A 134,448-nucleotide genomic window follows, 5' to 3' on the forward strand; every position below is an offset into this window, starting at 1 on the left:
TTAACCGAACCGACCGAATTGGCGAAGGACACCGAACCGACCCCGACCGAATTGCCCATTCGGGTAATTCGGTTAACCAATTTTAACCGAAATTATTTAAAATTAATTGTTAAAAATATAATACGATTATAAATTTTTTTTAAAACCAAATCCAACTTAATTAAATACCTTATTTATTAATTTTACTAATGAAAATAATATTTTACCATAGAACAAAGAATCCAAATAGGTTAATTAAACTCTTTAATGTACTTACATAAGCAAAATTTATAGTCATAAATTATATTTAAAATCTAATTAATTAGTAATTCGGTTAATTCGGTTAATCGAAATTTTTTTTACCCTTAACTGAACCGAAACCGATTAACCGAAATTTTGTAAAATTATAACCGAACCGACCGAACCGGGATTTTTACCCGAACTGAACCGACCAATTTCAACCGGTTAATTCGGTTTTCACCGAATTTTGCTCACCCCTACCTAGCGGCGCCTCTTGCCTAATTCGAGAAACCGAGTGCATTTTAATCAAGGCACCGGTGGTGTCCCAACGCACCTGTTCAGACCAATAGCACCGCGCCAAGTGGGAGCTCAAAAAGGGTCCGTACCGTTCGAGGTACATGGGGGTCCCGAAAAAGGGCAATTGGCCGTGACGGTAGAATTTCCTTTCTGCGCGTGTGTGTGACTTAAATTAGCATGCCAGTCTTCTTCCCTTTCATAGCGCGTGCGATGCACGATCCAATTGTAGACAGTTCCCTTGGCGGTGAACGTCTATGTAAACGGTGCGTGGGGTTCACGGACGACCAATCAAGTGAGATTTGCGTATCGAGGACATAGTGAGCTGGCGGGGACAGTACGTTCAGGTACAGTTGGATATTATCGGAGGTGGAGGTTGACCGTATCATTTTCTGACACCACGTGATATTTTTGCCCTTTGTGTATTTTTTTTCTCTGAAAAAAAAATAGTTTGTTATTTTTTTTAAAAAATAATATTTAGTATCAAATTTTTAATTACATGGCCATTAGCCACTGCCATGTAGACCCATGTCATTACGGACTAAATTTTATGTTCTCAAGTAATTTTGTTATAAATCAACTAAATAAAAAGTTTGCATCATTGCTAAAGACTAATTATAATAATAATAATAATACTCAAGTAATAAAGAAAACGAATTATTAGTTGCTTTTTTTAACATTATAGTGGTAACATAAAATGTTTTCATAGGAGTGCTAACTTCTCGCTTGATTTTCTCAAATTAAAAACAGATCTTTCGTTGTCAAAATAAGATTGCAACGAAAGTCTATAAGCATTTGACAGGATTGTACGTTTCGTACGAATCATCGGTAGACTACACCTAAAATTTATATGGACTCAACTATAATGGTAAGAAATCTTCACAAGCGCCAGAACGATTTCTCTTAGCATTCAACATGGGAAAAACACGTGGTTGGATCCACTCTTTTTGTAACACTCATCTCTCTCTCTCTCTCTCTCTCTCTCTCTCTCTCTCTCTCTCTCTCTCTCTCTCTGTGGTTGCCTTCTCTATAAATAAAATCATGGGAAGAGGAGACTGGGGAAGACAGCCAACGGTTTGCAGCGTGGCTTGAAATACATACAGACCAGAAGGGAGGGAGGGAAGCAAAAACCAGTCTGTAGTCTATAGAGATCTCGAAGGTTTAAACCAGTCTGTAATCTATAGACCCACAAAATATAGAAAAACCCCATATTGTTCGCCCTCTCTCCCATTGCCCCCCTCAACCCAACAACACAATCTTTCTTCTCTTCTCTCATTTGGGTCCTTCCTTCTCTCTCTCTCTCTCTCTCTCTCTGCCGTCCTCTCTTTCATTTTCTTTCTTCCCAAACACCAATTTCCATCTCCGTTTCAGACGAAGGTAATTTTACTAACTTCTCCCCCTTATACTGCTTTTTTATTTTCTGGTTCATTTGTTGTTGGGTTTTTGTTTTTTTGTTTATCATGTTTAAAAATTTCTATCTTAGAATATGATCATGGATTGAACATGTTTTCAGGATGAAAATGAGATGGAAAAGTGGTACATTGTGCTTTGTTGATGCCATGCTTGATTGAAGCTGTTATTATGGAATGATGGGTTCTGTTAATTTTCCCTCTGCTGCAATTCAGGGAAATGTTTTTTATTTTTTCCTGTTGGTGATTTGAAATGTGTTTGATGAATAAATATATTATAGGGTCTTGGTTTGTTTTAATGCTTAAATTTGTTGTACCCCATTTGGGTGTTTTGGATCAAACCCCATGTCTGTGTCTGCAACATTTGATTGGGCTTCCTGCATTTGTAGATTTTTTATTCATGAATGATGAATGTGTGTGCAAATATGGAATGACAAAAAATAGTTTGATGCCTTTCATTTATGCCAAGTTTCGTGAATTTGTAGTGCTGAAATTTTTAAACCCTTCTTTTGTTAAATCTTAACAGGATTTGGGACCCCCCCCCCCCCCCCCAAGATCTAGTTCGTAAAGATCCTGGTCCTTCAAAGAAATAAGAAAGGTATCCCTTGTTGTTTCTTCCCAAATGGGGGCAAATTTTTCTTGCCCATCTTTTGATGATTTGGATAGTCAATTCGATGCTGTCCTCATGAGATCGATCAGTTTTGGGAATGATGATCATATGGACGGTCCTTTTCGATCTATAAGTTTCAATGGTCGTGATTCTGAACCAGTCATAATGAGATCATACTGTTCAGGGAAGATGATATTTGAAGGATCTCTTAGTTTTAAAGCCAGGGAACTAGAGACCATGATGTCAATAAAGACTCCTTCATCTGCTAAAGAAAACAAGGTGTTTGTTCAATCATTGAGCTTCAATAACAAAGATGTTGACGATGACCAATCGCCAACACCAGACAGTGTTCCGGGAAAAAAGCCCCCTTCTGCAGTGGGAAATCACAGATACCAGGCTGCATTGAAGCTGCAGAAGGTGTACAAAAGTTTCCGAACAAGAAGGCAGCTGGCAGATTGTGCAGTTCTTGTGGAGCAGAAATGGTTAGTATTAATCCCTCTCTGCAATTTTCTTAGAAAGAGTTTGTTCACCGCATTGATATATTATCTGCATAGAATTGGAAAGTGCAGATGCGTTCTTCAGAAATTTGAGCTGGTAAGCCAAATGTGTTTCATTACAAAAAAATGTAGGCAAGACAGAGAGGAGTCGTTTCATTATTATGCTGTGCTCAAACACCCTCCCCTCTTCTTTCTTTCTTTCTTTATAATCTTTGGCTAAAGATTACTGGGTTAACTCTTTTAATGTATATTTATAGGTGGAAACTGCTAGATTTTGCAGAACTCAAGCGGAGTTCTATATCCTTCTTTGACATTGAGAAACCTGAGACGGCAGTTTCACGTTGGTCTAGAGCCAGAACCCGAGCTGCCAAGGTAAGCTGGCCACAAATGGCATGCAATTCTGCCATGGGACGTACCCTGGAATAACTAGGAGGCATGTCTCTTGTTTGGCAGGTGGGAAAAGGTTTGTCGAAGGATGAAAAGGCCAGGAAACTTGCTTTACAGCATTGGCTTGAGGCAGTAAGTCCCTTGTTTGAATGGAGCTGCTAGTTTTTCTACATCTACTTGTCATGTTCATTATTTTCTTCCTCCTTTTGAATAGATTGATCCTCGACATCGTTATGGGCATAATCTTCAATTTTATTATGTCAAATGGCTTCACTGTGATAGCAAACAGCCTTTCTTCTACTGGTAAGATGTCTCTCTACCAAAAATGGGATTTTCTTTTAAAAAGGAAGAAGACAAAAAGGGTTCAAATAGGAAAAAAAAAATGTTTTGCTCATTTATTTGAGAATATTTAGTGCAATATTGACTGATTAAAGAACAAAATTGGCTGCAAATTTTCAGGCTTGATATAGGAGAAGGAAAAGAAGTCAATCTTGTGGATAGATGCCCTCGAACGAAGCTTCAACAGCAATGCATCAAGTATCTTGGTCCGGTGAGCCTCATCTTCTTTTGTGGAGTTGCTTGATGTTTTCCTACAGGCATATGGGTGATGGGTCCTCAGCATGATTCTTGGAGTGAAGATTTGCTAAATGGCTCAAAATCTGCATTTGTGAAAATTGCGAAATTTAGTATTTCTCACCATTAAAATTTGTTTTCTAATTCAGACAGAACGGGAGGCTTATGAAGTTGATGTAGAGAATGGGAAGTTCTTCAACAAGCAAACGGGGAAGCTTCTCGACACAACAGGAGGACCCAAAGATGCAAAGTGGATTTTTGTCCTGAGCACTTCGAAAACATTGTATGTTGGGTTGAAGAACAAAGGCACATTTCAGCATTCAAGTTTTTTGGCTGGAGGAGCCACATTGGCTGCCGGGAGATTAGTAGTAGAGGATGGCATTCTGAAGGTTAACCATAAAGGCACCTCTGTGTTGTCTGTTTTGATGCATTCTTAATATTTTAAAATTTTTATTTGGTACTATCTTTGAGATATATCTGATCCTTTTTTTCTCCTCCTTTTTTGGGGATGCAACGGTACAGGCAGTTTGGCCTCACAGTGGGCATTATCTCCCAACAGAGGAAAATTTTCAGGAATTCATGTCTTTCCTTATGGAACACAACGTAGATCTTGCTAATGTAAAGGTAAAAAAATTCAAACTTGCTTAATATATCTTCCACAATTCTAGAACATGATGTTTCTGTAACCAGAAAAATCCATGATACATGAACAAACATTGCATGTACAAACTTACACGGATAGGTTCTTAGAGATTTTCCTCCTGAATTTTGTTTTTAGAAGAAAATTCACTCATGGATATAATACTCATTTTCCCATCTTCAGAAAAACCCCACTGATGAGGAAGAAGAGTCCTCTAACAAAAAGGGAAGCCGCAGTTTCCATCAAAGAAACTCAAGCAAACGAGAGTTATACCAAGATGCTGAAGGAACTGATTCCAGAAACTCAGCTCAGGATGAAACCAATTCAGGAAAACAGGATGCCAATGCTGTAGGAAATCCAGAGCTGCCTAAGTCAAGATTGTCCAGGAGATTCTGCTCAAAGATAGCAAGACTTAAAATACCAGAGAAAAATGACGTGGTAGAGATGTTTAAGGAAGAGCTGCCTCCAGGACCAAGTTGCACCACTTCTACCATAGACTCTCCGTCGGATGATGGCTATGAGACAGCAGAAGAGTCATTTCTATCTGAGGAAGACTTCATAGTTGCCAAGATGAACTTGTTTGGTGAAGACGATGAAAATAATGGAGAAGAGGAACCCCCCATTACAAAAGAAACAATTCTTCAGAGAATAAATTCACATAGAAGAACAAAGTCATATCAGCTGGCTCAGAGATTATCAAGTAAATGGACAACGGGGGCAGGGCCACGGATTGGTTGCATGAGAGACTACCCTTCAAGACTCCAGTTTCGGGTTTTAGAGCAAGCAAACTTGTCTCCGAGACTGTCTCGATCTAAAAATGCAAGGGGTTTTTGCCAAAATGTCTTAACTCCAACTATTTTTTCTGAAGAGAGAATAGCTCTGAAACAGAAACACCAAATCTCAATGGGCAGAAGTTCACTTGCTTCAGTGCAGGGGATTTTGTCTCAAACAAGAACACCATAGCCAATAGTTGTTGGGAAAGAAAAATAAATAATGTATTATTGTTTTTTTTCAGTTTTGTATTTGGGTAGAGAAGATACAACAACAATAACAACAAAACCAAGTCTTAGTCCCACCAAGTGGAATCGGCTATATGAATCATTTTCCGCCAATTTATGCGATCATGGACCATTTCTTTTGATAGATTCAAGGATATTAAATCCTTACTCACTATCTCCTCCTAAGTTATTTTAGGTCTACCCTTACCCCTTCTACTGCCCCCCTACAGTAACTAAGTCACTCTTCCTCACAAGTGCACTATGTGACCTACGTTGCAAGTGTCCATACCATCTGAGTTGTCCCTTTTTTTTTGCATTCTTTTCTATGATATTGTTTTAGACATTCTTTTTGTAGAGATTGCTGTAAAAAAGGTATTGGAACAAAATTGGAAAATTTATGTCGATGGATTGCACAACACCATCCTCCATTTTTAGAAAAAGAAGTCTCTTTTCTTCCATCAAAATTTTTATTTTTGGTTTACTCATAACATGCTGAGCTCAACCAACAAGACCTGACAAATCATCTAAGACATGAAGTAGGTCCATAAATTAAACACCTCCAATTTCATTGTTTTCAGTGTAAACATGTTGATGCAAAAATGCGCCCATTTCACATTATATACAGAAAAATACACTCTTTTGCATGATTATGCGGTTCTATACAAGCAGTTTCTAGAAACACAATCTCTTTCTCTAAGCCAAGAATGTTAGATAAAAGGAAATATAATATACTCGGCATAGAACAGATTCCATATAAACCTGTAGAAGCTTGAGATTGCTTCCTGCAACACATTTGAATAAATGATCAGACCATAAAAATAAAGACTACTATTAATTTATTGATGTTTGACAGAACCATCATTAAAAATTCTAACTGGGCTGCTGCAATTTAATTAAGACAAATGATTGTAAAGCCGCAGAATTGTATTGTAGCAGCTGGATGTGGAAACATAATTGCAATACTGCAGTCTAAAACTGAATAATTATAGAAAAACATATCTAGAGATTTTTCATTTTAATAGCAGCTAGATGTCGAGACAATGTTCACTTTCAGAGAGATCTTGTTTATTCTACCTTTCAGTTAATGTTGAAATGGAAGGTAGTGACCATAAAAAATAAAAAATTATTAGGCCAATAAATAGACTTGCTATCATCATTTCATGACAAGCGTCCTGGTCTTACCTTTGTATAATTTGCTTGCTCTAATACCAATGCCTGAAACCAAACGACATAGAAGGTCGTAGGAGTTAAAAATACATGAAAGGAAAGAAAAAGAAAACGAAAAATATCAGAAGAAAGTGACATGGTGGCATGACCACTGCCAAACAAGGACAGAAGAGAACACAACCTAAAATTCCACTTCAGAAGAGGATTAAATTCACCTCCACCAATATCGGCACATTAAAGGAAACAGGAAGAGAACTTATCATTATTTTTCTCATTTCTCTTAAGAGGAGAAAATGTAGAGAAAATCTCATCCTGTTCATTGAGATAATGAGAGTTACAAGTCTCAAGAAACACACCTGGAAAATCAAACTCAATGCCAAAATGGTATGCACAGGAATCATTAAGCTGCGTTTAAAAGCCTGCAAAACATGCAAAGCTAAGCAATAATGCAATCATCCCGAAGAATTATTAGAGTAAAATATATCAGTTTAAGCAGATAGTCACTTCATGCTAGCTAGACATGTAAGCCACAGGATTATAAATAGACCATGCAGATAGTAAACAGGAAAAAGATCAACAAAATAGGCTTCAATGAACATGTTCACCTGAGGCAAGTAAACTGCTGCCAATATAGAACCAATATAATTTAGCACCAAAAGCCCAGAACCAAGAAATGCAATGTTTCTAACACCAAGCTTTGTTGCCAAGGTTGATATCTGAAACCTATGAAAGCAATTGCTCAATATGAAGTATGGACACTGTATAAACATTACTATTGGACAAAAGGAGTGGGTTTCAAAAAATAAAATAAATTAAGAGCAAAACAGAAACACAGGAAATCAGTAAGCAAATTAGAAAAATTCAGTTTTCAAAAGAGGAATACAGTGAATTATAGAACAGGAACTTCGGTGTCAAAGAATTCTTTTCACGTTGTTGATAAAATCTCAGCAGATAGGTAATATAACAACAACTACAATGATAATGATGATGATAAAATTAGAAACAGCATGTGGCCTGTAACAGGCCAACAACTTACTTGCGATCCCCCTCAACATCTGGAAGGTCTTTTGTTATGGCAATGACCAATGCAAACAGTGTTACAAAAGTTGTGATGAAAGCCACGGGAGAGCTGCAGGTAGAAATTTAAATTATGGAAATCAGAAATCCTCTAGCTATTTGGACAGTGTACTTGCAGCTGAAATACCAAACTAGAATGATTCAAGTTACGTTCTATAATACCAGACTGGATTGGCAAAAGAACAAGGATCTTCCTCTACATAAATGTCCAAAATATATCAACTGAATATGTTTGTATGATGGAGTCAATACTTGGTCAAATCAAGGAAAGCTTCCCAATTCTCACACATACAGATGCATCCCCCATGCATCAATCGTAGAAATTATCAATACTTCTGTACGTAATGACATGCAAGGAGCTAGGTTGCGAGGAAAATCATGTCACACATGTAAAAATGATAACATTTTTAAAAAAGAAAAGAATATAAAATGATCCACTTAGCATATCTCATTTTATTTTCCTTTAACTCTCAACTTCAAATAAGCTCATGAGGTCCTACATCATTTAAATATATTATTGAATAGAATTCAGGCTAAGCCCACAATCTCTCTCATCGGAAGCATTAAGATCTAGAACTCTGTGGCTTACACTAATATAAGAGCTGATCTACCTAATTAAATGGCCCAAGTTAACAATTCAGATGGCTTAACGGCTTGCACCTTGGGTTACTCATAAAATTTGAAATGCATATGATGTAGGGGTTCAACTCTCTTTATAACATTCTGAATAATAATTGGCAAATGTTCACTGACCTCCACTCAAATGTTAGCCCAAGAGCAGCTCTTGTGGCATAATACACACCATAATTAAGAAGAAACCCACGTACCTGCAAATGCAGTTCCTATGTTATTATTATTACTATTTTACGACATCACACTTCCTGGAGACACATCAATAGCAAGCAAAATTGGATATATTTATAGCGGTGGTAATTCAAGCAAAAAAATGCTTCCATTATGCATGCTCTAATCAGCACAACACAGCAACACCAAATTCAAATATTTTAAAATTTGTTAGTCACAATTTTCATGCAATATCAATCAATATGCCTTCTTATATTAAGAAACCATGAGCAGCCAAATACAGCATTTCTAATTATTCAAATTTCAAACAGTTTAAACAATGACTATATAGTGGTGCTCGAAGGGTCCTAGCAAGCAATAAAAATACTCATAAGAAATCCTGAAATATGTAATTCAGCTAAGTCTACATCCCAACTATTTGGGGTTTGGTTAAATGAACATTTCATCATCATCATCATTCCCCATGCCATCTCTTGTAACAACCACTTCTCTATGCCCTATAAATGCCCTCTCATGTCCCACAACTAATTACATGTAGAAAAAATAGCTTCATCTAATATATTAAAATTTTATGCTGCAAAGTAGGTGCTAAAAAGACAAAAACAGAAATAGTTTTACACCTAACCACTGAATACTTGAATGCAGCAAGGAAAAAATATTATTGCATGTAAAATTGTGCGTGGAGAAAATGCCAAATGAAACCAACACTTTATAGATAGTGAATTGAAAGGGTAGAAGTGATCTCAGAGCAATAACAATAACAATAAAATTACCAATGGTGCGTCAATGGGTGGGCGGCTTTCACCCCTCAAAGTTTGGTACCGCACCATAGTGTTCAAAGTGGCACGATAGTGGCTAGAGTTCCCATGTTATCAAAAAAGAAAAACAATAACAATAAAAAATTTTGACACACTTCTAAAGATTATGAAAAAAAAGAGTAAATAAACTTTATGCCCTTTTATTTGAGAAAATATAGTTTATTACTTTAGTTGGAGGGACTTCCATCAACTTCCATCAAGTAAATTGATTAAGAATTATTTAAAACGGCTCATCATAAAAATAAATAAATAAAATAAATCTTTCTTCTGTAATGAATTAATCTAAAAAAGGGAACTTTGATCAGTTGCTATTTGAGGGACTGAACTTTGGTCTATTTTGTTTGAGTCCAAAAAACTCAATTTTTCCTAGTTAATCAAGTACAATATCTAATTGAACTAAAAACTAGAAAGGTTCTACTGATTTAACATATTGCTATTGTGTAGATCGTAGCCCTAATCTTTACGAAATCACATACAATCAGAAAATTATTCATCATGTGATTTTAGAATTAAATCTAACTTCCAAATCACAATTGTATGTAAGGGAACCTTTTTTTTCTCTAATTCCATGTTTTTTTTTTTTACTTGAGGATCTAATTTTAATTAATTTTTAATCTTTTTTGGAAGTGGACCTGAGCTTGTATGGATGAGGAGTCATCTTCGAGTTTAATAATGGATTTGTAACAGTTCCACAATAATGAAACAACTACATAACAATACTTGACTATAGGGTGGTTGTGCTGCCACCAAGCAACAGCAATGCTATGAGAAGGCTAAACTAGAGGATACTAAACTTTACCCCTTTTATTTGAGACAGTAAAATTTTATTACTTTAATTGGGGGTGGAGGGACATCCACCAACTTACGTCAACTAAATTAATTAAAAATTATTAAATGGCACATCACAAAAATAAATGAATACAGTAAAATGTTCTTGAAATGAATTACACTATAAAAGGGAACTCTGTTGCTAGTTGAGGGACTAAACTTCGGTCTATTTTGTTGATGCATCAAGAAAATAAAATTGGAGAAAACTCAATATATCCTAATTAATCAAGTACATGATCTAATTAAACTAAAAACTGGAAAATTTCAAGTGAATCAACATATTGCTAACGTGTGCTAGGGAACCTTTTTTTTTTCCCCCTTCTAATTCTATGATTGACTTTTTTTTTTTTTTTTTTTGTCTTTTTAATAACTTGAGGCTCTGATTTTAGTAAATTTTAATCTTTGTAGGAGCGGATCTGAAGTTGTTTCGGTAAGGGTTCATCTTCATTTTTAATACTGGACTTGTAATATTTCTGCATCAATGAAACGACAATGTAATGATATTTGACTACGGGGAGGTTCTGTTGCCGACAAGCTAGGTTGATGCCATGACAATGCTGACTTTTTATATTCAGTGAGATATGATTTGAAGTTTTTATATGTTAGTAGGGGTTTGAGGCTTCAGCCTAGGGATTTCCAGGTAGTGATTGTAGTGGTATTAATGTGGTTGCATAGCAAAAGTATGACTACATTGGGCACAATAATGATGAGCTTTCACTTTTTAATAATAATAATAATAATAATAATAATATTATTATTATTATACTGCTACTACTTCAAAGATAGAGATTTACTTGGCCACTAATTATTTCTTCTTTTTTAATTATTGGGTTGAGTTATTTAACTAGGATTATTTACATTAAAGCATTTAATTACTTAGGAAAAAGAGGAAAGAACCATACCGTGGCAATTATAAGAAATGCTATGATTGGAAATCTCTTCATTCTTAATGGAGGAACAGAATAAATGGTGCCGAGGAAAAGACCAAGACAGTAGAGAGAAGTAATGAATGGACCAAAGTTCAATCCAACAATCAAAAGGCCCGTCACTGCAAAAAACAACACCAAAAACCATGCAGACCTAACTGAAAGATCCCCTGCGGCTATAGGTAAATAAGGTTTGTTTACCCTGCAGGAACGAAAAAGGGAATTCCAATAGTTAAGAATTCCATTTGCGTATATATGAATAGATATTTAAATATATGGTTAATCTAAGAAATGGAAATCTGAGACCTCCACAAACGCACTACTTATTTCTTTCTTCCCTTTTTTCTTTGGATCAGTAAGCACACTCTACATGTAGTGTGAAAATAAAATATCAGGACTTGCCAACAAACTAATACCACCATCAATAATTAGGTGGCAGAAAGATTGAAATGATCAAATGATAAAGCCATTAAGGACCACACCATTTTTACTATCTCATTTTAAACTTTGGAACATTTTCCAAAATAGGCCTGGAAGAGTTTTTAAATCAGAGAGTGCAAAACTACTCAATCATTTCAACAATTTTTAGCATTATTTTCCGCCATCCTCTGGTGGATCCTGCACCACAAAATATGTTCTGCACAATCTATTTGTGATGCCTCAGAAATGATGCTCAGGATTTGAAACTTTAATGAAAGTTTTGTTCCACATGTTCAATATAAGCCAAAAGGAAATCTCTATAGATATATGCTGTATACTTGTCAATTCCAATATCGTATATCTGATTGATGCCCACTATATAACCATTCCCGCATATAAGAGCAAGAAGACCAGAAAATGCCTTTAACAACAGTGACCACTTTATCAAATTTGGATTCTCAATCAATGCTCTCGCTACTAAAGCTCTGTCCAAGAGAGAGAGGGGAAAAAAAAAGGGTCAATAAGTATAATAGCAAGAGTGTAGAAGAAAATCAATCTAGCATACTAACAAGTTTATTAGCAAGACAACAACTTACATTGACCCTAAGGCTGTTCCTCGAATAGTATGGGGCCTCAAAAATCTCCAGAATGCATCCTTGAACTCTGATACTTTGTTAAACACGGGATTTGATCCTGCAGCTCCAACTTGAGAACTGGCCTGCATAGCACCCATTGTCACATAAATGCCATCATTGGACCTTTGGTCTCCAAGTTTAAATGGAATACGGTGAACCCAATTTGGAACCCAACCACAATCATTTAGCTCAATCCAATTTCATATCATATCAGCAGAGCCTGCCTATAATTGACTTGGATAAAATGACTTGTGGTCATTTGGATCATTGGTGGAAAAAACAAGGAAGTACTTGATTCATCAATCAACCAACAGGAGGCCTCCCATTAAGTTAAAAAATATAGACTGGAATCTCCTTTCCACGAAAAGTATTGCTTTTCATTCATGTAGCACCTTTCAACCTACTTATAAACAGGTTGGTCAAGTACGGCACTCCCCTGAACCAAGAGGTAATTCTTATGTTTTAATCATAAAGTAAATACAACATTTACACCAGTCATTAGTCCGTAAAATTTATCAAGAGTCTTGACAGCTGAAGTCCTGTTTGTGTAACTTGGTATATGTGAATTCTATGTCTATGCACTGGGTCAGCTGGTCAGCACTCAAGCTGTAGGTTTCTGGAACTGCTCAGTCTAGCTACTACTCAGCTTCCCGAGTGAGGAATCTGTAGTAGTTGGAGTGTTGTTTTAAAATATCACAGTAGTCACAACATAGGTGCAAAGTTAATTTTAAAATTTGTTTCAGAAGAAGTCATTTCTAAGTATAAAAAAAGCGCACCAAATGCAATGAAAAAAATATTAACCATTCGATTTGTTACATATCTATGGTTAAACTGGTGAGGTAAAAAAAGTGATATTCGAGCCCTCATTAGTCCTTTATAGACATGTTTATGGTGCAGGATCCAGCCTCGTGTCAAATTTACTCAAAGGGTTGAAGAGAGATAGTGCATCAAGCCGTTCGCAAGGGCCAACTTGACCCCTGGAAGGAGGCCTTCTTTGCCCTCCACCTAAGCTGCGCAGGAAAGGCCCAAAGCCAATCCCAGGGAACAGTGAAGCTTCTTAGGGTCTTTCTGTCCAGGTGCAGGGAATCCGCATCTTCATAGACATGTCTGATCGGTTTTTTAGCAAGGTATGGAATGTATCGTCAAATATTCAATATGATTCCACAAGATCAATTCAAATCCTATTGGACGCGATTTATTTCCATATTTTATAAATGTCTATGTCAAGAAAGATAGTTTGAATGATTTGAATCAAAGACGTTTATATTTTATTCTATTTCATAGTAAAACGTCATATGGATTCGATGTACTTTGATCTTCAACGAATGGTATGGCTGAGTGGCATGTATTTCCACAGTGCTCATTTTGCCAATTATGTAGCATGGCTAAGCGATGCCGACCTTGACCCCTATTATTTTTGAGGTCATATCTAGTATTCAGAGTTTGCCTTTATTTGGTACCACTCTCGCAGCCCGCACCGAAACAATGTTTTACCTCTAGATGTCCAGTCAACTGCTACGCCTCAACGCATTTCGGGGAGAACTAGCCTTCTTTGCGTATCCGTACTAGTCCAAAAGGAATGGGAAAAGAAAAATTGGATTCAATTGTTAATATGAGGATTTCATCTCATACAGCTCCAAAAAAAAACAAAAACAAAAACCAAAAAAAAAAAAAGAGGTTAGGCGAGGCAGTGGCTTCTGAGAGAAGCCATGCCTGACCAACCTTATATATATATATATAAAGGAAACAGACGAGGCTGCCACATAAGGTGTGAGAATTGAAGGAAACAACTGTGATGGCTACAGATCCCCTTTACTACTCGCCCACTCTTTTGGCTCTTCAAGGCTTCAAGCTCAAGGTCTTCAGCTGTGAATCACAAATCCATCACAGTTGTTCATCTTCGCATAGCAGGGATACTGCATCAAGAATTGGATATTCTCCAAGTTTATGCTTTCCTGATTCTTTTGTACCTCAAGTTACAGAAAACTACAAGGAAAAAATTTGTATTATCATTATTTAGATAGTTGAGTATTATGACTTTTTCATTCCCATTATTTACAAAGTGCATCATTTGGAGAGTCCCATGGTTTTCCACCATTGAAAGAGGGTTTTCTGCGTTAAATCTTTTGTTGCATTATTTATTTTTATAGTTACTGGCTTGTCATTGTGTGGTAATTGGCTTGAATATTCTTGCTTGTATTATTCTCATATTTATTTGCTTTTTACTTTACATATAACCACTTTATTTGTTGTTCCAAGACATCAAGAAGTAGTGTTAGCGTGAGGTTAGGTTGGCCATTGCTGTTGGATTGTGTGAATTAAAATGAAGTGTGCTTCTAATACCTTGATTATGAATAGTTCTAATTGGGCAATTTAAAAAATTATTGAAGATATTCAAGACTGCAAAGATTTATATGACTGTTAAGGGAGTTCCTGGATCACAAGGCTCCCCGCTTTGTGAGAGTAGGGCGAGGGTCGCATTGTACGCAGCCTTACCCCTGCTTTTATTAGAGAGGCTATTTCCTTGGACTCAAACCTATGACCAACCGGTCACAAAGGAGCAGCTTTACCATTGATCCAACGCCCCAGTCTCATCTGTGTGAACTGTTGAAGGTGAAAAAACCAAGCCCAAGGATACCAAAAACAAAAAATGGGAAAAGATGAACACAAAAGCCATTGGCACCATTAGGCAATGATTGGATTTCAGTGTTCTCCAGCACATGCCAAATGAGATGCCTGCCCATGATCTATGGAAGAAGCTAGAGTCTTCAAAATCAGAAAGAATAGAGTTTTGGCCAACAAATTGTTTGTCAATGACTGAAGAAGCAGGGGCTTCAACAGTAATCAACTAAAATAGAGAAAATGTCTCCTTTTAGTAGGGCAAGGAAAAAAATCAGAAGATGTTACAAAATTTATGTTAAATGCATTCAGCATAAGCTCAAGACACAAAAGGGACGTAACCATGGAACGAGGTTTTTTTTATAGGGAAGCTTGTGAATATGAAGTACAAGAAATACATTCCCGATACTAAACACTGGACTGAACTTCAAAGTATGGCAAATTGATTTGCCGCGATGAAGTTAACATTAGAAAATGATCTGCAAGCTCCGCTTTTGTTGAGTTCTTTGTCACCGGGCTGAGAAACCTTGGTGGTGTTTGAGTAATGCTGTTCCAGATAGTGTGTTGTCTCTGAATATGGTTACTAGTGCCTTAATGAAGAGACAAGGAGAAAGGATGCAGCTACACATAGTGCATAGGCTCTTGCCACAGAGAACAAGGGGAAAGGAGTAAGAACTGGGGTTCACACAACTGTGACAAATCCAATGGTGATGAAAAAAGTCCATGAACAAGATATAGTCTAGATGCAGAGGCAAATACTACTATTGTGCCTTGGGGTCAGGAGAGACACTTGAAAGGAAATTTCCAGATATTGAAACAAGGGCAGAAAAAAGGTAATGACCAGAAAAAGAATGATGCAAGAATAATACAACTACAGGGGAAGATGAAGAAGTGGTGGTTCTTCCTTTTGATGAAGAGGAGTGTCTGCACATGGCAAATGAGGAGATTAAGCGGGTAGTTGACACTGATGTGTCCTACCATGCAACCCCCAAAAAGGAGTTCTTCACTACAAACAAGGCATGTAGACTTTGGTACTGTGAAGATGGGTACCAGCCAATCTAGTTATGTTAGTACAAAGACAAATGTTGGGTGCATATTGCTCTTAAATAAGGGTGGCAAAACAGGTTCACAGGTCGGGGTCGTAAATGGGCTGATATTAAACAGGCTACCCTTTTTAAAAAATTAAAAATTATATATATATATATATATATATATATTTTTAAATAAAAAGTAATCTTATTTTATTTTTAAATCTTGAAAAAAACAAACGTAAAAAACACAATTATATAGAAGAGAACAAATCACCTCCTCTGCCCTCCTCCATCTGACCCAGTCACCCAAACATGTCAAATGGTCAACAGGTCAATGTGCCCCCCCCCCCCCCATGTGCACGGTAAAATGTAAAAGGAAAAAAAAAAGCATATGGAGATTGGTGAAGACTGAAGAGCCGAGAGAAGGTCTGAGACTGACAGTGAAGCCCAGACTCAAGAGGGAGAGGGGGAGGGAGACAGAGGGGGAGGGAGAGGGAGGTGGATGGGCGAGAGGCGAGAGGTGTGCAACGACCGGCAAGAGGCAACTAGCAAAAGGAGAGTAGTGCGACCAGTGAGACTCGAGAGGCGAGAGGATCTACGGCAATGGCATGTTGGTGCTGGGTTGCTGGAAGAGGAACTGAGGAGTGAGGAGATCGAAGAATCTTCAGTGTTGTGCTAGGCAGAGGGTTGGGTGTGGGCAAGAAATTAGGGTTCTTGTTGACAAATGTGTATATGTAGGTAAATAAATAGGTCACCCGGCGGGTGACCCAATCTGAACCCGAGTTGACCAGTTTATAAACAAGCGGGTCACGGGTGGACGTGTTTATAAATGGGTTGAGCCATTTATAAACGGGTTGACTTTCATAAATCTAGACCTGTTTTAACTGGGCGGGTCACGGGTGAGGAACTGCTTTTCAGAGGCTGTTAAACATGAATGTTGGCAAAAAGCGATGGATGAGGAACTCCAGGCTCTCCAGTACAATCATACCTAAGATATTGTTCCTTGCCCCTTTACTTTTAAAGTCATTGGTTGTAAATGGGTTTTCTTGGTTAAGCTCCTCTCTAATGGGACTCTAGACAGGTACAAGGCACGCTTAGTTGCACTTGGGAATAGGCAAGAATAGGGGGTGGACTATGAGGATACATTTGCTCCTGTGGCGAAGATGACTATAGTGCGTACGATTCTTTCGATTGCCGCCTCCCAAGGCTGGCCACTTCACCAGATGGACGTAAAAAATGTTTTTCTTCATGGTGATCTCAAAGAGGATATTTACATGAGTCCTCCTCCAGGTTTGTTTTCTTCTCCGTCTTCTGTGGTATGTAAGTTAAAGCGATCTCTCTATGGCGTAAAACAGCCTCCCCGAGCGTGGTTTGAAAAATTCAGGTCAACTTTGCTTTGTCTCTCCTTTTTTCAAAACCAATATGACTCTTCTTTGTTTCTGTGCAAGACTTTGGCTGGTCTCATTCTCTTGCTTGTGTATGTGGATGATATTGTCATTACTGGCACCGACTCCAACTTGATTGATCATCTTAAGCAGAATCTTCAGGCTTCTTTTCATATGAAAGATCTTGGTCTTCTTACGTATTTTTTGGGTTTGGAAGTGCACACGGATTCTTCAGGTATATTCTTGAATCAACGCAAATATACCCAAGATTTGATTGCGTTAGCCGGTCTTCAGGATTCGCCTTTGGTGGATACTCCTATGGAGGTCAATGTAAAATATCGAAGTGTGGAGAGTGATCTTCTTTCTAATCCCACTGTGTTTCGACAATTGGTAGGGAGCTTGAACTATTTGACTACTACTCGGCCTAATATTTCCTTCGCTGTCTAGCAGGTAAGTTAGTTTATGCAAACTCCCCGCCACCTTCATTTAGCTTCTATTCGCCGTATTATTCGATATCTTCGGGGGTCACCTGACCATGGGTTGTTCTTTCCAATTGGCTCTCCACTTCTTCTTGTCACTTATAGTGATGTGGATTGGGCTGGATGTCCTGATACTCAGCGGTTTGTCACGGGTTGGTGCATGTTTCTTGGTGATTCCTTGATCTCTTGGAAAAGTAAGAAATAAGCTCGTGTTTCTAAATCCTCTACCGAATCCGAATACCGGGCAATGTCTGCTGCATGTTCTAAGATTGTCTGGCTTCGTGGACTTTTGGCTGAGCTTGGTTTTTCTCAATTTGATTCTACTCCTCTTCATGCTGATAATACTAGTGTCATTCAAAGAGCTGCTAATCTTGTTTATCATGAGCATACAAAGCACATTGAAGTAGGTTGTCATTCTATTCGAGAAGCCTTGGACACTCGGATTATATCTCTGCGTCATGTTTCTACTCACCTCTAGATAGCTAACGTCTTCACGAAGGTTATGACGCGACAGCGCCATCAGTTCCTTGTGGGCAAATTGATGCTTCTTTATCGGCCAGCATCAATTTGAGGGGGGATGTTAGTCAGATATGGTGTCATAATTAGTCTCTCTAACTATGGCATGATTTTATATTATTGCTATAGATATCCTGTGATTAGTAGGCTAATTGTAGTTGATATTCTGTAATTAATAGGCTGATTGTAATTGCCTTAATTAGTCTCCTAGATGGCTGTAATTGCTGATTTTTAGCCTAGTAACTAATGTTTCTATTTGCTATGTGATACAAGAACCCTCACAGAGAGAGGAATTCAATCCAACTTAAACGTGAAAGGGTTGCAAAGGCTCTCATTGCCTTCGCTAAAGGTATGATACTAAAAATCTTTAAGATTATTTTTGATTGGCAAGCATCATAGAGTCTCATTTAGTAACCTGTCACCTAATGTAGTCAACATGGTATATTCTGATGTTTTGTGGTCACCAGTCCCATTGAAGTGGAGTGCAGCAAGAGATATTTTATTACCTTTATTCATGATGTTTTAGGCAAAGAGTGGATGCCTTTTTTGAAAACAAAAAAAAGTTCTAGCATTTCAGCTATTTATGAGTTTTCATGCCATGGTGGAGAGAGAAACAGGAAAGTCATTAAATGTCTCTACACTAATAATTGAGGGGAATACACTTCAAATGAATTTGAGAATTACTGCTAGAAGCATGAGACCCGACATGAGAAGATGGTTCCTGGTACACCAGATCAGCACAAGGGTGTGGCTGACAGGATGAACTGCACTGCTGTTGAGAGTCAGGAGCATGCTCAGAACAAGTAAGCTACCTAATCTGTTATAAAGTGAAGCAGTTCACACAAGCTACTCTGCAATCAATAGATCTGCATCAGTTACTTTGGGCGTATTTTGATATTCCAAGGAGGGTTTTTGACTGGAAAAGAAGTTTCTTACTCTCATATGAAGGCAATTGGTCGTAAGGGTTTTTAACATTTGCATTGCTTTAATTTTCCACTAGAGCACCATTACTTTAATTAGCCCCAATTCACCATTGATTGGGCTGCCTTTTGGATAACATGAAGTACATGCCAAATGTGATGGATGTGTTGGCTATAATCCCCCACTTTTGAGTATATTCTTGCTGCTGAAACAGAGAGTTATCCAGAAGTACATATACTAAACTCATAAAGTCAGGCGGTGGCAGGACATGCAAGAAAAGATGGGTTCCTTGCATAAAAATTGACCATATAAGTTGGTTGAACTTCCTAAGAGCAGAAAAGGCACTAAAGTGTAAATAGGTCTTCACGCTCAAGAGAGATGGAACTGATAAGCTAGTCAAGCACAAAGCTCAGCTGGTGGTAGAAAGGTTCAAACAAAAGAGAGGTATTAATTTCTTATTTTGTATTTTTTATAGAAAAAATAAATTCGTTAACAAGAAAGGGAAGAATTTATATCAAGATGGAGGATAAGGGATCCTCCTTTATAAAAAAAACACACACACACACACAACAAAACAAACAAAAAAAAAAGAACAAAACAAAACAATACAAAAAAAAGGGATTGAAATAATGCTTCCCTCGAGTTCCTCTAAAGATTTCACAAAAGTAAACCCCAAAAAAACCCAAAAGAAAGAACCCAAAAGACACAAGGAAAACAATTCCATTCCATAGGAAGCAAGGAGGATTCGATTTGCCATTAAAAACCCTTGCATTCCTTTCTATCCAAAGAGTCCAAAAAAGAGCAAAGATAGCACATCTCCAAAGGATCCTCCCTTTCTTACTTCTCCCAACTCCTTTGTGAAAGATTTTTTAGAAGAAGAATTACCATTCTTATTAAATTTCAAGTGACACAATTAAATTCACTGGATCACCTTCCTTGTCATCTCCAAGTTTCTGATTGGGATATATTGAAGTGTCTGCTGGCCTACAACCGCTCATCCCAGTCTCCTTAAGTAGATCAAGGACATACTTCCGTTGGGAGACAACAATCCCTTTCTTCGACCGAGCAACCTCCACTCCAAGGAAATTACCTAAGAGATCCTAAGTCCTTGATCTCAAATGTTGATGAGAGGGAAGTCTTCAATCGGTTCATCTCAAGTACGTCATCTTCAGTGATAATTATATTGTCTACATACACAATCAATATCACTATCTTCCCATCCTGCGAATGTCTTATAAACATCGTATGATCACCTTGCCCTTGAGTATACCAATGACTTTTAACAAATTGAGTGAATTTATGAAACCAGACTCTTGGTGATTGTTTTAACCCATATAAGGACTTCTTCAGTTTACACACCTTTGTGCCAAACTTTTCACCAAATCCTAGAGGTGCATCCATGTACACTTCTTCCTCTGGGTCTCCATTAAGAAATGCATTTTTTACGTCCAACTATTGCAGAGGCCAGTCACGATTAGCTGCAAGTGACAAAAGAACTCTTATAGAGTTTGGCTTTGCGACTGGGGCGAATGTCTCCAAGTAATCAATGTCATAGGTCTGAGTGAATCCCTTGGCGACCAATCAAGCTTTATACCGTTCTAGAGAACCATCAGATTTATACTTGACTGTAAACACCCATTTGCACTCTTGTCTTTCCTCTTGGTAGATCAACTAACTCCACGTGCCATTTATTTCAAGAGCTTCCATCTCTTCGAAGACAGCCTCCTTCTAGTCAGGAACTCTCAGAGCATCCTGCACAGTATTAGGAATCTCTATACAAGACAATTGTGAGGTTAAAGCACGAAAAACAAGTAAGAGATTTTCATATGACACATAATTGGACAATGGATGTTGGGTGCAAGACCTCACACCCTTCCGGACAGCAATGGGAAGTTCAGAATCATTGAACTCAGGATTGGAACCAAACTCGAGTTCAAAACTAAAGGACTCAGAACTTGAAGATGAAATGGACTGAACATGAGGTAAAGGCTCGGTGAGGATATTATCTAGAGGGTTTACGGATTTTGGACGGTGTAAAGGATTGGAAGACCCTTTCTTTCGAGTTGTCCTCTGTCGCAAGTAGACAATGTCAAATGGTACCAACGCTGTGGTGTTTTTTCCTGTTTCTCCTTTGTTAGTCATTATAGGATCATGAACACCATGAGATGGCACTGTAGGAAGACCTGCCTTTTCAGTATCTAAAAAACTCGACTCACTTTCTCCTAGTATATTAAAGCTTGGGTTTTCAGGTTGAATAATCAAAGGGTTTTCAGGTTGAATAATCAAAGTTGGACAAGGATCATTTTGCAAGTCTTCGGTTAGGAAAAAATCACGAAACATAGTCGAATCTTTGTTTTGGTTCCCCCCTTGAAGACGAGACGTAAAATAGGATGTAATTCAAAGAATGTAACATCCATGGTAACAAACATTTTTTTGGAAATGGGTTCAAAACATGTATACCCCTTTTGAGTGGGAGCATAACCAACAAACACACATTTTGTGGCTCGGGGTTCAAGTTTTCCTCGATTATGACTATGAATATGAACAAAAGCGATACAACCAAATATCTTTAGTGGTAAAGAAGAAGATACCCAATTTGTTGGATAAAACTTATGAAAAACTTCAAAAGGTGTTTCAAAGCTTAAAACCTTATTAGGCGTTCTATTTATGAGATATGTAGCAGTAAGAATGGCTTCACCCCAAAGATATTTAGGTACCTAATTGGTAAAAAAAGCAATGCCTGAGCTACTTCCAATAAGTGTTTGTTTTTCTATCTGCCAAACCATTTTGTTGCGGAGTGTCAACACAAGAGCTTTGATGAACAATTCTTTTTTCAAGAAAAAATTGGCCCAAAATGCTTTTGAAATATTCTCGATCATTATCACTCTACAATATTTGAATATTTTTTTTGAAATTGTGTTTGTACCATGGTGTAAAAATTTTTGAAAATTGTTTCCACTTCAGATTTTTCCTTTATCAAATAAACCCAACTTAATCTCGTGTGATCATCAATAAAGGTCACAAACCATTTTTTGCCAAAATACATAGATGTTCTACATGGGCCCCAGATATCACTATGAATCACAGTAAATGGTATAGTTGGTTTGTAGGGTTGGGTGGAAAAGGATGCACGATGATGTTTAGCAAACTGATAAACTTCACATTGAAAAGAAGATGGACTTTTATTCCAAAATAAATTGGGAAACAAGTATTTTAAATATTGAAAATTAGGATGACCTAACCTATAATGCCATAACATGATATCATTATCTTTGAAAACAGAAACAAAATTTAAGCAAGTACTTTGACATTGTCTACTCGAGTTAGGTCCATCGTCAAAATAATAGGGTCCATCTTTTTCCTTAGCACTGCCAATCATCCTCCCCGTGGTCAATTCTTGAAACTCACAATAAGAAGAGTAGAAATTAGCTTGACATTGATGATCAAAGGTAATTTTACTGATGGACAACAAATTGCAAGACAAATTTGGAACGTGGAGCACATCATGGAGAGTTAACAACGAAGTGAGTTTGATAGTTCCTATCTCAGAAATTACCAAGAGTGAACCATCTGCAATTTTGACCTTTTTGTTGCCTGCACACGGACTATGGGATAAGAACAATTTGGAGCAACCAAACATATGATCAGTTGTGCCAGAAACAATTATCCAAGAATGAACAGAATTAGGAATACACCTAAAAACGCAGTAGCAAGAGAGTTACCCTTTTGTACTGAAGAACAAGACGAAGTTAAGGGCAGTTTTGGAGATTGAAACAATTTGTAAAGGTGCTCTAATTGCTCCTTGGTAAAAGGGACTGCATCCGAGTTGGTAGAAGGCTCTTGAGTCTCTTCAACAGTGGCTTGGTAGTTGGTAGGCATGACTGTCACATTTGGATTTTGGCTTCCAATTTGCTCGTTTACCATGAAGCTTCCAACACGTCTCCTTCATATGCCACGGTTTTTTGCCATGCTCGCACCATGGTTTCTAACTTTCTTACGCCCATTGAGTTTTGTAACCGCAATTCTGGGAATAGTAATCAGCAGATACAAACTTGGGAGGATTGAGTGGAATGGTAGGATTTCTTTGGGCGCCGGCCATCGCTGACTTATACGACATCATCATAAGAAAAGAGCACGAGGCTCTAATACCATGAAAATTTTTTTAGAAGAAGAATTACCATTCTTATTAAATTTCAAGAGACACGATTACAAGATAAATAGTAGAGGAAGGCCACCAAATTAGGAAGGCCATAAAATCAGCAAATCAAATCACCACAGAATCAGCAAATCAAATCACCGGATCTCTAGGCTAGAAAACAGGAAACTGAAACTACTAGAAACTGAAATAGTAATTTCATATTTTAAAAAATAGAATTTCCTAATTTATTCCCTAGAAATCCGACACTTTGTAACATGCTTTTAAGAAAGGCTCGACTGTCCTTGGGAAAACCACAGTCTCACCAAAGACTGAAACAACATAAACCAAAGCTGCTTGCCATTAAAACAAAAAATGACTTCTATTTGGTAAGTTATTAGTTTGGCAGCTAGCTAGGATATAGATCTTGGGAAATTGTATGTGAAATCTGATTTTTTTCATGGTAACTTGAAGGAAGAGATATATACGGTGCAACTAGAAAGTTTTAAAACAAATAGAACACATGGTTCGCAGGTTGAAAAAAAAGTCTCTATGGGTTATGCAAGCACCAAAGCAGTGATGCAAAATGTTTCTCATTCATCATGGATCATGGCTATAGGACTTGTTTTCATCGATATGTCAACTTGAAGAAGTTCTTCATTCTTAGGTAGTTTCATAATTTTGTTACTTTATGTTGATGATATACTGATAATGGGAGTATGACAGAATACTGGGTCAATTAGTTAGTTAAAAAAGAATAGTTATTCAAGCCTTTTAACATGAAAGACTATAGCAGAATTTAGGGGTAATGGCTATTTGTGACAAGAAAGCTAGGGAGCGGCAGTGGTCATGGGAGAAGTATGTTGCACAAGCATTTAAAAGGAACCAGTTAGCACTCCACTTGCTAATCATCTCAATATGAGTAAGAAATTATGTACTGCTATAAATGAAAGCAGAAAGACATGTTATTCCTTACTCCTCAACAGTTAGGACCTAAGGGTTTGATGTATGCCACAACTTGTAGTTGGCCAACCATTGCACATGCATCTGGTGTGTACGCAGATTGCTTGATAATACCAGGAATGAACACTGAGAAGCAGTGAAGTGAACACCAACACTTAGAACAAGAGCTCAGAAGTGTGCTTGTGTTTGGAGAGTCTGAAACAGTTCTTAAAGTCTTTACAAATGTTCATATGGTAGGTGATCTTGATCATTGGAAGTCTACCTCTAGTTTTACATTTGCGAGGGAGCTATTTCATGGTAATCTAAATAACAAAAGTGTGTTGCACTTTCTAGGAGGGAGATTTAAGAGGTAGGGTCAGGCAGTGTCTGTGGCTTGCGAAAGAGACGTGCCTCACCAACCCTACATGTATAAAAGAAAGAAATGGGCAGCAACTTAAGGTGTGGGAATTGAAGGAAACCAACAAGTACAGATTCTCTTGGCTACACTTTTGGCAATTCGATCATGTGGTGTTCGAGCAAGCAACAACACAATTCCATCACGGTTGTTAATCTTGGATAGCACAAAAACTTTATCTGGAGTTTGATACTCTCCAACTTGTTGGACTATTATTTGTGGTGATATCTTTCCTGTAGTAGCATGGAAATATATATGCTGATATTTGTGCTTTCCTAAGTGTTTTATACCTCAAATTTGCGCAAAAAAAAGAAGGGAGCTCGGTGCACAAAGCTCCTGCATATGCGGGGTCCAAGGAAGGGGCGGCACAATGGGTCTATAGTATGCAACCTTACCTTACATTTTTGTATTTCCATTATTTACATATTAAGTATTGTTGCTGTTATGCTATATGTTAAGATTTAAATGTTTTATTTCATATTTATTAATATTTATTGGAAGCTTTAGTCATTGGTAGGAGTAGTGGTTAGTGCTAGGATGTGATCCTATTTTATAGGAGTTGTGGTTAGTGCTAGGATGTGATCCTATCTTATAGGAGTTGTGGTTAGTGCTAGGATGTGATCCCATTTTATAGGAGTTGTGGTTAGTGCGAGGATGAAGTGTTCTAATGTAAAGCCTATTTATAGGCCCTTCTTTTTTTATCAATTTTCAAATAGAACTTTACCATTTTAACTCATCTCTTTTGTTTATTCTTACCTTTGTATCAGTGGTATCAGAGCAAAAAACGTGTGAGAGAAAGCAAGAGAGATAGAATTCCCAAACAAAATCGATGGCTTCAGATTCAAATCTTGTGTAGACAGCAATCCCACGTTTTGATGGCCAGTATGACCATTGGAGTATGCTAATGGAGAATTTTCTACGGTCAAAAGAGTATTGGCTGATCATTGAATCTGGAATTGAAGAACCAGCAACAAATACAGTCTTGACGGATGCCCAGAAAACAACGATGGAAGGGAGAAAGCTAAAAGATTTGAAGGCAAAAAATTACCTTTTTCAGGCAATTGACCGTCCCATCTTGGAAACAATTCTTAGCAAAGAAACTTCCAAAGATATTTGAGATTCCATGAAGAAAAAATATCAAGGCTCTGCTAGAGTGAAGCATGCACAGCTTCAAGCTTTGAGAAGAGATTTTGAGACTCTACAAATGAAGGATGGGGAATCTATCACCAGCTACTGTGCCAAGACTATGGAGATCAGCAACAAAATGCGATTTCATGGTGAGAAGATGAATGATGTCACCATTGTGGAGAAGATATTGCGTTTCCTGACACCAACGTTTGATTATGTCGTGTGTTCAATTGAAGAATCGAAAGAAATAGATGCATTCTCTATTGATGAACTGCAGAGCTCCTTGCTAGTCCATGAACAGAAGATGAACCGAAGTTCAACTTCAGAGGAGCAAGCTTTGAAGGCTTTTACCTCTACTCATTTCTCAAACTCTAGAGGAAGGGGTAGAGGTAGAGGTAGAGGTAGAGGAAGGGGAGATCGAGGCAATAGAAATGGCAGCAGGTATTTCAAAGCCAATGATGATCAATTTCAGGGCAAAGGCAGAGGACGAGATCAACATTTTGACAAATCCAAGGTAGAGTGCATTAGATGTCATGAATTTGGACATTATCATTCTGAATGTTATACTAGGCTGCCTAATGACAAAGAAAAGAAGAGCAATCGAATTTTGCCGAAAAGAAGGACGTGGAAACTTTGTTGATGGCTATTCAAGCTAATCAAGAACCTGTAACCACATGCGTGGAAGTAAGTCTTTTTTTTCTAATTTAAATGAAGGCTTTCATTCTACAGTAAGTTTTGGTGATTGTTCCACTGTGAGGGTGATGGGAAAGGGTGATATTGAGATAAGAACTAAGAATGGTTTTGTAGAAACAATTTCTAATGTCCTTTACGTTCCTGACTTAAAAAGCAATTTGTTAAGTGCTGGTCAATTGCAAGAAAAGGGATATGTAATCACTATTCAAAAGGGTGTTTGTGAGATTTATGATCCTACTAGAGGAGCTATTGTTGTTGTGCAAATGAGTTCAAATAGGTTGTTTCCATTGAAGATTGAAAGTGTGCGATCTTGTTTGGTAGCTAAGTAAAAGATCCTTCTTGGTTGTGGCATTTTCGTTATTGCCACGTGAGTTTTGATGGATTGAAGACCCTCCAACAGAAAAATATGGTGACTGGACTTCCCCAGATTAGTATTCTTTCCCAAGTTTGTGAAGAACGTCTTTCACAATCCCTGGAGAGCTAGTTCACTAATAGACCAAGGGATAAGTAATTTGACTCATTCACATCCAAATCATGAATGTTTGGAATCCATATTATGCAAGGAGACATTGCTTTTGCTAATTCGAATATCAGTATTTGATTGATCTAAGTTCATGTAATTAATTTATTAGTTATTCAAATTTTCTTTTGATCAATTGTTGAATTAAATGAAATCAATTGAAATGGAAATCCTATAGAACATCTTTTTTTATTTAATCGCATGTCATAAAAACATATACCATAAGAATTCTTAATCAAATTACAACTCCCAATATTAGAATTGGTTAAACAATATAAATAGAATATTGATTGTTGTTGGCAAACAACATCGTTCTCAATTTCCCCAAGGGAAGTCATGGCGAGCAAAAGGTGTTCTAAAGCTAATTCATTCCGATATTTGTGGCCCGATAACACCATTTTCTAATGGAGGTAAAAGATACTTCATTATCTTCATTGATGATTATACTCGAAAAACTTGGGTTTATTTTTTACAGAAAAAATAAGAAGCTTTTTGTGCATTTAAAAGCTTCAAGGCTCGTGTGGAAAATGAAACAGGAAAGACCATTAAGACCCTCCGAAAAGATCATGGTGGAGAATATTGCTCAACCGAATTTGAAGTTTTTTGTGAAGTTCATGGCATTCGAAGAGCGCTGATAGCTGCTTTTACACCACAACAAAATGGTGTATTAGAGAGGGAAAATAGAACCATCCTCAATATGGTGAGAAGCTTGTTGGCAAGAGGGAGAATTCCAAAACCGTTTTGGCCTGAAGTAGTAAATTGGAGTATTCACATCTTGAACCGAAGTTCTACATTTGTTGTTCAAAATATGACACTAGAGGAGGCTTGGAGTGGAAGGAAACCAGCTGTAGATTATTTTAAAATTTTTGGCTGCATCACTTATGCAGATATCCCGGATGAAAAAAAGGAAGAAACTTGATGATAAAGGGGAAAAGTGTGTCTTTCTTGGTGTTAGTGAAGCATCCAAAGCGTATAAATTGTTTAATCCACTAACCAAGAAGATTGTGACCAGTTGAGACGTTGTCTTTGATGAGGAAAACACTTGGGGTTGGAATAGGCAGCAACCTACTCAAGTTCTTTTTGACAATGATTCTAAAAGAGAGCCAACTCCAGTAGCATTTATGCCTGAAAATTCATCAGAAGCAACTCCAACAGCTGCTGAAATTTTGCCAACAGCAGCAGAAGCTATGATACAGCTGCTCAATCTCTTCGTCGTATTCGAAAAAAGCCCGCATGGATGGAAGACTATGAGGTAACTAAAATTAAAGATCCAATCACTCATTTTAATTTATTTTCAGTAATCCTACAACTTTTGAAAGTGCCGTCAAAGAAGCAAAATGGCAGAAGGCAATGGATGATGAAATTGACGCAATTGAAAGAAATGATACTTCGGAGCTGACTGATCTTCCGAAAGGGCACAGAACCATTGGTGTAAAGTGGGTCTTCAAAACAAAACTAAAATAAAATGGTGAAGTTGATAAGTATAAGGCTCGTTTGGTAGCTAAGGGATATAAGCAGGAATATGGGATTGATTATACATAAGTTTTTGCTCCCGTTGCAAGACATGACAAAATCAGATTGATGATCGCATTAGTGGCACAGAACTCGTGGCCTATTTTCTAGCTAGATGTCAAATCGGCATTCTTGCATGGAAACTTGGAGGAACAACTATTTGTAGAACAACCCCTTGGTTATATTAAGATCGGAAATGAGCATAAAGTGTATAGATTAAAGAAAGCTCTTTAAGGATTAAAACAAGCTCCGCGAGCTTGGTATAGTCGCATTGAGACTTATTTTTTGAAAGAAGGCTTTCACAATTGTCCATATGAGCACACACTTTTTGTTAAAATTGGAGATAAGGGGAAATTGCTCATTGTTTGCCTATATGTAGACGATCTTAAATTTACTGGAAATGATGGTGTCATGTTTAAAGAATTCAAGAAATCTATGATGGTTGAATTTGAAATATCTGACCTTGTTATGACGCATTACTTCCTTGGCATAGAAGTACTACAATCAGCTAATGGGATCTTTATTTTTCAAAAGAAGTATGTGCAAGATATTTTGGACAGGTTTCGGATGAAGGATTGCAATCCTGTAAGCACTTCAACTGAGTTTGGTTTGAAGCTAAACAAAGATTGTGAAGGGAAGAAGGTGAACAGCACACTTTACAAGAAAATTGTTGGCAGTTTGATGAATTTAACTGCAACAAGACCAGACATAATGTATTGTGTGAGTTTGATAAGTAGATATATGGAGAATCCAACAGAAATGCATTTGTTAGCTGCCAAGAGAATCCTTCATTACTTGCAAGGAACTAGAGATTTTGGGCTATTCTACGAGAAGGGTGAAAAGTTAGAGTTGTTCGGGTTTACTCACAATGATTATGCAGGAGATCAAGATGATAGAAGGAGCACTTCAGACTATGTTTTTATGTTGGGCACATAGGCCGTTTCATGGTCTTCTAAGAAGCAACCAATTGTCACCTTGTCAACTACAGAAGTTGAATTTATTGCCGCAACCGCTTGTGCTTGTCAAGCTATCTAGTTGAAAAGAATTCTTGAAGAGCTACAGTTCAAGCAAGTTGAAGCTACTAGAGTCTTTTGTGACAACAAATCAGCAATCAAACTCTCCAAGAATCCTATGCTACACGGAAGAAGCAAACATATCGATGTGAAATATTATTTTTTAAGAGATCTCAGCAATGATGGAACAATCAAACTGGTTTATTGTCGAAGTGAAGACCAAGTTGCAGATATACAGACCAAGCCTCTCAAGTTGGCTACATTTGTGAGGTTGCGTGGTCTACTAGGAGTTTGTTCACGTGCTGCTATAAAGAAGGACTTTGCAGAGGGTTGATTTTCTTTTAAACTGATTTCTATAGATTTTAGTTTAAGGGAGGGTGTTAAGATTTAAATATTTTATTTCATATTTATTAATATTTATTGGAAGCTCTAGTCATTGGTAGGAGTTGTGGTTAGTGCTAGGATGAAGTGTTTTGATGTAAAGCCTATTTATGGGCCCTTTTCTTTATCAATTTTCAGATAGAGCTTTACCATTTTAACTCGTCTCTTTTGTTTATTCTTACCTTTGTATCAATATATTCAATCTCAACCGTGATCAACTTGTCTTTTTTTCTGATATTTATCTTTTTTTATTTAATTTACACCGAACACCTCTGTTTGGTCTTCTGGGACCTCAACATTCTGGACACTCCAGAGCCAATTGCTCCAATGACTGAAGCTCAACTGCTTCCCTCTTATGCTTCCACCTTATGGTCGTCCAAGTGTGCAACCAAGACCAGTTATAAAAAAAAAAAAATCTAATTCCATTCAAAATACTAACGAGCTTGACTTCACTAAAAAAAAAATTGTATACCTTTCTTTCATTGCTGATTACTTTCTTCTCTTTTGGAAATGGGTTATTAACTTCTCATTCTGTTTTTTTCAATACCTTTGCTATCAGAACCAATACAATACAGGTTAAACAAGCGATGAAAAGGGAATATAGAACTAAACAGAGATACAAGTTTACCCAATAAACAAAATAGAGAAAGAACACAAGAATAAACATGCCCAAATCAGCCCACTGCTTTAGATAAACAATACACAAATTAAAAGCAGTCCAATGGAAAAAGAAGAAGAAGAAGAAGAAGAAGAAGACATACCCAGATAGAAAAATGGTTGTAATGTGGGTTAGAGACAGGTCTGGAGCAGCTTATGCGGCGAATCAAATGCAGTGAGCACGAACTCGAAGAGCATTTGAAAGACAAATCAGAGGGTCTGCAGCTGCAGGTATGATTAATCTGGCGAATAGAAGTGTTTCCGTGAGGAATTAAAGCAGAAATTCGAAAGGAAGAAGCTGCAGATGATGAAAGCTCCATACAGAGAGAGAGAGAGAGCACGGCAGCTACAGACTTAGAGTGCAACAGGGGCGCTGGCCCTTTGGCTGGAGACCGCTCGTCTTGGACGCGAGTTGTTGGTATTTGCAGAATCCCCCCCAAGTGTAATTTCTATTATTTCGATCAACCTCCCCCAAGAATATTGTTTTTATTGTTTGTCGCCTCAGTGTCAATAATTGATTCAAGGATACCCCCACTGCTACACAGTAGAAATAAGCAAGAAAATTTGAAAAACCAGCAAGACTGAACGAAATGATACAACAAATCAATTAATTTTTTATTTTCAGTTCGACTCAGATTCGAAATTTTTATTCTTTTTTGTTATTGGTTTAATTTTTACTTTTCCCATTTAATAATTATAATTAACCAAATCGAATCAATATACTATAAACATATATAAATATTTATTATATATAATATATTACATTTTAATAATTAATTTTCAAAAAAAATAAGTCTTGTTATACTGATGCTTCAATTTTTATGATGAATATTTTAAATTTACATGTCAAATATTCTGAAGGAACAAATTTTATCCATAGTGACTTCAAAATTTTTTAAAAAAAATATACATAATGAGTTGGTTCACATTGAATATTAGCCTTAAATTTAGCTAATCATATTTCGATCAACTATTTTAAAGTGATTCACTTTTGGTTTGTATTTTCTAACGAATTGAAAACGGTTTGGAAGGGGGTTGGTTCGATTAACCGAACCATACTCATCCCCACAACTAGGGGAGTACACGGTTCGGTGCAGTTCAGTTATGATCAGAACCGAAAATCGAACCAAATTATTTGGTTTTTGAAATTTTCAAACCAAAATCGAAACTGAACTGAATGTGTTCTTCAATGGAGAACCGAACATTTAGTGGTTTGGTTATAGTTTTTCCAATTTTTAGCTGATTTTTTAGGATATTTAACATTTATTTTTCATAAGGTTGTTAAAAATCTATTGACCATTTTAATTTTTTATAATGTTTCATACTTTTAACAAAATAAAACCTGTAGACAGCTGATTCTTCATCAAAAGATAAAATCAATAGTTTAAAATTTTAATGAAGTGAAGTAATCCACATTCTTCAATCCATATTTTTCAATTTTCAAGATTGTAACTTCAATTCTTCAATCTCCGCACAAGCATCATTTATTGGGTTTTAGGATACAGCCCAAGTGTGAATCGTCAAAAAAGACTCAAAGGATGCAACACTTTTTGTAAAATTGTAAATAAATAAAAAATAAATTATCGGGTTGTTTATGTTTCTTTTTTTTTTTTTTTTGCATCAAGAATACATGTTATGATAATACATTTATTTTAGTAATGATGAGTATTTTAATATTAAAAATCAATTTTTATGGATTAGATTCATATTATGCATAATTTTTAACTAAAATTGAAATATAATGATCATGTGATTTAAACTATAATTAAATGAAATATTCATAAATTTTTCTAAAAATTTTGAAAAAATAATAAAATTATTTCAAAGCTTTTTTGTTTTATTATTTTTATTCGGCATGCACGAAAAAATTGTTCTTAGGCCACTCAAAATGAGTTTCAAAATATAATAATTTATACTTTAATTATAATATTTTAAATTTTGATTTTTTTCTATTTTATTATTTAATTATATTTAAAATTTATTATTGTGTTTAGAGACTAAAAATGAATATTTGTTCAATCAAAATTTTAACTTATTTTGATTTAAAATATATTAATCAAATAGATTGTCGATTTTTGGGTTTTAGTTTTTATCTATGATTTTAAATTTTCGTTTGTGGTTTTCATTTTCATAATTTTGTATAGTAGTGCTAAAAACTCCAATGTTACTCTTCTTTTGTCAAAAAAAAAAAAAACATTTACAAATAATAGGACGAGGAGATTGAAAATATCAATGCCATATGAATCTAATAATGTAGTCTAAAATAAGTACTCTAACTTTATACATAGTGACAGTTAGACAAAATTGTATGCATATTTATGAGTACCTTTGCTCCTTTTTTATACAATAGGAGGAATAAGGAACTTCGTAAAACATTTGATAGATGAAATATAAGATAACACAAAAATTTATTTTTAGTAGGTAAATATGAGTATGATACATGTTACTTATAGGGGTTGTGTTGAACATATACATATTTTTTTTAACGTGGGGACTCCAACCACCAATGAGCTCCTCGGACCCCCTTGTGCTATACCAACCCCCCGAAGTGACACCCCTCCCCTATAGTGCGTCCCTCATGATTAAGTCGAATGTGGTTTACAAATCTCGGCGCTTACTTGGCTAACCATTCGCTCGATTCTTCACCCCATGACACGTGTCGTGAGCGGTTTAAACCCACGTAAACAGGCCACCCTCAAAAAGCATCAACAAGGATTCGAACTCACAATCCTCTGCTAACCTTCTCAGCGCTTACCATTGCTCCGTGTCCATGGAGGCTTGAGCTTGAAGGGTGGGTAGGATTTTGTATCACACTTGTGTCATGTGATCCTCATTCATAGGGAAAAAAAAACACTTTGTACTCTTCAACTCTCATATATGATTAAGGAATGACCAATATCACATTGTTGCACGTGTAAATTTTGATTACAACAATTGGTATTATATGTGAGAAACGTAGAAGGATTTATTTTTATAACTCAATCATAGATGCATCAAGAAATTTTGAGTTTGAACTTGTTATTGGATATCAATCGCCCTGGTAGGTTCACTCCCCACCACTAGACAATTTGTCGTAAATTGTGACAAATTTCTAACCTTCCAAATGAGAGTAGAAGATATGTTTAACATGATATCACAACAGAGGGGGGGGGGGAGGAGAAAGAAAAGGATATTGTAGAACATGCCTCAGGGCAGTTCAAACAAAAATGACACCTAAGGATAAACCAGTGGTACCACGTGAAGCTACCTTGAGAAATTCATATTCGACAAAGAGAGTAGAAGGAGCCAACATTGTGGGCATAAATGAGCAACTGTCTTAGGATTTTGAAGAAAAACTTAAGAAATTTGATCAATTGAGAAAGTTAGTAAAATAAGTTTGCAGCCAACTCCTGATAAGGGAAAACTCGGCTATATCTTATGAGCCCTTTATCGAGGAAATAATGGAGATCCCTCAACCCGATAAATTCAAGATGCCCTATACCACCTCAACACTTCAAAATATTAATGCAATTGCAAGGTGCGCCTAATGCCATTATAAGTTTAGCATTTGTAGCAACCATGAAGGGGAATGCTAAGCAAGGTACCAGACATTGAAGTTGGCTTGGTTTAGTCTTTTTATGAGATGGAGCCACAATTTGTGGGGCATTTCGTCAGTAGTTGAAAAATGACAAAGTCTTCAACCCACCTTATGAGTCTTATATTAAGAGAAAAAAAATATGCTGAAATAGTTCATGCACCGTTTTATTAATACAACTTTAGAGATAAAAACCTTGAACCATGGAGCAATGGTAGCCACCATAATACTGGCTTTGCAATAGTGTGACTTCCTAAATTCCATAGAAAATAAATATCTAATCGATATGGGAGAGCTAATGGTACAAACATATAAATCAATAAATATGGAAGAGGTTATCAACACAGAACAGGCAAATCATATTTGAAGAGAAAACATACTAGAGACGTTGATGAAATCATTAAGAGAGGAGTCATGACACATACCTCTAGTAAATATTTCCCTTCCAGGTATAAAGAATATAAGAAGGGGAAAGGGATTATTTATAGGAGAAAATAAATTGTTGCACAAATCGGAAGGCTTTGTGAGATATGAATAATGCTGGGGAAATTTACCCAAAAAATGAACATTGCTTGATAAAAAAATCATTCTATCAGATGAGCACAACTCATGAAGCAACAATAAACGAACAATGCTCGATAAAAAAAATTCTCATATAATGAACACCACACACGAGGCAACAAACGACGGACATTGGTTCACAACTAATTGACCCATTCAATGAGCACCACTCGTAAAAGTCCAAAAAAGTCCATCCGATGAGCATCGCTGATTAGGCAACAAGAGACAGACACTACTCGATAAAGAATTAGCCCATTTGATGAGCACCACTAGTGAGACCCAAAAAATGTTAATCTGATGAACATTATTTATAAGACAACAAAAGATGAGTACTACCCAATAAAAAAATTTCCCATCTAATGAACATTGCTCACAAGGCCCAAAGATGCCCATTTGACAAACATTGCTCACGAGACAGCAAAAATAGACACTACCTGATAAAAAATTGACTCATATAATGAGTACGACTCATAAGACTCAAAAATGTCGATTTGATAAGTTTTGTTTACGAGGTAGTAAAAAACTTGCGCTACTCGACAAAAAGATATCCCATCTGATGAGCACCACTCATGAGACTAAAAAATGTCCATCTAATAAGCATCAGTCATAAGGCAACAAAAGACATGCATTGTTTGGCAACAAATTAGCCTATTTGATGAGTGACGTTTATAAGACAACAAAAATATTAATCAAATGAGCACCACTCATGAGGCAACAATAAATGGTCACTGTTAGGCAAGAAATTGGCTCACGTGGTGAGCACCATTCATGAGACGAAAAAAGTGTCAATCTAATGAGCGCCACTCGTGAGGAAATAAGAGACGAACACTACTCGGCAAAAAATTGACCAATTGGACAAGCACCATTTATAAGACCCAAAAATTTCCATTTGATAAGTATCGCTTACATGACAACAAAAAACAAACACTATATGACAAAGTATTGACTCATTTGGTGCACAACTCACGAGTCTCAAAGATATTCACATGATAACTTAATTCAAATATCGTGATAATAAAATGACTTATAGTAAATACGATATACTCTCGAGCTGGAAAAGTACCTTGAGACTGTAGAGTAGGGGGGGCAACTGACGTAACCTAAAAGAAACCCTAACATTAAACTCGACATTAACTTATATAAACCAAAAAATAAAAGGACATGAAGGTATCAATTAAAACGATATGACGTCAGTTAACTAAAGCAAAAGGTTGGCACACTAACTTTACTTCCAAGTAACATATCACTAATAATTACTTCATAGTAGCACATATTGAAATGTAATCCATGCAATCCATTAGTAGAAAAATCAATAGGGAGGTACCACAAATGGCTATAAAAATAACCTATTGAGGAAGGTAAGAAATCTCATATCGTTATTTCACTTGCACATTTTGTCATTGCATTCATATAATATTCATAAATTTTCCGACTTAGACATTTGAGTGATCCCCTAGAGAAAACATTAGGTCCTCTAAGCTATTTTTTTCTCATTATTGGTAGGTGATCAAAATCGTATTTGATCTAAATTCTACTGGACAAATTTTGGCAACGATAAATATAACTTTAGCAATTGGAGGAAATGACTAACCATTGGATTTCACACGATTGAGTGTAGGTTAGTAATTGCATTTCGGGACAAGGTCAACAGTTCTCATTTCTCACCATTGTATGACTAGAAAAAATGCATGCCTGAGAATTAAAAAAGAAGAAGAAAAAAAGTCAATGATTCTCATATTTCATCATCGATGACTAGAAGGTCGATGGCTATATGTCTAGGAAAAGGTCCATAATTCTCATACTTCAACATTACATTATTAGATTATTTATTATACAATTAGAACACAACAATTCTCACACTTTACTACTTTATTTGATCGCACGATTAGAAGAGTTGTGAATTTTTGATGATTACATGATCCAAACAATTGTCAATAATTTAAACACTTTCATCACATTTTAACCTATAAATCATGATTGCATATTCATACAAAATCAAAAGTTTTCACACTGCGAGTTTTTTAAAATTTTATTTCCATGCTAGAATTTTCTCTTTTTACAATGAAATTTATATTTATTTATCCTGGATGATAATTATTATTATAATTTATTTAAGAAAGCAGTATGGGCAAAATTGGAAAATGAAATAGAAGCACTGCCCTAAGCTTCCATACTTATACCAGCAAGCTACGGCCATGGAGGTGATCTAGCGCCGGCAACCTCCTCTGTCCACTTCGTACCTCCTCTGTCCACTTCGTTTTCCTCTTCTTCTCCGCAGATGGCAGATGTGGCGGTTGGTTCTGCGCTGGACCTAAATGAGTCTCAAGTGAAGCTCTTCAATCGCTGGTCTTTCGATGACGTTCAGGTCAGTACATAGCATAATCCCTTTCATTGACGACTTATTAATAGCAAGGTTTGTTCGTGTTTGGAATAGTCTGGTTGAGACGCATCTGATTTATTTATTTACGATCTGTTATTTCTGAGTTTCACGTATACTGTATGCCGTGCGCTACTGCAGCCATCTGCAAATCTAGGTCATTTTCCTTTTAAATTTTGTTTTCTTTGCTTACTTTTTTCATACTTGGCTTGAATTTTTCAGAGTTTTAAGTTTATTTTCCGCCACTACTCGCTCAGGAATAGGTAATTGTTTTTTGTCTAGTTTTTCTTATGCAAATTTCAATTTCGGTTTTGTTTTGAACATGCCCGCGCGCACACAAACACATATAACCCGGCTTCAGAAATTGTAGGGTTTACGTGTTCAAATTTTGGTGGAGAATCCGAGGTAGTCCAGTTTATTGGAGGACGACGATGTAGTTATTTGTAGGATGGATATTGCATTACTTGGATTCATATAAATACATCTAAAATGAATGGACTTGATTTTAGAGCTAGGCTTGACGGAGGAGCAATTCGACTTATACTAGTGGATGCTTCTCAGTGAGATCTTTGGCTCAGATATGGAATCAATTGATTAGATTTTTCATAAACCAGTTGTGGCCTTTGTTACTTAAACTATGTCATATATAAATGATATTTCTGTAATTGTGTTCAACTGTTTCGGTGGGAAGAGAAAGACGGAGAAGGGGAGTCCAACCAACACAGTATAACTTCACTCTACTTCTGATCTCTTAATTCTAGGTCTTCACCACCGCTTGCTAACCTAAATTCAATCTCAATTTTTGTAATCCATATAGAATTGGTGTTGTCCCCTGAATTCGTAGGATCAATTTGCTATAAACCTCCAACTTCAAACAATAAAAGAGCTTGAAGAGGACCCATGGTGTTCTTCGGGGGATCCACCTTGGTGGATCTCTCCGGTGATCACTTCGATGATTAAGTCAGGGGATGTAAGAGATGACAAAAGAATAGCAATAGTAAACTGAGTTTTGTGTCTGTCCCCTTCCCACAACCAAAACCCCTTTTTTATAGGTAAGCTTCCAGCAGGTTTAATGGCTTATGCTTTAATTTTGACGAGATTTTAGGGCTTTAACTCTAATGGTTGCACACTTGTACCCTTTCATTTCTCCCCATAACTATTCCCCCCTCCCTCCCCAAAAATAAAAAAGAATGAAACTAATTTTTATCCCCAACAATATGGATTAGTAAGATAATTAATAAAGCAGCTACTGAACGCAATAAATGTATACAAATAATTTATCATCCACTCAGGTCCATCGCCACAATGTAGCCTCTTCTTTGCGATCCTTTACCAATTTATTGTATCATGTCCAGTTGGTTGGTTAACAAATTACAACTACCAAACAGTAGCCCAACTCTTTGAAACCCTAATTTGCGTGGAAGCTAAGTGGTGAACGCAAACCCTAAATATTTGATTGCATATGAACTTAGATCTTGTTTTCTCTCTACTTCTTGCTTTTCTCTCGCTCTCTCTCTCACTCTCTCTCACACACACAAATGCACTCTTTATCAATGCTCTCTTTCTCCTTGTCCCTTGCCTATCTCTCGTGTGTGCAGTGATGACACTATTCTGGACTAGAGTTTCTGATCTGGGACTGTCCCAGAAACTGAAGACAGACCCTTGGCTGTCTGAGCACTCTTCTGAAGTCGATGTATATCTTTCCTTTTTTTTTAACCCTCTCATTTTAGGAAACCTGCTCTAGTCTAGGCTTTGTAGGTTGTGAAATCTGGAGAATTGCAGTGTAGTTTGGGAAGCTCTATTCTTACAATTGTTGTTTTCCATGGATTTGTATAGGAGCAGGCCAAAGTCTATTATCAAATTATCCATCTTGCCTTTTCACATCACTTCAATCTTGGGAATCAGCTTAAACCAAACCTTTTTAATTTCTAAAAGCTGAAACCTACCAAAGCTGCATAATTATTGATAAATGGAGTTGTTCAAAATTTATGTACTTTAAAAAATAGTAAGTTCTTAAATAATTTCAACAACACGTATGCGACCAAATCATATCTGTAAGGTAATGAGTTTAAATTTGTTTGGTGGCAAATGCATTGCACTTTACTTTTCAGGACATAGGTTTGTGTTACTTCTCACTCAAGCTCGAGATACAGATCATGTATTTATCTATATAAATATAAAAATAATATTATTATATACTATAAATGGTTTGAATTTTATTGGGTACTAGGGATTCATTCCATTATCTAAATCTTGTTACCAAACCCATTCCAAAACTTTTAAGGACAGCCCATGACCAAAGTAATTGGGTTGGATTGGGTAGGTTACCTAGAAAAGATAACCAATTGACATCCCTCACGTCAACCCATAGTAATCCATTTCCAATTTTCCCTGTATCTCTCACCCTCTCTCCATTATCAAATTATTTTACTGGATTTCAGAGATACTTGTCAATGATCTCATGGTTACACACACCAAAACCCATATCCACAAAATATTCATAACTCTTTTGATCTGTTACTTTATGTTTGTATTATTTGTTTGAATTTGTTGTTTCATCTGGTTTTGGATATTGCACAGTTGCACTGCTTTAAATGAACAAAAAGGACTTCGATGCTATGATGAGATTAAACACCAAAAGTGTTTTGAGAGCTAGTGGACAGGACCTCTGTGGTCTTGCTTTGAACCCATTTAGTCATAAATGACTTCTTCTTCCACTGAGCACAAAATCCCTCTAAAAATATATGGTGGATTACTTGGTTTCAATCCTTTATCAAATATTGAATTGCATGTGTTTTGATGTTATATAATTTTATGTAGCTTTAAGATTGAGAAGCTTACATTCCCCTTATTAATGTGAAAATTTTGAAGTATTAAGGCTGTGCACTTATGTAGAGTTCTTTTTATTTTTTAGTTTTATAGTTTTTAAAATAATTATAAATGTCACCTTGTGTCAGTTTTTTTTAAAAATTTCTAGAAAACTCATGCAGAAAACTTGAAAACATCATTTAGTTTAGTGAGGATATGGTTAAAATAACGAATGCCATTATGTTGTTTAGGCATGTCTTGATTGTTAAATATTTATGTGCCATTTAGTCAAATCAAGTTCATCTGCAATTCCTTGCATGTGATTAGAATAGGCATAAGGAATTGAACTTTAGATGAGTTTTGGCGGTGAGTCAGTCTCAATTACAAGTTTCTGAACACTCACCCTCCTAACTTCAAACAAAACCCTGTTGTTGTCTCTAATGAGGCCCGCACTGCATAAAGGCCCTGATTTACTTTTGAGGAGCCGCAAATATAAGGTTTCTTCCATCTCTCTGGAAGTCGCATCCTGAAAATGTCACAAGAGCTTTTTAATTCTTCTTGATCTGATTAAAGATGTTTGTACCCAGGTGATGTGGATAGGAAAATTCATAATTTCAGGTTGAAAATGCAACTGCGGCTAATTTTTGGTTATCTCTTTTCAAGTGTTGATGAAACCATAATCTGAATTCATGTTCAACCTGGGCTGTCACTTTCTTCTGAATGTGAGATGGGCATAACTATCCTGGCAATTAATTCAGATTTGCTGTACTGTTGAAATAAATTCAGAATTGGGCACATAGCAGTTGTCAAAGTGGTAAATGACTGGAGTAAGGAAGATTGAAGTGGCATGATTTTTAAACACAATACTGTACACATGTAATTGTAATTAACTTGAGGATACCATTTTATTAGATAAACATGGCAATGATAAACAGTAGTTGGTGCAACATTATTGTGAATAAGTGGATATTATTTTGAATAAGTAGAATGGTACACCTGTTATTAGCTGAAAGTGAAAGGTGTCATTTGAAGGGGGCTTTAGGGATGATGCTTCTCTATTTGCTGCCGCAGTTGAATAGTGGTAGAGTAGATTACTACTGGTGTCTGTAATTCTCAAATAAGTTGTTTTGCAATGCCCACAAAAACTTCTTAGTTGATCATCTCCGTATCAATTGTGTTCTGTCTTGCAATAGAATTTTGCCTCTTCTTTATCAGCAAGAATGCTTAAAGATTTTGCTCTATTCTTGCCACTGTGTGCGTGTGTGTTTTTTCTGGAATGTTTGCAATATTTTCAATAGAAATTATATGATGTGTAATAAGAAATGATTGGGTACATTTTATGGCTGCTTTGCAACTTACATGTTTGGTTCAGTAGGCAAATCCTTGCATTTAACGGAGAGAAAGCTTCCTCTTTCATTCTTGTTTTGCTTCTGTTTTTCAGCAGAGTGCTATTTTCACGAATTTTGTCATGAACAAGAATGGAACTGGAAATTGGAAAAGTGACAGAGGATACTATTTAATTATGTGTTTATTTTCTGTTTATTTGATATGTTTGTTGTGATCTTGCATCTACAGGAAAATTATAACTAGGAATTGACTATACCACTATGCATGTTTACTTGTTTAGTGATTTTGCATATTTTTTGTCAAAGTTTAGATATAACTGGAACTTGCAAGTAAATGTCGGGCATAATGTGTCATATGTTCCATCTTTCTTTATAATGGCTAAAATCATCCTGGAATGTAGTTGCTGCCTTGGGTAGCCAGAGTTCTAAAAGGCTGTCAAAATATCTAATAGACCCCTGGAATTCTTTGTGTTGGTTTATGGCACTTTGTTCTTTGTACTTTGTGCTAGACAATGATAAGGTTGCTCCTTTGTGACTGGTTGATCACGGGTTAAAGTCCAAGGGAACAGCCTCTCTACATAAAACAGGGGTAAAGCTGCAAACACTGTGATGACCCTCCCCCTACCATCGCAGAGTGAGAGCCTTGTGACCCGGGGACGCTCTTTACTTTGTGCTAGACACTTGCTGACTCCAAACAAATAGTTATTTCTTTACAGAATTTAACTTTACACATTGATGTGATTCTCCAATGGGACTGCCTATTTCTCCCAGTTGTTGTTACGGTTCTCTGCTGACCTCTATTTTTTATTTTTGGCACAGGTCAGTGACCTTTCTTTGGTTGATTACATTGCGGTGGTTCCAGCCAAGCATGCTACCTATGTACCTCACACTGCTGGAAGGTACTCCGTAAAGCGATTCAGGAAAGCCCAATGCCCAATAGTAGAAAGACTAACAAACTCTCTGATGATGCACGGGCGAAACAATGGGAAAAAGCTGATGGCTGTTCGGATCGTTAAACATGCTATGGAAATTATCCATCTGCTGACTGAACAAAATCCCATCCAAACTATTGTTGATGCTGTGGTCAACAGGTATGCGAATCTGAGATTACCATTTGTCAGTGGGAAAATTGCACTTAAAAACATGGGTTTATGCTTGTTGAAATCTGAGAGACTGTACTAGTGGGTCATTGTTCTTGTTTATTGTTTTTCCTGCCCACCTTTTTCAATTTTCTGCTTATATTTTTTGGGTTCTATTATTATTATTATTATTATTTTGTGTCATTGCAGTGGACCAAGGGAAGATGCTACTCGAATTGGTTCAGCCGGTGTTGTTAGGCGTCAAGCTGTTGACATCTCTCCATTGCGTCGTGTTAATCAGGCAATATATCTCCTGACTACTGGTGCTCGGGAGTCTGCTTTCAGGAACATAAAAACCATTGCTGAATGTTTGGCAGATGAACTCATTAATGCTGCCAAGGGATCATCAAACAGGTTCTTCTCGGGAAATACTACAATAATGTTATTGTTGTGCCATTTTTTCCAAAGATTATTTTGCTCTTCCCCCTTTCCTGTTCAGTCTGCTTTCCTTGCTCTGCTTTTATTTTTGCCTGATAATCTTTCTTTATGTTTTTCAGCTATGCAATCAAGAAGAAAGACGAGATTGAACGAGTTGCCAAGGCCAACCGTTGAGATTGTGGTAGACTAATACCCGAAGATGGATCGCTGGACCTCTTAATATTAGTTTGTTCAATATTAATTTTATAGACATTTGAGTGTGGACGCCAGTGGTTGTCAACCATCCAAGAGTTCCATTTGGGTCATTTTTGTTTTGCATAGTTCTCATTTTTGAGTTTCAGAAGACATCAGTAAACGTTTATGTAAGATTAAGCACCACCCTGTGTTGCCCTCAAATGTGCTTCATTATACATTACAAAAGTTTTCAGCCTGTATTTGGTGATCGAACTCTGGGTTTTTGCTACAAATTGCGATTTCATGTCATGCTGTTGAAAAATATTTTGGGACGAAGATTGTCATTTTGATGGAAAGCAGTCCTTGCTTTGATTTTTCAAAGAAAAAATATGAGCAATTTCTTGTTGCCTGTTGGACTGTTTGGTTATTTATTTATTTAGTGTATGTTTATTAATTTTTTATCTGGGGATGGGGTGTTTATTATTGCATTTAAGTTTGTTTTTCTAAATTTTATTTGTGTTTGTGGCGTTTAAATTGAATTTGAACTGTGTATATATTTTTTATGGCAGTCCCATCCCTGCCCGACTTTTTTACTTTTTGATGGCATTTAGGAAGATTTCGGTGGGTACTTTGGAGGTCAAATTCAACCCTTGATTTGTGTATGTTCTCTGTTTAATCATTTGTATTTGATTTGATTACAAACGTTAGTTTGGTTTAGTTAGCTAAAAGGACTAAATACAGATGAACAAAATTAACTCTATGTTAGATGTTAAGCTATTAGACATTGGTCTGTGTAAACCGGAGGGAAACTTTTTCTTTCGGAGGAATCGAACCGTGGTCTCCCCAATGGGGAGCAAAGAGGTGAGGGCACGGTCCAAGGCCAGGTTCGAATTTGATTAAGTTGAATGAAAAGTCAAAAGTCAGATTTAAAGGGTGGGTTGGATTGCATGACTAAGAGAAAGATGGTAGGGTTAGGGTTAACAATTTTTGTATTAAACCACTTTACTACCATGTGACAATGCTAACAATTTTCTTCTTTAAAACTTGAAATTTATTTGTGCGTATATTATGGTAAGAATTTTTTATCTTTAGCTAGAGCTTTGGGTTTCAAAATTTATAGGCTTTAAAAATGTTCTTCTCCATGTGGGTAAGTTTCAAAATACCCACTACTAAAGTTAAAAGACAACAATTTTCTTTTGCTCACTACTCACTATCCTTTTATTTACTTATTTATTTTTTTTACAAGACTAATTATCAAAGATTTTTCGATAGTTTATACTTGTTATTAATGGCTTATTGAAATTTATATTTTCAAGATATTTTTAATCAATTGAAATAATAAAAGAATACTATTTTTTATTTATGAAGCTTGTTTCCCTTTAAACCGCAATGAATTATTTGGCTACAATTATATTTTCATTTATAAACTAAAATAGTTTGGATTGATTCTAATTTATCCTTTTTAAGGATATAATGAGATTAAAAGATAATCTAAAATAAATTTATTAAATTATTATTAGATAATAAATATAATTTATACTCTATTTAATTAATTAATCTATTTGATTCACCTTAATGGGTCAATTTCACTGGCACCCGACCCGAACCGACCGGTATCATTTACCCGTTTTGCCACTTGTAAGTGGTAACCCTAGGCTCCCGTATATATACCAGCAGGATGACACTGGAGTAGACTCTTGGCGACGGCGACCCGCTCTCTCGGCTGCGCTTCCTTCTCTTCTCAATGGAGATGGCGGCTGTGGCGGTTGGTAGTGCGCTGGATCCAAATGAGTCTCAAGTGAAGCTCTTCAATCGATGGTCTTTCGATGATGTTCAGGTCTATACATATCTTAAACTCTTTAAGTCGTGATGTTTTAAAAGCAAATTTTCGTCGCGTTTGGAAGTCTCTGGCTTGGACATGTCTTGTTTAGTTATTTTTATTATTATTTTTTTTTTCTGAATTTCATGTGTAAATTTTGCTGGACAAATTTGGATAGGGTAGTTTATGAGAGGATGATGATATGTTTTTTTTGCAGGATGGGTATTTGCCTTATTTTGATCCAGATAACTCTTTTTGAATTTAATGGACATGATTTTAGACCCAGATTTAAAGGAGTAGCAACTAGCAAATCTAATTTTAGGCATCGAACTGATGCTCTTCGGTGATATTTTTGGCTTAGATATTGAATCAATTGATTAATTTTACATAAACCAGTAGGCAATAGTGACCCATGTTTCTTAAAACCATGTTATATTGTATTAAATGATTTTTTAATAATTGTTAATCCATGTAAATGAAGAGAAAGAGGAATGTATGAGCACTGCCCAATATAATTAAACAGTAATTGAAGAGAAAAGAATGTATGATTCAAAAAATTTGATAAACATTGCAATGTAGTCATTCTACTAACTCAAACATACCCTCACTCTGTTTCTGATATCTTGGTGCCAAGGTTTACCTCCGGTTGCTAACCTAAATTCAATTTGAATTTTCGTAACCCATATAGAACTGGAGTGGGAAGGTAATTGGCAATGCAGCCATGTAAGCAAGAAATAGACTGTACGCCCACTAAGGCTCATGTCTATGGTACCCTCCTTAGTGCAGCCCTTTAATGGTTTCTCATATCAGGCCCAGCCGCATGGTAGAAGAATCCCAACTTCCAGACCCTATATTTGATTGCATGCTACCTCAGATCTTGTCCATCCCCCCTTCCTTTTTCTCTCTCATGTTTGTTCCTTCCTCTCTTTTAATGGCTTACTTTGATCTTAAGACACTGACTCAACAATGTTGTTTGGATGTCATTGAATCTAGAGAATTACATGGTGGTTTGAGAAAATCTCTCCTCTCATCCTCAAACTTGTATCTTTCCACTTATATGTATAGATGCCAGGGCAAGTGCATTCTCAAATTACCCGACTCACCTGCATTCTCACACTATTACAACTAGGGATGGCATCTGCTTGGTTACTCCTATAAATTGCCAAAAAACCATTATGGAAAATGATTATGGACCATGTACCAACCTGTAAACCCAAACTGAAACTGTTTACCCAAAATTGAAAAGGAATCTCAATCTTATTACCCAAACTGTTCCAAATCTTTTGAGATCAACTGAAAACTGAGGTTATTGGGTTGGATCAGGTGGGCTACATTCAAAATAAGTAACCCATTGTGACGCCTAGCTGATCCTATAGCAATCCATTTCCATGATTTCTTTTTTACTTTTTTTTTTTTAAAGTTTTAAATCTATTCATTTCTTTAATGGTTGATTTGTTTAGATGGGCTGATCTATAAAATAGGGCTTATGATGATAATTCACTTATCTTAGCGGATTTCAGTGAGTTTATCTGTCAATGATCTGACTGTTACACACACTGAAGCCCTTGTCCATAGCAATTTTAATTATTCTTTTTCAATTTTTGTTCCATTTGTTTTCAAATATGCTATTATTTCAATTTTTAAATTTAAGGGATATGACTGCTATGATGAGATTAATCCATGGTTTTGAAAGCTGGATTGGCCCGTTGGACTAGAACCGGTCGGGGTTTGAGTTACATCCTAAATCCAGAAATGAGTGAAATTGGAGGCAACCTGGCCAAAATTGGGCAACTCAGCATAACTCGGCCAAACCCAGAGGACTGACCGGGTTGACCCAATTTATTTACATTTATACAAAAAGTGTTGAATTGTGCGAGGAATTTTAAACATGGGTCTCTGGGAGAGGAGGTGGCGCACCTTGCTAGCAGACTCAGCAGAGCTCCTTCTCTGTTGTGATAAAAAATCATGCCAGTAGTATATATAAGGCTTCTATACATAATAAAAATTTTTCTCAATCATTGAATATTTTTTTTTCCTCTCATATAAAAAGAACATGGTTATAATTACATATATTTCAAGGATATTTGATGAGTAATAGAAGTCCCACAAAATTTTCCTAATTTGTCTTATTAATTATTCTTGGCTAAGATTTTACTAATGGGCAATTATGAACATTTCTAGCATAGAATATAAATAAATTTTATCTAAATTATTTCAAATATATTTTTTAATTAAAAATTAGCCAATAGGCAATTATGAGCTTATAATGACATATTTGTAACATTATCTTTAGCAATATTATTATTATTGTTATTATAATTATTAATATATATAATGCTGATATCATCAGTTTGGCAAGTAATTGGTCCAGGTTTTAAAACTGCGGATTAAACACCAATAGGGTGCATTTAAACACAAACAACTTCTCCTCCCACTTAACAAGAATCCCCTTTTAAAATCTATGGTTGTTTCATTCATTTTTTATTTCTTTTTTAAAGAGCATTGGCACAACCCATTTTACTACAATGGTGGTAGAAGCATACTGTTTATTCATCATAAGGGTAATTAATTTTACTAATATGGGACAAACTGTTCATCTTGGGCATGTTCTTAGTTGGCAAATTAGTAACTAAGTGAAGTTGTGATGTTATAATTAAGCAAAATGAAAGAATTGTAATTAATGTGGTATGGGAATTTTTGTGATTTGATTAAAGCAGCTAGATAAACAGTATTTGTGCAGAATGATTATAAATGGTAAAGAGGGGCATTATAGTAAACAGGATATAACTATAATAATTTGAAAAAGTAGATGGAACATGGTTAGTTGTGTAGTGTGCTGAGAAACGTCCTTTACTATTTTCAGTTAGTAAGAGTAATTTGAAGGCATTAAGGACCATGCTTCACTAATTCAAGAATATTGTAGAATTTTATATATTAGTGTAGATTACTGGTGTCATAAATCTAAACTGAAATTCCGATTTGTGTAGATCACCTTGCAAATTGGGAACATTTATGGTTACTTTACAGAATCAGAAATTAGTCATTGATGTGATTTTTCAGAAGAACTGCACATGATCTCACATTTATGATTATGGCTCCCTGTTGACCTCTATTTTGGATTTCTGTTATAGGTCAGTGACCTTTCCTTGGTTGATTACATTGCGGTGGTTCCAGCCAAACATGCTACTTATGTCCCTCATACAGCTGGAAGGTATTCGGTCAAGCGATTTAGGAAAGCCCAATGCCCAATAGTGGAGAGACTTACAAACTCTTTGATGATGCATGGTCGGAACAATGGGAAAAAGCTGATGGCTGTTCGGATTGTTAAGCATGCTATGGAAATTATCCATTTATTAACTGAACAGAATCCCATTCAAACTATTGTTGATGCTGTGGTCAACAGGTATGCATAAAGTAAACTTCATTTTTGGTGGCATACATGAATTCTACCTTTATTCGTGTGTGTGTGTGTGTGTGTGTGTACGCGGTGGTTGAAGAGGTATGACTAGGTCAGAATTTAATTTTGGAATCTTATTGCAATACTGCGGCAACCTGTTTTGCCCCCTCCCCCATTCCTTCCTATTATCCGCTTTTGTGTGTGCATTTATATTTTTTTTCCTCTTTTTCTGTAGTGGACCAAGGGAAGACGCCACTCGGATTGGCTCAGCCGGTGTTGTTAGGCGTCAAGCTGTTGATATTTCTCCTCTGCGTCGTGTTAATCAGGCAATATATCTCCTGACTACCGGTGCTCGGGAGTCTGCTTTCAGGAACATAAAAACCATAGCTGAATGTTTAGCAGATGAACTCATTAATGCTGCTAAGGGATCATCAAACAGGTTATTGAGAAATTCTGGTCTTATTTGTCACTTTTTTTAACATAAATTTTTTTTTGCTTTGCTTTTGCTCAGCATGTAATATTCTTTACTTTTTCTTTTATATTTTGTGACGGTGTTTTGTGTTTCAGCTACGCAATCAAGAAAAAAGACGAGATTGAGCGAGTTGCCAAGGCCAACCGCTGAGTTCGTTGCAGATCAATAGCTGCACTTGAGATCAAGAAAGATGGATCATTGTGCTATCTTGCCCGTCTTGATGTTAGTTTTAGATTCTTTCCATTCGACAAGTTGTGTGAGTTGGTATTGAAAGACCCTTGCTGTGAATGGTCTGATGGTTGTTCTTCTTATTTATGGTTTTCCCTTGTGGGATTTTAGAGTTTGAGCAGATATTGTTGAACGTTAATGATGATCTTAAGCACCATCTTATTGTTTCAATGCTTTAAATTTTTTGTGTCATGGCAAAGTGTTCTTCAATCGAATTTTATGCCACATTGCCCCCAAATTGTTATGAATAGTTTAGGATCACTATTAAAAATTATGAAAACGAAAATCAATTGAGCAAGAAATAGAGATTGAAAATTGAGGAATTAACAATGGTTGATATTTTTTAAAAATCGAAACAAATGAAAATTTTGGGTCTTTAAATCAAATAATAATTTAAAAATATATATAATTAAAATAATAAAAAGTATATAACTAAAGATAAAATCATCATAATAATTTCATATTAAAAGACTTAATTCTAAACATTAAAATATTTGGATAACAGGTTGTTAAATTGATAAAGTAAATAAATATGTTTTGATAATCTGTTTTTTTAAATAAAAATAAAATATTAAAATCATAAATAAAGTCAAATGAAAGTAAAATTATAAATGATATTAAATAAACTTTAAGATGACAAAATTTCTTGAGAAAGTAAGAAAAGATAGGAAAAAAAATATAGAGGATCTTAGGACAAATAAAATTATGGCTTATTTGGTTTAGCCAAATAGTTATTTACTAAAATAAGATGAAATATAGTTTAAATTTTAGAACTTATGAGAATAACTATTTCTTATCTACTTCCTATTATGGATTCATAAAATATTTTATATTATTATTTGCTTTACAGTAGTAGCATAATTTTTTATATAATTAATTATAACTAATTTCTTAAAACTAATCTATTACTGAGAATAGACATTACACAAATCGAACGTAATCTTAAGTGCTGTTTAGTATTGTTGTTAAAAATTAGAGAAATGGAAATCAAAAATCAAAAATAGAAATTAAAAACTATAAACTAGCAAACAATTATTAAAATAATAAAATTACAAATAACATCACATTAAAAAATTACTATAATAAGAATAAAATTTATTGTAATTATTTTTCTTAATTATTCTACTTTCAAAATTACTTTACAATCAAAATTTAATTGGGCATGACAATTGGAAGATAATAAAAGTATTTCGTAATTGGATTTATAATAATAATAATTTTTTAAATTTATGTATATTTTTAATTTAATTATATTTAAATTTATGTAATCATTTAATTTTTTATTTTAATTTAAAAATATATAAAATGAATAATTAAATTCTGCTATTAAAATATTTGATAACAAGTTTTCAAAACAATTATAAAATTTAGTTTTCAATTTTTGATAAATAGCAACAAAATTAAATGCGTTTTTATAATCTATCTATAATAAAAAACTAGCAAACGAACCCTTAGTTTATAAAGTACAATCAATTTAATGTTATTTAAGTTTTCTCTGTTTATTAAACAAAACCTTAAAATTAAACATGAAATTGTGCATTTAAAGATGTGAAGAGATGGCTTCAATTTTGGGCCGCAGCCCACAGCCCCTGGCCCATGGTGTGGTGGGGGCCCAAGGGCCCAACGAGCATGCCATTTTTTGGCGGGAAGAATTAGGTCCTTTTTAGAAGGGAGGCCGCGTTCGTGCTCGCATCAATATGAAAATCAAATCCTATCATTACTCATCTCCATCTTTCTGAGCCCAAACAATCATTCCTGGGTCCACTCCATCATGGATCCACTCGGGTGTGCCACGTGTAAAGCCAATCTTTTCCCAATGCCCACTTCGAAATAAAACATTTGAAAAACCAAATTTATAAATTTTATAAATAATTTGAATCAATTTATTAAGTTAATATATATAAAATTTCAATACAAATAATATTTTAATATAATTTATATAATTATTAATTTAACTAAACATAAAATCAAATTAAAAATCAAAAATCAGAATTCAATGGGAATGAAATATAAACTAAAAAAATAAAAAATTTTAATCAAATTCAACTATTCGAGCTCTTTTGTTCAAATTCAATTAATTTAATTTTAATGAATTATACTCATATATATAATTGTTCCCGATGTATTATGTATTATTGTAACATTTTAAAGTAGGTTGCACTTGTTTCATGTTGTAAGCGCACGCGATCAAGAGATGGCTGTCACGTGAGAGAACCCATAAGCAGCATATTCCCCCACTTTCTCCTCCACAAATTATGGCTACGCAACGCTGACAGCTCAACCGCAGTAGGCGAACAACGAATAGTTCGCTTACACGTGGTAGAGAACCAAATTAATTGCATGAGTGGCAAGTTCGGATTGCCCCTTCACCCTGTTTCACTAACGGCTCCGTCACTTTACCGAGGAATAATCCCGCCCTAATCACACTATCAATCCCCAAAAAATAGGCAATTAATTTAAAAACGAAAAAATCCAAAATTCCAAACACCGCGTTTTTGAAAGCCATTTTTCGGTTCCCTCCCTTCATTTCCGGTGTGAGGGGGAGAGAAGAGAGAGGGGCGCCTTCTTCTTCTTCACGTTTGCAGTGTCCTCTGCAGAACCCTAGAGCTCTCCCCAATGGCTTCCGATGGTAACACTCAGTTTCAGCAAGCACAGCTTGCGCTAATTCTTGGACCTGACCCGGTCCACTTCGAAACCCTAGTATCCCACCTTATGTCCTCCACCAACGACCAGCGCTCTCAGGCCGAGTCCCTCTTCAACCTCTGCAAGCAGCACCACCCGGACGCCCTCTCTCTTAAGCTCGTCCATCTTCTCCACTCTTCCCCACACCAGGAGGCGCGGGCCATGTCGGCGATTCTCCTCCGTAAGCAGCTTACTCGTGACGATTCTTACATATGGCCCCGCCTCTCCCCCTCGACGCAAGCGTCGATCAAATCTACGCTTCTGGACTGTGTCCATCGCGAGGGAACGAAAACTATATCGAAGAAGCTCTGTGACACCGTTTCTGAGCTCGCCTCCGGTATTCTCCCGGATGGAGGGTGGCCCGAGCTGTTGCCGTTTATGTTCCAGTGCGTGACGTCGGATGATCCGAAGCTTCGAGAGTCGGCTCTTTTGATATTCGCTCAGTTGGCGCAGTATATAGGGGAAACCCTAATTCCGCACTTGACTACTCTGCACTCAGTGTTCTTGCAGTGTTTGTGTTCGTCGACTAGCGCGGATGTTCGGATCGCGGCGCTTGGGGCGGCGATCAATTTTATTCAGTGTTTGTCCAGCGCCTCCGATCGGGACAGGTTTCAAGATCTCTTGCCGCCGATGATGCAGACGTTGACGGAGGCGTTGAATTGTGGTCAGGAGGCGACAGCGCAGGAGGCGCTGGAGTTGATGATCGAGTTGGCGGGAACGGAGCCCAGGTTTCTGCGGCGGCAGCTGGCGGAAATTGTGGCCTCAATGCTGCAGATTGCAGAGGCGGAGTCATTGGAGGAAGGGACGAGACACCTCGCTGTTGAATTTGTGATCACCCTTGCCGAAGCAAGGGAGCGAGCTCCGGGGATGATGAGGAAGCTGCCTCAGTTTATAAGGAGGTTGTTTGAGGTTTTAATGAAGATGCTGTTGCATATTGAGGACGAACCTGCGTGGCATGGAGCAGAGACGGAAGATGAGGATGCTGGGGAGACTAGCAATTACAGCGTCGGTCAGGAGTGCTTGGATAGGCTTGCCATTGCTCTGGGTGGGAATACGATTGTTCCAGTCGCATCGGAGGTGCTGCCCGCATACTTGGCTGCTCCTGAATGGGAAAAGCACCATGCAGCTCTTATTGCTCTGGCTCAAATAGCAGAGGGATGCTCAAAAGTATTGTGTTTTCTAATCCAGTTTATTTTTAAATATTTTTTGCGACCGTGTTGAAATTTTTACAGATTGTTTCATTTGTCGGAGTTGGCTTATGCCTTGCTATTTATTTATCTATTTATTAAAGATAGGTCTCCCCATGAAAAGAAATATATGGAGCCTTTTAGTTTTCCCCTTCCGCAGTATGTTAAATAGGTTTTTCCACTTTTTCTTTATTGATGCAGGTAATGGTAAAAAATTTAGAGCAGATTGTGTCAATGGTTTTGAATTCGTTCCAAGATCCGCACCCCCGCGTACGGTGGGCAGCTATTAATGCAATCGGACAATTGTCTACTGACCTAGGCCCTGATTTGCAAGTTCAATACCATCACCTAGTACTCCCTGCGTTAGCTGGAGCTATGGATGACTTCCAGAACCCCCGGGTGCAGGTTAGTGGTCTTGTGGGCTTGTGTTTATCTATCATAGTTTTTATTTCTACGTCATCTGATATAATTTTTTTCTGGCACAACTATTTGTGATTACATGTTTTCTAAGAGGCATCATTTACTGGTTTGCTGATCCAAATTTGAGGCTGTAACCTGTACTGAAGCTGAGGTTTAGTCATGGGGTATCTCTGTCACAGGGAATAGAGTATTTATTAGATGACATGGAAATAAACTATATGAATGCAGTACTTGACTTATAAGAACTAGCATCATTGCAAGAACGGCGCATGTAAAATGTGACACGTGGAAAATTTTGAACTTCAAATTTGTCTTAGGCAGAGAGGTGGGGGTTAGAGAATAATTCTTTCTAGTGGTACTTCTGTTATTTAGCACACGTTTCCTCTCCTATTCTTGTAAATTTTTCAGACACAAGTAACTTTGTACTCTGTAGTAAGACTTGCAGCTGAGGCTTTTGAATATAAGACTTACAACTTGTGTTGATGTATGAAGAGTCTGTTTCTCTTATGGAAGTGTATTTATTTCTATATCTATCTGCATTATTAGAAAGAGGATTCCCTATATTTTCTTTATTTTTTTGTTTGAAATCCCAAAATGTCCCTATAACTGCTCTTGTTCTCGAAAACTAATAGGAATGTAATGAGTAAACTATGCAATGATAAAGTTTTGTTATATTTTGAAACTACAAAAATTGAAATTAGGAAATTGTGAGTTCAGGAGCATGCATCCTTATCCACATGACTAGTTATTAGGTTGTATTCTTCCAGTTTTGCAAATATTCATAACTTCCTAAGAATTTCATAACTTGGATCCTATCTTTTATATAAATTGGAGGATAAATCGAAGAAGATGCAAGTGATTCGGGTGTGTTATGTGATTGTAAAATACTTTTACTTAAAAGAACAGCTCTACAGCTGCTATACTATATGGAATGTTTGGGCAACTAAGAGACAAAATATCCACAAAGTAAAAGTGGCCGAAACAAGAATGATAAGAAATGAAAATGAACGTACTTATGGTAAGTTAGTCATAGAACCTATAGATATTAGAGGTTTGGGGCTTTTGGTTACCTGCAGCATAGGCTAAATAATGCACTAATGAGGAAGAGTGATCTAGTTAATGTTAGTGGTAGATATTGTAGATGGGGCAGGTGTAGACTTAGAATAACATGGAATAAGGTAGTGAATAAGAATTTAAGAGCTTTCTATTTGCCAAAGGATATTGCCCAAGATCGTAAGTTGGTGGAAAACGGTTCAATTAGCTGACTCCACCTACTGAGACTTAAGGCTTGGTTGTTGCTGTTCCTCCTCTTGGGTCCCAAAAGAGGGAAATTCTATCATTTTATTTGTGTAGCTCTTAACTTTCCTACTCTGTCTCTGCTTGTTTTTAATGTCTAATACTCACTCTTACATAAAGTGTCACATACTTTTACAAGTGGACAACATTTGGGATGCTTATGGTGCAAGTGAAAGTGAGATGAGCTCCTTAGCATAAGCATGTGCCTCATCCTTTGACTTTGAGGCATATTTTGTCGGAGCATTTAGAGGTCATTTGGTAAAATTGAAGTGATGATAAACGAGATGATGAGATGGAATGATACATGATTGGATTTGTTATCTCAATGCAACATATCATGGGAAAAGGCGTTATAATGTGTTTCTTTTGTAGGGATAACCAATGGGAATATCCCTTGTATTATCCTATCATATGCTTGTGGAAGTGTGGCATATTTGCATTTTTATGGGGTTTATGATTGGAGCGTAATGCTCAGATATTTTCTGGAAGAAAATTAAATTGGGTACTTGGTGTGGGAATAGATTCAATATGTGGCCTCTTTGTGATGTGTTGAGTTTGGATTTTTCATGGGTGCTAGTTTTATAGTGTTATAGAGAAATTGGGGGAACTTGCTGTCTTGACGATTTTTTCTCTTTGCTCTTATTTATTTCTGGTTTGTCCCAGATGTTTTTTTTTGGAGATGTCTTATCCCCCCCTCGTAATTCTTTGTCTATTAATGAAATTATCTTTCGATGTCAAAAAACAAAACCTATTTTATGTATATGGGACAAGGAGTGAGCCAGGGATAACTTTAATTCATGTAGATACTAGTGCCTCCCTCCACTTATCCAAGGATATAACATATGCCACCACCTCCTCCATCTCATGTTATGATCAGCAATGGGCTTGGGACATAATATCTATTGCATATAGAACACAAGCGAACATGGGATGAGGAGGGATTGGATGTCAAATCCCATATACCCCCTTCATCTTGTCTAACAAATGAAGGCTATGAACTTTTGGTTTAGTCGAACTCCACCACTAACGCAAGGAGATTGTGATTAGAAATGCATTACTGGATGTGTATTCAAGGGCAATGCTTTTGGCTGCGGCAGTAACCGGCTTTTGGAAGTTAAGGAGACGGGAAACTGGATCTTGTCATCAGCTTTGTTCAGATGTTTAAGGATTTTTGTTTTAGTAGCCTGAGACGAAGGACCTGCCAAACCATGACCGTGAGTCATGTTGGCACCATTCGCATTACCTTCTAAGGACATATCACATAATTACTTTGATGCTATTGATGTTGATGCGGTTCTTTTCTTTTCAAGCTTGCTGGCCTTCTTGGTGTCGAGCCTGCAGCCTCTGTACATGGAGGCCATTAACCAAGGATCTCTATGTAAAACTTTGAACCTGTAGGGGAAAGTCAATTGGCTCAGCGCATGCCTCACTGCTGCCTATCACAGCCGCATCTTAGATTTGCTTCACTCTTCTTTCAAGCTAAGGTTTTTGGCTTCTTTGGGATCTCATGTCTTTTGCCTTGCTCTTCCAAATAACTTACTTAAAGAAGGTTCAAAGGCTTAGCATCATTGAATTTTCAATTTAGTCAGATTGTTTAGAAAGAAAATTGTTTTAGTTCTTTTATTGGTTATTATTGGCTAAGTTTATGTAAACTTTTCCTCACTGTAATGAACAGTCATTCAATATTTGATTTTAATCTATTTCCTTATTCACTTTCCATCAATTTGCATTTTCTTTGGGTATCTTGCTCATTCTTTGTAGCTTGTACATTGCAGGCCCATGCTGCTTCAGCAGTGCTCAATTTTAGTGAAAATTGCACCCCAGATATCTTAACACCATACTTAGATGGGATTGTCAGAAAACTGCTTGTCCTTCTTCAGGTAAATTATTCTCATGTTTTCAAGCTATCATCAGGGATCTGTATACAGCAGCTATGTTCTTATGTATGTATATGGTTAACTGTGGAATTGTCTGTGCAAAAAGCTTATTTATGCAATATTTTTGCTAGCTTTATTTTACATTGATAAAAAATATGCATGAATATATGTAATCTTGACTACTTCCACTTGCTTAAGGGGCAGGGCTGGGTTAAGATTATATCTTATACAATACGTACTATGTATGTGTGTGCAGAATGGGAAGCAATTGGTTCAAGAGGGGGCTTTGACAGCGTTAGCATCAGTTGCAGATTCATCACAGGTACTATGTAGCTAATTAGTTATTTACTTTCATTATCAACCTCGGGTTTTGGAAATTGGAAGTATTCAATGCAACTTGCTATTTGTGTCTGATAGGAACATTTTCAGAAGTACTATGACGCTGTAATGCCTTACCTGAAAGCAATTTTGGTCAATGCAAATGATAAGTCCAATCGCATGCTTCGTGCTAAATCAATGGAGTGCATTAGTTTGGTTGGAATGGCTGTTGGAAAGGAGAAATTTAGGGATGATGCCAAACAGGTAAGTGTTAATCACATATTTCACTTGTTGATGCTCTTTATGGAAGTCATTTTGATATATGTGGTTATTGTGGCTGTTATGGTTTTTATTTTGATTTGTCAAAAAAGATTATAGTTTTTGATCTGATCCACCATAAGAATTTGTTTATAACCAGTTGATTTCACTCCCTTCCTTTTGCCTGTAAGAGCCTAAGAGGGCAGACCAACGGTTATATCATGGGATGTAAATATTGGAGTTGGGTTGAAACTGTGGGAAAGGATGAAGAGAGATTTAGGATGGAAGATGATCTCTCTTTTGTCCTCATCTTCAGGGCCAGTGAGCCTCACAGAAGAACTACCCTTTTATCTCTATATGCTGATATAGGTCAACCTCCCTCTCTCTGCCGATCGAAGTTGACCTCCCATATATGTATATATATGTTTGATTTATTTTGTTTGCTACCTCCTGTTTTTTCTCTCATTTGCTGATATAAACAACTAAGCCTTAAGCCCCACTAGGTGGGGTTGGCTGCATGAATCCTTTTCCTCCAATTAACCACTGATATAAGCAAACCTCCTATATATTTATATATACACTATTCATTAAAGAAATCATAGCAATTGTCTTTTGGCCCAAATATGCTGAAAAAAGCCTTCTACCTTCCCTCGTTAACACTCTAAACCAAATATTAAGGGGGAGGCATATTGGTAATGGTAAAATTTCAAGAAAAAAGAGAGAATGCATGTTCATTTTCTTTTTTTAATGCTCTGGGATCGAGTTAGATTAGATTTTTTTTGTTCTTTATCGCACAAAATGTCCATATTTTAACTGTGCATGCTTACAAAAATAAATCAATATTAAGGGTACAATAGTAAAATAAGTGAACTGAATTCTACATTCAAAACTGTACTCCAATTTAGAATTTAGTCTCTTGGACTCTGCCTCTCTCTTCTATAATTGCGTTGCTTTGCAATTTTTTAAAAATTCTCATCATCATATATGCCTTTTTCATTCTGTATTTTGTTGCATGGCTTTCAATTCTTCTTCTAAAATCCAATGGCAATAGTCAACTGGCTTACAGAAAGAACAGAATTCATTTTTGATCTTGCTTTTGCCTTATGAGTTGTAATATCATTATGAGTTGTGATCCTTGATCCAACTGGGATATGGCTGAAAAATACAGAATAGAATCTGCTACTTACTGAATGATGTAATTTTAGTCCATGTTATTTGTTACTTTTTATGAGATCGTTAAATTAAAAAGGTGGGTCCATGCAGAATGGAACCCAAGTCACCACCTCACTTGGATTTTTTAATTTTATAAATTCCACTTGCCATGGATTTCATGTTATGAATTTTGCCTTTAACTCTGCATACGCGTACATGTTGAAGAGGCAATAAGGGGGAGATCCTGCAGTGGCAGGAAATGATTGAACAATGACATTATGAAGAAGAAAATTACATAGGAAAAATGGTGTTGTGGTTTCAGAATTTGTGAGGCCTGAAGGCAGCGGAACACACATTGTGTGTGCCCATGGCTTGTGTATATCTGTAGGCTTGTGCATATATATATGTATTCAATTCATGCAGTTTGCTCACATAGTATTGGGCCCATGCCTGTAGTATACTGTTACCTTATGCTTTAATTCTTGATTACTAGTAGTCCTTCCATTCATGGTTTGTACCTTCTTTTCGGTATATATTTTTATTTATCACTATCAATAAGTTCCATTTTTAGTGCATGATGAGATTACATGTTTTATATCATGCTAGGTTATGGAAGTTCTTATGTCATTGCAAGGCTCCCAAATGGAGACAGATGATCCAACAACAAGCTACATGTTACAAGTACGCTTCTACCTGTTTGAACACATGGAATTGGTCGACAAATGGTCTGTTATATATGTACATACAATTGAAAGAACAAAAAATATAAATGCATAATTTTCTGCAGGCATGGGCTAGACTTTGCAAGTGCCTTGGGCAGGATTTCCTCCCTTACATGAGTGTTGTGATGCCCCCTTTGCTTCAATCTGCTCAACTTAAGCCTGATGTAACCATTACTTCTGCAGATTCTGATGCTGATATTGATGATGATGATGAAAGGTTTCCCCTCTTATTATTTCATAAAATCAAATTATATGGTTGAATTGTGTTTTACGTATGTATTTATGTGATATCTTCTTCTTTTAAGTCTAATTTCCCCATTTTTAAAATTTGTTTTGATGCTTCATTGAAATCCACATGCCATGCTCCAGTGACATGGGGTTGTACCCACATCTTGTGGTAATACTTGTTTATCATGAAGAATTTTGAAATGCTTGTTGTGTTCATTTCAATTCTGTATGACAGCATGGAGAGTTCTTTGTATTTCAAAAGTAAGCTTTTGCACATGTGTGGGCATGCATTATTCGTGCATTAGAGGGGTTTGGTATGGCAGCTACAAGTTTCTTAACTTTTGGCTCTAAAAAATCATAGTTAATTATCTGAGCTGTTAAGATAATGATAGTTATTTGTAAATGATAGTTGAACCTATTATTTGAACTTGAAAAATAAGATAGACCTCGTCATGTAATTTCTTGTTCTGCTCAGCCTTTTTTTTTTTTCCTAATAGTGAACATTACTAGCTAGAAGCAACTTGATGCACATAGATTAACAAAAGGACAAATTCATGTGAAGTAAATGCTTTTATTAGGAGTGGAAGGATTAATGAAACGAAAAAAAAAATCTTTGGAGGGTGTTCAAGTTTTTAACTGATGGCTGTTCTCTTGTTGCAGCATTGAGACTATTACTCTTGGGGATAAAAGAATAGGGATCAAGACTAGCATCCTGGAGGAAAAAGCTACAGCTTGTAATATGCTGTGTTGCTATGCTGATGAGTTGAAGGAAGGGTTTTTTCCATGGATAGATCAGGTTGGTTGTGATTAGTAGTTGTGATTCTTGTCTGTTAGGTTCTCATTAGGTTATAAGTTTCTTAAGAACTATTCAATAATGATGCAGGTTGCTCCTACATTAGTTCCACTCCTTAAATTTTATTTTCATGAGGAAGTAAGGAAGGCTGCTGTTTCAGGTATTAACTGGGTAGTGTGAATTCATTTATGCACACATGTCCATGTGTGCTTGTGCATTTGCATGTGTTTTTGCAGTACCAAAATTGTTGATAATTTTTTTTGGTCAGCCATGCCGGAGCTGTTGCGATCAGCAAAATTAGCTGCAGAAAAGGGGCAATCTCAAGGTTGCAATGAGTCCTATATTAAGCAATTGTCTGATTACATAGTACCGGCTTTGGTGGAAGCTTTACACAAGGTCGAGCTTTCCTTTGATTGCTTAAATTTTTTGGTTTTTATATGTTATCTCTCTCTCTCTCTCTCTCTCTCATTGTTCAGATGAATTCTTACCATTGACAGTGTTTATCCTTGCATTGATGCGTAATTGTAAACTGCCTTGCAGGAGCCTGAGACAGAAATTTGTGCAAGCATGTTGGATGCATTGAATGAATGTGTTCAGGTTTGTGAAATTCATGCACATTGAGGTTATGGAATTTCTATTTTGACCTCTAAGCAACTAAAAATCACTAATCTTCTGGTTGAAGTCGTTTTGAAGTTACTGGTTCCTTGTTCCCTTGATTTACATCTAATAATAACTTGTTTGTTGGGGTTGTAACAGTGATTGTATATTGGGCTGGGCATGGTTCGATTAGTCAAACATACCCTTTGAATCACTAACCGAACCAAAGTTTTGGTTTGCTATTTCACCAGAAAATACGAATTGAAACATAATTGTTTCATTGGTTAGCTGATGTTCAGTTAACCATTTTTTAGATTGATATCAAACGGTTAAAGAACCAAACTGTTGGATCCAATTTTAAAATTTTTAATTACTGAAAATTAATGTTTTCTTTCATTATAATCAGCTTACCAGCATGCAAATTTAGAATTCAAACATTAAAAGTTGAGCATCAATAAGAAGTCATAAATTTATAAACTATAAATTAGCATCTTACATAAGCTTCAAAACATCCACCTATGTACTGAAAATAAACAAAATCCATAATTCAAGTTCTAATTCCTGAAAAATAACATAAAAGTAACCGATCCAAGTTTTAAATTGTTATTGAAAATTTATTTATTTAAATTATTATAATATGATATAATATATAATTATATGATATATTTATAATATATCGATTCGGTTTGCTTAACTGCAATTTAACCAAAACTGAGCTGTTAACCAAAAATTTTAAAACTCCAAACTGATATCAAAATGAAAAAAAATGGCTAACCAATTTTTTTGGTTTGGTTTTTTCAGTTTTGTTTGGTTTTGCATAATGGTTCGTTTTTTCGATTTTTCTTCTCCACCCCTAATTGTATAAACTTATTTGTCTTCAGTAAGATGTGCATGTGTGAGGTGCATTCTTTTATGTTGGAAGGGAGCTTTTGGTTGTTTTTGTTTCTTTTGGAAGCAGTCATAGTTATTCTTGGAGTGAATGTGCTATGCGTTACTTATTTGTTGAGGTTGTAGCTTGTGAATCGATGACTGTATAAATTTACTTATCTTTGGAAAGATGTGTGGTGTGGTGCGTGACCTGGAAGGGTGCTTTTGATCGGTTTTGATTCTTCTAAGCAGTTTGAGTTATCTTGGAGCTAATGTGCAACCTTTTTCTTTCCACCAATTTGTACATTGGTTCGCTATTATTTTTTTTTTGCTGTTTTATAGGGTATCTGGTTGGAACGAAGTGCTCATATATTCTCAGGAAGATGTCTTCGTCTTTGCTCTGGGTTAGGATCCATTATGTTGCTTCATTATGGGCTTTACAGCTGGTTGTTTTGGAAGGCTGTCTTTTTTAGATTGCCGTGTGATTGGCTGGCGTAAAAGTTGCCAAGATGAGAAGATGGATGAGTGGTATAACATTGGAAGATAAATTAAGGAATGAACATATTTGCGGTAAGTTAGGTGTAGCTCCTATAGAAGATAAGATAAGGGAGGGACGATTCAGATGGTACGAACACTTGCAACGTAGGCCACATAGTGCGTCAGTGAGGAAGAGTGAGTTAGTTACTGTGGGGGGCAGTAGAAGGGGTAGGGGTAAATCTAAAATAACTTGGAAGGAGATAGTAAGGATTTAATATCTTTGAATTTGTTAAAAGAAATGGTGCATGATCGCATAAATTGGCGGAAAAGGATTCATATAGCTGACCCTACCTAGTTGGACTTAAGTCTTGGTTTTTTTGTTGTTGTAATGTGATTGGTTGGCACTGTAGTTTTGATATTTTGTCGAAATTTTTTTTCCCCTTATTTCTTCCGAGGAAAATCTCTTATGCTCCTTTTAATGCCTTCTTTTCTCTTTATAAAATTTCCTCTTCTTTTTTTTTTTTTTTTCTATATAAAAATAGTACAATTTTGGAAAATGAATTGATTGATCTATCAATTGGGTTAACCTGACCCTAGGGGTGTAATCGGTTCTTTTTGGTTTGGTTTTCGATAACTGAACTGAATTAATCGGTTTTTAAATTATTCAAGCCAAAACCGAACCACACATCGACAGTTTAACTGAATCGTAAACTGATCTTTTTCAGTTTGTTTCAGTTTTTTTCGTTTATAATACAAAATTTTACACTTTAATTGGCCAACTGAAAATTGGCCAAACAGAAGGCCAAAATAAAATGTTTTATGTCCAAATTATATGGGCTTTAACTGCCACAGCCCAAGAGAAATGGGCTGAGAGATTTTCCCAGCTCCTCAATTAAATAGAGAAACCAGGCCCAATAAGTTTGAACAATTAGGATGCATACATCCCAGCCCATTTGGATTGTGTTTTTATAGGAGGGGGAAGGGTCTTCCCTTCTTCCTCTAGGCCAATGTGGGACAACCATTCCCAACACCTCCCAGCACCTCACTCTGCCATTAGAGCTCCAATGAGAGCTTCCTCCACAATTCTGAGCCTCAATTCAGGAAAATCCCTGAAAAAAATGTTGCTATCTTTGTCCAAGAAGCAAGTCTTCTTCATCCAACATTGGCATCCTCCTCCTCAAAAAGTTCTTGCTCTTCAATTATGGCTTCAGCTTCCCAATCTTCCTCACAATGTGCCATACGTCCGCCTGCGCCATCCTCAGCTACATCTTTATTGCTTTCCTCCAGGTCATCCCTCTCCATAGGGTCAAATCTAGGGCTTAGTTCCTTAAGATTGAGCGTCATGTTTTGTAGGTTTGTCGTTGGCTCAAGTTTCTTCTGGTGTCCTTCAATCAGGCTGTCAACGCCATCACACCCTTCTTCACTGCCATCTTCCTGTACATGATGATCCTCAAGAGGGAGGCTTGGGTTACGTATGTTGCTCTTCACTCCTTAGCCTCTCACTCTTCACCCGTCAGGGCTTTCACTCCTCAGCCTCTCACTCTTCACCCTTCAATCACTTGTCCCACATCGAAAATATAAACTTGGGGTTTGCCTCTGTTTCCCTATAAATATGACTGAAGTGTATTTTATTATAAAGAAAAATAATTAAATTATTATTAATATATATTTTTGTTTGAATATAAAAATATATTATTAAAATTAGTTTTATCAGTTTTTTAGGTTCGGTTATCATGTAAAACTAAAATCGAAACTGAGAGTCAGTTTTTATAAAAGCCAAAACCAAAACTGAGCACTGAAATGAAACACCAAACTGAATTGTCAAATGGTTCGGTTTCGGTCCGGTTTTTGTTTTTTTGGTAAACTTTGTACTCTCCTACCTGGCCCATCTTCCCTAACAAGTAATGATTATTCTGCTATTAACCTGCGAAAAAAGGGCAGCATGGTGCACAAAGCTCCCGCATATGCAGGGTCCGTGGAAGGGGCGGACCAGATGGGTCTATATTATACAGCCTTACGTTGCATTTTTGCAAGAGGCTGCAGAGTACATAATTAACTTTTTTGACTGATTGGTCAATTTTTTGACAACTGAGGTATAGCAGTAGTAATCGTATTGTTGCTGGAAACAGGAGCTTGTTCGTTGCTGAACCTTCCCCCCCTCCCTGCTATTGGTTTCCAGAAATTTTGTTTACTCTACTTTTCCCCTATTTATGTCAACATGTCATCAAAAAAATATAATGCTCTTTAGTGGAGCTATAACAATAAAGGATATTTTTTTGGAATATGATGTCTATACTGTAAGAAATTTTTCGTATTTCATTTGCTGAATTAGGATCTTTAACTATCATGATCATCACATGTATCAGCTTCATACAGAAAATAGAAGTTTCATGAAAACCATACTAGAATCAGCCATAACGTAAACCAGTCTTTGAAGAAGACTTGTAAGAATCGCTTCTCTCGCTTAACCCTCTTTCTATCTCTATTCTTCACCAGATCATATGGGTAAACTGATGAGAGAAAGATTGGTAGCAAGAGGACAATTTCCAACCCTATATATATAACCATTATCCCACTCCCCATAAAAGTAGGCATTAATAGGAAAAAACCCTTCCATTTCCCCATTAATTCTCATAGAATTTTAAAAGCCAAAAGTCACCTTAATCCATTAATCCAAAAATGTCTATTGCCTTTTCATTTCATGTGGGTCATATTTCAACATTCTCCCACTTGGCCCATATGAATGACATTTATTTGGATTGACAAAGTAAACATAATATGCGCATAACATTAGCTTATCTGTACTTTAGTGAGATTACAATAATATCATAATTAAATAACTTACCAACATGAGTCATGGCGGTAAATATCAATAAGGTGACATCTTCCCTTCCATGTACTACAATATTAGCAAATTACTTAATTATAATCCATAATAGAAGGTAGCTGTAATATTCTCGTAATGTCTTTGTCAAAGTCGATTCTTGTTATCAATAATCCATCTCCATAACTACGTAATTGATGGTAAGCAGGATAAATGTCAGAAACACAATTAATGACATCTTTATAAATGTTATAGAATAAAACACAAAGATCCACGAACATACATAAGGGATTACAACAAAGACCCATGCGATCAACATGGTCCTTAAATGTCTTTGGTGCTAACCCTTTAGTTAAAGGATCTGCAATCATGAGCTCAGTCTTAATATCTTCTATAAATACTGTCTGTTTATGAACTTCCTCCTTAACGGCCTAATATTTGAGCTCCATGTGCTTAGCGCCATTAGAATATTTGTCGTTCTTGGAGAAAAAGAGTGTTGTGGAGTTATCAAAATATATTCTCAGCGGCCTGGCAATACTGTTGACAATCCCAAGTCCCAAGATAAAATTCCGCAACCATAAACCATGAATTGTGGCCTCAAAGCATGCCACAAACTCAGCTTCCATAGTAGAAGCTGCTATGATAGTCTGTTTGGCGATTTTCCATGATATTGCTCCTCTAGCTAATCGGAACAAGTAACCAAAAGTTGACTTCCGACTATCAACAAAACCAGCAAAATCTGAGTCGGAGTAACCAATCACCTCCAACTGATCAGACTTTCGATACGTGAGCATATAGTGTCTTGTTCGTTTCAGGTATCTTGAAACCTTCTTTGCAACTTTCCAATGCTTCATTTCGGGATTACTTTGGTATCTCCCGAGCATTCCAATTGCAAAACTAATGTCCGGTCTCGTACAGGTTTGAGCATATATCAAGCTTCCAAAAACATATGCATGAGGAATATTTTCCATTATTTTTTTTTCTAATGCATTATGTGGACAATCCTTTTCACTGAACTTGTCCCCTTTATAAATAGGAGCAGGAGTAGTCGCACATTCAGCCATATGAATTCTTTCTAGAACTTTATTGATATATCTCTTATGAGACAATCCTAAAAATTTACGTGATCTATCACAAAATATTTCAATTTCTATTACGTAAGCTGTCTCACCCATATATTTCATTTCAAAGTTCATAGAAATAAATCTTTTGGTTTCATTTAGTAAACCAAGATCATTACTGGCAAGCAATATATCATTAACATATAGAATCAAGAAAATAAACTTGCTCCCATTGACCTTTAGATATATACACCGATCAACGGTATTTTCCTTAAATCCAAAGGATGTGATGGTATCATTAAACTTAAGATACCATTGTCTGGAAGCTTGTTTAAATCCATAAATTGACTTCTTTAATTTGCATACCTTATGCTCTTTTCCTTTAATCAAGAAACCTTCAGGTAGATCCATATAAACCTCTTTATCTAAATTCCCATTTAGAAAAGCAATTTTCACATCCATTTGGTGTAACTCCAAATCAAAATGAGCCTCCAAAGCCACTATGATCCTAAGAGAGTTTTTTTTTTTTTTATACAGGAGAGAACGCCTCTTTATAATCAACACCTTCCTTTTGAGTGAAACCTTTTGCAACAATTCTAGCTTTATGTCGTTCAACATTGCCATTGTAGTCATGTTTGGTCTTAAAAACCTACTTACATTCGATTGTCTTAAAATCTTCAGGCAAATCAACGATGTCCCAAACTTTATTTTGCTCCATTGATTTCAACTCATCATTTATAGCATTGGTCCATTTTTCAGAATCACTACTTTCAATGGCTTGTGAAAATGAAACTGAACCTTTACTTGTCCCTAAATTATAATCAGATTCTTGTAGATATACCAAATAATCATCTGAAATAGTTGATCTCCTTTCTCTTTGAGATCTCCTTAATTCTATTCCTTGTGATTGTACTCCGACGGTTCATTGGTGACATTCTCATTATGGAGTGACCGATCACTAGATTGTTGTTCAATGTTATCATACTGTTCGATAACTGGAGAAACAACAATTTTTGTTAAAGTTCTGGGCATTGGGATAGGCACTTGAACTTCTTCAATGACCACATGACATGATACATCACTCCCACTAATTTCACCATTCTCAAGGAATCCGGCATTTCCGGTTTCAACAATTATTGTACTATGGTTAGGACAGTAAAACCTATATACCCTTTGGACTTCTCTAGGTAACCAATAAAGGACCCACTTATAGTTATAGAATCCAATTTCTAATCATGTGGATTATAAACTCTAACCTCTTTTGGACAACCCCAAATATAGAAGTGTCTTAAACTCGGTTTCCTTCCTGTCCACAATTTAATTGAGTCTTTTGAACTGCCTTACCAGGAACTTGGTTAAGTAAATAAACGGCTGTCTTAAGAGCTTCCATCCACAATAAAATGGGTACTGAGGAGTTACTTAACATACTCCTAACCATTTCCATAAGAGTACGATTACGCCTTTTAGCCACACCATTTTGTTGGGGCGTGCCTGACATTGTGTATTGTGCACAAATACCATGCTCTTCTAGGAATTTAGAAAACGGTCGTGGACATTGTCTTATTCCATCATACCTTTCGTAATACTCACCACCCCTATCTGATTGAATGATTTTCACCCTTCTATCTAATTTTCGCTCAACTTTAGCAATATATGCCTTTAAAACATTTATTACTTGAGACTTTTCATGCAACAAATAGACATAACTATAACGTGAAAAATCATCAATGAAAGTGATAAAATACTTTTCTCCACCAAAAAACGGTGAGTCGAAAGGTCCACAAATATTAGTATGGACAATCTCCAAAAGTTTTCCACTTCTTGTGACGACTTTCGTTGTATATTTAGTTTGCTATCCTTTAATGCAATCCACACATACATTGAAATCAATAAAATCAAGGTTTGAAAGAATCCCATCTTTTACCAATCTTTCCATTCTTTCTCTGGATATATGACCCAGTCTTTTATGCCACAAGAAAGAAGAATTTTCTTTAACTCTGCTACGTTTAGTTCCAATATCATGATGCAGGGTGAGGAGTGTTTCGGCAAAAAATTCTTATTAAGATTAAATCTATATAACCCCTCAAATAAAACACCAGAACCAACAAATAAACCATTTCTCAACAAACAAAAACCCTTATGTTCAAAATATGAAACATAACCATCATGGTTTTAAATAAAGGCCGCGACCGTTACGTAACGCCGTTACGTAAAGGTTTTTTGGGTTACCGATACCGTTACACACCGCGAAATCGGTGGGAAGAAAAATCACGGCCGTAGCGGCCGTTACGGACCGCGACCGTTACGTAAAGGCCGCTACGTCCGTTACGTAACCGCTACAGGACTGTTACACCAAAAAAATATTTTATTTTTTACTTTTTCTTCTCACTTTTTCTCTCTCTTTCATATTTCATTCTCAATAAACCAAGTGGCAAGAGGGGGAAAAAATTATAATGAGGATGACAATGATACAAAATTTACTTTTTCTTTAAATACTCACAATAGATGCATTAATTAACAATTTCAAAATACTAACTTGTTAGGAATTTTCTTTTTTAATAATATTAGTAATGTGATATTTATGTTCTTTATTTTTCAACTTCAACCTTTTTTCTTTTCTAACTATTTAATATTTATATTATTCGCATGTCTTATGTGTCTAATAGATTAATGGAGTGTATAATGTATTTTATTTTATTAATTCATTTAGCACACATAAGAATTTATCACAGATAAGAACAATGAGAAGTATAAATACGCACACACACGTAATTTTCTATCAATGATGGTTTAAAACAAATGTAAACTTGTTGCCTTTACCAAATAACTTAGTTACTCGAACTAAAGGGTCCAAAATACACTAAAACCCTTTCTAAGAATGGCCAAAAGCTTAAAACATGCAAGTACGCTAATATGCACAAGGTTGTGCGTGCTTCAAAAAAATTCACGGCCGTTACACCCGCTTCCCGTTATGTAACACCCGCTACTCCTGCTTCCCGTTACACCTGTTACCGTTACGTTACGCTACCCGCTACCGCGATTTAAAACCATGATAACCATCATAATCAAGTCTTGACATGGAAATCAAATTTTTAGAAATAGTAGGAACATAAAAAGTATCAAATAGGTCCAAATAGTGACCTGACTCTAAACTAAACGTAAAGTTCCAACACCAACAATTGGTACTTGAGTCCCATTTTCCAAGACTAAAATTCTCATTTTCCTTTATGTTTTGGATCGAAAGGTATTCTTGCATCGAATTTGAAACATGAATAGTAGAACCAGAGTCAATCCACCATGTATTAGAAGGAACTTGTGTCATATTTGATTCGAAACATACATAAGCTAATAACTTACCTTTTTTTTCGAACCAAGCTCCACGTTTTGGGCACTTTTTCTTTAAATGCCCATAGCCATGACAGAAATAACATTTCGGTCCATTATGTTCCTTCTTGCAAGCCTCATTGCCATGAGAAGGTCCCACAACCTTCAATGGATCTTTCTTGAAACTCTTTTTCAGTTTCTTTCCTTTGCTTCCAACTCCATGACTCATAACATTAACTGAATATTGTCCTTGTTGCCTAAGCCTTGCCTCTTCTTGAATTAACATACGCGCTAATTCATTCACATTCCACTTTTCCTTAATAGTGTTATAGTGAATCTGAAATGGCTCATACTGAGTAGGCAAGGAATTCATAATGAATTGAACAAGGAAACTTTCATTACCATTCATACCCAAAGATTTGAGTCTGGCATCTAGATTGGTCATTTCAAGGACATGTTCATTCATTCCACGACTACTATTAAATTTCATGGTTGTAAGTTTAGCCATTAATCTCCCTCCAAAGGACTTGTCCGCTGAACTAAACCGATCTTTCACAGCCTTGAAATATTCCTTTGCATTTTCAATTTGAGGAAGCAGTGACTTAATATTGTTCGCAATACACATTCGCATAAACATGATGCTTAATCTGTTCAATCTTTCCTATGACTTATACAAAGCTTGCTGCTCCGCACTGCTTGTTTCAGTAATAGCATCCGGTTTGTCAATTCGCAGTGTTAAGTCAAGATCTAGAACACCAAGGTGAAACTGAATCTGTTCCTTCCAGTCAGAGAGATTAGTTCCATTAAAGATCGGAATTGAAGAAGCTAAAGAAAGAAGCGAAATAGGAACCGACACTGCAATAAATTATTACAACATTAATGCCTTGAGAAAAATCACTTTCATTAGTAATATTGTGTTCAATCTTTGGATTAACTAATGCAATATACTAACATTCAAATTTGATGGTGATTTTCACTCACCTAGGCATAATTGATAACCTTTAAAATTTGATTGGTTTGTCACCTTTGGGTATCCATTCCAATCCCACTATCATTATATCAATTATCCTAATTAATTTAATGATTACTTGAAAGTTGGTGCACCTTTGGGTCAACCATAATAATCAAATAATCATTCCACAATAATTTTTGCAAAATCATATTTCAATTCAATATTTATAACTCTTCTCAGCAAGATCACTTTAGTGACAACATGCTAACCATAATATAAACATTGATTGACAAATATCCTAGCAAAAATTTTGTCCATGTTCAAAGCAGATAAATAATAACCCATACGATTACTAATTTACTATCATATGTAAGTGGCCCATACTAAATTCAAACAATAAAGCATGCATTGGTTAACTCAGTAACGAAATATTCCCTGATTGGCGGAATATTCCCTAGCTGTTATGACGCTGTTTGCTGAAGTGGCGCTGATGACGTGACAGTGGGGCCCAGTGATGATTGTGCTTAATTACACCAGGTAAATTCTCAGGGAAATGAGGGGTCACAATGGACCGCTTAAGTCCCACTTTCTTAGATAGAATTTTCCTTAGACACGTAATTAGCACAATATATCACTACAAAAGTGATGACAATTTCGGAATCATGATATTACAATCCAATAAATCCAGCCACTACATGCTTCCATCAATATTTCATTAAATCTGACAAACAACATGAGAACTTTTCGGAATCAAACAAACAATCATCATGAATGCAAAACATTACACAGTTAACAAAAACAATTTCTATATTAAAAGGAAAACCATGATAGTTTCAACCATAGCTCTGATACCACATGTAAGAAATTTTCCGTATTTCATTTGCTGAATTAGGATTTTTAACTATCATGATCATCACATGTATCAGCTTCATAAAGAAAATAAAAGTTTCAAGAAAACCATACCAGAATCAGCCATAACGTAAACCAGTCTTTGAGGAAGACTTGTAGAAATCGTTTCTCTACCCTCTTTCTATCTCTATTCTTCACTAGATCATATGGGTAAACTGATGAGTGAAAGATTGGTAGCAAGAGGACAATTTCCAACCCTATATATATAGCCATTATCCCACTCCCCATAAAAGTAGGCATTAATAGGAAAAAACCCTTCCACTTCCTCATCAATTCTCATAGAATTTTAAAAGCCAAAAGTTACCTTAATCCATTAATCCAAAAATGTCCATTGCCCTTTCATTTCATGTGGGTCATATTTCAACATATACTAATTGTAACTATATGAACCTTCTTTAACATCGACAAATTTTGCTTCTTAAATTTCACTTCCTTGATCATGTGCACATGGTTTTATTTCATTTATTCTGCCATATTTCCTTTGTCAATATCAGTTTTATCTGTAAGTTTTTGGTTCCATAGTAATTGACATGCACTTATTTGAAAAAGAAGTAATTGGTATTGTTGTGCTTCTGCTAGTGTGATAACTGCCACCAAGCTTTATGTCCCGCTAGGCGAGGTTGGGTATTTAATCATTTTTTATCATTGGACATGATATATTGCAGTATCCTTAGAAGGTTGGAATGTTGTCAAATCCTTTCTACCAATGTTGGATGGTGTTATTCTAGGTGTACCCTTCTCTCTTTTACAACCCCAAATATATGCTAAATCACTCTCTTGCTAGAGCATTATTTGGCCTACATTGCAAGTGCCCAAATCATCTTCACCACCCTTCCACTATTTGATCTTTAGCTTACTGTGAATATGTTCATTCCTTGTTTTATCTTCTATAGAAATATGATTCGTCTATTTTAACATTCTCATTTAAGATGCACTTGCTTTTTGGATACATTGCTTCTTAATTGTTCAATGTTTTGATTCTTGCCTCTGTTTTCAGCTAATCACAAAACAGGTTTCTCTATTTTATTTTATTTTATGTTTTAAATTTTTCTTGAATTGTTCCTTCATGCATAATAAATCCCAAGTAAAAAAAGTTTGTTACTCTTAGGGAGCGCTTGTTTTGCCGCATCTTTAAACATGTCCGAGAATGTGATGTCCATGATGTTTCATTCCCCGGTTTGTTTAGGGTCTGGAATCTGATTGGCGGTAATCTCACATTTGCTGAGAACGAGGGATTCCTAGAAAACATATGAATCTAATTCCCATGCCCTATGATGGATAAGATTTATGAGAATCTTATTGTTGGGGCTAATTAGCCTTTGTTATTTAGATCCATTGGACATTAATGCCTACATCATATAGTATTCTTGCACACTCTTATTACATTTAAAATAATAAAGTATTATACGAATTACACACTAAACTGCCTTACATTATTTCAATTAGTTGGATTATTAGGCATTGAGTTTTTTTTTCTTCCACATTTATGATGGTTGAAATTTTTAGGGCATGCTCTTAGTAGATTTTTGTGCTAAAAATATGGTAATTCTTCATATATCGCTTGTACAAAGGTCAAGTGTATAATGGTTGTCTTTTTTGAAATACCTGGACTCCCATGATGAACCCAATGCTAACATGTACATTTATGGGAATCTTATAGTGTAAACCAAACAAAAATATTCCAATTAGGTAAGCATCTTATTCAGAGGAATGAGATTTCCAAAAATGTCTTTCCACAGGAATATTTTAATTATGCAAACAAAATGCCACCTTACGGATTTCTTGGCCATCAAGTTCAACATTTTCTTCATTTTTGCTCGTCAAATTACAACAATTGCATTTAGTCTATTATCTCACTTACCTTGAAAATATGAATTCTAACTTAAATTCTTCTCCACCTTTGGTTTCATATGTCGATACAATTAAATTTACAATATCTTTTTGCTAATGCCTTATAACTACCACAATAACAAACCATTAATTCCCATTGGGTATTGCTACATGAATTCTTTTCCACCAATTTACATGATCTTAGGCCATTTCCTTCGCAAATTTAAGGGCTATTAAACCTTTGTTCACTATCTCATTCCAAGTTCCTTCTATTGCCACTAACAGTAACTAGCTCATTCCTCACTGGTGCACTATTTGGCCTTTGCTGCATATGCTCAAACCATCTAAACTGCCCCTTCGTTATCTTCTGCAAATGCTACACGTAACTTATTGTGAATATGTTCATTTCTTAAATCTTCTTTTAATATCGTACCACTCATCTACCTTAGCATTCTCATTTTAACATTTTTTTACCTTTAAGATATGCTATTTCTTGGTTGCCCAACATTTTAATTCGTGTAACATAACTGGTATTAATTTCTTGAGCATCAAGTTTAATATTTTTCCCAATAGTCCTCCTACATCCTACCATGATTGAAATTACAACTCATATATATCTTAAATCCTCTAGATTCTAAAGCTTCTCTCCATAAATTCTAAGATTCTACTCCACCCCTAGTTTTATCAAAATATTATCTGCAAACAACATACAACGTGGAGTCCATTTTGGATACTCCCAATTCATCCATCACTAATGCAAAAAGATTAGGGTTCCAAGTAGATCCTTGATGTACACTTGTGATTTGAAATTTCATAGAATTTACACTTGTAGTCCTAATGCTAGTTATTACTTTTATCATTCCATTCAAAGACATCAGTGTACCTACTGCACAGTCTTTTTTTCTTTTTTTCTTAATCTCAATCGTACCTATCATTAATGATATTAGTGCTCTTATCATAGGATTTCTTTTAAATCAATAAAAGCCATATGCAAGTTCCTCTTCTTTTCCCTAATTTTTCCATTAATCTTCTTAAAAAATTTATTGCTTTTGCATTGGATTTCCTAGGTATAAACCAAATTGCTTTTTGAGACCATCGTTTCTAACCTTAATCTTCGCTCAATTATTGTTTCCTGCAGTTTCATTGTTAGGACTCTTGAAGTTTAATATGACAATAGTTATTGCAATTTTGAATATCTCATTATTTTTTGTAAAAGTGTTGAAGTGCTTTTCTTCCATTCATTTGACATTTTCTTAATTTTTATAATTGTGTTAAATAAATTAGTTAACCATATTATTCCACTATCACTTGGCCATTCCAAACTTCAATGGGAATGTCATATGTTCTAATATGTTTTCCATTTTTCATCTATTCTAATGCAATCTTAACTTCATTAACTCCAATTTCGCGAAGAAATCTCAATTTTTTAGCCTTTTATTCATTTTTCAATTCTAAGTTTAATTCTTCTACTTGGTTTTCATTAAATAGATTATTAATATAGCTTTACCATCTTTCTTTTATGTCTTCTTCTTTAATCAAGACACTATTATCATCATGTTTTTTTTATGCATTTTGCATTACCTAAGTCTTTCCTTCAGTAAGTTTAAATATGTGTCTTTCCCCTTCTTTTGTATTTAACCTATGTTTTGCTGGTACCACATAAGGGGTAAAAATCTTTAGAGTGGAGTAGAGATGTAAAGTATACATGATTGCGTTTGAAGTAACTTGCAAAGGAGTTGAGATTTTAGTTAAGCACGTTCACCTATTCCAGTAAAGCGAACTATAGAGAATGAAATGTGTACATGTTATTTTACTGGTCATTGTGATTGTATTACAAAGTTCTGTTAAGGATTCGAAGCACATGAGTTGAGTAAGGCTGATAGCTTTCCAGCATATTTCCTTAGATAGTGCAGATGTGCAAAGGAAGTTGGTTTCTATCATAATGTGGTTATTTTTATGCGCCATGCTCATCAATTATTAGGATTTCAATTACATTTTATAGTTCTTGTTGGGCAAGGCACCTTTCCTTCGATGCTTATGTTGCTTGAGGTTGTGAGCCAGCAGTGCAGGAAATTATTTCTCTTGCTTTACTGTTAGGAATTTCCCTTATGTGTTGTTTATTGTTGTAAACATGTAATTTTAAACATTTTTTCCCCTAGAAATTTTCTGCATGCTGTTATTTGATTTGAGGGATATCATGACTTCATATATTTGACACAGCATTTCATTCTTCTAGATTTCTGGACCACTTCTTGATGAAACCCAAGTAAAATGCATCGTGGATGAGATAAAGCTGGTAATTACAGCCAGCTCATCAAGACAAAGAGAGAGAGCAGAGAGGGCCAAAGCAGAAGATTTTGATGCTGAAGAAGGTGAACTACTGAAGGAAGAAAATGAGGAGGAAGAAGAACTCTTTGATCAAGTATGTTCATATTAATTGTCTGTTCTTGTTTTGTTTCTTTATCATTAGTTGGATATATCTTTTGTTTTTCATCATATTCCTTTCTTATTGATTCAGGTTGGTGATTGCTTGGGCACTTTGATCAAAACATTCAAAGCTTCTTTCTTGCCTTTCTTTGATGAGCTTTCAGCTTATATTACACCAATGTGGGTAAGTCCTATCCTATCAACATCAGTTAGTTTGCCTTCATTAAGGTTAGCTATGGCCCTTACGGATTCAATCCTAAACTGTACTGCTTTTCATCCAAGTGGTAAATAATGTAACTTCTGTTTCTGAGTGCTTTGTACTCAACTGATGATGAGATTGTTTGATAGGCCTGATGTGATCAGCTCTGTACAAAATTTCCTTATTTAACTTCAAAACGATCACATTGTCTTCTTTGGATTTAGCATGAGATGTCATTTATGATTTAATGTCTAGAATATATAACTTTTTATGAGCCAACATGAGGGAAATATTTCCTGGAATGATTGATTCATCAGTTGCTCCCCTGTGGCTGGATTGTTCCTTTATTCTTTTCTTTCCAATGCTTTCATTCTTCCAACGACCAATCACTTTTAAATTTGTTAGAAACTGGATTCGCTTATAATGTGATGTGAGATTTAGGCTGTAGTTTGACTGCCTGAAGGCTGCATATTTTGAATCTTTTTGCAAGCCTTTTCCCCAAATATATCCCTAATAATTTTACTTACTGTGAATGAAGGGTAAGGATAAGACAGCCGAAGAGCGGAGGATTGCCATTTGTATATTTGATGATGTTGCTGAGCAATGTCGAGAAGCTGCTCTTAAGTAAGCATTAGCTTCACAAGTATCTTGTTTGAATGACCTATTGCAAGATGTATTTCTTTGATGTATATTGATTTACATTATTGGTGAAATAGGTATTATGATACTTATCTTCCTTTTCTATTAGAAGCCTGCAATGATGAAAATCCAGATGTTCGTCAGGTTTGCCTCTTGATCAGTAACTTTGTTTTTTTTCTACTTCCAAGTCATTGTCCGTTTGGCTTAAGGAATATTCTTATTTCTCTTTAGGCTGCTGTTTATGGGATAGGTATTTGTGCAGAGTTTGGCGGATCTGTTTTTAAACCTCTTGTTGGAGGTAGTTTGTTACCCACTTATATAGTTGTATTTTTATTTAAAAAATTGCCATCTATGACTTGTAAATGAAAAATGTTCTTTCTGTAGAGGTTCTCTCTCGGCTGGATGTTGTGATTAGGGATCCTAATGCCCGGCATTCAGATAATGTGATGGCATTTGACAATGCTGTTTCTGCTCTTGGAAAAATATCCCAGTTTCATCGTGAATGTATAGATGCAGCACAGGTACTTGCATGTTGTTGCTGGAAATGTCCAGTTTGCTATTGTCATTAGTCTAGACTACGAACATAGGCGCATAATAAGCTCCTGCTGATATTCTCAAATTTCTACAGTTTTGCTTTCGATGGTTTATCAGCGTGTTCTTGCATGTTGTTTTCTACTTTTTAACTGCAAATTGTTGTGAATGTATGCACACATAATTTAGTCTAATTGTCACTATCAGGGTGAAAAAAAATAGCCTGTTATTCTACTGAGCAAGCCTACAGTGCCAGCACTTGAAATTTTTCAATTTGGCTGAAATAAACTACTTGGTATCCAGGTGGGCAAAGGCTGAAATAAACTACTGCTTGAATGTTTCCTGTCCACGTAAGAATTCTTATTACAGCAGCGCAAATATTTTTCACATTTTATCTTTTTTTTTTTTTTTAAGGTTTTATGTAAAATAAGGAAATATTTGCGATGCTGTAGGGCTTATTTAATTGATCACACTATTATTTTGGGTAGTTCAGGCCACCATAGTGATTTTCCCTTTCAATTAAGATCAAACTAGTAGGGGATTTTGTCTCTGTGGTTTTTAAAATATTTATATCTAATGTTTCTTTGGTGGTGATAGTTTGCTAGGATTAATTGTTGTTGGAGTGTAAGAATTCAGATTGATTCTCTGAATCAGAGATTTGACATTAATTGATAACTTGCCCCTTAATGCTTCACTTAAGAGAGATACTTATTGCCTTCTAGGCGGTGATTTCTTTGGAACCCTTTTTTATTGCCAAGGTTTATATGATTCAAGATCAAAACTGCACAGGTTGCAATTGGTCTTACACTTCCTCAAAAGCCTTTTGATGGTACCCATAATTCTTTTTTTTTTTTGGGGGGGGGGGGGGGGGGGGAGGGTTCTGTTGGGGCCTGAGTTAAATAACAGGGGTACCTTGCTGCCCTAACCTAACCCCTCACCACATCCCAAGGTTTGAATCACTGTCATCTAATGTGGATATCCCATGATCAAATTGTTGGGATGCCCCCTAGGGGCGGGGATATGCAAGATTTTGCCAAGCCCACCATTAGACTGCATGTTTCTCCCTTATTGACTATGAATGCTGAGTATCAATTTCACTAGATATCAAGAAGTATCCTATACATGTATAACCCCAAATAAGAATTTGCATTGGATTGGATGGTTATCAATTCCAGGTTTAATTGAATTGCCTGGCTCACTCATAAGTGTAGGAAAGTATGTAAGCTAAAAGTGCATTTCACAATATTTTCTTAAAATTTTGCATACAGATGCTTTCTAAAGGGCCAACTCCTTACCTAATTTTTTTTTATGACCTGGAACTCCTACTTGTGTAAGCCTTTGGACCCACCCAGGCGGCACTAAACCGGGGGATGAAAATATTGGTCAAGTCGGTCGTTTGGATGCTTTTTTGGCTCAGTTTCTATATGCTGCATTCGTTGATTGATTTGTGCCATAAATTTCTAGTTTTCTCTTATATTTAGTTCTGTTGGTTGCAATCTTTATTATAATTTTGTATTCAGTCCCCTGTTTTTTCAATGGTGCAATTACCATGGTATAAATTGAGCAGTGAATGCTTTTGTTCGTTTGTTATCCTTGTTTTAAAATGAATGCTTTGTGTTGTGGTGGTGGTTGTTGGTAGGTTGTTCCTGTCTGGTTGAGCTGCTTGCCAATAAAAAATGATTTGATTGAGGCAAAAGTTGTGCATGACCAGCTTTGCTCGATGGTAGAAAGGTATAAATTTGAAAATTCATTCTATGGAACCATGTTGAAATTGTATGGTTTGTTGAATTGCTTTAAATCTCGTTTACCTGTTCCTTTATTGCCTTGCTCTCTCTATGTCTCTCTCAATCATTTGAGAACATTTGCTTTCATTTGCAGGTCAGATAGAGAGGTTTTAGGGCCCAATAATCAATTTCTTCCCAAAATAGTTTCAGTTTTTGCAGAGGTATGATCTCTCTATATATAACGAATGTCTGTACTCTTAAACATTTTATGCAGAGATCTACTCTATTGCTGAACTCTTTTGAGTTAGCATTTGGTTGGTTTGTGAATATAAAATTCTGTAGCAGATTAATTTTGGCCCCATGTTTTGTTTTGTGGAATTTTGTTTTATTCAGACCTCTGAATTGCCATATTTTTTTTAATTGTTTTCTTTTACCCTGTACTCTTTTTTGGGGTTTCTTTTGAGGCGGTTCTAAGCTAATGCACTAAGGTGTTTGTTATGTGAACTATAGATATGAAGATTAGCACAATTGGCAATACCATAATATGTTCGTGAACTCTTGAACTTACCCCGTCTTTTGAACCTGAAAGCCTTCACCCCTTTTTTGTTGGAAAAAAATGATTAAAAAGTAAGAACATCTTACCTATTTCTTTATAGGTAAAGTGGATAGGTGTTCAGCTCTGAAGGAGACTTGAATTTTGGTCGAAGTCCTGAGACATGCCATTGTGCTGGAAATGACCGTAAATCTCTGTTCACCAGAAATTAATAATAATAAATAAATAAATAAATAAATAAAGTGCAAGAAATTTTGGGAAAAACAGTAACACCTTGCCTGTGGAAGGACAGGAGAAATTTTGATCTGCCAGTTAAAATGCTGAATCTGATTTTCACCAAAGACGAAAAAAAGATTGTACGAAGAAGATAGATTAGCTATTGTTGAAGATGTTCTTGCTGAAGAATCTAGGACTATTTGTTACTGTCTACATATGATGTTACTAGTTGATATGCTTTATAGGCTTTCTTTTTTCCTCAAGCTGAAGTTTGGGACAATTGTTTGTGGTAGGTTTTATGTGGAGGAAAAGACCTTGCAACAGAACAAACTGCCAGTCGAATGATCAATCTCCTGAGGCAACTTCAGCAGACATTACCACCCTCTACCCTAGCATCGACCTGGTCTTCCTTGCAGCCTCAACAGCAGCTTGCCTTGCAATCCATCCTCTCATCTTAGTTTGCTTCTGCATTTCCATTGGGGGGCATTTCCATTTTTACCCCAGTAGGCTGCTGTGGTCATTTGTCTATTCTGTGTTCTATTACCCCATTTTTTTTCATTATGTATTCCATATTTTCCAATGGCATGGTTTTTGTACGGGTGGTGCATTTTGCGAGGGTGAAAGTGAACAATAGAGCAAAGTTTTGTGTAACATGTATATATTATCAAGTGTTATTTCATTTTCCGTATTTGAAATTGGTCTGAAAAGAGAGAGAAGAGATGGGGAGATTGGCTATTTGTGGCCTCCTCTTAGCCATTGGTGTATTATGCAAGGTTGAGGCTTGTCAAGAGCTGCAAGCAGTTTTGGTTCTCTATTTTATTTATTTTTTGTTTGGTTTGAACCTTTTGAAAGTGAAAAACAATGACAATGGTTTTACTGTAGGGATGTCCTGTCCTCAATTGTAATGTATGCTACTACCTTGTTCACCTCGTCAGACGCTTTGTGATTGGTATGTGTGCATTGCATGTACGCTTTGCTTTTTAAAATTCCAATTTGGGAACGGAATGTACAGCCATCAGCATCTGCAACAACCGGTTTGAGTGGGATTGAAGTTCTTCCCCCAGAAGCCCTAACCAAACGGAACAAAAAGAGCAAAAAAATATTAAATTGATAAATGAGTCTTGTATCAGTGGGCGCTGCTTTACTTTGAATTAGGAAGAACTCTCCCCCACGCATCTTTCTCCCAACTCTTCCACTCCAAATAAAAAATATTCAACCTGCCATTCCTTTTGAGGGAAAAAGGAGAGGAAGAAATGACAAAATCGGATTCCTAAGGTTCAATTTTCAACAAGATTCCACTTGCTTTGGAAGCCCACGTGCTTGGGCTTCATTTATATATAATATAAATAAACAAATAAATAGGATTTTAAAACCTGTACGAATCAAAGGTGAAAAACCTCAATAAGACAAAAAAAAAATATTAAGTATATCTATGTGTGTATCAGATTTAACATGATTTTATCATACGTTAAAAAAAAATCACTTAAATTAGTCCTAATGAAATCATAATCAATTTGAACTCAAATTATTTAATAATTTTTTCAACAAAATAGAGAGAGGAATGATTGATTGATTTTCCTTCAGCAAGCATACAATGTTTTTTTTTTTTTTTTGTAAAATTTAACTCACTTAAACAGAGAGAGAGAGAGAGAGAGAAAGGGAAGAGGTAGTAGTAGAGAATCTAGAGATGCAATTAGCAATTAGCACGGCGGGCAGCGTTTATGTTGGGTCTACGGTTCGGAAAATAAACAAAGAAAGAAAAAAAAAGGTCCTCTCCTTTCCTTTCTTTTTCTTCTCTCTCTCTCTCTCCAATATCACATCCAGGTCTTCAAGACAGATAGAGAGGAGCTCCTACTTCAGTTTCTCTCTCTCTCTCATTTCTCCTCTTCTTTGGTCGATCTCGACCAAAGAAATCGTCATCGTCATCATCAGCATCAGCATCAGCATCAGCAGCTGCTTAGGGGTATGGCAGCGGAGAAGCCCAAAGCACCTGGGGTGTGGCCCACTGTGAAGCCCTTCGTTAATGGCGGCACCTCCGGCATGCTCGCCACCTGCGTCATCCAACCCATCGACATGATTAAGGTACCTTCATTTTTTCCTTCTTCCTTCTTCCTCTCTTTCATTTTGGGCTTTTTTCTCCCTTTTTCTTGGAGGATCTGACATTTTTCAGTGTTGTCCTTCTTAATCCCTTAAATCATTTACTCTGTGTAATGCTTTTTACAGGTCAGAATTCAGTTGGGGCAGGGATCCGCTGCGCAGGTCACGAGGAACATGCTTCGGGATGAGGGCCCTGGTGCTTTTTACAAGGTCTGATATTGATTCAACTCTTCTCTTTTCAGATCAAGTTATTTTTTGAACCAAACGATTCTGCGTAGTGGGTTTCACTAAGTGTCAGTAATTTTGCTTTCTAGACAAATGGCCAAGTGGGTTTGTGGATCTTGTGTTTATTTTTGTCATTTTTTCAGTAGTTCTGTGTAACTGGCTTTTCCTGGGTTTCCTACTCTTTGAATGCTGACAATGCTGCAGTTCGACTCCCCATTTTTCGCTATTCATATTTGTTCCTTCTAGCTTTAGTACAGAAAGTGTTGGATTTAATGTAATGAACTTCTCAGAGGCTTTCTCTCTTTTTAGGTTGGCACCTAGTGATTCATCCTATATTGACCTTCATTCTTTTCTTGCATCAAGAACTCAACATGTCATCAGCTGGCATCATTGGCTGGTGTTTCTAATCAGTTGATCTGTAGTTTGACGTTGGATTTTTCATTATTCCTTCTGAAACTACTTGCAGGTGCAATTATGTTGGGACTGCCCCCAAGATCATGCACGCTTAAACAAACAAGAGTGCGTAAATTGTTTTCCCTAAAAAAAGTTTAGGTAAACTAGGGCAGAAGGAACTAAAATTTTTACCTGTTTCCTGTTGTGGGGCTCGATGATTTATAAGTAATGGTAACCTAACAGAAATCTAATGTGGATGATACATCAACAAGAAGCTAGTATATCAGTGGGGATTATGCTTTTACCCTGTTCTCATTTTTGCCCAATTTTCAAGATTGTAAAAAATCCTTCCAGCTGGAAAAAAGGAAAAATCAGTTCCACAACAGAAACGGAGTAAGAGTTTCTCAACAAGAAAGGGTGGAAGTCTTGTTCCCTTCGGTGCAAACAACAATAGCAACAACAAATAACAAAAAAACCAAGCCTTAAGTTCTAGTAGGTGGGGTCGGTTAGATGAATCTTTTTCCTCCAATTTATACAATCATGGACAGTTTCCTTGAACAAATTCAGGATTACTAAATCCTTACTCTCTATCTTATTCCAAAATTTTTTTGGCTATTTGATATAGAGGCCTAGAGGGTGGCTTAAGTGAAGGAAAACGATTCATGTGCCAAATGGTTTGAACTAGGGATAAGGGCTTTGATGGTGTATTAATCATTTCATCTACTTGTGATAGTGGTTATAAAATTGAAAATTTGGATGTTTCATAGTATGGTTGTTAGATTACCACTTCACGTAAAAGCTTAAGCTATTAGGTTGTGGGCTAACAACGTATATCAAACTTTAACAATGGTCATGTGCTATGAAAGCTCTATGTGTGCTATATACATGCCACAATAAACGTGATGGCTTATGATCTGATTGAAGGCATGGCCTTAGATGGAGTTCTAAAGCAAAAATAACTTCTGTGGAATCCCAAATAGACAAGATATAGAGCTCATTTGAGTTTAAATATGTTGTGCTAGTTTGTATCTTGCATTTGCATTTATTATTTTAAGTGAAATTACATTTTCCTTAAATCTTTGAAATGTTTCCCAAAATTCATTTATTTTGTGCAATATTCTATTGCCATGCGCGCTTTTATTTGAATACAACTTTGTAAGTTTTTCTTTGATGACCATGTGTGCATTTAAAAAAACAAAATTTATTATCTACTTTTATTGCTCGATTTATATGTTTTATGTGTTATTATGGAGTTGAATTCAAGTTTTCAATTTATATTTCCATCTATCTTTACACAATTCCTATCCTAGGTCACCACATCCACTTCATCTAAACCTCGTCATTCTATTTCAGGGGCTGTCTGCTGGATTGCTGAGGCAAGCTACATATACAACTGCACGACTTGGAACTTTTAAGTGAGTTTCTTTGCATAGTTAAAATTTCCCGTGAACATTAAGCTTTTGTGCATAACATATATTTTTGTCATCCCAATGATAGTACCAGAAATAAGCTTTCTAATTAAGCATTTTTACATCATGGCAATATATTTCAGAATGAATTTGCAGAACAAATAATTTATGGACACCTTTTTTCTCTGTTCTTGAACATATGTTTGATTTTTTATGTTTTTAGGGGCTTCAATTTCTTTTGAGGTGATGGGAGGAAGCGGTTGGTGATTGTTCATTTAGTTTTGTTTCATGGAATATTCTGTCATTCTAATCTCATGTACTTTTACTGAGGCATCAGTATTAAGTCATATCATTTTTGTTATAGCCTTAGGAATTTTGGGTGCCTGACACCTTTATATGATCTAAGAAGGACCTAAAGATCTAGTTCTTGCACCATAGCCCTTCACCTAATAGAAATATTTGTTTTTTATGTATGTGACATTTACAACTTTGTTATTTGCACATAATTAGAGGTGAGCTATGTGGTGCTCATTAATCTAACAGTGCCTTAAATAATGGTGAGGCCTACCCTCTTAGGATCTTGGTTATATAACAATATCTTTAATCGCAACTTTAAATATCTTTATTTTTTTTTCTTTACAATCTGTACATGGAGTATGCTGTCTGTTATTGTTTCTAAAGATAATAGCTATATTTTCATTTATTGATGAAGATAAATCCTTTCTCTTAGAATATTGACAAACAAAGCTATTGCTGCCAATGACGGGAAGCCATTGCCTCTATATCAGAAGGCTCTTTGTGGCCTTACTGCTGGAGCCATTGGAGCATGTGTTGGTAGCCCAGCAGATTTAGCACTGATCCGTATGCAGGCCGATGCCACTTTACCTGCCGCGCAACGCCGAAATTACACAAATGCGTTTCATGCACTCTACCGTATTGTCGCTGATGAAGGGGTTTTAGCACTGTGGAAAGGGGCAGGGCCTACTGTTGTTCGAGCAATGGCGTTGAACATGGGAATGCTTGCCTCTTATGATCAAAGTGTTGAGTTTTTCAGGGATTCTGTTGGTTTGGGTGAAGCTAGTACTGTAGTAGGTAAGATTGTTTCCCAAGTATGTGTGAATGAGTAACTTATTTTTGGAAACAAAATTTGTCCAAACATATTTGGGGTTAAAATCTCTATGTGCTTAACTTAGTAGTAACTGCTATACCTGACAGTTGGTGAAGGGGAGATAAACTACCATACCACTTGCACACACACACACAGATAGAGAGAGAAGTTTGGATGGAATCATTTTAACATCCCATATATAGGCGTGGGTGTGGATGTGGGTGTGGGTGTATGTGTGTTCATATGTCATTTAAACATATATATTTTTATGCTGTTGGACTTTCATGGTTACCCATATTAATACTTATGGTTATAGTCTTCCCTTTTTTCCTTTTGCTGGGCATGGTAGTGGCAATTCCTGATGAATGTCCTGTTGAACTGATCACTTCATCTGCTGCTATAAGCAGTGCAACTAAGTTGGGTAAAAATGCTAGAAATGTCCAGATGCTTTAAATAAAACAATTCAAAGCACTAAGTGAACAGGATTTAAAAATTATGTACAAGTCTTTGAAGATAGAATCTGGTTCAGACTATTGATTCCTAAGTGCCATCAGATTGGACTCTAACCTTGATCCGAGAATCCCCTGAGTATTTTGTGTTCACACAGTTTTGTGAACATCAGCTTTTGACCAATTGCTCTATTAATCTAAAGCAGCAGATGAGATCTTTTACTCTATTTTTTTTTTGGTAAAAGTATATGCCATATTACTGTTTGACATTATGACTTTTGACTTTCCTGTGAATGACTCTGATATCGTGCACTATTTGATCAATGTCGAACTTTGCATTTTTCTTCTTGCAGGAGCTAGTGCAGTTTCAGGATTCTTTGCTTCAGCATGTAGTTTACCTTTTGATTATGTTAAAACTCAGATACAGAAGATGCAGCCTGATGCCAGTGGGAAGTATCCATACACTGGCTCTCTGGATTGTGCCATGAAAACTTTGAAATCTGGGGGACCCTTCAAATTCTACACAGGCTTTCCTGTCTACTGTGTTAGAATCGCTCCACATGTCATGGTACTCTCTGTCTCTGTGTGTGTGTGTAGAGGCTCCACTTCTAAAGTTGGAGCACTGCACTGTAGTTTGCAGTGGACACTAGCTAAAAACCTCATCCACCCTCCCCCCCCCCCCCCTCCCCCTCTTTTCTTTCTCTTTCAGCTCTAATTTGACAATTATATATGGCTTCTTCGTTTTGGGGCTTATCCTGATTTCTTTGTGTGAAGCAATAGTTTGCCCTGCATCTCATTGATCACCTCTCCCCCCCCCCCCCCCCCCCCCCAAGGCCCCCATTCAAATGCATCAATTTTTGTGGAATTGTTACATTTTCCCCCCTAAATTTTGCCACTGGCTCCAACACCCTTGAATTTGAGTATTTACAAAATTCTGAAAAGGCCTTGGTTGCAAAAACAATATCTCTGATTTTTATTGATGGCTGGTTTTGCAGATGACGTGGATATTCCTAAACCAAATCCAAAAACTGCAGAAGTCTGCTGGGTTGTAGAGCTCAGGATAGAGGAATTCTTCATTGGAGCTTTGCTCTGCCTCCATGATAATAACAAATCGGATTTGTGTTGTAGATGAGTCTGGTTTTGTGTTAGTTGACAGCCTCAGAACATTTACTTCTGAGATTTTTGTAAGACTTGGTTAATAATTTGTTGAACCTGTATTGGAAATCATAAATGGGTGATTTTTTGGGGGTGATTGATTAGGAACTGTTATAGCTGATTGGATTAGTCTGTCCCAAAACACATTTGAAATGTTGGCTTTTGAAAATTTGTTCAACGGTTCGCATAACGTCATATTGGCAGCTACCCTTTTGCGTGATGTTTTTCCCATTTGCTGCAAATTATTTTGGGAGCAAGCCATGGGAATTTGAGTATTAAGTTGTAGAAAAAAAACGTTCTAGTGATTGTGAAAAACATTATGTTAGCAGTTTTAAAACTTACTGCATGTTTGGTACAAAGCAATGAAATGGAATTGAGGAAAATGAAATCAAATTTATGACTTAATTTTGTTATACTTTTCATTCAAATTTTCAGACTATATTTTTGTACTTATATTTCATCTGCAAATCAAATATGATCTTCGTGTTCAAGCATTTAGAGAATCATAAAATTGAGTAACCATGTTCCTAACACATTATATAGATAATTCAATTCATGCTCTTTAATCCTATTGCGGCAGTGGAGTAACATTGGTGTCTATGATTTGAATTGTCTTATGTTTGGGAAACAAAATGGATTTCCCAAAATGGAAAAATTAATGAATGGTAAAGGTAATTTGAGTGAAAATGTTGAAAAGTATAGTAAGGTTGTTTTTGGGAGCATAAAATTTTTGACACTAAAATTTAAGTTTGAGTTTACAAAAGTTTAGATTGAAATTGAAATTTTAATTTTTGACACAAGTGAAAATCATTTGAAATTTAAACTTTATATTTAGTTTTTTACGAATCTAGCTAAATTATAATGTAAAATTGTATTGAATTTTTTTTTTCAAATCTAGTTTTAAATCCATGCCCTCAAATGCAAATATGCCATTTGGGATTGAGTCTTCTTTAGCATTTTTATAAATTTTCACTTTACAATCCATGTCTTTTTTCTTTTCTTTTTTTAAGAAGAGGCAATACAAAAGTGTGTAAACTATAAAAACGAGTTAAAGTGGATTGTCCCACACTAGCACTTCCGCATAATAACTTTACCAAAGGCAACCCTATTATAAGAATAGCTTCAGGTACGCCTGTTACAATTTTTACTACCCAATAATAGTTGCATGTCAAGGAATTCGAACAACTGCTTCAAATACAGTATCAGGAAGTACTGCTTGTGGTACCTCAATATTGACGGGTTTATTCGCTAAATGGCAATTGGCACATACAATACGTGTCTCGCAGATTTTCATAACCTAATGTTTTTATTGTATCATTATATTGTTAAAAAATAAATCTTCTTGCTTAATAATTTTTTTTTTAAAAAAAAGAAAGGAAAAAATATAACCGCTCCCATCAGGCAATAGTTGGGCTGGAATATGCTTTGTTCAATCTGCGCAGCACCGGAGAGTGGAATTGGATAAGATGGCAGCTGCTGCAAGGGGCACAGCGAAAGCTGTGGCTGTCATCGCCGGCGACAAAAACAACGTCGGAGGCTGCTTACACTTTCTCCAGGATCCCCATGGTCTCTCTCTCTCTCTCTCTCTCTCTTCTGTGTCTGTTTTCAATGTGTGATTTTTGATTTTGTATGTGTATGCTTGTGAACAGGGACGACCCATGTGAAGGGGAAGATAACAGGGCTCACTCCAGGGCTTCATGGGTTCCATATCCATGCCCTTGGCGACACGTCTAATGGCTGCAATTCCACCGGTCCTTTACTTTCTGCTAGTTTTCTATTGCTTCTATTTTGATCGGCAGACTCAACTTCTTATTGATGTTATGCTTCTGTATTCAATCTTTAAAGTGGGTTCTGTTTGATCAATTAAGAAGTTGGATTTTGACATGAATCAAATTTCAGGACCGCATTTTAATCCGCTGAAGAATGATCATGGGGGTCCAGCTGATGCAGTGCGTCATGCGGGCGATTTGGGTAACATTGTTGCTGGCGCAGATGGTATGCCGTAATTTCTCTGTTTAGTGTTTGCACTTTTAATGTTTAGAGACTCTATACAATTTTTTTTTCTCTGATATTAGCATTATTTCTCTATTTTGTTGCAGGCGTTGCTGAGGTTTGTATAGAGGACACGCAGGTAATAAGATTCGTGACAAATTAATTTATTCACACACACACACATTACGAATTTATTTGAAGTCATTCATGAATCTTGATTATGTGTTTACAAGGGAGTAGATGTGTTGAATTCTATGGAAAACAAAAGATACGGGGTTTATATCAGCATCTGTACAAAATTCAATGGCTGTCTCCTTTTTAGTTTCTTCAATTTCTTCTTGTTAAGAGGTTTAATTTGTTAACACTGTAGCTTACAATTTTGAAGTTTCCTCATTCTTGCATTGCAGATTCCATTGAGTGGGCAGCACTCCATATTGGGGAGAGCAGTTGTTGTGCATGCTGATCCTGACGATCTTGGCAAAGGTACTTTATATTTGGGCACATTTTGTGTGTTGTACTGGAATTCTGCAGTTTCTTTGTAGTGTTTTAGCAGTCGTTCGCAAAGCTTTGGTTCCCTTGTATAGTAATGTTTTGTGGAGAACATGTGGGGTTTGAGATATTTTGTTATGTGCTAGGTCCTAGGAGATGGCATTTTAGGTCCCCATTGCACAGATCTAGGTGTGAAATCAAATGCCAATGCCTGGAGTAAGAAGTGCAATTGGTTCCAATGGTAGGATAAGTTCAATACATTAGTAATTATTTCTAAAATGGCACAACTATTCTCCCAACCATGACACACACACACACACACAAATCAATATGATCCATATCATTGATAATGACTTGATAAAGTTTGTTGAGTTATAGCTCATATTTAGAGGGGTTGTCAACTTGAAGTTTGTTACAAATGGAAGGGATCAGCGGCCCACAGGGCCCCTAAGCCCTCTATGTGTGAAACCTCCTTGTCTACATAAATTAAACCCAATAATGTTGCGACTTAGGGTGGTGTGGAGGTGAAGCCCTCCCATGATACAATGTAGTACATTTGATGCAGAGCGCATTGTAATTGTATTAACAGAGAAGGGTATTTTTGGAGTTTTCATATAAGGTTATATATACATATTGTAGCTGAAGGTTGAAACCTTAAAGCAGTTTTCATTTGTTGGTGTTGGAAATTGTGCTGGAGCTTTGTGGACGTAGGCACATTGCTGAACCACGTATATCCATTGATCTTCTCTTTTTGATTTTCTCTATTTTTTGTATTTGTTGTGTTTGTGTGCATAACCTTAGGGCGTGATTTCACAATAAAGTTTTATGCAAACTATCCACTAACACAATTCTTGTCCTTTATCCGGGCTTAGGACCATTTGTGTGTGGAAACAATTAAAACACTTAGTGCCACACAAGCAGGGTTTTATGCACACACTTTTTCTTACATGCACAAGCACAACTCTCTCTTTGTGACACACGCATGCACCTTAAGTCTCACTAAGTTGGACCAACTATATGAAAAAAATTTATGCTACTAACACAACTGTCCTCCTCTCTCCGGGGTTAAGACTGGCTTTGTGCAGAAAGGGTTAAACCGGTAAGTGGAACACAAGCCTGGTTTATAAAAACACACTTTTTCTTACATAGGCAAACTGATGCTATTCATGCACTTTTTCTTTGCTGTTTAGAAGTCAATAGACTTTGTGGATCTTGATGGTGGACATCATTCATGAATTTGTATTAATTTTCAAACTATGGACACAATTATAAGTGTGAGTTCTTTGTTTCTGAAAAGAGCTCAATTTGTTTACTGTGTTTGGAAGCATACCTGCATCAAACGCTTTGTCAAAGAATTTTCTCTTTATCAATCATGCTTTTTGAATTTCAAAAGAGATGGGCTCTTCTCAGAAAGAATATATTTTTAATTTTTTTTTATTTTGGCTTTAGTCTAAAAGTTAGTGTGATGACTATCTATAGTAAAATTAAAGAACATGCTAGCATTTCTCTTCTTATCTGGCAGCTGCTGCTGCTGAAATTTTCTGGATTGATCCATAACTTCAAGTCCCTGAGAATAGAAAGTAAGAAAATCTTGGAGGATCCAAGGTGTGCTTTGAGGATCTCGCCTATGCTTAAGTAGGGACCGAAAAATTATGAAAAGATAAGCTAGCAGAGAAAGTGTGCTATGAGATGTTATACTCCCCCCTGGAGTTCCCTTTTATAGTTGTGAAAATCTCTTTGGTATTTAATACCAGGTACCCTTAATTCAAAGGGAGTTTATACTCCTTTACTTCTCCACTTTATTCAAGGGTTACAAGCGCTTTATCAACCCCCTCTTCAATGACCTTAGGTTACATCTTAAGGAATGCCTTTATTTCCTCCTTGCAATTATTTTACACACCATTAGTTGCCCTTACTCCTGAGCCTAGAGATATTTTTAGGCTTAGGAGTAACTTGCCCTTTCCAAAATGAACCATCAATCTTCAGTCAAGCTGTAGAGCCATCAAAGGGACCAGCCGAGTTGCCGAGCAACCAAGGGATCAGCTTCCGACCCTCCGAGCCGATCAAGGGGCCAGCAGAGCCAAATTAAGATGCCTTTTTTCTTTTTCTGCCTTTCGAGCTGAGCAGGCTTCATCAAAAAAAATTTTTCCTGAACTGAGCATACCTCATTGCTTTTTCCCAAGTTGACCGGCTCTTTTTGCCTTTTACCTGAGCCGAGTAGGCCTTCCTTACTGAGCTGAGCAGGTCTACTCCTACTTCTCTTCTAGAAACCAACTTGTTTTTTTATTTTTTTTCCCCAAAAAAACCAGCTAGAGGCTGAGGCTGAGCAGATCTCATGATTCCCTGCTACTTGCCCATCCATGCAAAAACAAGACGACCTGAGCAGGACTTGCTTACTTTGTTAATAAATCAATAAATATTGGGAGAACTCATCTGTCATAAAATATGAGTAAAGCTCGTCTGCTGTAAAATACGAGCAGAGCTCATTTTAGTGTGATTACTCTAGTAAGATTAAAGAACATGCTAGCATTTTCCTTCTTTTGTTGGCAGCAATCCTCCAAGCCTCTTGTATGCCTATCAAAATAATGACTGTTTTCTTTTGTGGTAAACCATTGATGGTTTCTCTCCATAGTGATTTGAATAATATCAGATGTTCAATCCTCAGCAAATTTGCTCCTGGGTCATCTTGACTCGTCTCAACCACTTTTTCAAGCCTCTTGCTCATTAGTTCTCTAGGTCAGATTATTCCAGGAATTGGTGTTATCCTTCATGTTGCACCTCAAGCACATTGTGCGTATGGCATCACTATCTTATTGTAATATCTAATCATAAAGGCTTATGTTACAGGTGGACATGAACTTAGCAAGACAACTGGGAATGCAGGTGCAAGAATTGGGTGTGGTAATTATCTCTCCTCCCCTTTGCCTTTTCGTCTCTTGTTTCCCCCTCCTGTACTAGCTATATGTTATTATGTAGTGTTGGCTTTAGAGATTTAAAGAGGATGATTTTGGATTCGTTCACCCATATCTGTATCCACTGCAAGATAAGACCCTTTTCTAGTGAGTTTGGATTTCAATGAAATCCCATTTGTGATTTGAATGTACGAGGGGAAGCTGAAATCAAAAAATCAAACCCAATTTTCCAAATGCACGCAGAAGAATTACATAAATGCAATGAAGGGATTTGGCCTGTGAATTATAATTCTGACTTTGGCTTTCTCATACTAGATGGTCATAATTTGGCTTCCAAAAAGACAATTAATCAGATTATTAGACTTGCCCAACAAATGGCGGTTCCAGTTTGCCTAAATGATGAGCTTTAAAATCTTTCCTCTTTATCTGTTTGTTTGGGAGGATAACTTCTATGACATCTGTGTTTAACAGGTATCATTGGGCTCCAATCATCAGTGTAGCATTTATCACTGTTATGTTGACTATAGGGTGGGTTCAATGTACGATGTTGACCGATATTTAAGCAATCCTCATCTCTCAATGTTCAAATTATCAACGTACAGTGGGATTTTTGTTGGGCTTAGTGACCCTTTCAGGGTTTCTTGGTTGTATATGGGATTTACAGGCACCGAGTTTGTTAAATTTACTCACCAAAATAAATAAATAAACAAGGGCTTTGTGAATTTGAAGTTCTCCCTATTTGTTCACATTGAAACTGCAGTAATCTGATTCCAACAGCTCTCTTTCTCATTGGTTTTTTTTATTTTTTATTATTTGCTGGAGACAAATTAGTGATGGTGTTACCAAGCGGTCAAGCTCAGCTCTTTATCTACTACAACCAACTCATTGAATAACTGCAGGAATGTCTTTAATTTTACGCAGTCATCATTATTTTGCTCGCAATCCATTCTGACATACTAAATATTACCCAACTGTAATATGAATTGAAATTTATGAGTTGGTATTTTGTAATTATAATACAATTTCCTCCACCAGAGAGAGAGAGAGCGACAGTTTGAGTATGCAGAAAAAGTAGTTGTCGCCAACCTCAGACCAAAGCATGCAGCAAACAGTTGCACTCTCAAATAATTCATCTTTCCTCCTTCCATATAATTCATCCTTCCTCCATCATGATGATTATCATTACTCTCACGTATCATTAGAAAAGGTTTACCATATTTGTAAAATTCCAGAACTGTTCGTCACAATTCCTTGCATGGTAAACCAACATATCTTTTGGCATAATGCATTCTTGATGCTCTTGCCTTTGGCAAGTAGTCTGGTTCATAAAATCTTTGAAAGTTCTTCGTACCCACATTTAATTTATTTCATAAATCCTGACAAGCATCGATTTCCAATGAACATAAATTGTAAAACCCAAAAGCCCAGGTCAAAGGAATTACATACACGTTGAATATGGTTGGCGACAATACCAAAATTATGGAAAAACAAAGAGGGCTTCAGCCACATCTAAAACTGAGATATGATATGTAACATGTATTAAATAATAACTTCAAGAGTAGGTTAAAATCTCTAATTAATAATGTATTCTAGTTATAGAAAAAGGACAGCGACCGCCTGATACAAGTAACATACAACTTTGATTCACCAATTGTGATCATTTAATGAATTCGATATGAAGTAGGTAGGGGTCATGCCAGAAGTTTCATAGAACTAATTCCTTAATTCTTATTCGTCTCCCTTCTGGTTGCCCAATTGAGATGATCCACAACAGTTCCCTACCCTCTCAACCATGTATTTCTATATGACGAGTTATCGCGTAAAGAAGCATCATGAGGCTTGTATTCCATAACATAGCTATGTGGAAGCTTCAAGTGCCGTTTGATTGAATCTCTCAGTGCCATTACAGCCTGCTATGAAGAAAGAGCGAAGTCAACATGAGACGCATTCAACCAAAAGCAGAGCAACAAACCAACAAGGAAATGAAGAATGCTTCTTCTGTCGATTATTTTTCAAAAAGCAAGGTCAACATAGGATGTAAGATGCAAATTTAACCAAGCAGTAAGAAGCCAGCACACCCGCACCACCCAAAAAAGGGAGGAAGAATGCTTCTGCGGTCAATGGGGGCATGCTACAAATTAATGGATTACGTGGCTTTTTCTATTTGGGAGGAGGGAAGTAGGAATCACATGAGCTATTTGTAGGGTGGGTTCATTTACAATAACATGTTCAAGAACAATTTACAGATAGAAGGAATGATATTTCCTGACCTGATGATCAGATGCATTGCGATTCCACACGCTCAATATGTCCTCGTGAAAACGAATGCTAAGTACTGCACCACATACATTATCGCTGTAATCAAGTTGGTCACCGACCAAGGCCAAAACCTGCATCCGCATCAAAGGAATATCTTATACCAACCAGGCCATCTTGACCAAAAAAAGGAAAAGACCATCTCCACCACACATGAAAAGTGTGACTGATAAGGATTTGTCCATGAAATTGTTTAAGATAAAAATTTAGTCATATTTCATTATGGCTGTGCAAAAAACCAAGATTTCACGGCTTCATGAGACGCCATATTGAACTATAAACAAGTTCTTTTATCCATTCCCAATTTTTCAGCAGTAAAAATTGAAAATTCTAGCACAAAAATGAAAGCAAATAGGCTTGAAAATTCATTAAAGAAAGAATATACATAGTACTGGAAGTTCACACTTAAAAAGAAAACAATAAAACAAAAGAACACAACAATATTCAGGACCATCAATATGTTGAATAATTGGGTAAAATGGATGACCGTAACGATAGGTCTCTCCCTCTATTTATAATATATCAAAGCACAAACCAATGACCGTAATGTCCTTACTAACTCTCACTTGTTAACATAACACTCAAACACTAACACTGCTAAATAACTAAGATAACCGTCAACACCCTCAAGCTATAGCATATATATCATATGCTCATAATGCTCCTAGCTTGTTACAAATGAATTTAACATGAGCACTCCCGAAGGCTTTAGTAAATAAATCAGTAAGCTGCAAATCAGACTCCACATGAGTGGTGGTAATGAGCTCCTGCACAAATTTCTCCGAAACAAAGTAGTAATCAACATCAATATATTTTATCCGCTCAAGGAAAACTGGGTTGGAGGCAATATGAATAGCAGCTTGATTATCATACATCAACTCCATAGACCGAGAATGTGGAAAACCCAGTTCTTCTAACATGTTCTTCAGCCAAACAAGTTCACATGTAGTAGTCATGGCTCTATAATCTGACTTAGCGCTTGACCTGGCCACTACAGTTTGTTTCTTACTCCTCCAAGAAATCAATTTTCCACCAACAAGGGTACAGTATCTAGTTGTATATCTTCGGTCGGGAGGTGACTCAGCCAATCTGCATCAGTATATCCCTGAATATGGATGTGACCTCATTCCTAATATAAGAGACCTCTCCTAGGTGCACCTTTGAGATGTCATGCAAATTACTGCATCCCAGTGATTTGTTCTCGGAGAATCAAGAAACTGACTTGCAACACTTGTTGTGAAAGATATATCCGACCAAACGATCGTGAGATAATTCAGCTTTCTAACAAATTTTCGATATCATCTTGGGTTGGGCAACAAATCACCCATATCTAGCACTAGCTTACTATTAAGATCCATAGTGTATCAACAAGTTTGTATCCCAATAATCCAGTTTCATCTGAAAGATCAAGAACATACTTCCTTTGTGACAAGATGATTCCGATACAAAATCTCAATACTTCTATGCCCAAAAAATACTTCCAACAGTCCCAAATCCTTTGCCTAAAACTTAGTCTGCAAGAAATGATTTAGGCTATGAATACCTTGATCACCATCACCAGCAATCACAATATCAACCACATACAAAATAAGCAAAATCCTTCCAAATGAAGTATGACGATAAAATATAGAATGATCTACTGCACATTGTTGACGATTGAACTCAAGTATTATAGCACTAAAGCAATCAATCCCTGCCCTCGAGAGACTATTTTAAACTATACAGTGACTTCTTGAGTCGACACACTAAGCTTGACTCCCCCTGAGCAACAAACCTAGGTGGTCGCTCCATATAGACCTCCTCTTGAAGATCACCATATAGGAAAGCATTCTTCATGTCTAACTGGTATAGAGGCTAGTGATAGGTAATCTCTAAGGAGATGAACAAACTTATTGAGGCAAGTTTGGCTACAGGGAGAAGGTGTTTGAATAGTCCAGCCATCCAGGCCATATACCAGGTATATCCCTTAGCAACAACTAACAATTCGGGCCTTCAATCGAGCTAGGGAACCATCTAGATTAACCTTCACAGTGTACACCCATGACAACCAATCACAGACTTATTAGGAGGAAGACATACCAAGTCCCAAGTAAAATTATCCTGTAAAGCATGCATCTCTTCTATCATTGCATTCCTCCACCTAAAATGGGACAGGGCTTCAAATATAGACTAAGGAAGAGCAACAAAATAGTGGTACTAACAAATCAATAGTATAAGGGTGAAAAGAAATCATAAGAAACAAAATTAGAGATTCATGTTGGGTACAAGTGTGTATACATTTTCAAATAGCAATAGGAGGATCAACCACTTGGGGAAGAGGACCATCTAATGAGGGAACTAGAGGCATAAAAGTGGAAGTTGGAGGAGGCTTTCTTCCTTTGAGTCGTCGTGTTGCAGATTGGGAAGATCCAAGCAATGAGAAGGACTCAAATTGAATGAAGATGCAAGAAGACTGGATGAAGGAATTAAGTTAGGATCAGGAAAGTGAGGTTGAGGAAGAGACTCATCAAGGTAAATAGAACTCAAGGAAACAAAGTGGTGTAGCCTCAAAAAAGGTGACATCAACAGAGACAAAGAATCAATGTAAAGTATGGCTATAACATCGATATCGCTTTTGAGCATAGGAATATCACAAGAAAATACATTTGATAATGAGGATCCAACTTATCCGTTTTCTTGGAGTTAACTGATGGACAAAAGAGACAACCAAATATACAAGAAGGGAGAACTAAAGAGCCTTAGGGAAGAACTGAATATGGGATTTTACCACCAAGGATAGAGGATGACATTTCATTTGAGAGAGCAAGTAGTGAGCATGACATCACTCCAAAAAACTAAGGGAAATTCATTTGATAGAATAGGTTACGAGTGACTTCGAGAATATGCTTGTTTTTCTCTTCTACAACTCTACTTTGTTGTGGAGTGTGGGCACAAGTTGAGTGATGGATCATACCAAAATTAGATATATAGGTACTGAATTGGGTATTGAAATAATTCATAGCATTATCAATACGAAATATCTTGACTGACATATCCAACTAAGTTCTTATTTGAGAACAGAACGCAAAAAAGATATTTAACAACTCATAACAATATTTCATTAAATACGACCTAATCATCCTAGAGTAGTCATTGACAAATGTAACAAAGTACCAAAACCTCAATTTCAATGTGACGTGACTAGGACTCCAAACATCAGAATGGACAAGCATGAAAGGGCTGTCTACCCATTTGTTGACTCAGGAAGCAAAGGAACACCATAATGTTTTGCCAACTGACGAGACTCACACTCAAGACTAGACACATAACTCAAGGTAGGAACTAGCTGTTTTTAATTTGTCCAATGATGGATGACAAAGGCGACAATGGATTTGAAGCAATGTGGCAGCGGTTGTGCAAGCAAAGGGAGAAGAGAGCGACTGAAAGTAGTAGACTCCACGAGCCTCGCGTCCCATGCCAATCATCTTCCTTGTTATCAAATCTTGAATAATCACAGAATCAGGAAAGAAGATAATAGAACAATTTAGGGCCTTTGTAACTTACTAACTGACATGAGATTGAAAAGGGACTTAGGAATGTCTAGAATAGAAGAAAAAGAGATGGAGGGAGTAGGATTTATTGTTCATATCCCTTTAACTGTAGTTAACTTGGGTAGATTTTTAGGATACTGGAAGGCATAAAAGAAGTTGGTAACACTTGTCACATTGCCAGTAGCAGCAGAATCAATAATCCAAGGACAAGTGGGAGAGATACCAGAAGACATACGAACTATAGGGTTACCATTCTAAGCAAAAGATGCAATGTGATGAGATGCTTGTTGGAATGTTTGATATTGTAGGAACCTTGAATACTTTTCCTCTAAGATAGTTATAGTATGTTGTTCACCTGAACAAATGCCTGATGAAGGGAGCACACTTTTGGGATTTGAGGAAGCCATCTCAACACACACACAACCTTTGCAAATCAGAAATACAAAGCAAACAAAATGCTTTTGGGATTCCAAAAATGAAGTTCTGGACCAACCGAAACAACCACAATTGCACTTCTAGACAAACCGAAACAACCACAAGTGAACTTCTAGACCAATCGAACCAAACATAAACAAGTCAACCACTGATTCAACCACTATTTTTTTATTGATGTTAGCATACCAACCAAATTCAAAGCCCCTGAGTTCAAGAAATACAATGGGATTGGGTGCCCAACAATGCATCTTCAAATGTATGCACGCAAAATAATGACTCATGGAAAAACCACAAACTTTTGATCTACGTATTCCATGAAAGCCTAATGGGGCCTGCACTGTGTTGGTATGCCATATTAGACAAGAGCCAAATTCAAAGGTGGAAGGATTTGGCTAATGCCTTCATGCTTCAATACCGGTTCAACACAGACATAGCCCCCACCCGATCACAGTTGCAAGGGATGGAAAAAAGAACAAAAACATTCCGAGAATATGCCCAAAGATGGAGAGATATGGCAGCGCAGGTACAACCACCACTAGAAAACAAGGATATGGTGGAGTTTTTTTGTTGGAACATTTCAAGTTATCTAGGATGACAAGCTGCTAAGCCCTAGCCTAATAGATTTTGTTGAAATAGTCACCATGGACAAAAAAGTAGAAGTGGGCTTAAAGTCAGAAAAACTGGTGGACTGTGTTGCTCCTCATTCAGGGGATACGCATGGGAGGAGGGCCCCATACGGAAAGAAGGACAAGAAAGAATAGGAAGTAAGCATGGTCAGTATTGGGAGCAATAGGGGAACAGCTCAAGCCACTCAAACACCAGCAACATATCCCTCTATCACCTATCAACCATCACAAATCTATCAAGTCCAAACCAATGCACCCAATGCAAGAACAGAAGAAGCCAGTACCTCAACCCAGAAGGGATTTCACACAACTGCCCTTGCCGATGTCAGAACGGTATAGACAACTGCATGCCCATGGGAGATTAAACCTAATGCCAACAAAAAATTCAGAACTAGGAAAATGGGTAAACCCAAACCTCAAGTGTGAATTCCATATGGGAGCCTTAGGTCATAAGACGGAGAAGTGCTGGACACTGAAGCACAAGATCCAAGACATGATAGATGTCAAGCTTCTCATATTCCAGCCAAACAAGGAAGGGGGCAACCCCAATGTAAAGACCAATCCCTTACCTAATCATGAAGGGTCATCAATCAACCTTATTGAAGCTGAAACGATAACAAAGCATTACATAAATGCACTTGGGGAGGGTTACCAAGAGGTGCCAATGGATCAGAGCAGGCAACCCAGGATCCAACCAATCATTAATTTAACCCCAGTGATCGTCCATTACCAACCCAAGTAAACCACATCCCAGAAGGCGACCCCCTAAACCACAGTGATTCGGGACCAGCTCAATGAAATCGCACCCCAAAAAATTATACCTCAAACTACAGTTATCACCATCCAAACCCCAGCCCATTTTCCTTATGACTCCATCATGCAATCCCTTGGAGATATGAGACCTCAGTTAAGAACAAGGAAAATAATTCTAGTATAGCCAATGTCACAGGGATAGGAGGTATGACCCACAGTAGTGGATGCTACACCCTAGAAGATCTTGACAAAAGAAGAAAGGGGAAAGAAAAAACAGAAGAGGAAAGGCCCGAGTCAGAAGGTCACGGAGGAAGACGTCAATCAATTTCTCCAATACCTGAAGAATAGTGAATACAGAGTGGTACAGCAACTCCATCAAACACCAGCTAAAATATCATTGCTAAATCTGTTGTTGGCATCCGAAAAGCACCAAACAACACTGATGAAGATCCTTAACGAAGCCCATGTGCCACAAGTTGTGTCCTTGGACAAATTCCAAGATCTGGTAGGGTCCATTCTGACAAAAAATTATATCTCTTTTATTGATGAAGAAATCCCTCCAAAGGGGCGAGGACATGTCCATCCACTCCATATAGTGGTTAAATGCAATGCCATTGTCATCTCCCGGGTTTTAATTGACAATGGATCAACTCCGGACGTCTGCCCCCAACTCCATGCTTAAGAAGTTGGGCATAGACCAGTCCCAGATGTGTAGAAGCAGTCTGATAGTCCAAGCCTTTGATGGTACCATGAGGGAGATTATGAAAGAAATAGATCTGAATGTGGAGATTGGCCCTTGCACCTTCACTATAACATTTCACGTGTCATAAATCACTCCCTCTTTCAACATGTTGGGAAGGCCCTGGATCCACACTATAGGAGCAGTCCCATCATTGGAGTGCTCATATTATGCCTTTGGAGATAAAAATGAGTTTGGGGAGATGATCTTAGACTTTGCTATGTCATATGATTTTAGTATAATGAATACTTGCTTTAAGAAAAGAGAAGAAGAAGAAGAACACTTAATAACCTCTAAAAGTGGACAAAATAGAAGTCAAATAGATTTTTTTTTTAACTAGGAGGGTAGATCGTTTATCATGCAAGGATTGAAAAGTTATCCAGGTAAAACCCTAACGACACAACATAGAGTCTTCGTATTAGATATATGTATTAAAAAATGGGTAAAAAAAAGGATAAAATAAACCAATGTAGGAGAACTAGATGGTGGAACCTAAAAGGAGAAAATATAATAAAATTTAAAAATAAAATGATCAAAGATGGGGATTGGACCTTAGAGGATGGAATAGATACAAATACTCTTTGGAATAGATTAGCTAGCTCTATTAAAAAGATAGCAAAAGAGATTTTAGGTGAATCAAGGGGAAGATTCTCGAATAGCAAAGAGAGTTGGTGGTGGGATAAAGATGTACAAAAAATCATAAAGACAAAAATAATTTGGTATAAAACGTGGCAAATATGTAGAAACGGAGATAACTTTGAAAAATATAAGGAGGCAAGAAAAGATGCAAAAAGGGCCATTAGTGAAGCTAAATATAGATCATTTAAAAGTTTGTATGATAGATTAGGTACAAAAGAAGGGGAAAAAGATATATTTAGACTTGCTAAAGCTAGAGAAAGAAAGAGCAAGGACTTAGGAAATGTAAAACGTATAAAAAGTGAGGATGATATTGTCTTGATTAAGGACGAAGATATTAAAGAAAGATGGCGAAGTTACTTTAGTAAGTTGTTTAACGAAAACCAAATAGAAGGCTTAAACTTAGAATTGTCAAAAAGACTAAAAATATAAGATTTATTCACAAAATTAGAGTTAACAAAGTTAAGTTTGCACTAAAAAAGATGAAAAATGGGAAAGCTATGGGACCAAATAACATCCTAATTGAAGTTTGGAAATGCTTGGGTGATAACAGAATTATATGGTCAACTAATTTATTTAATACAATTGTAAAAACTAAGAAAATGCTAGATGAATGGAGGAAAAATACTTTAATACCTATATACAAAAATAAAGGAGATATTCAAAATTGTAATAACTATCGTGGAATTAAACTTATGAGTCATACTATGAAACTATGGGAAAGGATAGTTGAACAAAGATTAAGGTTAGAAACAAAGATCTCAGAAAATCAATTTGGTTTTATGCCTGAGAGATCTACCACAAAAGCTATTTATCTTTTAAGAAAATTAATGGAAAAGTTTAGGAAAAAGAAAAGGGACTTGCATATGATATTTATTGACCTTGAGAAAGCATATGATAGGATACCTAGGGAAATTCTATGGTGGGTTTTAGAAAAAAAGGGTGTATGTTGTAGGTATACCAATGTCATTAAGGATATGTACGATGAAATAATAACTAGTGTAAGGACTATAGATGGAGAAACTAGAGAATTTCCAATTACCATAGGTGCACATCAAGGATATGCTCTGAGTCTTTATCTTTTTACTTTAGTGATGGACCAATTGACTAAGAGTATTCAAAAGGAGGTTCCATGGTGTATGTTGTTTGCAGATGATATTGTATTAATTGACAAAACTTGGGACAAAGTAGAGGCTGAGTTAGAATTATGGAGAGAAGCTTTGGAATCTAGAGGCTTTAGGATAAGTAAAAATAAAACAGAATATATAAAATGTAATTTTAGTAATGATAGGAGGAATATTGTAGACAAAGTTAAACTTGATAATGAAGAAATAAATAACACTTGTAGATTTCGATACCTTGGATCTATTATACAAACTGAAGGAGAAATTGAAGATGATGTAATGCATAGAGCTAAAACAGGTTGGTTAAAATGGAGAAGTGCTTCAAGTGTGCTATGTGATCGTAGAATACCCTTAAAATTGAAAGGGAATGTTGGGCGATGAAGAAACATAATATCCAAAAAGTAAAAGTTGTCGAGATGAGAATGCTTAGATGGATGAGTGGTATAACATTGAAAGATAAATTAAGGAATGAATAAATTCGTGGTAAGTTAGGTGTAGCTCCTATAGAAGATAAGATAAGGGAGGGACGACTCAGATGGTATGGACACTTGCAAAGTAGGCCTTATAGTGCACCTATGAGGAAGAGTGATTTAGTTACTGTGGAAGGCAGTAGAAGGGATAGGGGTAAACCTAAAATAACTTAGGAGGAGATAGTGAGCAAGGATTTAATATTCTTGAATCTATCAAAAGAAATGGTCCATGATCACATAAATTGGCGGAAAATGATTCATATAGTCAACCCCACTTAGTGGAACTAAGGCTTGGTTTTGTTATTGTTGTTGTTATTGTTACATCCAACAGTCAGGTGTGGGAGGCATCAGAGGTCAGGTTTTCTAAAGTAAGCACGGTGGTAGCGGGACAAATGTTACTTCAAAATTACAGAGCAGGAGAAAGCTTGGACAAGCAATCACAAGAAATGACAGAACCAATCACAATAAGGGGGCACAGCGAAACGTTTTGACTGGGTTTTCGGTCGGGGTCAGAGGACGTGGTTCGTGTAGCTAAGGTCTGAAGAGAAAAGATGGCTAGCAAGGATTGGAGGAAGGAAACCAAATGAGCCACCACTGACTTTTCCTCCTCTCCAATATCATTTCCCCAAAACAGCATGTGTCATGTACCAAAAGAGGAATCAGTGGCAGTGAAGTTATCAGTACTGTTATAAGTTTGTACATTCTACAATCTTTAGACTAACTTTTTTATTTCCCTCAAAATCAATCTAAGCCCTTCTTCTTTGATCATTTTGCAACAACTTTGTGCTTGATAAAGTCCTAGCATTAAGAATTTGTATCCTGTCTTAAATGTACAACATGTGATTATTAATCAAAACTTAAATATATGTGAATTTAATAGTTCAGTGTATTTCATACTTATAATGCAACTTCAATTCTCTTCTTTAAAGTAAATGTATCTTTTTTACGTTCCTCTATCCAATCAATTTTAATCTTTTACATGTGATTTAAGATCCTATCAATGAATTTGTGTAACTCTTAAAATATGCATTTGTTTTTAAAATTGAATTAAAATAAATATAATCGATGAGTTATGATAATTATCTTATATTGTATTTGACGGATCATTTATAAGGAACATGATAATGATATGTATGAGTATTTTTTTAAAAACGAGCTTATGAGTGGAAGGAAAAATAAACCATTCAACTCTAATTCATGCACAAAAACAAAACATTCCCTATTAGCCTATCAAATTTGCTATAACAAATATAAATTATCTCTATTTAAAAATATTAAAAAAAAATTGAATAGTCCTAAACTATCAACTCTACATGTCCTGTGGTGGTTTTAATAATGTACCTTGATCCCCACATCTTTGACTAGTTATGTAAAGAAAACGGAGAAAACATGAGGCCTAAGGGAAAAAAAAAAATGCATGACACGCGGTACATGTGTCAACTTGTGAGTGGAATAAGATCACGATTGAACATGTTGACTTGATTGTTCATAGCTATTCATATATTTATTTATTTATTTATTTATTTAGTCTTATCGAATCTAGAGTTTGTTTATCATTTTATATATGTTCTCTAAAATCAAATATGAAACTTTTAATATAAAATTATATTTTAAAGCAAAAAAAACATAAATAATGTCCAATGGTACAAAAAGAAAAGTAGGAAAGAGGGGTTGTTTGGGATCATTCCAAATTTCCAAGAGTCCCTTTTAGTAAGGGTAGTTTTTTAATTTTATGCTATAGCTCTTATCTAATCTAAACTGGTATATATGTATGTTTGTGTGTGCGTGTGTGGGGCGACAAATAGTCAAATACAATTTTGTGGGGGCAACTTCCACGTAACTACTACTGTGGTAGAATCCATAGCCTTTGTCTCATTTAAGATCTCTTCTTCGACATTTCCCCTTCCCTCTCTTACCCCCTCCCCACTCCCCAATCAAATCACCCACCCAAATATATAAAAAAGAAAATAAAATAAACTACAAGAACTAAAGAGTAAGGACCTACTGCTATACAACTAAAGTCCGCTGTTGGCGCGCAATGAAGGTCTTGTCATCACCCACATGTGTATTCTTGACATGTTGGGGAAAAGGCACATTGAGCTACGGTATCAATCATGGGAGATGGATTCCTTTTATGTCTATCTCGAGCTATGCCCACCCCACTCGCATGAGCGGCTCGGTATCTATCTTTAAACTGGGCCTCGACCCTATACAATGCCGCGCCATTGGACCACATGTCCTCCCCGCAGCCCTTGCTTCTCCTTCAGGAGCAGTAGATCTTTACAGTTCGAACGGTGCAAATTGTTGGTGTACAAGTTCAGATTGGTGTGAGTGATCAATGGGGAGTCTTTTCTTTCTCTTTCTATTTTGGTTAAAAAAAAACAGGATGGTGCAAGCATGTGGAATGGAAAGGCATAAGGAAAGAAAAGGTAGATTGGGACCTGGGGGATGAGTGAGTGAGTGAGTGTTCAATGTTCAGTGTTCACGTGAATGCCAATGATGTGCACACGTGTGGTGAAAAGATGGACCATCCACCTCACTGGTCCACTGCTGCTGTACCAGATATTATCTTCCCTATTCAAATTCATGCGCACATACACACGCCCCACATGCATCCACATGCATGTACATATGTGATGTGTGTGAATATGCATAATGTATGCATGTGTGTATGTGGGAGTATGTGAAATGAGTGAATGAATGCATGCATGCGTAGGTATGCATGTATGAGTGTATGTGTACATGCATGTGTGCTGTGTATGCTGATGCATGTAGGGCATGTGTATGTGTGCATGAATACATGTTGTGCGTGCATGTGTGTGTGTGTGTGTGAGACATGTATGTGTGCATGAACACATGGTGTGCATGCATGTGGGTATATGCATGTGAGTTTGTGTTAGGCATGTACATATGTAAGTATGCATGTACACGTGTGCATGAGTATAGATGCATGAATGCATGCGTATGTAAGTGAGTATATCATATGTGAGTTTGGACATGTGCATAGTATATATAATAATTATGTGATGTATGCGAAGGATGTAAATATGGATGGACGTGTGCATATATATATATATATATATATATATGAATGTGTGTGTGTGTTTTATTGTGACTGACAGTGCATGTGTGACCTGTATATACATATATATATATATATATATAAATGTGCATGGACCAGTGAGTGTATCAGTGCATGTGTATAAACATATATAAATGTGTGCGTATACTAATGTATGTATTAATACATGTGTGCTATATATACATATATATAAATGTGTGTGCCTTAGTGTGTGTATCAGTGTGTGTATGCATATGAGCATGATGGTTTAATATGTATTTTATTATACCTTTACCGCAAATTCAAAAATTACAAAAATAGAAAATTCTTGAAAAAAAATCTAAAAAAATATTTTTTTTCAGTGTTTTTTCCCAATTTTAAATATGGTCGATGATGAAGTCCTAGATTTTCCGAAACTCATGCATTTCACCACGTTTCATTTCAAACTCTTTAATGGTCAAGCTCACTTTTTTCAAATACTGGTAATACAGGCCCGATTTCGTTTTTTTCCTTAAAACTTTGATTTCCCAGGTCGATAATAAAAAAAGGTCGTACCTAGGGGTGTACAAAAATTACCAAAAAACCGAAAATCAGACCAAAACCGAACCGAAACCATAAACGGTTCGGTTTTTCGGTTTTCAGCTTTGATTGCAGTTTTCAAAAAATTAAAAAGTTTAGTTTCGGTTTCGGTTTTGGTTTTATGTTGAAACCGAACCGAAAAGAACCAAAAAACCGATTTATATATATAAAATATGACTAGTAAAAATATAGCATGCAATATAGCCATATAGCCACTATAGAAAATAAAAATCCTCAATAAATTTTTAAGAACTTTATGAAAAATAAAGGTTATTTTTGTTAAAAGTGCCCAACATATTTTATTTTGTTAAAATTATGAGTCCCTATAAAAAATTAAAATACTCAATAAATTTTCAACAATTTTATGAAAAATAAAGGTTATTTTTTTTGTAAAAAAAATAAGTTTAAAACCGAAAAACCGCAACCGAACCGCCACATTTTCGGTTTTCAATTTAAGCATAATTTCAGTTCGGTTTCGGTTTTGGTTCGGAAATCCAAAAACCAAAAATTTTGGTTCGGTTTCGATTTTGGCCAAAACCGAACCGCACCGAACCGTGTACAGTCCTAGTCGTACCCAGTGCACAAGGCTCCCACTTTGAGTGGGGTCTGGGAGAGGTGGATGTCGGCAAGCCTTACCCCCATTTTTGGAGAGGCCACTCCCAAGTCTCGAACCCGAAACCACCCGTATCGAGGTGGAGGCACTTGTCATCGATAATACAAGCACATAAATAATACAAGCACAAGAATTTTACAAGTCAAAGATTTTCTTTTCACCAAATCACCATCACCTTCATCATCATACTTTCATAAAAAACTTAGGGTATTCTGAGGCTAATTCCCCTTTTCAAGCAAGAGTATGCCACGACTCTCAGCCCTGTTGTTGGGGCTCTTGGACAATGATTCTCCATTGGATTTTCCTTCCTTTCTTCCTATTCTTTTTATTTCTCAATTAGGACACACCCATACATAGTGGTAACCGTTCTTCAAAAGGGTGTTGTAGGGTGTTGGACGGCTAATCCCCCCTAGAATGGTTGGTCTACCACCTTTCCTACGAAATGTACTCCCAAGCTTCTTTGGACCGTAGACCTTTTTAGGGTTTTTCCTTTGTCTTCCCTATAAAAAAAATAATAATAAAGGCGGCGACTCCGCATTTTTCAATCTTTTGTATTTTCTTGAGTCTCTTCCACCTTCATTTAACTATCTAGTTCTTGGGATCGCCATGTTACAAAATTTACCATCCGTTGGCGCACCCCCGGACCAGAATCCGGTGTCGGCAAGCTCAATGGAGGAAAATATAAATCTAAGGTGCATTAAGCTTTGTTTTGAGGCAATCTTCAGCCTCAAAGTTAAACTTAGCAAAACTGAGTTAATAAATTTAGGAGAAAAATTGAAGGATGCTCACCTAATATGGAATGCAATTTTGTGTCTCTTCCATGATGTACTTAGGCTTGCCTCTTGGGGCAAATACAAGAAGAAGAGTGTGCAAGAACGCATCATCAACAAACTTGAGAAAAAAAAGAACTGCCTAGTGGAAAAGAAATTTTTATTTGGTATATGGCTCACTCTCACCAAAAGTATTGAAGGATGCTCACTCTCTATGGGATGCAATTTTGAGTCTCTTCCATGGTGTATTTAGGCCTGCCTCTTGGGGCAAATACAAGAATAAGAATGTGTGAGAACGCATCATCAACAAACTTGAGAAGAAAAAAAAAAAAACACTACCTAGTGAAAAATAAATCTTTTATCTAGTATATGGCCCACTCTCACCAAAAGTACCATGGCTAATCTTCCTATCTATTTTATGACCCCTCCTTTTCACCATTCCTAGCTGTGGCAAGTTGGCCTGGGAACATTCAAAAAAGATTTTTATAGGCTAACGCTCGAGATGTTTTCAAGTATTACTAATTTACAAGGTCAAATGGCAGGTGGTTAAACAAAATCAGTATTTGAGGGCTTGGGCATTTAAATCCTTTGTTAGCTTCAACAGGGCTTTCCTAGGTAAATGGAATTGGCAATTATAGTTGAAAACGAAAGCTCATGGAGAAAGATTATCATCTCCAAGAACAGTTTAGTGGGGAATGAGGTCCACAAAGGAAGTTAAAGGATTGCATAGCGTAGGAGTTTGGAGATGGATTAGGAATGGATGGGATGATTTCTGGAAACATGTGGCTCTTCTTGTTGGGAAAGGAAATTCAATCCTAATCAGCATGAAACATGATGTGGAAATCAACCTCTCCAGGTTCAATTCCCATAGCTCTTTGACTTACTTGGCGAAGGACCACTAATGTCTCAAGCATAAATTGAATTAATGACAAGGTAGTCTCCATGGTTTTCAGAATCAGAGTCACCTAACGCTTCACAAAATGCTGTTGGCATCAATGCCTCCCAAAACCATTGACAATATCTTGTATGTAACCAGTTCACTTCTGTATCTTTTAATACAGCTTGATATGGTTCCGTAACAGCCATTGTAGCCAGTTACATCTCGGCATGTCACTACCGTCCACTACAGGCTGTAATGACTCGTGTGAATTGCTTTAACAATTTTGTACACAAATATTGTTCATTTGTTGGACCATAATTTACAAACTATATTCACCAAATTTATAAATAATTAAACACAAGTTAATTAAAGATATTACACAAGAAAAAATCATACTTCAGAAGTTTTTTTGCTGGTTAGAGTTTGTATTTGTAACAAACATCTAGATCCTTCAATTGCAAAAGATAGAATCAAACTTAAAGTTGAAGGAACATAGACTCCTGTTGCTAATCCATACCGCTTATATCTTTGATTAGATGTTTATGCTTTTATATGGATATGCAATGAAAAACAAATCATAAAAATGTTCCCTCTTTGATGTTTCATTATTTTATGATATCTTAGCTTAGGTTAGAATGTGAGACTTATGCTCAATAAAATAATGAATTGTAATAGCTACAAAGATTTTCTCCTCCTTTCCGCTGCTCGTTTCCTGAGCTCTAAGGACTGAAATCTGGTCCTTCCCATTCTTGAAATCTGGCCCTGACTTGTCTGACTCCCCATTTCCCTATCCAGCATCCTGACCTTCGCCACTTACCTTCTGAATAGAACCCAAGGAATGACGACATCCCCTAGACTCCTCATTAGAATCCAACTAAAAAAAAAACCTAACTCTCGGGCTTGCTCAAGTAAATGGCCCAATTTATATAAAAAATAAATACCCTTCTTATCACTTAGTTGGGCTAGGTCCAAAACAAGAATCATACCTCCCGACCCATATCTCTTTGCTTCCTCTCCCCTGAATGCAACCCAAACAGCCTCTCAAACGAACAACTCCTCCATCAGAACCCTAGCTACCTTCTCAAGCAAATCCAACTAGTTAACGAAGATTGCAGCATTCGGAGGTCACTGACTGTTCGATGACTGGTTGGCTATGGTTGGTTCCGACAAATTAACAGCAACTGCTGCGGACTTCGGAAGCTCAGCCATGTTCATCTAAACTACACCATCACACCTACAGCACCTATCCTCCTTGCCAGAACTCGATCTCCAAAAAGGGCTTGACAATTGCAACCCTCGCCTCCATCTATGTTACCTTCTACCTTCTAGCATGACCTGCCTCCGTGATCTAAAACACAGATGACGGATGACCATCTGCAACGATAACACACAAATCTTTTCATAACTCCTTCGCCAAGTCGCAGAAAACACTCATGTCTCCTACAATTCCAACCCAACCCTAACTCGAGGAACATGAGCACCTTCGTCCACCTAATCGACAACCAATAGTTTGTAATATCCTTGTGAAAACTCCGAATACTGCTCTCCATCTGACCAAAAACCAACAATCTTTGGCAAACCACAAAACAGCCTCTTCCGCTAACTTATTCCCAACTGTTACAAATAGCATTCTTCTCAAGCACGAGCAAAGGTGATCTCCCCTCACCCTTGTCTAGATGCAGATCGAAGGATTTTTTTCCTTTGATCTGAATCACTCAGCTCATCATAACCTAAACCAATTTTAGTCACTGCCAATGCACGAGGGGGGTGGCAGAGGAATATTATCACAAGGGGAAGAGAGGGAGAGTGACTGGGTGAGAGAGATGAATAGGGCCATTTTCCAACTCCTTCCTCTTAGTTCTATGATGAGACTGGTGATCTTTGTTGGCTTGATAATGAGTGCTGCAGTTTTTTTGTTTGTTTGCTTTTCTTTCTTATTATGTTTTTTTTTTTTTAATTCTCTATTTGGTTTGTTCCAGAATAACTCTAGGGTGATGTTTTTCTCCTTTTTGTATATTCCTAATCTATTAATTAATTTTCTTCTTTTCCTATCAAAAAAAATTTTTTATATGGCGTTAGGGCTGAAATTCATGAGGACGTGGCTAAATAGAAATTAACTAGTGGAGGCAGTTTTATCATGAAATTCTTTCATGAGGATAACCCAAGCAGAATACTGGACACCAATGTACCTACTATCCCTACAAAACAATTAAAAGAAGAAATATATATTAAGATAGGAAGAGAATACAAGCAAAGAAGGGCGACGACTCCTCCAAAAACTAAAGCTAAAAAAGCAACCCCAAAGCATAACTGTCCACCAACACAAAGGCCTCACCAGCACTACCAAAGAAAACCCTTTTCAGACCCTTTCCATCATAATTAATAGAGCATTGCAAATTTTCCAAATCCCTTTGACCCTTCTTAGCCTTACTTCTACCATCATCCAAGAGAATTTCCTATCCCTCTGAATTAGCTAAACACAAATCAATATTATCCAACAATTGTTGAAACTAAGAACCAGGAACAGGCTCATCCTTGCCTATTTCATACTTCCTTGAACCTGAAAAAGTCCCTCCGAAGAATCTGATTTTGAGCCAAGTTGTTCATGAACCTCAATAGAAAGTAACCATCCATCATTATCAAAGTCACTGTCCAACTCACTCTCTTTGTCTGAAGCATCACTCCATTTCTTCTTTCCAATAGAATTTCCTTCACTAGCCTTTTATTGTAGATCAATTTTAGACCCAGACAAAGGCTCCTTAATGTAAAAGCTACCATTGCTGTGCCTTCTCAAAAGCCTAACTTTCCTTGCATATGGATTAGAAGACCTCAAAAAACCCAATTGAGGTCTTTTCTTCCATACTCTTCTGCCCCCATCAAGAAAAAACCCATGGTAATGCGGACTTTCTGGTGATCTGAGATTTTGCGTCCCCATCTATCCCCACCTTGTTTTCACTCAAACTCTCATTGTCTCAATTTCCAGGCTGATTCGCAATTGAATTAAACTCCTTCTGCACATTGAGACCTTCTGTGTCCACCAAAAGAGGATATACACTGCCCACTCATGCAAACCCTTTTCATCAAGAGAAAAAAGTGTTAAGAAGCTGATTCTTCTCCACCTGCTCACTCTGCCCTTAATCCAAACCAGCAGGTCCCCCACCCCCTTTCAAGGCACACCGTATCATAAGCCTCAGCTATACAACCCTCAGCACTCCCAGTCTGCTTTAAATTGCAGATCAGCTTGAGGAGTATTTAACTGCACAGCCACTTTGCTTGCACACTGGGCTGCTGGAGCATAGGCTTGTAAAGAGGACATAGCTCCATTATGGGCCAAGGAAATTTCTTTTGCATTATAGACTTAAAAAACCCTTAAAGCTCCCTTAACAGCCCAACAAGCTGTAACTGTCACAAATCTCTCTTAAAAACCTCTGGCTTATTTCCCAATAGTTGGGCCAAATGGATAGAGATACTAAGTATGCCTGGCCCAGCTAAATCAAAATCCACTCCACCCTCTGGAGCCTTCACGATCATCCCCTTGCCCACAGAAACTCTAATTTCCCCAAAAGCTCCAGGACAACAAAAAATGTTTTCTTTGCTTGGGAAGCAGCCTGGATAGAGTTGTTAATATTTCTAACTTGCACAAAAGAGGGAAGATTTTGGAAATCAGATGTCTATCAATCAAAGAACAATGAGAAGCTATCTGGCATTTCCTCCTTCATTGTTCTTGGACAAAGGAGCTTTGAACCACTGCACCCTCAAAAACAGGTCTGCTTTGAGTAAAAGCTGACTCAATTACCCAATAATTATGGCTAGTTCAGGCATCAAAAATTTTTTTTTTTTTTTTTTTTTTTAAGGCGGCACAGCCCATCCCCTCACTATTTTTTGATAGTGTAGAGGAAAAGAAATATGAGAACTTTTCAGGGACATGAAAGCTATAACTGTTGGCTCAAAGCAAGATAGCTTAAAATTTTAACTTTAGTAACAATGGTGGTGACATTGAATCATTTTTTGAATTTCTTGATTTTTGTGTGTGCAGGGATCCGCAACCCTTGACACCCCATTTAATTACATCTTCCCTCTTTCACTGATCAAAAAAATTAAATAGAAGCAGATATGACTTACCAAGGGCAGCCCAAAAAATCATACATCATTGTCTCATGCGCCTTACACCAATTACCAACTAACTAGGGATGACCCCATTTAGCTTTCATAAAGTTAGATACCATTGGCAAGATTTTCAAAGTAGAATGAAAGCACTGAATATCAGTTATTTCTTTTCCAAATATTGGAGTTTTTCAAATGGGCAATTGACTACTAATGAGATTTCAAATGTTAAAATTCAGAGTGACACAGAATGAAAACCTTTTGAAATGGTTAGGACTTAGGAGTGACTTCCATAACAACAAAGAGGAACAACAATTCAATTGAAACATGAAAATAGCATAGCCATCAGACAATCCTAACAAAGAAAACCATATTCCATCTTTCATCTTACCAAATCCTCCCAAAAGCGACCTGACACAACCTTCTTAAATCGTATGATCCATTTACCACCATTGCAGTTAGGAGCATCCTGATTAAATGACAAATTTAACGTCATAATTATGTTAGTATTCCATCAAAAATTTCTTGATACTAAGGATATAAATAATTACAAATATAAAGAAAGAAACCATTATGATTAATTAGAACAAGAAAATGCAATGTCAGATTTCAAAAGTTTACCTCCCACAAGGGACGAATTCCCTCCTTGAAAAGATGCAAATCGGTAGGGCTCGGCAAAGAAGATGGTCGTGCCAAATGGCAATAGCAGACCCAAAAGCTTTCAACCTATAAAAGCAGTACGGTTCAAAATCTACCTTACATTAAGGACATGCATATTTAATTGTACCTCAGATATTTAAAGAAATTTACCGTACTAAATTCCACAATTTTTTTTATATTGTCTTCATATGATGTTTGAGTTCGAACTCCAGGCGTTCGCCGAGTGTACCAAAATACAAACTTGTGCTGATCACAGGTATAATAAGCAAAATCAGTAAGCAAGAAACCGTAATCATGTGAATTTGAGAAATCAGAAAATAATAAAGAATGATGCATGCATGTTAGACAAGGGTGCATATGCATGATCAAACCACAATAACATATCACCACCCTGATAGTACCCTTTTCATGTTTCAATAGTTGAGGAACAAACTCTATAGATCATGATATTTAAAAATTTAATGAATGCTATGGCTGTTTCAGATGGTAATACTCTGATATGCTACGCAGTGAGTCTACCAAGTCAACAAATACTTGAACTTCTATCTTAGCATGTGACAACCAAGCATTCCCTCCCTTCCCGAAAGGGAAAAAAATATATAAATAAAAAAGTGGCTGCATTATTGACTTAAAAGGGAGGAGGACATGGCATGAATGTTCACCTTCCTATGACAGCAATGACACCTCTTTTTGGCAGGTTACATTTAAATACCTCTCACTAAAAGGTGTATCAAAGTAGTTCTGAAGATTCAAAGCCTCTAATAGTGCATCTCATGATTGCTTAGCTGCAAGAGATTGTTTTGAAGGATGGATATTCAAGGAGGGAGGTGAAAAGCACTCTCAAAATAGCATTCACAGAATATGATTAACTTGAGAACTAAAACAAGTGGTCTTAAATCATTTCTTCTATTGGACATGTTTAATGAGACGCCAGCAGCTTTCTTGTTTTGTCAATTGAAGTTGTGGATATGGGTAAAAAGATCTAACTTATTGTCTCCTGAGCTCTCCTATGATGGCATGACATCAACTACAGACAAGCTACTTTAGGAAACAACGCAAGGCCAGTGAAAGTCAGGTTATCTATGAAGCATGGAGTTCGATAAGTAGCTGCCAAATAATTCCAACAATTTGTCTCACAGATTTCAGACCAATGGCAATATCTGTTCAGGGAATGTATTTGTTTGCCATTGCAAGATTACAGTGCTAACTGAAAGGCTCTTTTTCACTCAGTGGTGTCCAAATCCTTTGGGGTACTTGACTAATCCGCCTAAATAACAGGCCACCTCTTAACCCCATTCTACTTAAAATACTAAGCCTTAATATCAATTGGAAAGTCGTGATCCCCAATGCTCATATCCCTGTATCTAACCAGGAAAACTCGAGTTTACAAATTGAGCTACCTTTGGGCGGCTACTAATTAAAAAGGAACTGAAGAGAGCTTGTTTCATATCAATGCTAATAAAAACAGTTAGGTGTGCCCATGGGACCTACCTTAAATAAATCATTGCCACTTTTCATCCCAGTAGCTCTAACAATACATCAGCTCTAATGATTCCCACATTGTGTTCTTCATAATATGTACCCAGAAGAAATTATTGGTGCTCTATCAACTTCCTTTAAAGATAGTTTTTTGAAGTATGTAATGGAGAAAGTTTTTTTTTACTTGCGAAAAAGGCTTAAGATTCCCATTTCCAATTTTCCAAAGAATTGCAAAAAACGCCACATTGTTTTCCAGAACGAAGCAGAATGTTGCATTTTCACAAAGAATTGCATAAGTTTTTCAACATCGTATGGAGAACCTAGGGTCCGTTTGAATCAAGGATTTTGATTGGGAAAAGTAAAAGAAAGGAAAGGAAAATAAGGAGGAAACTCATTTTCCTTTGTATTTTCCTTCTCTATTGAATACTAACAAAAATGAAAGTTTATTTTAATAAGACTAAAAATTAGGAAAAATTAAATATTAATGATGTGTAAAATCAAAATTGTATTCATAGATTTGGTATATTTTTATTTTCCTTCTCGCTTTCCTTGACCACCAAACATGAAAATGTGGAGCCCTTGATATTTTCCTTTCTGTTTCCTAATATTTCTCTATATCAAACGGAGCCTAGGAAAACTGAAGAAGAAAGAGGCATTTTTGTAATTTTAGGAAAATTGAATAAAAATGAAATATGTTTTCCAGAAAGAAGCAGACCTCATATTTTCTTAATAAAAAATTGAACAATTTAAATAACACTTCAAATTTCTCTGTGAGAACAGCAAACCTCACTGACCCGAATCATTACATTCTGGAAAACAAACACATCATCATCAGAAACCTAAATGTCTTAAAAAGAATATTCGTCAAAAATCCGTCCATCATATACAGCAATCAGTACAGTAATCAGCAACACTCGACCCATTTGAAACAATAATTGACAAATTTGGACTGACTTCACACCAAACAGATCTATTGCAAACTAACATAAACAAAGGAAAAGACGAGCTTTCGGAATCCATGGCTAATCCACAGCAACTGGAGATGTGCTCAAAAGAATAGAAGCAATCGAGCAAAGCGCACCAATCAATAAAACAATACCCGCCAAATGGTGTTGTGTGCGCGCGCGCGCGTGTGAGAGAGAGAGAGAGAGAGAGAGAGACCTTCAAAGGATGTAAACCAGCTTTGAGCTCGCGAGCGTAGCGTTCCCGATCCTCGGCTTCTTTATCTTTATCTGCGGTGGGGAGAGATGGATCCGCAGGGGGCGGAGCATACAAAGCCTTGTTGTTCTCTCCTTCTTTCTTCTCTGCTCCATCCATTTGAACTCCTCAGTCTCGCAACCACACAAACCCTAAATCTCTCTCCGTGTCTCGATCGATGGAGCAACCCGACACCGACGAGAACTTACCACAGAAGCCAAGCCCGCTCCTACGCTCCGATAAAAGGCCCCAAACGATCGTGCTCCTTTGGCGAGAGGGAGTGCGAACTGCGCCCCGTCGTCCTTTTGAAATATTTTGAGTTTAACGCGTTTGGTATGAAAATGAAATTGATGTTGAACAATTGAACAAATGAATTTGAAGGCGACGCGAGAAAGGTTAAATCAAGAAACGTATCACTTTTTGTTAGGTCCCTCTTTAATTGTTCAACATAAATTAACGCGCTAAGAGGTCATGCATCTTTTCTAAATTAATAAATAAACATATTCACGGTAAGTAAGATGTAACTTCTTAAAAGGTAAGATAAAAGAGTGACGATTCAAATGGTATGAACACTTGCGATGTAAGTCTTATAACGTACCAGCGAGAAAAAGTGAGTTAGTTATTGTGGGGCAGTAAAAGAGGTAGGGGGAGATTTAAAATAACTTTGAATGAGATAGTGAGTAAGGATTTAATATCATTGAATATGTCAAAAGAAATGGTCAATGATTGCATAAATTGGCGAAAAATTATTCATATAATCATCACCTAGTGAGACTTAAGGTTTGATTTTGTTATTATTGTATTATCTTTATCATAGGAATTGACATTTATAAACTCAATGATAGCGCATATAAAGACAATCAATGACTTCTTATTATTTATATAAACCTATTTCATTATATCTCTAATCACATATATTGGGTTACCATCACCTTTGATATTTGATTATAATCATAAATTCCCCTTGATGAGTTACATTTTAGCTTTTTACACAGTGATTTAGTTAGAGAATCTCCTAAATTCATCTCTAAGCTCACATAATATAGGAAAATTACCCCCTCATTCACTAGCTACTTTATAACTATATCTTGGGCATAAATGTCTATTTTTTCCATTATAAATTTTATTTGTCGTACAAGTTATTACAACTTAGCAATCACAACCCAAAAATATAAATAGAACTATTTTCATCCATAAAGGAAGGTCTGCTAAGAATGTTTTTAACCACTAAACTTTAGTTCCTTCCATCTCTAGGGCATCAAACTCTGACTCTATGATAGATCAAGTTGTAACAATATGTCTGATTCATTTTCATGACGCAACACCATTTTATAAGAGAAAAACATAATCATTTGTGGATTTTGTCTCAATCAAATTAGATATCCGATTAGCATCATTGTAACCCTCTAATATAGCAGAAAATGTTGGGCTTTTGTGGAGTCTAGTTGCATTCAATCTCGATGATGACCCGACTTTTTCTTTAATGAGAGATTTCTATCCTAAGGCTTAGTCTATGAGCGCTGCAGCTTGGGCCGTTGTCGTACTCATGGGGGTTCGTTGCCCTCGGGAAAATTTTTGGGCCCGTTTTGTGGCCCATTTGGAACCCTGTGTGCAGCATATAAAATGATTGTTTTTGAGTGATTAGGGTAAGCGGTCACACGTCGCGAGAGAGCAAAAGAGAGAGCTTTGTACCGCCGCACTCTCAGTATTTTTTTTCTTTCTGATAATAGTGAAATCCCTACAACTCTGTGGACATAGGCAAAATTACCGAACCACGTAAATACTATCTTATGCGTGTGATTGATTTTTCTTTAGCGTGTATTCTTTCTCTATTTTGTTTCTCACGGGTTTCGGGAATTTGTTGTTAATTCCCAACAATAAATTCACTAAATATGATATACCATAATCCATGGTACCTCTTAAATATCTTAACAATCTTAATTAGCATATTGATTATATTCACATCACATATAATCCGCACAAACTATATTAAAATGTGAATAAGTTATTAAATGTAACAAACTCCCAATTATCTTTACATATTTTGATTATGATGCATTACCATCTTTATTTTTTATTTTTAGTTGTAAATTTACATCAATTAAATGACATTAAAACATGTTTCCCTCTAATAACATATATGTTTTTCTTTTATATTGCTTATGCTACTCACAATTATGTCAAGATTCTAGTAATTTTCAATAATCACAAAAATCATATAAAAAGTAATATACTCATCTTTGGGTCCTCAAACAATCCGTGATAATCATTGATTTCGGACTATACATCCCTATCAATTGTCAATTCATCAAAAGAGGGAGAGATAATTTACATTGTGAAATCTCAATGCTTTCTAATGAAAATTGTAACAACCTGTCTATTTTTGCATATATATATATATATATATATATATATATATATATATATATATATATTTCCTTCATATATAATAACACACATAATAATCCTACTAAACTACTATAGTCATGATCATCTCGGACCCATGGCTGTCACGCCTCGACCTCGGAAATGGGACTCAGGGGTGAAAATGTAATCTAACATGTCCCTATATCCAACAAATCATCTAAAGATACAAAACAATAAATAAGGGTCCAACCCCGTGAGGTTACAAGGCACCCTATACATATCCATAAACAACAGCATATACGTAGCGGAAAAAAGTCATTCTATACATACATGGTACCATACCAGAGTCTATACAAAGGAGTCAAACTCCACAAAAATAGCACAAACCCAGGTGGCAGCCAAAACTCTCAAAAGACCACCCAACACAAGCTTAGGACTTACCCAGGTACCTCCCACAATACACCGACCACTACACTCCTACACCCAGAAGCTAGCTCCGATTACCTAAAGGATCTGAAAAAATATGTACGTATAACAGGGGTGAGACACCTCTCAGTAAGGAAGAATACAAGTTATATCGATGTGTGACATTCGAGTGTTATCATGACAGCAAAACATACATAGTTAAATGCAGGTTCCAAGTACTAGTTTCAACAAAGTGCATACAAGCACACACACACATGATCAAGTGGTGTCATCATACCCTTTGGCCCGTATCCGACCCGCAGTACCCGGTGTCTGCCCGGCCGACCCACAGTACTCGGTGTCCTCGGCACATGGCTAACCCCAAGCTCCCATGGCATCATACCGGTACAAACTGGTGGATCCACACCCTTCGGTGATCAGCCGGTAAGGCTCATGCCCTCGGATATAAAGTCGAACACTCTGCCAAACATGGTCTAGCGATTTCATACGCCCACGGATATAGAGTCGGACACTCTCAATACCAAGAACAACTCAGAACCCGGTTCCAATTGCATTCCACAAAACACAACTATGCATGCTCATATAACCAAACATACCACACCTATTTGGTAATCTAAAATCATGGTTTTCCAAACATATACAGTTTAAATAAGGTCAAGGCACGGTCATCCCTATTACACAGTATAAATCATCATATGCATACGATTTTTCTAACAAAACCAGGGATGCAACCTAATACCCCATTTTTCTCAAAATTGTAATCATAAAAAACTCATAGTTTTACCCGTTAGATTCCCCCAAATGAGTAACCAAAATGCACACAGGACCGTGGACCACAGTTCCACCGAGTCCGATTTAAAAAATAACCGACATAAACTGAATCCCTTTACCTTTTCCCCAAATGGCAAATCCCGAACTCCAAGGCCCCTAAACAGGGAGAGTTCCAAAACCTACAACCCACAGTACAAAATATACTCACGACTCCATTCTCTACAAAATTACTGGAACGAAATGAAAATCGAGTCTTACCTTGATTTTACGCCAAAATCCGAAAGCACCCGAAACGAAAATTTGATCCGTAGATATTGTAGAGAATCCTTCCACAATTCTCGTGGTAACTTTGGATCAACGAAACCGCGACGAATAGCGAATAAATCTAGAGATTTAGAGAGTAAATTGAGTTTTTAGAGAGATAGAGAGAGAAAATGAGATTTCTTAACTGAGAAGTAATGAAAATATCTATTTATAGTATCTTTGACTCAGTCGTCCTCGTCAACGAATGGCGTCCTCGTCGACGATGTCATATGGATGGCTCGTCGACGATCCTAGGATTTCCGATTTTCTGAAACCCCTCAGTTTTTCCTCATTGACGAGCCTCTGAACTTTGTCGACGAGAAATGTAAAGCCTTCATCAACAAACTATGGCTTCGTCGACGAAGCCTGTTTAATTACCATCTCGCCCCTCTCTTAATTAATTAAACCCACCTATCACGGTTTGGGTTCTTACAATGGCTGTCGAGGATAAACCTGTCATACATCTCTGATACCTAAACAGCGGAAAACATAAATTACATACATGTCATACACAACACCAAAAACCATACCAGAGTTCTAATGAATTTGTCATATATATACACAATCATCCATAAAAAGACCAAAAAGTATCCTAGGATCATAACCCCAAAACCCACTAACCCTAGCTCAAACTACTTACCCTGCTGACAGGGTAGCTCGGTCAACTTCTACTGTTGCGGAGCTCTATCTGTCCCTCATACCTAGATTTCCTGAAATGTTTGTAATGCTGGGATGAGATACCTCTCAGTAAAGGAGATAAACTAATATCAGTGTGTGGTAACATGAGTATTTTCGTGTTATACATATAAACAGTACATAGTTCATATCTGGTAAAAAAAACAATTTGTATCGTATCTAAATAAAACATGATTTGTCATAGCATAAGTTAACATACTAAATTTCTATACAGAAAAATCATCTTATAGAACTACACCATACTGAAATATTACTCAGGATAGATAGCTAGTTGTTATTATGTCTTACCCCCCACATGACAGGGTTGTGCGGCCCGTAAGCAGGACCTAGCAATGGTTGGTTGACCATGCTAAGTCAAACATAGGTGTGTAAGTACAATGGGTCTATTCCACCTGTGCCGGACTACTAGGGGAACTACGACACTCTCATAAAGTCACATCGACTGTCATTTCCTACACTCTATTTTAGATGTGTGGTAGCACTAACGTAAACATAATCGTAAACATATAACTACGGTACCGTGCTTCGTAAACTAAACTAAACTATCCGGGTTCTAATAACATATAGTACATTTCCTATATTTATACGTAGTTGTTCCATATTTCATAAAAATATCTAACATATTCATATTTTCATAATTTTTGACATAATACATAGTCACGACATCTACACCGGCATAAATCATAGCATATACATCACGGCATCTACGCTGACATAAAACATAACATACGAATCACAGCATCTACGCTGGCCTAAAACATAGCATATGGATCACGACATCTACGTTGGCATAAAACATAACATGTTGTTGCAGCAGTCATTTGGGTCTATGGAACAACAGCAGCAACCACAACTCACAGTGGCTGGTTGGAGCAACAGTCGTCCGGACACAGGTGGCTGCTAGTAGGTGTATGGCTAGAGAGTTGCAGCGGGTCTCTGCTGCGGAAGTCCGAAGCTGGTAGAAGCTTCGCGGTTGGCACAGCTAGTGGGGAGGGTGGTTGCTGGCCGATGGACGTCTCGGGTGGAGATGCACCAGGGGATCTTCGAGGCTAAATGGCCGGAGGTCTGAAGTGGCTGCAGGATTGTGGCTGTGCGGCAGAAATGGGAACAGAGCCGAGGGAGCGTACTAAAAGGGCAAGGAAGAGAGTAAGGAGAGTTAGAGAGGCTGAGGAAGTCCAGGAGACAAAGAAAAAAAGATGAGAAACGAGAGAGAGCCAGGAAGGTTGAGAGAGAAGAGGGAAAAGAAGAGAAAGAGGGGGTGCCCTCTCGGGCTTCTGCTTAGAAAAGGTAGGGTTTTTTTTTTTTTTTTTTTGGGTTTCCCTGCTCCCTGGTTGTGTTTTGTGTGTGTGTGTGTGTGTGTGTGTGTTTTTTTTTATAGGAAAAAGGGAATAGAGGACCTAAGTTTCCGCCCCCCTCTTATCTTTTTTTTTTCTATTTTTTAATTTATTATCCTAAATAATAATAATAATAACAACAACAACAACAACAATAATAATAATAATAATAATAACCATAATGATAATAATAATAATAATAATAATAGTAAAATAATAATAATAATAATAATAATAGTAATAATAATAAAGATAATATTAATAATAATAATAACGATGATGATAACAATAATAATAATAATAGTAATGGTAATAATAGTAAAATAATAAAAGTAATGTTTAGAAATAATAATAATAATAATAATAATAATAATAATAAAATTTTTTGTTATATTGGGTTTGGGTAAAAATGGGGTGTCTACGGTCATCTTGATCGATATTAAAAGGAAAAAAGGATAGTGAGTCTCGCTAGTAAAAAGTTAAGTAGGAAAACACCTTTAAGGAAAATTATATTTTAAAAATAACAGCAGGAAAATTATTTTTTTATTTTTTATTTTTTAACTAGGAAAGACATTTATGAATTTCCATAAACCTTATACACACGTACAATTTTGTGGATAGTTTAATTATAAACAGTAGCTAAAATGAAAAAATACTTTAATTCTTATTCAAAGCTTTTATTAGTATGTGGCTGTTGATGTGTCACCCCACATCCTTTTGTAAGGCTCCACCTTTTTAAGAAAATCTCACAATTTTTTAAAATTAAAGATAAAATGTTTATTAATGAGCAAAATTAGTAAAAAAATAATATTTATGTAACGCTCCGAACCCGAAACTAGGGCTCGGAGTGTTATTTAAAATAAATCTCTGATACCATATAATAAAACAACGGAAGATCTCCATAACAATTATCAAAACACTACAAATTAACCTTTATTGTAATAAAAATCTCAATACAACAATAAGATTCTAAGGTCATAAAAAACATAAATAAAATACTTAACAATTCTAAACTAGACCTTCAATCTCACCTACGCTTCCATTGCGCACTTTGATTACTATCATACTCCTCATGATATCTAAAAAATGTTAGATATGGATAAGGTGAGACACCTCTCAGTAAGGATGGAATAAATTATTATCAGTGTGTGGCAAATGAGTTTTTGTGTATCACATATAAATAACATACAATACCTGTATCATATAAATAACTTTATATACTGTGATTCATGTTTACATATTAAACCATTAAAACTATCTTCTCAAATTCCTGGGTGCTATTTACATGTAAAGCATTATATCCTTCGGTGACTGTATCTGGTGCATATCCAAACACTCACTGACATTGAGGCGTCTTCTACTCCCTACCCCAATTCGGTAAGTCCTCAGACTACTCAAAGGATTGAGGCGTTACGTATCGCCGTCCCCCTTTGCCTAGATACCAACAAACAAATATCCCATATATGTAACTTCACAATACCATGGTACCATATTCATAAACATATTTCACATTACTCTCAACAATATCACAACAGGTTTAATTTATACAATAACTTGAAATAATCTCATGGCACACATTTAAATAATAAAATTATACTTTAATAATACTCAGAAAATCATATACCTCATAATATAATCATATATTCAAATTTAAAACCAACATATACTCAGATTAAAATCAACCTAATATCCATATAATTATATTCTTTAATTTAATCGGCTAATCTTTAAAATAATTATTATTATAAAATCCCTAGACTCACAAATACCAATTTAATTAATTTATAATAAATATAATAATCCAAAATTCAATCTCCATATGCCAAAATATTCAGAAAAACGTATATATAATTCCTACAATCTCAAATTACAATTTAATCAGTTAAATTATAAAAGTAACTGACATAATATATTCCCCTTACCTCACCCTAGGAGTGGTGCCTACGACGCTCTTAGGATAAATCCACTCTGGTTAAAATGCCGATGGTGGAGAATGGAATTTAGGGATATTTTCTGTTCTCCGATCAGCGCACATTTGGTCGAGAAAATCTGTAAGAACCCAAACCGTAGTATATGGATTAAATTGATTAAGAGAGGGGTAAAAAGGTAATTGTGCAGACTTCGTCGACGAGGCCATCATTCATCAACAAAGGCTAGTGGCTCCTCGTCGACGAAATTTAGAGGCTCGTTGACAAGGGGATGCCGAGAGGTTTGGGAAAAATTGGGAATATCTGACTCGTCGACGAGGCCACCGTCTCATCGACGAAGGTAATGGCGGACTCGCCGACGAGGACACCAATTCGTCGACGAATCCACCCGAGTCAAAGGGTTATAAATATTAGTTTCCATTACTTTGGAGCTAAGTAATCTCAAAATATCCTCTCTCTCTCTCTCTCTCTCTATTTCTCTAAAGAACTTGAAGAACTCTCTCTCTCTTGATTTCTTCGCCATTTGTCGTCTGATTTGTAAATTGGACATTACTGCAAGGATCAGGGGAGGATTCTCTACGTTTCTAGCAGATCGAAATTTCGTTTCGAGTGATTTTGGGTTTCAGGCTAAAATCGAGGTAAGGCTTTGTAGTGACCCGAAAAATAATAGTATTTTAATAAAAAAAGAGGGAGGAAAATGGAAACAGGAACAGAAGGTGGCAGTAGACTTCGTCGACCGCGTTCGTCGACAACATCATACTTTGGAAAAATAACAATTTCAAGAAATTTCCATGCCTTGTCGACAAATACAAGGGTTCGTCGACGAGGGTTCTTCATGACCTCATCGACGAGAAAATACCGAGAGAAGAATTTGGGTTACTCTAAATTTTGTTGATGAAGGGTAAGGTTCGTCGACGAAATTCCTTAAGGACTCGTCAACGAGATGACGTGGCTCGTAGACGAAGCTCGCAGTATAAATAACTCTAAACTGATTTTAAGCGCAGAAATTTGCCGTAAACTCTCTCTCTCTCTCTACCCCTACGGCTCCTCCCTCTTCTCTCTTCGATTCTGGCCCCGTTAGTCGCTAGATCGATGATATGAGGCCACTACGACGCTCCTGGCGGAGTTCTTTGCAAGTCTTCCGGATCCTTGGTGGGACGAAGTTGGAATTCATCCCAAATCCAGGGTAAGGTCTTTTATTTAGTTTTTAGCCTTCTGGAAGTTGTAGGAAATGATGTAGGCCAAGAAAAATTGATATTCTGTTATAGAAAATGTGATTTTCAGGGTGTTGAGTGGAGAACCCTGCGGGTGTAGGACCCTTTATAGTAGGGGGATTTTAGCGGAAATCAGGTAAGGGAAATATGCTATACTAGGCAATTTTACTAAGTTCAGTATAAATTATACGTTTTTATCAGATGATTATTCACGATGAAAATTTATACAGTTAACATTTATGTATAATATGTTTAAAAATTTATATGTGGCTTGAGAATATGGGTATAGTAAAGAAACATGTTTTACAGTATTTTTAGGATATGATTTACAGAATATACAGCCAGTGGTTATGTTTTATAGTAATTACAGAATGTCATGATTACACAGTTTTCAGTACCACGATTATACAGTTTTCAGTACCATGACTTACAGATTACAGTTCAGTTCAGAAACATAGTTGACACAGTTACAGTTTATTTCATTGTCTTGGTAATTACAGTTATTTTAGAATCATGGTAAATCGGATAGTTGTATATAGAGATGTATTATATGATATGAGACCCTATTGGACCATACAGTTACAGAGCACGGTATTGTAGCTACATACAGTTTACAGAGTGCAACCACCTATTTAGATAATACGTGGTAGTAGGTCAATCGTATAGTGCCCTGATGTGGATAGACTCCCCATCAAATATGGGTTGAGGAGGGCAAATCAGACCAAGGGAGTATAGTGGTTTACCCTGGTCAGCCAATCAGGGCAGATACCGCCTACGAGCCACACAACCCTGTCATTAGGGGTTAAATCATGACACACAGTTATCCACAAGGATGTTTTCAGTTATTATTATGTATATACAGATTTGCAGAGACAGAGAATATACTTATGTACATTAGAACTGTCACGACCTGCTCATTTTACACATTTTTTTTTATATCAATAACACAAATTCCACATCCAACTCAGCAGGTCACCATTCACCTATACCCATGGGTACCAGGGATAAAACACAACATACAACAGAAGCCTACGCAGCAGAAAATATATAATCATATTCATTTCATCATAACATACATCACAATGTACCAGAGTTACTACAGTCACTGTATTACAGTCACTGTACTCCCATATATACATCTCAAAAATGAAATCTAGGGACAATTCCCACAAAACCATACTATCCCTACCAAAACTTACCCTTCCAAAGAGGGCAAACAACTGATCTAGTTCAGCGGGGCCTTTCCTGCTCTCCTATCAGGGGTTCCTGAAAAATGTATGAAATTTAGGGGTGAGACACCTCTCAGTAAGGGAAATAAACTAATACTAGTGTGTGACAACATGAGTAATCCGTGTTCTACATATAATATACATATCATATCCAATACTATTTAACAAATCTGGGAAAACATACGTATATCAAAATCATGGCAGAACATACTACATTTCATAACATAACTCATCTCATATCATAATAATAACATAAAAATATCCTGGTAGGTTAGCTAGCTGTTGTCATGTATTACCCCCACATGACTGGATTGTGTGGCCCGAAGGTGGGACCTGACAATGGTTGGCTGACCACTGTCAAGTCAATAGTCTAGTCTGTAGGTCCGATGAGTCTACCTAGACTGGTCCGTACACCAGGGGCGATAACAGCACACTTCTTGAAAATAACCACATCGACCATCCAATCTCACACCACTCCGTACAACGGCGTTAACACTGATATCATGATCACGAAGACCATTGACACAAAGCAACGGTCCCGTGCAAGTGCTAGCCTAAACCAAGCCAACCAGGTTCTGATAACATATACATATACTGAAATTGTGATACAGAGATATATCATATCTTTCATTTTCACATTAATCATATCATTTTACATATATAAGTGTATCATGAAAATCATCGGCCCGTACGTCGGTATTACACATTATATCGTAGCTCGGCCCATACACCAGCTACACATAGCACAGCTCATACGCTGGCAAATCACATCACATAGGTCGGCCCGTACGCCGGAAAATCACATCACATCTCACGGCCCGTACGCCGGCAAATCTCATCACATAGCACGGCCCGTACGCCGGCAACTCACATCTCATGGCACGGCCCGTACGCCGGCAAATCACACAAAATCTCATCATAAAAAATCTCAGCCCATAAGCCGATTTTCCCATCATAATAACCATATCACCACATTCCCAAAACAATAGTATGTCACAATCATTACTACTCATGCCACACTAAACTAGTTTTCCACGTATACAACATATCATTATTTTCAACAGGGTTTTCTCAAGTATAAAACATATACATAAACATATGTATTTTTCCTGAAAACGAGTGTCATAAATATATACATACATATTACAAAAAGAACTAGCTTAATTTATCCTCTTACCTGATTCCTGAATAGCCCCTAAGAAAATCTTCCCCGCCCCTGCAGGGTTCCTAAATCAACACCTTGAAAATGAAAACTCACAGAATTAAACTCTAGTATTTCTACGTGTATAACATTTCTTATAACTGCCATTAAGTCAAATTCGGTTTAAAAGCCTCCCCTCAACTTAGGGATGATTCCCAACATTTCCAACCAACACTTCTGGAAACGAAAACCCCCAGTATTAAACTTCAGTATTTTAATGTATAAAACACTTTTATCAACTATCACAAATCCAAAAATTGAGTAAAAAGGCTTACCCTGGATTTGGGATGGAATCCAACTTCACTTCCTTAACGATCCGCCTCGGCAGACTTGTGGAGAACTCCGCCAGGATCATCGTGGTAGCTTCGGATCGTCAATCTAACGACTAGTGTGGCCAGAAACATAGAGAAAAGGGAGAGAGAACCATAGAGAGAGAGAGAGAGAGAGAGAGAGAGGAGAGAGAGAGAGTTTTCTTAAAAATATGATATTTCTCCCGAATTTTTCACTCTTATAAAACAGGATTTCGTCGACGAGCCCGACCTTTGTCGACGAGTCCTTCACAAATTTCGTCAATGAGTTCCTGTATTCGTCGATGAAATTCAGGCTGACTCGGACCCCCCTCTCGGTATTTTCTCGTCGACGAGCCCCTGTGTTCGTCGAAGAATACAGGGGATTCATCGACGAAGCCCTAAAACTCCCCCTTTTTGTTTTTCCTTTCTGAAATGCAATTTCGCATTCGTCGACGAAGTCTACGACCTCCTTCTATTTCTGGTTTCCATTTCACTTTCCTTATTATTTAAATTTCATTTTAAAATTCGGGTCGTTACAAGAAGTATTTTGACTAGTAACCTAAAATTTCAGATATGTTAAGCAACATGGAAATAGGATGGTTTCTATTACTTGTACTGTATTTACAGATTCAGTTATACATGATGATGAAGTAAAGGATTTTCATAATATTGTAACTCATTTGCAACACACTAGCTATGTCGTCTTACTGAGCGTTGGCTCATCCCAATTACTTTAACATTTTTTAGGTGATCCAGGTAGGCGAGCAGATTAGGCTCGCAGATAGAGGGGCCACAGTACTGCCCTGTTAGTAGAGAGTGAGTATATTTTGGGAGTATTTTTGTATAGCCCTCACTAGTTGAGGATATTTGGGGAACAGTCATATACGTAAATTTTGGGAAACCTGTTAACACTCTGGTATGGTATATAATTATATATGGATATGTTTATTTGATTTCTACTTCTTGCTGTTTAGGTTGATGATTGGGTTCAATCTAGTATGGTATTAGAACAGGTTAAATGTCATAGTATAAATAAAATAAAAAACCTCATTTAAATAGCAGGTCGTTACAGGCTCGGTTTTCGTTTCTGATTCAGAATATGGGTAGTTGTATGAATTGTAAGCATGTATTGTACTGTGGTTTGTAGGTTTTGGAGTCTCGGTTCGTAGTTTTGGGGACTGTAGAGTTCGTAGTTGGAATTCGAGTTAAGGTAAGGGGATTCAGTTTATATTAGTTTATTTTCAAAATTAGGATTGGTAAGCTTGTAGGCTATGATCGTATGTATGTTTTGGTAACTTATTTGGGAAAATCTATCGGGTAAAAATACGGGATTTTTGAGTTACAGTTTCAAAAAAATTTTGGGATTTCTTGTATCATCTCTGCTTTGTTTGGAAAACTGTTCATTTTGTTTAAATTGTATTATTGAGATGACTGTTATCTATATTTGTATAAACTGTATACTTGAAATGGAAAACGATATGATTTGCCGTAAACCAAATAAGTGTGGCATGTATGGTTGTATGTAATTTATCCAGGTATGTTGTAAAACAGTTATGTGGCGGCTTATTATCATACACTGATATGTATAGGGGTATGAGCTCCAAAATGATTCCAGGTTTTGTGGAATCGGCTAGTGGCGGCTAATTACTGTATCCCGAAACAGCTATGTGGCGGCTAATTATCGTACGCAGTGCCATGTACCGGTGTGAAAATCGTGGGTGAGAGTGTCCAGCTCTATATCCGAGGGTGTGAAATATCACTACATATCCCGACTGGTCACCGAGGGGTGTGAGCTACACGGTATTGGTAATGTAATCACTGTGAAGTTTGGGTTTCATGGAGTAGTTGCATGTTGGCAATGTAATCGCTGTGGAACTTTGGATTCATGTTGTAGTTGTGTACTATTGTGAGCTACATCGTATTGGCAATGTAATCGCTGTGAAGCTTCGGGTTTCATAGCGTAGTTGCGTATTAGTGTGACGACACTGACCGTATGTTTTGGGTATCGTATGTACTGGAATGCAATTGTGAAAATACTAGAACTGTATGGAAATGTTTTGAACTGTATCGTATTGTAGGGTGTTATGTTTTACGTAAAATAACACTAGTATGTCACACACTAATATAACTTGTTTTCTTCCTTACTGAAAGGTGCCTCACCCCGAATGTGCGTACAATGTTTTCAGGTCCATCAGGTAGTCGTATTTAGCATCCTAGCAATCGGAAGCGAGGGGGTCATTAGCTGCTGTTAGTACCTGATTAGGTACGAGATTTTGTAACCGGGTTGTCGTGATGGTTTTTGTAGACACCCAGAATATGTACGGTATTATTGGGATTGTATACCTTAGTATTGTAAGGGTTTGTGTATCCTAATTTTGTACAGACTCTGGTATGGTATGTTATATAGATAGATGAAGCATTTTTCGCTGCATAATTGATGAGTGTGAATGTATATGTGTCTGCGTATAGGGCATCCGTGTACCCCACGAGGTCGGACCCTCTTATTGTATTGTATCATGTATGTTTGAGTTGATACAGAGATAGGTTAGGTTACTATATTCACACCTGAGACCCCTCTGCGGGTTCGGGACGTGAAAAAATTGAAGAAAGAGAGAGAAGTGGCGGAGGAGAGAGACAGATTGTAACGACCTGCTTAACTTATCACATAATAAACATAAATAATAATAATAACATCAACCCGAACCCGCGGATAGCGGGGATAGCCTGACATAAACAGCGGAAACCTAAGCAGCAGTAAAAATAAATTAAATTACATCCATCAAACCATTAATTACATAATACCAGAGTCTACTACATTCCCAGAATACAGTATTTGAATACAATCTCCAAAACATCAAAATAAATCTAAGATCTTACAACAAAAATCTCCTGATCCTAGATCAAAGCTTACCCTTCTTGCAGGGAAGCTCAACTCACTTAACGGCAGCCACAACCTGCCGGTTTCTCAGGGTCTCTTAAAAAATTAATTAAGTTTGGGGGTGAGACACATCTCAGTAAGGGAAAATAAACTAAATACAGTTGTGTGACAACAAGAACATTTAATGCAATTATACATATACAGTACATTTCATATATCTGTAAACATTCATCATAACATACTGAATCATCAATTTTCATATTTTTCTAGTAATTCGTATCATTCATAAATTATCTGTTATATCTGATAATACTGAAAACATACCCAAGATGAATAGCTAGCTGATGTTATGTATTACCTCCCATAACGGGTTGTGCACCCCGAAGGCGGGACCCGACAATGGCTGGCCAACCACTGCTGAGTTAAAAATGTTTGTAAGTACGATGGGCCCGCCACACCCTGGTTCGGATTGCCAGGTGGACTTCCACAACTCTACACTGAAAGTCACATTGACTATCCATCTCCCACCCCCTCGTGGGGTGGTTAGCACAAGTCTGAACATAGATATCTGATCTATATAGCTACAGTACCGAGCTACTGAAACTGAACTAAACTAACATTTGGGTTCTGATAACATATAATACATGATATTATAACATTTTTCATAATTTCATACATACGGCCTCGTGCCGAACATTTCATAAATACGGTCTCGTGCCGAACATTTCATAAATACGACATTGCTGAAATCATTTCATACATACGGCCTCACACCGGACATTTCATAAATATGGCATTGTGCTGAACATTTCATAAATACGACCTCACACCGAAATCATTTCATACATACCATTTTGAAAATAAATCAATTATCATGTATTTTCAAAACTATAATGTACTGCATTATTTCATAATTCTTGAATACATGCTTTACTTATAAAATCTTGCGTATCATAATACTTTTTATGAAAAATAACATTCATGTCACACAAATCTGGGTAAATCATACATTTCATTCTAAAATAATAATTCACATACAACAGCAGTATTTTCCCAAATACGCATTTATTCCATAATATTCAAATATCGTACATATTTTTCAGAAAAATCAATTTGCTCATAAATAATAGTAATTTGCGTGAAAAATAACTGTTTTAGTTTATTCCCTTACTTGACTACTAAGAAAGTCCCTAAAAATCTTGGTCTAACACTCGTAGGGTTTCCTGATCAATGCCCTAAAAACGACAACCCCCAGAATTAAACATTAGTATTTCTTCGTAAATATCATTTCCTACAACTATGGAAAGACCAAATTCGGCATAAAAAGTCTTACCTCAACTCAGGGATGATTTCCAACGAAGTTCCACTGACGATCTGTTCCGGCAGATTTGGAGAGAACTTCCCCAGGAGCGTCGTGATGGCTTCAGATTATCGAATCAGCATAAATCCGACCCGAAATCGAAGAAAGAAGGAGAGGGAGGAGAGAGAGAGAGAGTTCCTGCACTGAATATCATAAAAAAATCTGAGTTTTTTACTATTTATAAGGTTGGATTCGTCGATGAGCCACGTCATCTCGTCGACGAGTCCTTTAATAATTTTGTCGACGAAACCCACTCCTCGTCGACGAAATTCAGACTGCCTAAAACCCCTCTCGGTATTTCCTCGTTGACAAAACTTGGCTTCGTCGACGAGGCCCTCTTATACCCTCGTCGACGAATCCCCTGTGTTCGTCGACGAGGCCCTCTTATACCCTCGTCGACGAATCCCCTGTGTTCGTCGACGAGGCCCTGATAATTTCTCTCGGTTATTTATTTCAAAGTGCAATGTAGTCGACTTCCTCCTTCTGTTACTGTTTCCATTTCCTTTCCTCTTTATTATTTAAATCTCATTATTATTCGGGTTGTCACATAGAGAGATGGGGAGTAGAGAGAGAGAGAGCATAGAAATAAGGGGGGTTAATCCTCCTGGTCTTGATTCTATTAACTTTTATATATATATATATATACATATACAATATTATTATATTTTAATATATTATTTAATTAATAATAATTTTTAATTTAATTAATTAATTAATTAATTTATATATATTTTTACACTTCCATGCATATTAATTTTCTGGGACGTTACAATTTAAATCATTGTCCTTGAAGGGAAAAATTGCAAAAGGAAGGCTCCATTCCCATTAAACTTATCATCTTCCATTGTTATTGTCTCTTTTTTTTTACCCTAATTTATAAAAATACCATTGTCCAATGCAATTATATGGTGCATAGAACATATTTTAGAGGGATGTAACAATAACAAGATCACTTAACAATTGCAAAACAAAAATCAGTCTTGCAAAACTATGCAAAGGAGTTAAGAATGCAAGTGCAAAGCATGTAAACTCTAGTTCTATATAATGATCGTGCAATACATGGACTTTTTAGCCTATTTAGGTGTTCAGTGGAATGACTAAAACATTGTGGATAGCACATTCTCAGCTCCCGTGTAAGACTCTAAAACCAATAATATATGGGAACCTAATGCTAAGATATAATATTAACGAAAGGGTTACATGCCCCTTTAACAATAAAATCTTGAATTAAGAATAAACATCTAAACCAAAAAGGATTCAAAGATCTTTTAAGAAGAGATAAGGGGTGTCAAGTATGACACTTGGATTTCAACTAGTGAGTCCCAAAATCTACAGCATCATTGGGGGCTTGACACTCTTACCTTGGTTTAATAGTTTTCATTGGTCTAAAGCCTTGACCTTGGAGTTAATGTGGTTTAGAGGAGTCTTTAAGTGTTTGGATAGTATATTCTTTTATTGCCTTTATTAAACCCCACTAAATCTTATACAAGGTTCAATGTAGTTTGAAGTAAACAACTTGAGGCAATAAGATAAATATGTGGTATAACTAAAAATGGACTAGTAGTTGATTTAAGAGTGTTGTCCTCCGAACGTACAAAAGAAGTTTACTTTTCCATCCTCTAATCCTAGACTAATTAATTTTTCATTAAATTGTCAAATCTCTCCCTCTTTTATCACTTGAGGAACACCCCAAGTAAATCAATTTAGAGTTTACCTCACTAATCCTCATATGCATTTTGATCAAACTCTCCACACAATATTTGCATTTTTATTGAAAACTACTAATCTTTTCTAATAGCTTGTTGGCTTGACCATTCTATGTAAGTAAAAGGCAAATACAAATAACATAAGTTTTGTTTGGTTAGCCTTCAAAATAGATAGATTAAAAAAGTTGTTTGCAAACTTTTGACAGAAAATACGAGACTCGCGCTATGGAATTCATTAAGCTGCTTTATGAGCAGCAATAATAAACCAAAATGAACAAAAAATTACTGTTTATATTTTTAATTCTTATTTAAAACCTCTGATTGCTATGCAATTATTGATATGCTATATCACACATTTATAAGATTCTTGTTATTTCCTTTTTTGTTTTTTTTAAATATTAATTTTAAAAATTCAACAACCCATGATATAATCTTATTATCAATAAATTAAGAAAACAATGGACTACCCAAAATGAGTATGTATATCATAAACAATTGTTTACTCTACATCACCTTATGTCTTGTGGTGGAATCTTATGCATGTTTTTTCACTATAAAACGAAATAAGAAATGAAAGACTCATCATAAGATATAATATGATGTGATGTTAACAACTATTCAATAATCAACTGAAAGGTGCCCTTTCCCCCTCCCAAAACTATAACTGTAATGAACGAGGAATGAATATAAGTCTAAGTCAGGGAAAAAGTTTTTTAAAATTTTATATATATATAGGGGGTGTGTGTATCTCTTTGTGTGTGGGTCCCTTTTATCTTTTTATTTTTGGTTAGGAATCTGTGAGTAATAAACACATGTTAGAAAAATAAAAGATACCAAAAATTACGTGGTTCTTTGTCTTTCCCCATTTTATACATGCAACTATTTTTAATTAAAATGCCAAAGTCTATTTTTGTTTGTAACCGATGAAAAGAGGAAGACTTAACTGGCAAGTGAATGGGTTTAGAGTTTATCTTAAGAAATCTCATGTGCACTTTGATCAAACTCTTCACAAGGAGCCTTGTGTTGCTACTAAAATATTTTTTTCCTCAGTAATCTTTTAGTCGGATCATACAATTTCATTTAAGTATATGAAACCATCTCAAATATCATAGACTTTTTTTTAGTTGACATTGGAAATTAAAGATAAAAAGATAATTTGTAAATATTTAATAAGAAATATATGACAATTTGTTTTTCCACGTTTTGAAATCCATCGAACTTCTTTAACATGAGCAACAATCTCGAGATGATTTTCAAGCACAATATAAAAAAGGAAAATAAAGAATGAGTCTCATCATTGATGGCGTAATTATAAAATTTAAAAACTTAAGGAAATATTAATTGTTGAAGTTATTCACTCCGCATTCTATAAGCATATCATCTTTTGAGTTATTTAATTTTTTACTCACAATAATTGTTTTGTTATGGTACCCTCTAAGACCTGTTAAGACCAAAGGAACCCATGGATGAGCTTGACACACATGGGTGAACACTAACTTGACCCAAAAACTTAAGTCTATTGGGTTTTTACGCCAACTATGTATATAAGCACCTATCAT

The 134,448-nt window shown here is 36.4% G+C and overlaps 8 protein-coding genes and 3 non-coding genes across 14 annotated transcripts; 9 read left to right on the forward strand and 2 right to left on the reverse strand.

Moving 5' to 3' along the window:
* The first annotated feature begins 2,544 nt into the window (after nucleotides 1-2,544).
* On the forward strand, nucleotides 2,545-5,739 carry LOC131167853 (IQ domain-containing protein IQM6). The gene is made up of 8 exons (XM_058126860.1): nucleotides 2,545-3,014; nucleotides 3,287-3,401; nucleotides 3,483-3,548; nucleotides 3,631-3,719; nucleotides 3,876-3,966; nucleotides 4,139-4,378; nucleotides 4,512-4,613; nucleotides 4,813-5,739. Exons 1-8 carry the CDS (start codon nucleotides 2,545-2,547, stop codon nucleotides 5,590-5,592), a joined length of 1,953 nt encoding a protein of 650 aa, XP_057982843.1. The 3' UTR covers nucleotides 5,593-5,739.
* A 425-nt stretch (nucleotides 5,740-6,164) lies between these two features.
* Nucleotides 6,165-31,037, reverse strand: LOC131167854 (homogentisate solanesyltransferase, chloroplastic). The gene is made up of 10 exons (XM_058126861.1): nucleotides 30,754-31,037; nucleotides 12,264-12,385; nucleotides 12,006-12,152; nucleotides 11,224-11,449; nucleotides 8,625-8,698; nucleotides 7,831-7,923; nucleotides 7,400-7,517; nucleotides 7,151-7,213; nucleotides 6,810-6,842; nucleotides 6,165-6,409 (listed from the first exon to the last, which is right to left on the reverse strand). Exons 1-10 carry the CDS (start codon nucleotides 30,967-30,969, stop codon nucleotides 6,335-6,337), a joined length of 1,167 nt encoding a protein of 388 aa, XP_057982844.1. The 5' UTR covers nucleotides 30,970-31,037; the 3' UTR covers nucleotides 6,165-6,334.
* A 5,836-nt stretch (nucleotides 31,038-36,873) lies between these two features.
* LOC131167855 (small ribosomal subunit protein uS7-like) lies at nucleotides 36,874-43,266 on the forward strand. 2 transcript variants are annotated; one of them, XM_058126864.1, is made up of 4 exons: nucleotides 36,874-37,149; nucleotides 42,135-42,406; nucleotides 42,605-42,808; nucleotides 42,952-43,266. In XM_058126864.1, exons 1-4 carry the CDS (start codon nucleotides 37,063-37,065, stop codon nucleotides 43,004-43,006), a joined length of 618 nt encoding a protein of 205 aa, XP_057982847.1. In that variant the 5' UTR covers nucleotides 36,874-37,062; the 3' UTR covers nucleotides 43,007-43,266. The 2 variants fall into 2 exon arrangements, with proteins under 2 accessions (XP_057982847.1, XP_057982845.1); XM_058126862.1 differs by having other exon boundaries at nucleotides 36,932-37,149; nucleotides 42,605-43,266.
* On the forward strand, nucleotides 38,750-38,843 carry LOC131143609 (small nucleolar RNA Z157/R69/R10). Its single transcript, XR_009133594.1, has one exon. It is a non-coding gene; the product is annotated as a small nucleolar RNA Z157/R69/R10 (small nucleolar RNA).
* LOC131143613 (small nucleolar RNA Z152/R70/R12) lies at nucleotides 39,774-39,887 on the forward strand. The gene has a single exon (XR_009133598.1). It is a non-coding gene; the product is annotated as a small nucleolar RNA Z152/R70/R12 (small nucleolar RNA).
* A 1,343-nt stretch (nucleotides 43,267-44,609) lies between the features above and the next one.
* On the forward strand, nucleotides 44,610-49,102 carry LOC131167856 (small ribosomal subunit protein uS7-like). Its single transcript, XM_058126865.1, has 4 exons — nucleotides 44,610-44,843; nucleotides 47,957-48,228; nucleotides 48,458-48,661; nucleotides 48,790-49,102. The coding sequence occupies exons 1-4, from the start codon at nucleotides 44,751-44,753 to the stop codon at nucleotides 48,842-48,844; spliced, it is 624 nt and encodes a 207-aa protein (XP_057982848.1). The 5' UTR covers nucleotides 44,610-44,750; the 3' UTR covers nucleotides 48,845-49,102.
* LOC131143612 (small nucleolar RNA R11/Z151) lies at nucleotides 46,306-46,390 on the forward strand. The gene has a single exon (XR_009133597.1). It is a non-coding gene; the product is annotated as a small nucleolar RNA R11/Z151 (small nucleolar RNA).
* Nucleotides 49,103-51,404: 2,302 nt separating the features above from the next.
* On the forward strand, nucleotides 51,405-79,868 carry LOC131167857 (uncharacterized). Its single transcript, XM_058126866.1, has 20 exons — nucleotides 51,405-52,771; nucleotides 52,993-53,196; nucleotides 56,283-56,387; nucleotides 56,641-56,706; nucleotides 56,802-56,966; nucleotides 58,719-58,793; nucleotides 58,900-59,051; nucleotides 59,723-59,858; nucleotides 59,946-60,015; nucleotides 60,124-60,251; nucleotides 60,396-60,452; nucleotides 74,933-75,118; nucleotides 75,215-75,307; nucleotides 75,861-75,946; nucleotides 76,039-76,105; nucleotides 76,193-76,259; nucleotides 76,346-76,482; nucleotides 78,132-78,223; nucleotides 78,371-78,437; nucleotides 79,279-79,868. Exons 1-20 carry the CDS (start codon nucleotides 51,539-51,541, stop codon nucleotides 79,441-79,443), a joined length of 3,351 nt encoding a protein of 1,116 aa, XP_057982849.1. The 5' UTR covers nucleotides 51,405-51,538; the 3' UTR covers nucleotides 79,444-79,868.
* Nucleotides 79,869-80,543: 675 nt separating this feature from the next.
* Nucleotides 80,544-85,929, forward strand: LOC131167858 (mitochondrial dicarboxylate/tricarboxylate transporter DTC). Of its 2 annotated transcripts, XM_058126868.1 has the most exons (6): nucleotides 80,544-81,067; nucleotides 81,209-81,292; nucleotides 83,054-83,115; nucleotides 83,840-84,201; nucleotides 85,020-85,234; nucleotides 85,662-85,929. In XM_058126868.1, the coding sequence occupies exons 1-6, from the start codon at nucleotides 80,951-80,953 to the stop codon at nucleotides 85,716-85,718; spliced, it is 897 nt and encodes a 298-aa protein (XP_057982851.1). In that variant the 5' UTR covers nucleotides 80,544-80,950; the 3' UTR covers nucleotides 85,719-85,929. The 2 variants fall into 2 exon arrangements, with proteins under 2 accessions (XP_057982851.1, XP_057982850.1); XM_058126867.1 differs by having other exon boundaries at nucleotides 80,583-81,067; nucleotides 85,020-85,929.
* A 1,171-nt stretch (nucleotides 85,930-87,100) lies between these two features.
* LOC131167859 (superoxide dismutase [Cu-Zn] 2) lies at nucleotides 87,101-91,936 on the forward strand. 2 transcript variants are annotated; one of them, XM_058126870.1, is made up of 7 exons: nucleotides 87,101-87,387; nucleotides 87,471-87,572; nucleotides 87,721-87,816; nucleotides 87,921-87,952; nucleotides 88,221-88,296; nucleotides 91,150-91,203; nucleotides 91,686-91,936. In XM_058126870.1, the coding sequence occupies exons 1-7, from the start codon at nucleotides 87,288-87,290 to the stop codon at nucleotides 91,712-91,714; spliced, it is 489 nt and encodes a 162-aa protein (XP_057982853.1). In that variant the 5' UTR covers nucleotides 87,101-87,287; the 3' UTR covers nucleotides 91,715-91,936. The 2 variants fall into 2 exon arrangements, with proteins under 2 accessions (XP_057982853.1, XP_057982852.1); XM_058126869.1 differs by having other exon boundaries at nucleotides 87,164-87,387; nucleotides 91,150-91,936.
* An 801-nt stretch (nucleotides 91,937-92,737) lies between these two features.
* LOC131167860 (eukaryotic translation initiation factor NCBP) lies at nucleotides 92,738-115,648 on the reverse strand. The gene is made up of 6 exons (XM_058126872.1): nucleotides 115,151-115,648; nucleotides 112,661-112,756; nucleotides 112,472-112,576; nucleotides 112,242-112,319; nucleotides 93,485-93,604; nucleotides 92,738-93,124 (listed from the first exon to the last, which is right to left on the reverse strand). The coding sequence occupies exons 1-6, from the start codon at nucleotides 115,304-115,306 to the stop codon at nucleotides 92,993-92,995; spliced, it is 687 nt and encodes a 228-aa protein (XP_057982855.1). The 5' UTR covers nucleotides 115,307-115,648; the 3' UTR covers nucleotides 92,738-92,992.
* Between the last annotated feature and the right edge of the window lie 18,800 nt (nucleotides 115,649-134,448).

This window comes from Malania oleifera, chromosome 11, assembly GCF_029873635.1.
Source record: "Malania oleifera isolate guangnan ecotype guangnan chromosome 11, ASM2987363v1, whole genome shotgun sequence".
Taxonomy (NCBI): Eukaryota; Viridiplantae; Streptophyta; class Magnoliopsida; order Santalales; family Ximeniaceae; genus Malania; species Malania oleifera.

Excerpts from the sequence above, each read along its gene's own strand:
- LOC131167858 (XM_058126867.1), top strand. The coding sequence starts at position 80,951 with ATGGCAGCGGAGAAGCCCAAAGCACCTGGGGTGTGGCCCACTGTGAAG. Across the intron at positions 81,068-81,208 it reads AACCCATCGACATGATTAAG|GTCAGAATTCAGTTGGGGCA; the intron begins GTACCTTCATTT and ends TGCTTTTTACAG. Across the intron at positions 81,293-83,053 it reads GCCCTGGTGCTTTTTACAAG|GGGCTGTCTGCTGGATTGCT; the intron begins GTCTGATATTGA and ends ATTCTATTTCAG.
- LOC131167856 (XM_058126865.1), top strand. The coding sequence starts at position 44,751 with ATGGAGATGGCGGCTGTGGCGGTTGGTAGTGCGCTGGATCCAAATGAG. Across the intron at positions 48,229-48,457 it reads GTTGATGCTGTGGTCAACAG|TGGACCAAGGGAAGACGCCA; the intron begins GTATGCATAAAG and ends CTTTTTCTGTAG. Across the intron at positions 48,662-48,789 it reads GCTAAGGGATCATCAAACAG|CTACGCAATCAAGAAAAAAG; the intron begins GTTATTGAGAAA and ends TTTGTGTTTCAG.
- LOC131167860 (XM_058126872.1), bottom strand. The coding sequence starts at position 115,306 with ATGGATGGAGCAGAGAAGAAAGAAGGAGAGAACAACAAGGCTTTGTAT. Across the intron at positions 112,577-112,660 it reads AAATTGTGGAATTTAGTACG|GTTGAAAGCTTTTGGGTCTG; the intron begins GTAAATTTCTTT and ends CTGCTTTTATAG. Across the intron at positions 93,605-112,241 it reads GTCGCTTTTGGGAGGATTTG|GTTTTGGCCTTGGTCGGTGA; the intron begins GTAAGATGAAAG and ends ATGCGGATGCAG.
- LOC131167854 (XM_058126861.1), bottom strand. The coding sequence starts at position 30,969 with ATGGAGCTTTCATCATCTGCAGCTTCTTCCTTTCGAATTTCTGCTTTA. Across the intron at positions 7,924-8,624 it reads GGGCTAACATTTGAGTGGAG|CTCTCCCGTGGCTTTCATCA; the intron begins GTCAGTGAACAT and ends TTCTACCTGCAG. Across the intron at positions 7,214-7,399 it reads CAGCAGTTTACTTGCCTCAG|GCTTTTAAACGCAGCTTAAT; the intron begins GTGAACATGTTC and ends CATGTTTTGCAG.
- LOC131167859 (XM_058126869.1), top strand. The coding sequence starts at position 87,288 with ATGGCAGCTGCTGCAAGGGGCACAGCGAAAGCTGTGGCTGTCATCGCC. Across the intron at positions 87,953-88,220 it reads TTTGTATAGAGGACACGCAG|ATTCCATTGAGTGGGCAGCA; the intron begins GTAATAAGATTC and ends CTTGCATTGCAG. Across the intron at positions 88,297-91,149 it reads TCCTGACGATCTTGGCAAAG|GTGGACATGAACTTAGCAAG; the intron begins GTACTTTATATT and ends CTTATGTTACAG.
- LOC131167857 (XM_058126866.1), top strand. The coding sequence starts at position 51,539 with ATGGCTTCCGATGGTAACACTCAGTTTCAGCAAGCACAGCTTGCGCTA. Across the intron at positions 56,967-58,718 it reads TTAGGGATGATGCCAAACAG|GTTATGGAAGTTCTTATGTC; the intron begins GTAAGTGTTAAT and ends ATATCATGCTAG. Across the intron at positions 60,453-74,932 it reads CATTGAATGAATGTGTTCAG|ATTTCTGGACCACTTCTTGA; the intron begins GTTTGTGAAATT and ends TCATTCTTCTAG.
- LOC131167853 (XM_058126860.1), top strand. The coding sequence starts at position 2,545 with ATGGGGGCAAATTTTTCTTGCCCATCTTTTGATGATTTGGATAGTCAA. Across the intron at positions 3,402-3,482 it reads CCAGAACCCGAGCTGCCAAG|GTGGGAAAAGGTTTGTCGAA; the intron begins GTAAGCTGGCCA and ends CTTGTTTGGCAG. Across the intron at positions 4,379-4,511 it reads TAGAGGATGGCATTCTGAAG|GCAGTTTGGCCTCACAGTGG; the intron begins GTTAACCATAAA and ends GCAACGGTACAG.
- LOC131167855 (XM_058126862.1), top strand. The coding sequence starts at position 37,063 with ATGGCAGATGTGGCGGTTGGTTCTGCGCTGGACCTAAATGAGTCTCAA. Across the intron at positions 37,150-42,134 it reads GGTCTTTCGATGACGTTCAG|GTCAGTGACCTTTCTTTGGT; the intron begins GTCAGTACATAG and ends TTTTTGGCACAG. Across the intron at positions 42,407-42,604 it reads GTTGATGCTGTGGTCAACAG|TGGACCAAGGGAAGATGCTA; the intron begins GTATGCGAATCT and ends GTGTCATTGCAG.